This window comes from Misgurnus anguillicaudatus, chromosome 14, assembly GCF_027580225.2.
Source record: "Misgurnus anguillicaudatus chromosome 14, ASM2758022v2, whole genome shotgun sequence".
Classification (NCBI taxonomy): Eukaryota; Metazoa; Chordata; class Actinopteri; order Cypriniformes; family Cobitidae; genus Misgurnus; species Misgurnus anguillicaudatus.
This window is the reverse complement of record NC_073350.2, coordinates 21,264,923-21,409,101: the sequence shown is the minus strand read 5'-3', so window position 1 is coordinate 21,409,101 and position 144,179 is coordinate 21,264,923. Positions and strand designations below refer to the sequence as shown.

At 37.2% G+C, this 144,179-nt stretch overlaps 8 protein-coding genes and 1 long non-coding RNA gene across 13 annotated transcripts; 3 read left to right on the top strand and 6 right to left on the bottom strand.

Annotated features, from left to right (window-relative positions):
• Positions 1–21,978: 21,978 nt before the first annotated feature.
• On the top strand, positions 21,979–22,389 carry LOC129428143 (L-selectin-like). Its single transcript, XM_055185053.2, has one exon. It carries the CDS (start codon positions 21,979–21,981, stop codon positions 22,387–22,389), a length of 411 nt encoding a protein of 136 aa, XP_055041028.2.
• A 2,918-nt stretch (positions 22,390–25,307) lies between these two features.
• LOC141369532 (uncharacterized) lies at positions 25,308–28,242 on the top strand. The gene is made up of 6 exons (XM_073876429.1): positions 25,308–25,886; positions 26,014–26,266; positions 26,402–26,733; positions 27,308–27,392; positions 27,810–27,944; positions 28,043–28,242. The coding sequence occupies exons 1-6, from the start codon at positions 25,323–25,325 to the stop codon at positions 28,240–28,242; spliced, it is 1,569 nt and encodes a 522-aa protein (XP_073732530.1). The 5' UTR covers positions 25,308–25,322.
• A 30,328-nt stretch (positions 28,243–58,570) lies between these two features.
• On the top strand, positions 58,571–77,933 carry dvl1b (dishevelled segment polarity protein 1b). Its single transcript, XM_073876069.1, has 14 exons — positions 58,571–59,040; positions 61,221–61,290; positions 61,711–61,832; positions 64,293–64,405; positions 67,667–67,902; positions 67,987–68,056; positions 68,148–68,287; positions 69,407–69,483; positions 69,571–69,638; positions 69,749–69,826; positions 69,906–70,040; positions 70,484–70,651; positions 70,778–70,996; positions 76,121–77,933. Exons 1-14 carry the CDS (start codon positions 58,871–58,873, stop codon positions 76,639–76,641), a joined length of 2,187 nt encoding a protein of 728 aa, XP_073732170.1. The 5' UTR covers positions 58,571–58,870; the 3' UTR covers positions 76,642–77,933.
• A 6,791-nt stretch (positions 77,934–84,724) lies between these two features.
• nfs1 (NFS1 cysteine desulfurase) lies at positions 84,725–90,846 on the bottom strand. Its single transcript, XM_055184660.2, has 13 exons — positions 90,540–90,846; positions 90,221–90,297; positions 90,010–90,126; positions 89,777–89,860; positions 86,757–86,909; positions 86,576–86,669; positions 86,362–86,496; positions 86,119–86,276; positions 85,935–86,040; positions 85,776–85,857; positions 85,602–85,685; positions 85,372–85,461; positions 84,725–85,275 (listed from the first exon to the last, which is right to left on the bottom strand). The coding sequence occupies exons 1-13, from the start codon at positions 90,646–90,648 to the stop codon at positions 85,212–85,214; spliced, it is 1,353 nt and encodes a 450-aa protein (XP_055040635.1). The 5' UTR covers positions 90,649–90,846; the 3' UTR covers positions 84,725–85,211.
• Positions 90,847–93,263: 2,417 nt separating this feature from the next.
• rbm39a (RNA binding motif protein 39a) lies at positions 93,264–99,260 on the bottom strand. Of its 3 annotated transcripts, XM_055184056.2 has the most exons (17): positions 98,998–99,260; positions 98,424–98,495; positions 98,195–98,255; positions 97,083–97,132; positions 96,568–96,756; positions 96,132–96,197; positions 95,977–96,030; positions 95,776–95,893; positions 95,482–95,634; positions 95,247–95,384; positions 95,099–95,164; positions 94,787–94,991; positions 94,600–94,680; positions 94,400–94,520; positions 94,209–94,314; positions 94,036–94,114; positions 93,264–93,908 (listed from the first exon to the last, which is right to left on the bottom strand). In XM_055184056.2, the coding sequence occupies exons 3-17, from the start codon at positions 98,198–98,200 to the stop codon at positions 93,808–93,810; spliced, it is 1,533 nt and encodes a 510-aa protein (XP_055040031.2). In that variant the 5' UTR covers positions 98,201–98,255; positions 98,424–98,495; positions 98,998–99,260; the 3' UTR covers positions 93,264–93,807. The 3 variants fall into 3 exon arrangements, with proteins under 3 accessions (XP_055040031.2, XP_055040029.2, XP_073732168.1); XM_055184054.2 differs by lacking the exon at positions 98,195–98,255; XM_073876067.1 differs by lacking the exons at positions 98,424–98,495; positions 98,998–99,260 and having other exon boundaries at positions 98,195–98,413.
• A 6,211-nt stretch (positions 99,261–105,471) lies between these two features.
• Positions 105,472–112,632, bottom strand: rem1 (RAS (RAD and GEM)-like GTP-binding 1). The gene is made up of 5 exons (XM_055184245.2): positions 112,020–112,632; positions 110,762–111,108; positions 107,433–107,515; positions 106,693–106,900; positions 105,472–106,532 (listed from the first exon to the last, which is right to left on the bottom strand). The coding sequence occupies exons 2-5, from the start codon at positions 111,087–111,089 to the stop codon at positions 106,255–106,257; spliced, it is 897 nt and encodes a 298-aa protein (XP_055040220.2). The 5' UTR covers positions 111,090–111,108; positions 112,020–112,632; the 3' UTR covers positions 105,472–106,254.
• A 1,275-nt stretch (positions 112,633–113,907) lies between these two features.
• c14h20orf96 (chromosome 14 C20orf96 homolog) lies at positions 113,908–127,932 on the bottom strand. 3 transcript variants are annotated; one of them, XM_055184248.2, is made up of 9 exons: positions 127,626–127,925; positions 127,423–127,541; positions 127,175–127,333; positions 126,949–127,048; positions 125,670–125,827; positions 125,385–125,486; positions 125,213–125,299; positions 124,285–124,403; positions 113,908–114,086 (listed from the first exon to the last, which is right to left on the bottom strand). In XM_055184248.2, the coding sequence occupies exons 1-9, from the start codon at positions 127,747–127,749 to the stop codon at positions 114,044–114,046; spliced, it is 1,011 nt and encodes a 336-aa protein (XP_055040223.2). In that variant the 5' UTR covers positions 127,750–127,925; the 3' UTR covers positions 113,908–114,043. The 3 variants fall into 3 exon arrangements, with proteins under 3 accessions (XP_055040223.2, XP_055040224.2, XP_055040225.2); XM_055184249.2 differs by lacking the exon at positions 125,385–125,486 and having other exon boundaries at positions 127,626–127,932; XM_055184250.2 differs by lacking the exons at positions 125,213–125,299; positions 125,385–125,486 and having other exon boundaries at positions 127,626–127,930.
• Positions 122,180–123,326, bottom strand: LOC129447588 (uncharacterized). Its single transcript, XR_012373212.1, has 2 exons — positions 122,912–123,326; positions 122,180–122,475 (listed from the first exon to the last, which is right to left on the bottom strand). It is a non-coding gene; the product is annotated as an uncharacterized lncRNA (long non-coding RNA).
• Positions 127,933–128,314: 382 nt separating the features above from the next.
• On the bottom strand, positions 128,315–136,910 carry pnp4a (purine nucleoside phosphorylase 4a). Its single transcript, XM_055184247.2, has 7 exons — positions 136,759–136,910; positions 132,511–132,651; positions 131,970–132,133; positions 131,750–131,853; positions 129,464–129,639; positions 129,142–129,332; positions 128,315–128,807 (listed from the first exon to the last, which is right to left on the bottom strand). Exons 1-7 carry the CDS (start codon positions 136,836–136,838, stop codon positions 128,581–128,583), a joined length of 1,083 nt encoding a protein of 360 aa, XP_055040222.2. The 5' UTR covers positions 136,839–136,910; the 3' UTR covers positions 128,315–128,580.
• Between the last annotated feature and the right edge of the window lie 7,269 nt (positions 136,911–144,179).

Below are 144,179 nucleotides of genomic sequence, written 5' to 3'. Positions count from 1 at the left end.
TGCCTCAGGGCCTGGACCACTTGCCATCATCGAGAGGAAAATTAATTCCCAAGTTGAACAAAATATCCTATAGGATAATGTCAGGGTGGCTGTCCGCCATTTGAAGCTCAATAGAAGATGGTTGATGCAGCAGGATAACGACCTTAAGCATCGAAGTAAATCCACCCTTAAAGAAAAACAAATGCAAGATTTGGAGTGGCCTATAGTCAAAGCCCAGACCTTAACCACATGCTGTGGAATGACATCAAGAGAGCGGTTTACACCAGACTTGTTGAAGTTGAGGTTGAAGCGGTTTTGTAAATCTGAACGATGTGCAAGTCTGAATTTCCCTGCTGAATAATCCAGCTAAGACCAGCATAAGCTGGTGAGCTGGTTTTAGCTGGTCTCCAGCTTGGTTTTAGCTGGTTTTGCTGGTGTAGGAAGCTGGTTTTGCTGGTGTAGCAAGATGGTCTAGCTGGACTTAGCTGGTCAGGCTGGAAGACCAGCTGGCCCACCAGCATGACCAGCTTTGTCAGGTTGGGAGGACCAGCGTAAACCACCTTAAACCAGCTTAAACCAGCTACCAGCTTATGGTGGTCTTAGCTGGATTTTTGAGTAGGGTTACAACTACTGAAAGTGCTTGCTTGAAGTAATTGCTGCCAAAGGAGGTTCAACAATCTATTAAATCCAAGGGTTCACTTATATTTCTCTCAACACTGTGATTGTTTCATAGGTGTTTTTCAAAAAGACACAAGAAACTAGAATTTTTTGTGTGTTGTCTGCTTTATGCACACAGTGCACACAGACAATCGCATAGCACTAGCACTTGCCCCTCCCACAAGAAGCGGATTTCACCTCTGACGCGCGTCTACTTCGTTCTAGATGCGTAAATGCATTCAAAATGTTCAAGCGGCAAACTAGACGTGGTAGACACGATTTTGACACCTCAAACGCGGCTGGTGTGAACCCATGGTTATGTTGTGACTTAGATGAGGATCAGATCACATTTTATGGCAACCATTGAATCTGATTAGACCATTAGCATTGCGCTAAAAAATAAAGAGTTTCGATATTTTTTCCTATTTTAAACTTGACTCTTCTGTAGTTACAACATGTACTAAGGCCGATGGAAAATTTAAAGTTGTGAGTTTCTAGGCAGATATGGCTAGGAACTATACTCTCAAACTGGTATAATTAATAACTTGTAACATGGCTGCAGCAGGCATAGTGATATTACACACTGCCCGAAAATAGTCCCCTGCTATTGAAAGATACTAAGGGGACTACTTTCGGCTGCTGCGTAATGTCATTGTGCCTCCTGCAACCATGTTACAGCAGCAAAGTCCCTGATCATTACGCCGGAATGAGAGTAATGCTCCTAGCCATATCTGCCTGGAAAATCGCAACTTTTAATTTTCAGTCGGTCTTGGTACACTTAGTAACTGCAGGAGAGTCAAGTTTTAAATAGGAAAAATATCAATAGTCTTTGGTTATTTTTGAGCGTGATCAGGGCCGCCTTAACCTAATGTGAGGCCCTGGGGCTGAGAGGTTTTGTAGGCCCTCCATCCCCTCGATTTATAGAGTCTCATTAAAAAATAATATCTAGGTAATTTACATCACAAAATGCATTGGTTTCTTTCGAGACATACAACTGTGAGTTTTCCCTTTTTGACCCAGAAAACACCATAATATCATTATTTACATATCACTGAGCCCACTTAAGCATAAACTCAAGACACTTTATTTAACAACCACACACAGCCACTTGTGGTGATAATAAAACCAAAATGTGTGAAAGTATGTTTATAAGCTTTATATTGTTTTTTTGGAATATACAAATTTGCAGAAAATTGCCACTGACTAACTAAATGCTCATCACTGTTTTAAAAATATAATAAGTTAAAGTTAGTGTTAAAGTGAAAATGCACAAAAGATAACAAAAGATAAGTCTTTATAGACAGAATCTTGTTTTTTAATCAGTTATTTATTTTGTAGGCTATTGAAGATATATTATGCATTGTATTTTGTATTTATTTTAAGCATGTAAAATGACTAAGTATGATTATGCACAAAACACACAGGGAACATACCTATATATACGATCTTTAGTTAAGGCGATTATAAATGTGAATGGTGCTATCAGGGGATGATCATTTGAGATGGTCTTGTCGCTCTTTACTTTCTTGCACCTTTACCGTTGCGTCTCTTTCTCGTAAACTTAAACTCTTAGTCTAACATGCAGGAATGCCAACGTAATTACATTACGCGGAATAGAAAATTCTGTTACGTCTGACATTTTATTTCACGGTAAGTTACAACGAACCAATCAGCAGCCATGTAATGTGCAATTAGATTGATTGACAGAAAACCTGACAAGTTACAAAACAATATGACATCATCATGAACGTGAACCTGGGAGGCCCCTGACGTTGGGAGGCCCCTGGGCTTCAGCCCAGGTAAGCCCGTGCATTAAGGCGGCCTTGAGCGTGATGCTAATAGTCTAATCAGATTCAATGGATTGTGCTAAATTATGCTAAAAGTGCTAGTGCCAGACCCGGAGATCGGATTAATGGATTCCAAAATGGTAAGAATCAAATGTTTAACTCTAGGGGAGCTAGAAAATGAGCTTATTTTCAAAAAGTGGAGTGTCCCTTTAAGTACAGTATATAAACATTATGGGCCCTATTTTAACGATCTGAAACGCAAGTCCGAAGCGCAAAGCGCAAGTGACTTTGTGGGTGGATCTTGGGCGCTGTTGCTATTTTCCCGGCGGGAGAAATAAGTCTTGCGCCGGGCGCAAATCAATAAGGGGTTGGTCTGAAGTAGGTTCATTATTCATAGGTGTGGTTTGGGCGTAACGTCAAATAAACCAATCAGAACGCTATGCAACATTCCCTTTAAACGCAAGGGCGCAAGTTCCATGGCGGGTTGCTATTATTATGACGGATTTGACAGGCGCACGCCAGGAGCGGTTCACAGCCGAGGAGACCGACGTTCTTGTAAGAGCAGTCAAAGACAGAGAAGTTGTTTTGTATGGGGATGGGAGAAACCCGCCCAAATCAGCGTAGGTTAAACAGGCGTGAGAGGAAATAGCCGCAATTGTCTCATCAGCTGCGCCAAGCACTACAATGATGTCAGGAGACGGGGGATCCCAAGCTTGCCAGCATAAATCGGGCACGCCGGGCACACATGAGGACTTCGCTGCGTCCACCCTCACCGCTGAAAGGGTTTGGGGGCTTTGAAATCGGACGCAAGAAACGCAAGCAAGGTTCAACCCCAAAGTACACTTACAAATCAAGTTCACATACATGAAGGTTTCTTATGAAAACATTTTAATTATTATTTAGATAAAATAAACGTAATACAGCCACACAACACACTTATGAAAATATTTTAATCGTTATTTGCATGATAATTGTTTAACGCTGCCACACAAAATAAATAAAAACTATCACCACAATGCTCACCACAATGTTTTCCCTTATCTCATGTATTAATATTTTTTATTGTAACAATTTATGATTTAATGATTTCCCTTATCTTATATTTTTTTATCGTAACAATTTATGATTTGCAAAAAATAACTGTTGCATCTGTGTAGATTAGATAAGCAATGCGCGTTATGTACGCTATACATTATGGTCAAGCATGCGCCCTTAAAATAGCATAATGAACCACGCGCAACGCGCCACTGACTTTAGACTAGTTTTTTTTGGTTAGTAGCGCAATTGTTTTTTGAAACTGCAAAATAGCATAAGAGATGGCTTGCGCCGGAGCACGCCTCCTTTTTTGCGCTGAACCGCCCAGGGAGCGCAAGTTCATTCCCTAATTTGCCGACGTGCGTCTGTGGAGGGAAAAACCCGCTGTGCGCCAGTGCAAAATACGAAATGATACATGCGTCACTGACAAAGTCGATTGCGCTGGGTGCAAGATAGGGCCCTCTATCAGCAATGAAATCTATCTGTATGATGATCCAACATTTTACACTTAGGAATATTAATTGACTCATTTACAAGTAATACAAAAGCCCTTAAACATTCATTGGCAGAAGTTTTTAATATGTAAAAATGTAAAGAAATTGTTTTTTATGAATCTTTGCCCGAGAGCTTCTATAGGGAAACAAAAATGGTTCTTATATGGTATCGTTTGAAAACCCTTTCTTTATTTTTAAGGGTGTTGGTAATATGTAAATATCTTGCATAGGCTCTGATAGAGAGGAGAATATTTACATATTCCCCAGACAACAAACATCTACCCAGATGATTAAAATAACTAAATCGATCTGTGCATCTACATTTTTTTATGTGTCTACAGTTTTATACTTCCGTTTAAAAATTCCTTTCAGTTTTTATTGGATGTTTTTAACACTTGCTTTCAAGCATGCATCATCAAACAACACAAAGTACTTTCAAGAGCCCTAAATAGTGTAAATGGTACTATGGTAAATCTTTATCTTAAGATGCTTTTCTGTTCAGATATTTCACTGACCCACAGGAATAATGTTTTTCTGAAATATGGTCGAAAATTTGAAAAGTTTGAGCACCACGGAGATCTTAAATAGATAAGGGAAACAGTGAGATCAATTGGTGCCTACCCTGCACATCACATTTGAATATATTGCAGGCCGTATAGGTGGGGTATTGTTATAAGGGTATGCAAATGAATTTTGATACTACTTAAACTTATCATCAATTGTTGTATTAGTCTCACAGACTGCCTTATCATGGAGAAGTTAGGACTGCTTACCTTCCTACTACTGCTGCTCTATACTTCTGCTGCTAGTACTGGACCTGGTTTGCTGAAGAAATTAATCTTTGTGGAAGAGAATTTGTCATGGTTTGATGCACGTAACTACTGCATGACATATTATGATGATCTTTATTCAGTCTCAGACTTAAACGATTTGAGAAACCTCACCTATTCTGGCAAACCGCTTTCCTGGATTGGACTTTTTAGATGGACATCATCTTGGAAGAGCGTAGATCCTACAATAATACCAGTTTTTTTTAACTGGTATCATCATGAAAACTGCGCCACAATATCCAGCAATGGAGTTTGGTATGATGTATCATGTGACAGGTTATATCCTTCTGTGTGTCAAGATGATCAAATGGGATTGCACAGTTATAAAACGACTGACACTTGGTTCAATGCAAAACAAGCCTGTGAAGATCGTCATTATAATTTCCCAATTATAAGTAATTATTTGGAAAACATCAATATCACACTTGCTATGAATATTAGTGTTGCTTGGATTGGGCTTTCTAGGGTTAATACCAGTTTGCCAGATACAGAGAGATGGGAATGGGTGAACAATGAGTCCCTCACATACTCCAACTGGTTCACCCCCTTATTTTGTGCAGTGATGGATAAGACAGGCTTCTGGTATGACCGTGTTTGCTTTGAGGAGAACCCTTTTGTCTGCTTTAGTGAAGAAACAGGATACATGCTGGGATATAACAGGTTAAACTTTGCTAAAGCTCAGATCTACTGTGAGACGTATCGCATGAACCTGGTCATAGTAAACACCCAGGAGGAAAACACTGCACTATTGAAATATATCAATAAAATGTATGTACTATTCTTTGGAGATAATGTGCACTTTTGGATTGGGCTATATAATTACCCTTGGTATTGGATGGGTGGATATTCAAATATTCAAAACTGGAACAGCAATCAGCCTGATAATAAGGATTCCCAGAACAAGCCCATAGAAGGCGTTATGAGTTGTGTAGCATCAGAGGATGGTGAATGGTTCGATGATAACTGTTTGAATCGCCTCCCTTTCTTTTGTTCAGGCCCAATGCACCCCATGATCTTGGTGTCAGAACCCAAATCGTGGGAGGAGGCACTGAATTACTGTAGAGGCAGATATGTGGACTTGGTCAGTCTGATATCATATACAGAACAGCAGGCGGCTGTGATGAAGATTCAAGGTGTTCAGAATGGTTATGTGTGGACTGGACTGCGTTTTCTGGCAGGTTCTTGGTTCTGGGTGCATGGGGATAGTTTACAGTATGAGAACTGGCTGGATAAAGGACAGAAGCAGTGCCCGGGAAATCTTCGCTGTGGTGCCCTCACTGCAGCAAGCGGGAAATGGGAGCCCAGATCATGTGAGGAAAAACTGAACTTTCTCTGTATCTAGAAATGACTGGAATGGGGATAAAGAGAGAATGAAAACCTGAACCCAGTTACCAATCAGATAAAGTTTTCTAGAAGTTAATCTATATTTGCTAGATACTCTTAAAGAAATGACAAAGTTAAAGAGAGATATATAGAAAACAGAGTTAATCAAATGTAGTTTCTCTTTTGTTTTCTGTAGTTCATAATGGTAAAAGGCACTAAAACTTAAAGCACTTAAAAAACGAATGTAGTAGGAATATGTAAAATGAAATGTCTATACATTTTAATGTACTTAATAAATGGTTAAGATAGTTAAACTTGATATACATCTTTTCAATTGTTTAGTGCTGAAATATTGTAACCTACTTGTTTGTGTATTCAGTTTGTAGTACTGCTTAAAAAATAGTCTTAGTTGCTGCAATGTAGAAAATTAAATAGGAAATGGGTTGGAAAATCATTAAATGACATTCAAGTGCCACCAAATTGTCAAGTGTCAAATTTTTTAAAATTGAAATGTTTGACTGTTTGACCATAAATAAATAAATAAATAAATAGTATACGTTGTGTTTTGTATTTGATTCATCAGTTTTCATGGAATTTTTGACCACAACAATGTTTATTTGCGAAATAAAAACTAATATTGCCATTGCATGTAATATAACTTGCTTTAATGCAGTTTATCTTTATATTGAAATATCTGTAACAATATAATGCTATCCTTACCCTGATTTTTTCAAAGTTGCAGAAGATTTCAGTGCCAAAAACTTGTGAATTCACTACATGAAAACATCTAAAATCCCACTACTGCTTGCAATGCATTGTTTTGGTCATTTGTGCATTCCCCCAAATATGACCAACAGATGCGTTTACTAAATTAGCACCTCTAGCGGCAGCAGGTGAAACTTAAAGACGGGGTGCATGATTTTTGAAAAACACTTTGTAGTCGGGCTGAATGCCAAAACACACTTGTAGCCAATCAACAGTAAGGGGTATGTTTACTAACCGACATCATTGCCTGGGGCACATTCAATCTCACACCGGTGCACAACGTTTTGCTACGGTTTCCGGGTTGAACGACACGTTTCCTGGAAACGGTGTGCAACGGAATGCAGCAGGTTTTAGAAGTGTTTTCTCTTGTTTGGTGGGTGTGTCAGAAATGCCGGCCCAATCAGTGGCAAGATGTATAAAACCACGCGATAGTAAAGAGACAGCTCGCGCTCAATGGGTTCAAGTTGAAATGTTGTCTTTCATTCTGGACGGCAAGGTCAGTGACGGAAACATCGAGGGTATTTACCAGTATTAAACACACATTTATAATGATTTCACCAGGCTTCAGAAACATTTAAAAAAGAACACAAAGAATGGCCTCTCAGCTACCGTAGTTGCAACTCTTACATCATCACAACAGGGCGTTCAACGCATCACTGTTTCTGTTTAATAAACGTTGTGCAACGTTTTGTCGGGGCTGAACGCAGCCCTGGGTTGGGTATGTGTGGGGCGTGTCTATCAAAAGAAGGTCCAGATTCGATTAGGGTAGGGGCGTGTTTGTTTAGATGATTTTAAATATCAAAATTTCAGAAATCATGCACCCCGCCTTTAACCTATTAGGATATAAAATTACACTTTAAATTCTGCCAGGTTATTTTTAACGCAATGCTGTGTAAATATTGGACAGAACACATTTTGGGTTATAAATAAACATATGCTGGGTTGTTGTTAACTCAAGAGTTGAACCAACCCAGCATTGCGTTGAAACAACCCAGCATAGGTTTATTAACCCAGCATGTGTTCTGTCCAATATTTACACATCATTGGATTAAAATAACCCAGCAGGATTTATTTTTACACATTACACTATTCAGGAATTTAGGGCAAATAACATACCCATTTATTATGATGTAAAACACAGCATAACACACAACTTTTTTAAATAAAAAGATGTACAGAGGTCAAACGATCGATTTATTTGATAAAAAAGATGCAAAAGTGATCACAATCCACTGTATATATCAGATGCCACCAGGCGCCAGAAGCAGCAATGATACGTCATCTTTGATTGTAAAATAGCTTTGGCTCGCAGGTGTCTCATGACCAAGGTTACTTTGAATGAGATCTGACTGTGTGTGTTGCATTCATGGATTTATTCATATAAAGTGACTTTAGTTCACAAGGTTTGCAAATTGTTTGTAATACTTATATACTGATGTTTTTTTTTTGTCAATTTATGCAATAAATACCTGTAACTGTACTTTTACTTGCGTGTTGTGTTTTATATGGATGAGAACTGGTTGGGGTTAGGGTAAGGGTGGGGTTAGATGCTCCAAAATATCTTTAAAAATCATACATGTTTATGAAACACTTTCTACATTTACAGTTGCAGAAAATGAAATGCGTCTAGTCTGACGTGTAAGGCAAAAAGACATTAAAATGGAACTACAGGTTGTAAAGCTACTAGAGAGGGCACTAATCGCTTACACTTACATTCAAGTCATAGCAAGGTGCTTGCACTAATGAACTTTTAGGTTGTTATTTTTGGAGTTTGTATCAACTCGCTGAAAGTAACCCAGAGTTAAAGCGCGCTCACGGTAACAACATAAAGGCATTGTCAATGGATCGCAGATTTCACGAGTCACCATGGAAACGTCAGAGAACTTAAAAGTTTTTAAATGAGAAATAACATTATAAACCAATATTTTCTGGCAAAATCAACGTTTTATAATCGGCTTAGAAGTGCGTGATTACAAAACAGATAAAATTAATTAATTAAATAATTAATACGAACCTATTTTACCCAGTCCAATATTGTATGTGTCTCAACGAAAATACACACAATATTATTTAAAATAATCTAAAACAATCTAAAATAATTAATATAGTAAAAATAAGCATAGATTTTATATATGATTGTAAACATATGAATTATGAATATCTTTTCCCTTGTGAAAAGTAACAATGGTTTTACTACAGTAAAAAACATGGTTACAGTAAAACCATGGTAACCACAAAATAACCATGGTTTTCAAAAAACATAGTTAAACCATGGTTAGTGTAGTAAAACCATGGTTCTGCTGATAGTAATCAATGCACCAAAAAAAAAACATGGTTACTACAACTATACACCAATAAAACCATGGTTAATTTCATAAGGGTTGTGGCACATAAAGTGCAAATCTGTCGTAAGGCTTATTTAAAGGTTTTTTTTATATGATTGTATTGTGTATGCATAAAATGCACTATGATAATATTCACTATATTGTACTTATTTTACTTCTGCTCCTTTGGGTGACCCTGTTTAGTTTTAGGACTTTCCTTGTATGACACTGTGTCACCATCTTTTTTAACATTTACTGATAGCTGATAGATTAATGCACTCTCTTTTAATTGTAAAGCTTCCTTACAGTCCTTACAGATTTTCAATAATGTTGTGTAATGGTTTTCATTACACTTCATTTGCATTGGACCATCTGCTGTGACAGAATTGGAAAATAGAAATGTTACATTAGTGTCAATAGGAAGATGTTGTAATATGTCCTTTATCATCTAATATATGCAAATATCTCAATTTCCTTTTGCTCAAAAATGATAGCTCTGGAGAGCAGCTACAAAAGGCCCATTTTAAAGAAATAAAGGTGATTTAGAAAAACACCAACTATAGATCAAATGTAGAGAGAGGGCTAAGGATCTGCATGTTTAAGAAATAAATATTATACTATGAAATATATATTTATAATTTCATTTCATTGTGTACATGATTCTAACTGATAATAGAAAATCTCTGACCACTATGCCATGTCTGTGATTCAATAGTGATTCACCTAATGAAGTCTGTGCTTCACCTGTGTCACTATGCGGGTCAGTGTTAAATCATGCCTGTGCTCGGTGTCATTCTGTGGGCCAGGTCAGATGCACATGCCTATCAGAGACTGCAGCCAGGGGTAATTTGTTATACCCATTTACTGTAACATTGCCACATTGTCACTTAAGTAATGTAAGATTAAAATTGAAGGAACTTATTCCTTGGTCACAACTTGGCACAACCCCCTGTGCTGATCAAAGACCAATACAGCGGGGGTTAAAGATGGTCTTCTGATTGGTCAGTTTGAATGTATTATGTTGGGTTTGGTCAAGTACAGTGGGGGTTAAAGGTGATCTTCTGATTGGTCAATTTGAGTGTATCAAGTTAGGCTTGGTCACATGGTCAAGAGATAGAGGATAAAGGTCAAGGTTTTTATGAGCTCTGGGCCTTTGCATTTTAGCTTTTGCCTTTGCATTGGTCTTTTCCCCTTTCCTTTCTTTCTTCACCTAAGTTCTGGGGTTCGGGCCATCAGGCCTAGATTTCAGTTCTCAAGTGTGAATCTCTTTCTTCTAAACTTTCTTTCTCTCTTCTCTATCTTATCAGGTAATATCTCACATACATTGGAAACAGTCAATACATTGGAAACAGTCAATTGTTTGTATTATTTACCATTTCATGCATTCCAGCATGGTGATGCATCACCATGCTGGAACAGAACCGCATGATGTGAATGAAGCATTAGAGAGTCACAGACCTCCTGAAACTCCAGTAGAACCAAGCTACAGACCCGGTGGTAAAATGAACAGGCTTTGTAGTTCCTGTCACAAAATAGGCCATACAGAGGAGAAATGCTGGTCACTGGGCAGGGGCAGACCTCCACCTTATTATTTGAAATGTAGGAAATCACTTTCTAAGGGCAGATGTAAGCAATCTAGTTTTGCTGGTAAAACTCTTACTGAGTTAACTGCATTGTTCATGCAAGGACTCCAGCTGTTAACCTCACTTGCTAGTGGTTTAGCAGCCAGTTAGCATGTGTTTAACATTCTCATTACAATGATCCTGTTTGCATTTCATGATTTGTAATTGTTCATAATGCATTGTTGTTTCTATAGAACACAAATTCTAGTTGTTTGTTGTACTATATGTACACATAGGCTAATGAAGTTAATTTCTTGTAACACTTGAATGTTTCCATTGTAAGTGTTTGACAAAACATTTAAGTGAGAGGTTGTTGAAGCTACATGTATTCTAGACCAGTTGTCTTGTGTTAATGGAATAACTTTTGCTCTTGAAATTGTCTACCAGTTTCAAGTTGTTTGTGTTTCTATGTTGAAAGATTTGTCTCCTAAGTGGTAAACTCTGCTATTCCTTGTATGGCTGCAGTAAGACCCTAAAGAGGAGCACAAAAATGCCATGTGGCTACATTGTGTTATATAATTGCATTAATGAAAATGTTTTACCTCACAACAGGATCCAGTAGCACTTTTACCATGCTTAACTAAAAACACAGGTGTGAGAAGATTTACAGAGCCAAATTACAATCTCATATTTCTATTAAAATGGCTCCCTGTTTTAACAACAGGACCAAATTTGCATCACAATCTTAACTTCATCACCTTTGTTGCAGCATGGTATTCACACATAGCCTCAGTTAAATTCAATCACATAGCAAACACAATTAGCCTAACTTTTGTAATTATTTCAGACTGTCTGATTTTAAGCATCTGTTTGGTTTCTTTTCAAAAAGTTTGATTAGTTTTATGTCTCAAATATTGAAATCTTGAAAATGAGTTATTTTCTATGTATAATAATTTCATTCATTTTGCTATTATGTTTCACACATAATTTGCTTTTTATGCAAGACATTTAAAACTATCATGTTCTTTGTTTTCATTTTGTTCATTTAATTTATAATGGTTATACTGGAAAATTAACATCTTTAAATATCATGTATTTGGTTACACTGAATATATTGTTGTTGTTGCCCCTACTGACAAACTGGGTTGTTAAAAATAACATTTACTAAGTTAAAAATGCATTGTAGTGACATGTTTCCAAAAACAATGTAAGAGCTTTTATTGTTTTTTCTTTTATTCTCACCTTGACCATGTTTTAATGTATTTGACAGGGATTGTAGGCTGAAGACCAATCTGACCATTTAAAACTTGAGTAACAAATGCCATATGCTTTGCTTTTTGTTGTGCCATTTGCTTGAATCACAGGATTACTGCTGTTTCACATCTTGGGTGTTGCCTCAATGAGAAGGACAAAAGTGAAACCCCCTTCAGGGCCTGTTCTTGTGAAAGTGTGAAGTATCGATGGAAATCTGCATAACTATTAAAGGTGCAATTCCATTCGGTGAAGCCTTTCATGCAGGGCTGAAAGGAGAAGGACGTCTTCAAGTCTCATCAACCAGCAACCAGTTTGGACAATAAGTCTGAAGATGACCACTGCACACAACTGAAAGCATAATCTTATGAACTGTGTCATCATGGATCTTCTTACGTGTGGCCCATGTTGCCAAAGGGCGGATTGTAAGATTAAAATTGAAGAAACTTATTCCTTGGTCACAACTTGGCACAACCCCCTGTGCTGATCAAAGACCAATACAGCGGGGGTTAAAGATGGTCTTCTGATTGGTCAGTTTGAATGTATTATGTTGGGTTTGGTCAAGTACAGTGGGGGTTAAAGGTGATCTTCTGATTGGTCAATTTGAGTGTATCAAGTTAGGCTTGGTCACATGGTCAAGAGATTGTAATGACTTGTAAGAGACGGAAGCAAACGCAGGTGAAAAATATAACAATGTTTATTAAATATAAACAAAGAGAGAGTATTCAGTGTCAATGCGGAAGTAATCCAGTCCGGTGTTGTTGATGGCAATGGTGACGATGACTACGGTGGAAGTTGGTGTTTTGAGTGCGACGTTGGTGGAGTGGTGAGCAGTGGTGAAATCCAGGCTGACACGGAACATCCACACGAAGACGACGACGACAATACACATCCAAACTGAAACACGTAATCCAATGCACACGGAACAACCAAGCAACACGGAGACTGAGCAAACAATAGAATCTGGCAGGGAACAGAAAGTCAGGTGAGTATTTATGGAGATGATGTAATGATGAACAGCTGGAGCGAGACAATCAACACACAGGTGACAGGGATTGCTCTAACGAGCACATGGCAGGAGTAAGTGAACAACACACACACACAAACATGACACGGAGGAAAACAATGGATTTTCCTACCGTGACAGTACCCCCTCCCCTAGGAACGCCCCTCGGCGTTCCCAGCCTGCTTTACCTGCTGATTGAATTCATCAATAAGGCGGTGATCCAGTATGTCCCGAGCAGGAACCCACCTTCTCTCCTCCGGACCGTAACCTTCCCAATCCACCAAGTACTGAAATCCGCGTCCCCTCCGTCTGGAGTCCAGAATACGGTTAACCGAATAAGTGGTTTCCCCATTAACGATACGAGGCGGAGGGGGAACCGGGGCAGGCGGATTAAGACGGGAAAAAATCACCGGTTTAATTTTGGAAACGTGAAAGACGGGGTGAACCCTCCTGTACGCAGGAGGAAGGCTAAGACGCACTGTTACCGGATTAATGATTTTGGTAACAGAAAACGGGCCAATAAATTTGGGAGCAAGTTTATTCGAGACGGAACGCATCGGAATATTCTGGGTTGAAAGCCACACTCTTTGACCGACGACGTATCGGGGAGGCTTGGACCGGTGGCGATCGGCCTTGGCCTTGGTGCGTGACCTTGCCTGGAGCAGAGCTCTGCGAGCTCTGGTCCAGGTGCGGTGGCACCTCTGGACTAGTGCATTTGCGGAGGGAACCGACACCTCGGATTCAGTACTGACAAAATTAGGTGGTTGGTACCCTAAACTACACTTAAATGGAGACATGCCCGTAGATGACACCGGCAGAGAATTGTGTGCGTACTCCACAATTGAGAGTTGCTGACACCAGGACGAAGGATTCTTGGAAACCAGACATCGCAACACCCTTTCGACGTCCTGATTGGCTCGCTCGGTTTGACCGTTGCTCTGGGGATGAAACCCGGACGAAAGACTAACAGTCGCCCCTAGCAATTTGCAGAACTCTCGCCAAAATTTGGACACAAACTGGGGACCCCTGTCAGAGACCACGTCTGTCGGGAGGCCATGTATTCGGAAGACGTGGTCAATGACAGCTACCGCTGTTTCCTTGGCTGATGGTAATTTGGGCAAGGGAATGAAATGGGTCGCCTTCGAGAACCGGTCCACTACGGTCAAAATCACCGTATTACCCTTAGAGGGTGGGAGGGCGGTAATAAAATCTAGCGAAATGTGGGACCAGGGTCTCGAAGGGACAGACAGCGGTAAAAGTAACCCATCTGGAGGACGATTTGAAGTCTTACCAACGGCACAAACCGAACAAGCCAAGACGAAGTCGTGGACGTCACGAGCCATACCAGGCCACCAAAATCGTTGCTTGACTAGAAACCTAGTTCTACTAACCCCTGGGTGACAAGCAACACTGGAACCATGACCCCACTGGAGGACGTCTGACCGTAACCCTTCCGGCACAAATAAACGGTTCGGTGGGCAGCGAGCCGGGGGCGTTACCCCTTCTAAGGCTGTCAAAACCTTCGATTCGACCTCCCATCTGAGCGCAGAGATAATGATTTTCTCCGGTAAAATGGGCTCGGGAGTAGCAGTACGATCGGAACGCTCAAAAAGACGGGATAAAGCATCGGGTTTGATGTTTTTGGAACCCGGCCGGTAAGAAAGTGTAAAATCGAAACGACCGAAAAACAATGCCCACCGAGCCTGCCTGGAGTTAAGTCTTTTGGCAGTTCTAATGTATTCGAGATTCTTATGGTCAGTCCATACAATGAAAGGTACACCCGACCCTTCAAGCCAGTGACGCCATTCTTCCAGTGCTAGCTTGACCGCCAACAACTCTCGATTGCCAATGTCATAGTTAACTTCCGCAGGAGATAAACGATGGGAATAATACGCGCAAGGATGAACCTTTCCGTCTGAGGATGCGCGCTGGGACAACACTGCTCCTACCCCCACCTCTGACGCGTCGACCTCCACTATGAATTGACGTGAACGATCAGGGGTAACGAGAATGGGAGCTGAAACAAAGCAGCTTTTCAGTTTGGCAAACGCAGCCTCAGCTGCGTCTGACCACCTGAACGTCAAACCAGGGGAAGTCAAAGCGGTCAGAGGTGCGGCTAGTTGGCTGAAATTGCGAATGAAACGGCGGTAAAAATTGGCAAACCCCAGAAATCTCTGCAGGGCCTTGCGAGACTCTGGGGATGGCCAATCTACCACAGCCTTAACTTTCTCAGGATCCATGCGAACACCCTCAGTCGAAATGATGTGTCCTAAAAAAGAAACAGACTGTGCATGAAAAATGCATTTTTCCACCTTGACAAAAAGCCCATTCTCTAACAACCGCAGAAGCACTCGTCGTACGTGTTGCAAATGTTCCTGGAGAGACGAAGAAAAAATCAATATGTCATCCAGGTAAACATATATGAACTGGTCTACCATGTCTCGCAACACGTCATTAACGAGTGCTTGGAAGACTGCCGGCGAGTTTGTGAGACCGAAAGGCATCACGCAGTACTCAAAATGGCCACGAGGGGTGTTAAACGCAGTCTTCCATTCATCCCCCTTCCTGATGCGAACCAAATGATATGCATTACGTAAGTCCAATTTAGTGAAAACGGACGCTCCCTGCAACCTCTCGAAAGCTGAAGACATCAACGGCAAAGGATAAGTATTCTTTACCGTGATGTTGTTCAACCCTCGGTAGTCAATACAAGGTCGCAAGGATCCGTCCTTCTTCCCCACAAAAAAGAACCCCGCCCCCGCTGGAGATGAGGAAGGGCGAATGAACCCCGTTGCCAGAGAATCAGAAATATATTTCTCCATGGCCTCCATCTCCGGAACGGACAGAGAGTATAACTTGCCCTTAGGCGGAAACGTACCTGGCAATAAGTCTATCGCACAGTCATAGGGACGATGAGGAGGAAGAGAATCAGCCCGCGACTTACTGAACACCTCCTTCAGGTCGTGGTACTCCGCGGGCACGGTAGACAAATCCACTGCTTTCCCCTGAAACACAGACTCAGACACAGAAACACAAGCAGAGACAAGACAGGACTTATGACACTCCTCGCTCCAGCTGGTAACAGAACCCAGTTTCCAGTCAATTCTTGGGTTATGGGAATGAAGCCAAGGATGTCCAAGAACTATGGGGGAGAGAGCAGTGTCAGTAATAAAAAATGAAATAGTCTCTGTGTGGTTTCCGGAAGTAATGAGTGTGATAGGTGCTGTGGTGTACTTGATAGTGGGTAACTGATGTCCGTTGAGGGCGAAGGGCGCAATCTGGTGGGTGAGTGAAGTGAAAGGTAACTTGAGCTTACGTGCTAGTGAGCTGTCGATGAAGTTGCCCTCCGCCCCCGAATCCAGAAGTGCGTGCCCTGAGTGTGACATAGTGGACCACCGTAGTCTCACCGGAAGGAGAGTGGATGTAGTAGAGGTCTTCTGTGCGGAGATCCTGCTCGATAGTAGCCTCTGTCTTACTATCGGGTTTGGTCTTTTACCGGGCACCTCTGGCATTGGTGACCCGACTCGCCACAGTACATGCAGAGACATAGGGATCTCCGCCGCTTCCTCTCCTCCCGGGGTAACCGAGCTCGACCCACCTGCATGGGTTCCGGATCTGAGAGAACACCGGCGGAAACTTCGATGGGCGGATCCGTGGACTCCGCTTGACGTAGGGACGGACCTTGAGTCTTCCTTCTGGCAACGGTGGAAAGGCGTGCGTCAACCCGGATCGCCAAGTCCACCAACCCGTTGAGCGACTTCGGTAATTCCGCCGTGATGATCTCTCGATGGATCCGATCCACCAACCCATGCAGGAAATGGTCCCACTGCGCTTCCTCGTTCCACCTGCACTCCGCCGCCAGGGTACGGAACTCGATGGCGTAGTCCGAGACCGACCGCTCCCCCTGCTGGAGATCCGTGAGGAGTCGGGCGGCCTCCCTCCCGGCGACGGAGCGGTCGAAAACCCTCTTCATCTCCTCTGAAAGCGAGGCGAACGAGGAACAACAGCTGTCCTTGTTTTCCCATACCGCCGTCCCCCAGAGGGCAGCCTTGCCCGAGAGGAGCGAAAGCGTAAACGCTACCTTGGTCTCCTCAAGGAAGAATGACCGGGGCTGTTGGGCGAAATGTAAAGAACAGTGAGAGAGAAAAGTACGGCAATAGTTGGGCTCACCGGCGTATTTCTCCGGGATAGGAAGTCTCGGTTCCGGGATGAAACTACCCCCTGGAGGTGAAGATGGTGCGGGCGGCATGGGTGGCGCAGTGGGAGGCGTGATGTCCGGAGATCGCTGAGAGAGCTCGGAAACCTTCGCCACCATTACCTGGACGGCCTTCCGCATATCTTCAATGGTCTTATCCTGATGATCCATGCGAGCCAGCGATCGTTGGAGAAACTCCTCCAGCGCGGAGATTGGCTGACCACCTGCTGCTTCCATGTTGGCCAGATTCTTCTGTAATGACTTGTAAGAGACGGAAGCAAACGCAGGTGAAAAATATAACAATGTTTATTAAATATAAACAAAGAGAGAGTATTCAGTGTCAATGCGGAAGTAATCCAGTCCGGTGTTGTTGATGGCAATGGTGACAATGACTACGGTGGAAGTTGGTGTTTTGAGTGCGACGTTGGTGGAGTGGTGAGCAGTGGTGAAATCCAGGCTGACACGGAACATCCACACGAAGACGACGACGACAATACACATCCAAACTGAAACACGTAATCCAATGCACACGGAACAACCAAGCAACACGGAGACTGAGCAAACAATAGAATCTGGCAGGGAACAGAAAGTCAGGTGAGTATTTATGGAGATGATGTAATGATGAACAGCTGGAGCGAGACAATCAATACACAGGTGACAGGGATTGCTCTAACGAGCACATGGCAGGAGTAAGTAAACAACACACACACACAAACATGACACGGAGGAAAACAATGGATTTTCCTACCGTGACAGAGATAGAGGATAAAGGTCAAGGTTTTTATGAGCTCTGGGCCTTTGCATTTTAGCTTTTGCCTTTGCATTGGTCTTTTCCCCTTTCCTTTCTTTCTTCACCTAAGTTCTGGGGTTCGGGCCATCAGGCCTAGATTTCAGTTCTCAAGTGTGAATCTCTTTCTTCTAAACTTTCTTTCTCTCTTCTCTATCTTATCAGGTAATATCTCACATACATTGGAAACAGTCAATTGTTTGTATTATTTACCATTTCATGCATTTATAGTGTAACCATTTCAATTGTAACTTTAAGTCAGTACTGTAATTAAACCTTTTCATTTACAAATCTGTTGTTTAGTTTTGATTTAAGGTTAATACTTAAACGCTCCATATTGCAATACAATATATTCGTACTCTAGCAACGCATTCAGACATATTGTGTCCGAAACCGGGGAACGATTGCAGTTTTGTTCTCCTTCCGAAACCTGAGATCCCTTACAGTTACATAGGTTAAGATTCATTAATGACAATGTATTTGCACACACATTTATTATAACTTTAGATTCATCTCAAATTATCTAGTAAGTGAAAGATGAGGTTATTTATGAATTGACAAAATTGATATGGAAATGTACTTTATTGTTAACATTAATTAACTGATGTAATTGTGTTTCATACATCCACTGATATTTGGAGATATATTAATAATGAACATAATTAAATGTATAGTATTTAGTCCGAACACAAATATGAATACATTTTTAATTAAATTTAATTAATAATTATATTTATAGTAATTAGTCCAATCACAAAATCAATCCATGTTATTAAAAAAATAGTTTCTTTAAAAAAAATTTTTTTAATACAGCAATAAATATTCGCGACTGTAAATGTAATAAAATAAAATAAATGCTTTAACATTGTAATATTATGCAAAATATGCTTCCACGCCCGCTGTACACTCGTCATAAGTACACGCATGTGCAGACTTCCTCCGGAGCCTCGTTTTATTAACTAAAATGAACTTACCGGGTAAGCCACATAGCCAGCTTTCTGGAATACACCCCAGGTTTTTAGGGAAGTATATCATGTTGATGGTTGATGACATATCAGAAATCATGTATCAAAGACAAATGGGGTTAAAGGGTTAAAAGCTTCAACCCCATTCCTTGTAATTTCTATGAAATATTTCACTGAAACAGAAAGTCATGCTTTCTTTAATACTCAAAGTGTAGGGGTTGAAAATAAAGCTTAATAAATTAAGAAAATAATACATTAGAAAGGAATTACAAAATACTGTTGCGTTGTTACCAAAGATAAAACTCTTTTCTACTATTCTGCACCGATCAACATGCTTGTGTTGAAATTTCTATAGGTTAAAGTTTGGTAGCATGATTTTTGTTTTCTCCATATTGCTATGTTTTCTGTAAGTTAAAAATACAAGTCAACTTAAAATGAAAAAAATTAAAGGATATCCATTATTTTGTACATTTCTATAGAAATTACAGTATTACTGGCAGCTTTTGCCTGTATCTTACTATAGATTTGAATGTCATTATCTTTACATAATAAAACTAAAATAACACCCCAATGCAAAGCATTCTGGGAACCAAAATCCGAAGGAAATAAAAACAGAAAATGGGTGATGAGGATTTCTAGTTCCCAGAATGCTTTGCATGAGGCTGTTATTTTATAGTTTTATTCTGTAAAGATAAAGACATTTAAATCTTGACATAATGTTTATTTTTGTTAAACTTTGAACAAACTGTTTCCAGTAAATAACATAAATTTAAATATACAGTAAGTTACTGGCAAACAGCTACATAACTACCGCAATTTTTTAAAAGTGTAAAGAAATTGTTCTTTTATACGTTTTTGACGAATGCTCCTTTAGCGAAACAAAAATGGTTCTTATATGATATTGCTGCGAAAAACCTTTTGTAGGATCTGTATTTTTAAGGCTGTTGGTGATATCTTGCGTAGCTTCTGAGACAGGAAAATATTTACATATTCTTCAAAAAACAAAAACATCTATGCAGATGATTAAAAAAACTGAATCGATCTGTGCATTTAAATATTCAAATGTGTCTACCAGCGCTCCTACACTGTAAATAAATTCAGTATTACTGGCAGCTGCGGTTGCCAGTAACTTACTGTAGATTTTACATTTATGTTTTTTTTCTGGCAACAGTTTGTTCAAAGTTAAATATGAAACATTTTCAGTCTTTATTTTCTACAGTTACTGGCAACCAGCTGCGTAATTACAGCTAATTTTTACAGCATTGAAATTCAGAAGCAGAGTGAAAATGGCAACTATCCACAGCTTCCCCATAAAATCAAAAATTATTTTCCATTTTGGATTGGATGTTGTTAACACTTGGTTTTGAAAATGGTGTTCATAATCAAACAACACAAATGGTAAATCTTTGTTGAAGTATGCTTTTCTGTTCGTTTGTTTGTTTATTTATATGGCACCTTACAGACTAGTTCCAAAGTGCTGTACAGTGCAATAAAATTACAAACCAAAAGACAAAAACAGACAAACGTCCATATACAAAAGTCCTAAAAGGCCAATGAATACAAATGAGATTTAAAACGGTCCTTAAAATTTAACTTTAATGTTCAGATATTTCACTGACCCACAAGAATCATTTTCAAATATGGCTTTATATCTGGGTTGGACACCGTTTATAATCCCATTCCATTCCATGGTTAATAGTAAAAATAAAGAATGAATTGAATGCTGGTTAGATGGACATGGACCTTTAATGATTTTATTTAAAGAAATGTGGCACTTGGAGTGAAAAGTTTGAGCACCACTGGCGTTATCAAATAGTTGTTGTGCATGATAAGAGAAACTATGAGATCATTTGGTGCCTGGTTGAAAGTGTTCCTTCCCTGTACATCCCACATTTGAATAAATTGCTAGGCGTCTAGGAGACTTGGTAGGCGGCCATGCAAACTAATTTTGAGACTAGTTAAACTTATCGTCAATTGTTGTATTAGTCTCACAGACTGCCTTATCATGGAGAAGTTAGGGCTGCTTACCTTCCTGCTACTACTGCTCTATACTTTTTCTGCTAGTCCTGGACCTGGATTGATGAATGAATTTGTCTTTGTTGGAAGCCCTTTGCCATGGTATCAAGCAAAAAAATATTGCAAAGATCATTATGATGGGTTATTTACAGTGTCGGATTCAAATGATTTGAGGAACCTCACCGGTTCTGCCAATCAGCTCTCCTGGATTGGACTTTATAGATGGCTATCAACATGGAAGTGGGTAGATAATACAACAACTGGATATTTAAACTGGTTAGTTCTGAAAACTGTGCTACAGTATCCAGTGAGGGAGTTTGGTTTCATGTATCGTGTGACAGTTTAAATCCTTCTGTGTGTCAAGATGATCAAATGGGATTGCACTTTAATGCAACACCTGACACTTGGTTGAACGCAAAACAAGTCTGTAAAGATTACGGATATACTTTCTCGATTATACGTAATTATTCAGAGAATGTCAAAGTCAGAGATGTGATTCCAGAAAATGATGATGCTTGGGTTGGGCTATCTAAAGGTATAGATCATACCCTTGTGAATGATACTTGGAGATGGGGGAACAACAAACTCCTCACATTCTCCTGCTGGTTCACACCCTTATTCTGTGCAGTGATGGACGTGAGAGGCTTTTGGCATGACCGTGTTTGCTTCGAAAATAACCCATTTATCTGCTTTAAAAATATATCAGGCAACCTTGAATACAAGCTGGTCAGTGAGAGTAAAACCTTTAATGATGCTTGGAACTACTGTAAGTCGATAAGCATGGACTTGGTAATGGTGAAAACAAAGGACATAAACACTGCACTACTGAATTATATTAATTCCTCTGTAGATAACCTTTACTTTTGGATTGGGTTATATAATGACCCATGGGCATGGGACAATGGCACTTCAAATGTTCGCAACTGGAACAACATGCAGCCTGATAATAAGGATTTCCAAAACAATCCCATAAAATTCAAAACTAAAACTTGTGTGGCATCAATGAACGGCGAATGGTTTGATGAGGACTGTTCTGAGCCCCGCAGTTTCTTTTGTTCGACCCCAGTGCGCTCCATGATCCTGGTGTCAGAACCCAAATCGTGGGAGGAGGCACTGGATTACTGTAGAGGCAGATATGTGGACTTGGTCAGTTTGACATCAGATAAAGAACAGGTTGCGGCTGTGAGGAAGATTCAAAGTGTTCAGAATGGTTATGTGTGGACTGGACTGCGTTTTCTGTCAGGTTCTTGGTTCTGGGTGTATGGGGATAGTTTACAGTATGAGAACTGGCTGGATAAAGGACAGAAGCAGTGCCCGGGAAATCTTCGCTGTGGTGCTCTCGCTGTAGCAAGCGGGAAGTGGGAGCCAAGATCATGTGAGGAAAAACTGAACTTTCTCTGTTTCCAGAAATGACTTTGATGACCCAGTTACCTACCAGATGTAGTTTTCTAGAAGTTAATATATAATTGCTAATATACTTTTTAACATATTTAATTGCTGCAGTATAGAACATTAAATATTTAATGGGTAAATGACGAGTTGTGTAATGCGGTTGAATAGTTTCTACTGTAACTGCAGAAATCTAACAATAATAGTTGTTTTTAACACTTGATGCAATGAAATTACAATACAATGTTCCCTTGTAAGAAAAACTTTCACCACTGTTGTACTTTCTAGTTTGAAAATTTTAGCACATTCTTTGGACCAATGTACAGTAGCTAATAAAATATTGTTTCATATGTTGTATGTTTTTATTTTTGTTGTTGTTCTTTCCTGTTATTTTACAGAAGATATTTGCATATACAAAATAATTTTACATTTTAATTTAATTTGGTTCAAATCCCACTAGCTCTTAAATAATTTGTACAGTATTAATGGCACACATATTGATTCTGTAAGCATATTACAAACTGTATACTATGATACAGTATGATAAAGTATGTCAGGTGGATTTTGTTTCTTATCTTTGCTGAGGACTTGCAATTTCCATTGCAAAGTAAAGATAAGCCATTGTATTGACAGCTATCATGCTCTTATTTAAATACACAAACACACACTTTCTATACCTTACATAAAGCTCTTTCTGGCAAATTCGCTTGAATTGAGGGTCATAAAGTAAATGCATAGATTCACACAAGTTGTAGTAAATGAACTGATCTGTAGTAAGACACTCAGTTGCATTTAAAACAATGAATATGTCTATTTAACTTATCAGCTGTTCGATATTATTGGGTTAATCCATAGCATGCTCATCATTTGCATACAACTGAAAATACATTGTGACACTTTGCATTTACAATCTAAACAATTCAAATGACAACATATAATGCAAAAAGGATGTTTTTTTAGCACCGGAGAGTGGATGCCCAATATAAATCAAATAGTTTTATTTTTAATTTTTTTGTACTCTTTTCCTGTCTTCCTTGCATTTCTGGGGCATGAAAATGGTTAAATAACCAATTACGTTCAACATGGACAGAGCAAGATTTGTTTTTCTCAGTAATTCTTTAATCGTGGAAATATTAAATATACAAAAATGTATTGCAGACACTGAATTATATACTGTTTCTCTGCTGGCAAAGCAAGAGAGAACTAATGGAAAGATTGCTGATAGATGATGATTGTGTTTATGTGCAAGTTAAACAAATCGTATAACACTATAACACTAAAGTAATGATATATGATGTGCATGTATTGTCAGGATTCTGCCGGAATCTTGTTTAGTATTAATATGTAGTTCATTGTGGCGGGATTCTGACAGTACTATGTTTTGTATTAGACCACGTTTTACCCGTGTCTCGTGACTTTTTCCCCGCTCCCTTGCATACTCTTGTCTTTGTGTCAGTCGTCATTTTTCCCCGCTCCCTTGCATTCTCTTGTCTTTGTTTTAGTGTTAGTGTCTAGTGTGATCTTGTTTCCGATGTTGTTCACATATATATTATTTTTTCTTCTGCATAAGTCATACAGGTTTAAAATAACAAGAAGGTGAAAAGATGACAGAATTTTCTTTGATTTCTTTGAAACTTCTTTGATATCATTGTAAAGTGGTCTCAGTTTAACTCAGTGGAACATTGTTATTTTAATGAGCACTATTAAAAAGTTAATCTGGCAAAAATAATACCACTTAGAAAATGTTTATCATGTTTTAGCTATTAAAAGTGTATTTTTGTCACATGCTTGGATGTCTTTGGGCTAAGCCCCGGATATCCACTGACCCTAGAACCGCCCCTGGTTTTAACCCTAATGCTGGGTTATTATACCCAGGGCTGGCGCTACCTAAAGGCAGAGTAGGCAAATGCCTAGGGCCTCAAGCTTGGAGAGAGGCCTCCATAAATGCTAAATCCATGTGCGCTAGTCCGACAATCACTACTGACAGCAATAAGTAGAGTTTTAAGGTGAGTTTTATCAGGGCTCTCAAGTCTCACACATTCACCGTGAGACTCACGCATTTCAGTCAGTTCACACGCTCACACGCCACACCTTGTATTTCTCACGCTGAAAAAATAAGAAAACTTTTCCCACTCTATACAATTAATGAACGAGGCACAGGAGAGAAGTTCTCTGCCGAGTTCATATCTGTCGAGCCGCGGACACGGTCACACTAGACATCCTGATATAATTGTCACCTACCAGCCAATCAGAAATCAGAATTTGTTGTTTCTGGGTAAATTTCGTGATCCTGCTGCAAGCACATTCGTTACTAGGCAACATAGATTCTCACGTCACACAGACGAAGTGGCAGTTGGAAGAGAAGAATCCGATGAAAGCGGTAGGTAACGCATTCTTTTTTATAGCAATTTGATTTTACGATTCTTGGATGACATCACAAAAATGTGATCAAAGATAATAAAAACTGTTGTTGGGAAATATAGCCGAGGTAAATAATTATTGATTAAAAAAATCGAACTGCTTTGCAATCAGAATTAGCTTTAACTTTAGGAAAGTACTAAACACTAGAGGCTACCTGAAACAATCCCAGGTGAAAAATATTATAGGAAATACTATAGTGTTTTTGAACCATACTAATAGTATAGTAAATTTTAGTATATTATAGTATTTACAACACTTTGTTAATGATTGCTACAGCATACTCTGTATTAACTATAGTAGTGAACTGATAAACTGTAATAAATACTCTAACGTTAGTATTCTTTAGTTTATACTACAGTAATCTGTAGTGTATATTCTAGTATATTAAGATATTTCATTTTCATTTATTTCATTATTTTCAAATTATACTTTATTCATACTCTTTTTAGCTATTCAGCTATACTCTGGCTTTTATTTTAGTAATGTTTATATCCTGCCAATGTATACATTAATCATTGCATTTATCTGTTTAAAATATGTCAGGGAAAAAGCAAAGAAGTATTTTTTCATTCTGGGCACCAAAGGGTCAGCCCCCTATAAAGGTTGCCAGATCAGAGGAGACAGTGGAAGATGTGGTGGCAGAGACTACAAGAAAAACAGTAGGGAAGAAATCAGAAGAGAACAGAGAGAATATAGCTGAAGAGGTGGTGGCAGAGACTGCAAGGGAAACAGTAGGGAAGAATGTAGAAGAGACAAGAGAGAACACAATCGAAGATATCATAGATGAGACAGTGGATGAGTCTGTGGACAACACAGGAAAGAAGAAAGCATTAAGTGGAGCAGCCACCTATAGGTGTACTTTTAAAAGTGAGTGGTCAGCCAAATGGCCATTCATTACCCTAGGCACCACCAGCTCCTACTACTGGTGCTCTGTTTGCAGACAGGAGAGCTCATGTGCCCATCAAGGTGTGACAGATGTAAACAGGCACATTAAAAGTAAAGGCCATAAGGCCAAAGAACAGGCACTTCAGTCAACAAGTGGCATTGCACAGTTTTATGCTCCAGCTTCTGTTGGTGGTATGACAGCACAAGAGGCCAAGGTACATATGAAAAAAAACAGGTGGTGTTAGCTGATTTTTGTTAACATTGTAAGTTATTTTAAACATATAAAACAAATGTTGCACAGAATGCTTGATTTAGTGCATTAATTAACCCTTTCTGTTGCAGACAAGGAGAGCTGAGGTAAAGGTGGCTGTTGCAATGGTCCAACATAATGTGCCATTTGCAGTAGCAGATCATTTCAGCCCGCTGTTGAAGGAGTGCTTTAAAGATTCCACCACTGCACAGAATTTCAAGTGTGCGAGCACCAAAGCAACATGCATTATCAATGAAGCAGTGGTACCGCATTTTAGAAATGAGTTGGTGACAAAGATGAGGGAAAATCCTTTTACATTGATCACAGATGGGTCAAATGATACAGGTATTACTTTGACATTTGATACAGTATGTTTGTACACCTCCTGCATTTTCCGGCATCCATTTCTTTACAGAATACACACTCAACTTCAGCCTGATGTGGTTTTAATTATGTAAAACATGCACATTATCATTGCAGGACAAGAGAAGATGAACCCACTCACTGTGCGGATATATGATAGGGACACTAGCAAAGTTGTCCATAGGTTTTTGGATATGTGCACCACCAGTGGCCGTAACTGTGGCACAGCTGAAGTGATTTATCAAAAGATAAATGAGGCCTTGCAGAAAAATGTCATACCATGGGGAAACTGTGTAAGTCTGTCGATTGATAATGCACCAGTGAATACAGGAGCAAAAAATTCTATTGCATCAAGAATTTTGAATGAAAATGGAAACATTTACATCCATGGGTGCCCCTGCCACATAATTCACAACACGGCCAAACATGCTGGGCAGAGGTTTTTGGAAGTAAGTGTGATCATATATGCTTTTCCTGACATATCCGTTTAAACAGATAGATCACTTTAAAATTTAAATTCTGTCATCATTCACTCATCCTCATGTTGTTCAAAAGTGTATGAATTTCTTTTTTTCTGATGAACACAAAAGAAGATATTGTGAGAAATGATGGTAAACACACAGCAGATAGTGACCATTGACTTCCATAGTAGTGAAAAAATATTTTGTATTTGGTAAGTATTGTGATAAATGATGAAGAAAATCTTTTGATAAATGATGGTAAGCACAAAGTTGATGGTACCCATTACATTCCATCATATTTTTTTATTCCTACTATGGAAGTCAATGGAATATGGAATATCTGCTGTGTGTTTACCATAATTTCTCAAAAAAATGTTCTTTTGTGTTCATCAGAAATAATAAATTCATACAGGTTTGAACAATATGAGGATGAGTAAATGATGACAGAATTTTCATTTTAAAGTGAACTATCCCTTTAATGCCATGTAAAATAGTTTATGTGCTATATTGAAAGTATCTGTAAGCAAAATGGAACGTGAATAAATGATCATGTTTCATGCAGGTATCTGGATTTGATCCAGAGGATCTGTGTGTGGATGTTGGATACTGGTTTAGGGGAAGTACCAACCGTAAAGGATACCTATCAGGTTTGTGATTTAAAGGGACACTTCACCCATTTGCATTAAGCTTTGTATAGTTAGAAACCCAGTCATGTTTTTGAATGGTCATGCATCATTCCCTCTGTTTCCCTTGAGACAGGAGAAATATGGATTTCAGTGTTGCACTTCCTTTCAATGATGTAAAAATTGTCATTTTGCATCATTGAAAGAAGGAAGTCCTATATCTTTGTAGAGGGGGCGAGACTACAAACACTCCTTTTCTTGGTCAAATAGGCACCAAATTCGAAATTTATGTTACATTTCAACTACAAATATGATCCACTTTTAATAAAGATTAATTTGTCCATGGGTGAAATGCTCCTTTAACCAGCAAAAGTGTAGTACAAAGGAAATGCATAATATTTTCATTGAATTCATATTTAGGATTCTATATTTTCACCTCAGAATTTTGTGACTTCCATGGGAATGAATATATGGAAATGTTACAACATGTTTCCATTCGATGGTTGAGCCTGGAGAGCTGTGTGACTCGAATTCTGCGGCAGTATGAGCCACTCATCAGCTACTTCAAGTCTTTAAGTAGGCTGCATACTTCACTGACACTAATACAAGATTATAACAATAGAATGAAATGTAAAGATATGTAGTATGCATAACCTGTACTTCGTTATTCACAGATGAGAAACAACCAAGGTTCCGAAGGCTGATGGATGCATTTTCCAACCCACTAACGGAAGTGTACCTCCTCTTTTATCAGGCTACATTGCCAGCCTTCTCCACCTTGAACCTCCTCCTACAGAGAGAGAGGTCATCCATCTTTCTTCTCCATGAAGAGGTAAAATGGGAGGGTTGGCATATGCTTCTGCCATTTTTTTAGTAGCAGCATGGTATTTAAAAAATCTTTTCTGAAATACAACTTTGTAGATGACAGAATTTGTTCGCAAGTTGTGCTCAAGGTTTCTAAAGCCAGTAGCACTACAGTGTCGAGATTTGCATGACATCCACTACAAGGACCCAGCAAACCAACTGCCAGGTAATGATCCCAAGTTTCACAAGCAGATACAGTACATACACTCCTTCCACTTACTGACCACAAAGAGAGAGTTTATTTTATCATTGTGATGGGATATACCTAAAGAGAGCTATTCAAGTTAGCAATTGTTTTTCTTCTTAATTCTTAATAATTTACTTGTTCATACTTCCTACTGCTTTATCACGGGTAGGAGAAAAGCTGAATGTTGGATTTACAACTAGGGCTACGCTCAACCGGCTCCTTGATACAGGAGATGTAACACCTCAACATGTGCAGAGGTTCCAAAAGGCAGCACTGGCGTTTCTAGTGAGGGCGGTGGAATATGCACTAGAAAAACTACCCCTGAGAGAGGCACTACTCAAGCATGCCAGATTTGTGGATGTCCAGCAGAGGACAGAGTGTGGCATTGAAGATGCCTTATACTTTGTTGACAGGTAAGGGTTTCCTTATTTATTTTTCCTTTTTTATTTCCTGTATTCCTTTTTTAAACATTTTGAATGGATTGATAAGTTTTGATGGTCACTAAACAAACCCTGTTGTTTCTCCCACTATATCTTAAACAGTTCAGTGCATATTGTTGTTTTACGTTTGCTGAATTGCTTCCATACCAGGGACCCCAAGAGCATGATCAACTTAGTGAGGAGTTCCTCGAATATCAATTGATGGACATCACTATGCCCCAAGACCCATCCACTTTTGACATTGAGGGTTTTTGGGGAAATATGACATCAGTAATGAACAGGGTAAGAGATATTCTACACCCTTTGACATTTACTTAATCAACATATTAGTAATTAGGCCTCTTTGATTACTTTTTTAAAGGTGACTGGATTAAGCAGATTTGGAAGGCTGTCCAAGATTGCCAAACTGGTTTTAGTTCTTCCCCACTCAAATGCAGATGCAGAGAGAGTGTTTTCCATGGTTGGTTTGAACAAAACCAAAACTAGGAATAGTTTGGCTCTGGATGGAACACTCTCTTCCATCATGATGGTGAAAATGGCAAGCATTGAACCACAGTGCTTTAAGTGGGAGCCGCCTACCTCTGTAATCAAGGCCTCAAAACATGCAACAAACACTTACAATATAAAACATTCATAAACCAAATGTACTCTCTCACACATGCTCACACAAACACACCTTGTATTGTAAGTATGCTCAGGGCAAGTTCTGCAATGTTGCTGTTCAGTTGGCTCATTTGGGGCAATTTTTTATATTTTGAAATAAAACAATGTATTTAATTTCTATGACTTTGTCTTTAATTAGATTTCTCAACTGTTATAATTTCTATTTGTGCTAATCAATTATAAACAATATATTAAATTTAACTGCTACCAAAAACCTGAGAGAATTGGTTGGGGCAGAGGGGTCGCTGCTGCAAATATTTAAGTGGCTCCTCCCCTAACAGATGAAATCTCACTCCAAACTTTTGATAAAACTTGAGAGCCCTGGTTTTATACTGTGTCGCTACCGCAAGAACCGCAGGCGGATGACATCAAGAGAACGACTGATAAGCAGACTCCTCTGTATTTCTCGATTCGCTCTCACAGTGCTCTGATATCATCCACCTGTCGGTTCTTGCAGTGCCTCATGAAGTTAAAGAAGCCTATAGATGAACAGCATTCAAATCTCTGCAGCTGACCGACTTTGAGTGACACTGAAAGCGGCTATCACGTCCTTTGATTCCTGCTTAGCAAAGCTGCATGCAAAGACAGTTCAGCACATGAGGTATTTTGAAATAAAAATAAACTTAGCTTTGTTCTGTATCAACGTCATTTCAGGGCAGATCAAACTTGAGCGCTGTTGACTCTGTCTAGACACATTGAATGCTTGCGCACGATAGCATCGCGTGGGGAGATGACTATCAAAATAGTAATACAGCAAACAATAGCAAACAAAACTGGCGTTACCTAAAGTAAACTGTCTGTAAATCTTGTAAGTCCTACACTTTATTTTAGTTTTCAAATCATGAAAACAATATGCATATTCATTGAAGAAAACTATTTATTATTCTGCTTAGTATTTTTCTGTTAAAATTCCAGTGACAGCTGATTTGTATGGATATTTAAGGTATAAAAAGGTATTGAAATACATGTTTCCATAGAATATTTCCATAGTCTAATAGATAACTTTATACTGTATAGTGGTTCATTAAGAGGAGAATTCCTCTTCATTCAGTTCAGTTCAGTTTTTTATTTATTTAACCAGGTTAAAGGAATAGTCTACTCATTTTCAATATTAAACTATGTTATTACCTTAACTAAGAATTGTTGATACATCCCTCTATCATCTGTGTGCGTGCACGTAAGCGCTGGAGCGCGCTGCGACGCTTCGATAGCATTTAGCTTAGCCCCATTCATTCAATGGTATCAAACAGAGACAAAGCTAGAAGTGACCAAACACATCAACGCTCCTCCCATTCAAGACAAGCAGCCACACGAGCAAGTTTGGTGGTACAAAACAAAACATAGCACTTTTCGTAGTACTTCGACTCGCCTGAAAAGTCCGCTCCCCTTCTCCCTCTCATAATGGGAGAGGGAGGGTGTTACTGCGCCGAGTCGAAGTACTCCCAAAAGTGCTATTACGCCATACAATATAGTTCCTCTTTTAAGGTATAAGTGTCGCAGCGCGCTCCAGCGCTTACGTGCACGTACACAGATGACAGAGGGATGTATCAAAAATTTTTAGTTAAGGTAATAACATAGTTAGGGGCCAAGCCCGCAGGGCGGCAGGCCACTATTGCGTTTGATGGTTTTCTTATTATTATTATTATTATTATTATTATTATATTTCTTCTTCCCCAATGGGAGTCTATGGCAGCCCTATGAACCGTACATAGGAAAATGAAACAAATTTGGCACACTTGTAGTGGTGGTCCTAAATAGTCATGTGACCCACTATGGGGTCTCTAGCATTAACTCTATAGCGCCACCAACACTTCAAAAATTCAATATTCAAATGGTTATAACTGTAGAATCATTTGATCAACAAAAACTCTACCTAGTACATCTGATTCCTCTCCTCACGCTCATTACAATGACCACCTTACATTAAGACTCCACCCATTACAGTAGCGGCCATTTTGAAAAGTACAGTATTTTGTTTTTTCGCTACTACTTTTGCAGCGTTCATTGCATTGTTACGCAATTTGGCACAGATAATCTTTGAACCGAGCCGCAGAGAAATGACCGAACAGAATTTTGATTTTTATCTTTGTTCAAAAGTAATAAATGCGTACATTTATCGATGTCGACCCAAAATTCGTTCTGAGTCATTATCTCGGCCATTCTTTGATCAATTGAAATGAAACTTGGTACCCTTCATAAGGACCATGAACTGGGGTACCATGCCAAATTTGAGGACAGCGCCACCTATGGGTCATGAGATATGAAAAATTGCTATTTTTGCCCATAACTATTGAAATGTTTGATAGAAAATTATGATCTTGGTGTCTATGGATTCCTTGGCTCATGACCAATCTGTAGATATATATTATGCCGGAAATGACCAAACCGCCTGTCCACTATTTTGAATTTTGTTTTAAATTGGGATAACTACTATTCTATATAATGTATCGGCACAAAAATCGGTAGGAAGCATCGGTATGATGTCCTGAAGGTACCTGGGAAATCTGAAGACAGCGCCACCTAGGGTTCATATACTATATAAAACAGCCCATAACTTCTGAAAACTTTGTCTGATATTCATTTTCTTTGTGAATTTTTATTCACTGGTTTATGTCAATTGCAACGATATCTCATTTGTCAGTTTTCAACATTCTGTTCATATCTTACTTCATAGCATATGTGAAGTAGTTTTTTCGCTACTACTTTTGCAAATTAAGTCTATTTTATGCCAGGCTGTGCTCACATAACCTTTGGAGCAATCCGCACAGAAATGACCAAACACATTTTTGATATTCTCTGCCATTCCCGAGAAATACCTGTCCAAAGTTGACTGTCCCTGTGACATTGTCTCTTTGTCATATTAAATTATTATGACTATAATATTATAACATGTTGTGCATTCCTATACAACATGTTTTTCTTGACTTAAACTTTAACTCTTCTCACTTAAACTATCTGATTCTCATATAAATTGTAATTTTGTTATTTCTGCTCTGCAATGTCATGTCTGCACCTTCCTTCCTCCATTTGAATGCTTGCAGCTCTGAAAAAAGCTTGGCTAGCTACACTGCCAGTGTAGCTCAGTCTACTAAATCGCATGCATCAAAACTCAGAGGTTAAGGGTTCGAATCCCGTCTGATGCATTTGTTATGTTTTTCTATTAATATTTGTTTTGAGTTTATTCTCACCTATTATTCTCAACCAGTCTGTTTTCCATGTTCTGCACGGCTTGCAATTTGGTGGCCAAGCATCATCACCAGTTCAAAAATGCAGTAGCGGCCATTTTAAAAAGTACAGTATTCAGTTTTTTTGCTACTACTTTTGCAGTGTTTGTTGAATTGTTACACAATTTGGCTCAGATTATCTTTGGACTGAGCCACATAGAAATGACCAAACAGAATTTTGATATTTATCTTTGTTCAAAAGTAATAAATGCGTACATTTATCGATGTCGACCCAAAATTCGTTCTGAGTCATTATCTCAGTCATTCTTTGATCATTTGAAATGAAACTTGGTACCCTTCATAAGGACCATGAACTGGGGTACCATGCCAAATTTGAGGACAGCGCCACCTATGGGTCATGAGATATGAAAAATGGCTATTTTTGCCCATAACTATTGAAATGTTTGATAGAAAATTATGATCTTGGTGTCTATGGATTCCTTGGCTCATGACCAATCTGTAGATATATATTATGCCGGAAATGACCAAACCGCCTGTCCACTATTTTGAATTTTGTTTTAAATTGGGATAACTACTATTCTATATAATGTATCGGCACAAAAATCGGTAGGAAGCATCGGTATGATGTCCTGAAGGTACCTGGGAAATCTGAAGACAGCGCCACCTAGGGTTCATAAACTATATAAAACAGCCCATAACTTCTGAAAACTTTGTCTGATATTCATTTTCTTTGTGAATTTTTATTCACTGGTTTATGTCGATTGCAACGATATCTCATTTGTCAGTTTTCAACATTCTGTTCATATCTTATTTCATAGCATATGTGAAGTAGTTTTTTTGCTACTACTTTTGCAAATTAAGTCTATTTTATGCCAGGCTGTGCTCACATAACCTTTGGAGCAATCTGCACAGAAATGACCAAACACATTTTTGATATTCTCTGCCATTCCCGAGAAATACCTGTCCAAAGTTGACTGTCCCTGTGACATTGTCTCTTTGTCATATTAAATTATTATGACTATATTATAACATGTTGTGCATTCCTATACAACATGTTTTTCTTGACTTAAACTTTAACTCTTCTCACTTAAACTATCTGATTCTCATGTAAATTGTAATTTTGTTATTTCTGCTCTGCAATGTCATGTCTGCACCTTCCTTCCTCCATTTGAATGCTTGCAGCTCTGAAAACCTCAGCTAGCTACACTGCCAGTGTAGCTCAGTCTTCTAAATCGCATGCATCAAAACTCAGAGGTTAAGGGTTCGAATCCTCTCTGATGCATGTGTTATGTTTTTCTATTAATATTTGTTTTGAGTTTATTCTCACCTATTATTCTCAACCAAGTCTGTTTTCCATGTTCTGCACGGCTTGCAATTTGGTGGCCAAGCATCATCACCAGTTCAAAAATGCAGTAGCGGCCATTTTGAAAAGTACAGTATTCAGTTTTTTTGCTACTACTTTTGCAGTGTTTGTTGAATTGTTACACAATTTGGCTCAGATAATCTTTGGACCGAGCCACATAGAAATGACCAAACAGAATTTTGAATTTTATCTTTGTTCAAAAGTAATACATTTGTCAACAGGAATAACTTTTAAACCATTTAATCAACTAAACTTCTACAGAGTATATTTGATGGGGTAGTCTATGCCTTCCCAGTAGCTCAACCAAATGCGTGATGGGCATGAAATCCAGAGGTTGCGGGTTCAAATCCAGCGTAGGGCAGCAATTAAAATCGTTGACAAATTTGTGTCATGTAAAGTCAAATGTTCGAACAGGTTTGACTACCTACATGGGATTTAAAAAAGTATTCTGTTCTTGAGAAAAATCTCTCCAAACTTGAACATACACATTGTCACTACAGCAATCTAGCTTAAGCAGCTGTCGATATGTAGGTCTCCCCTGTAGCTCAACCAGATGAGTGACAGGCATGAAACCTGGAGATCATGGGTTCAAATCCTGGCTAGGGCAGCAATTGAAGTCTCTTACTTAAGAGTCAAAAGCTTCAATTCATTATTTGTATTTTACTTTATTATTTTTACAGGTATTATTTCGTTTGTGCTCTTTTGGTTTAAGTCTCATGTGTAACATGTATGATGCTTTGGTGGTTCAATTGTTTTCTAGGTCAGCATTGGACTAATCGGTCCTTCTTTCAGCTTGCAAATAAATATTATACTTCAAAATTTTTATTTTTTCATTATGTTCATTCTCATCTTTGAGTCCTGTGTGCTGATAGTTCCCATACATATCTGCTACATTGCATTCTTCAATTGCATGTCCTTTCAGCTTCGTTGCGTGTTGCAGGACCATTGTTGCTTGGCCCCGTATCGCTGTCTACAGCTATATTTTAATATTGAAAATGAGTAGACTATTGTGGGATTTTAATGTCATATGTTTTATTAATATTGTATTTAGAAGTGTTTTCAATAATCATTATAGTATGCTGAAGTAAAAGATTGTTTGTGTTTGTCTGAGAGAGTGGAAAGATGCTGAGAGGCCTCTGTGAGCCTCTGTGTTTTTAAAAGTTTCAAGGTCGTGGTTGGATTAGTGAGGAATTCGCAGCTGGGAACGGTCGAGATAAAGAGCGAGGCTTAAAGAAGAAAAGCAGACAGATAACCATGTATTAACTAATGTTTTAATATTCACAGGATAAAATATGCAATATATTTCTTACTTAATCAATATTAATCATTGAATAATTGATGTAATAAAGATATGATGTTGTCTTTGATAAATGTGTATTAACCAATGAAATGAAGGTTGCATACAAAATAATCTAATGGGGGGATGGCAGCTCAACCTTGAAGAACAGAATCTCCTGCGCTTGTTCTTTGTGTGTGTGTGTGTTTTCTTCCCTGACAGATGTTTTTTAATAATGATTAAAGTGTTTTGCTTAGAAGTAGTATTGCAGTAAAAGATGTAATATGTGTTTATCTATCTAGAGAAGTTGATGTGTGCCTTATTCATATAATCAATTTTACGAATAATGAAATGATGTCATTGAAATGTGTTTTACATAATAATCACTTTCATTTTACAGCTTATGTTTTTTATGAATAAATGAATGTTTTATTAATGATTTGGTTTTAAGAAAGCATTATTATAGTCTATGTGAAGTCAATCATATGTGAAGTGGAGGAGTACTGGGGAGGAAGTTACGGGCTGCATGGCCCTCAGGGATGAGCGGAGAAAAGTTTGTTTTTTCTTTGCTGTGTGTGTGTCTATCTTCTGCAGGCTAAAATTGGGTGGTGATGGAGTCAGATGTACGAGGGGAACGGCCTTTGTGGGTGGAGACTCTAAGAAGAAGATCGACGTCACATATTTTATAAATATGCATGTTACTTTTTGAGGTCGTCGTTCATTGCTTGAGATGACCCGGCGCGCTGTAAAACTTTTTCATATCTGATCAATAAATAATTTAAATTTTAATACCGTGTCTTTCCTCTAATTATGAACATGCAATGGATGCCTTAAAATCCAACAATATTCCTTTAAAATCTCTTTTACAAGAGTGACCTGGCCAAGAAGGCAGCACCAGACATACAAGTATACAATTTTACAATATAAAACAAAACATAAAAACACACTGATAAATCACAACAACAATTTACGAAAGGATAAAACATATAGTTTGTTAAAAGTAGCTTACTCTCATGGTACACAGCAAAATCACCAGTGTTATATTAACCCTGCTGGTGTTTATATGAGTACCACCAGACCTGGTGGTACCCATATACTGTATACACCAGCAGTGTACATTTAACAATGGTGATTTTGCATCCGAAACTACGACAGCATCTTAGGCACACAACCCCTGACAGACCTGATGAATATTGTGTTATTGACTCACCGTTTTCCGCGTGTAGATCCAGAAAGGTGTTTTCAACCATAAAAAGTAAATTCCTAAAGCGGTCATTTTGTTCTTATAACGCGTTGTGTTTATGGTTTCATGTATTAAAGTACTGATCAATCTACAGGTTATTTAGTGCTCTAACCATAGACCGTAAAAGAAATACACACAGCGACCCTATTGGGTTCAACAGAGACAAGTGGGAAGTTTAATTTTGCTTTATGGAGTACTAATATATCAATATAAAGTAGACTCATGATTTAATATCATTGTAAGTTGACTTAAGGTTAGATAGTCCAGTGTATCTTTGCATTCTTCGTAAAATCAACGATTTATCACAAAAGATTTTTTGCTTTTATGGAATTAAATTTTTCATTGCAAATTATTGATTTGTTTGATAAACATCAGCATCTTCACTGAACCATCTCATTCAAATACGTTTACACTTCATATCTAAATACATTAATCTTCTCATTCAAATACTTAAGCACAAATACACGCACCCTTTTCAAACCCTTTTTGTTCACACACCTTAATTGTTAGAGGGTTACACATTGATCACTCCTTATGCGGGCATTTAAACTTTATTACACAATAGAAAATAGGATACACAACATGAAACTTAAAGAAAATAAAAACTTTCATTTTCTTTAAAAGACTAAAACGTGAATATTTTGTTAGTTTCAATAGCCTAAATGTATCTGCTTATAATTAAATAGCTCTGCTAAATGACAGGTCAGCTATGCTGACTGTAATTTTACCAAGTTTCACTGATATAAGTACAATGATTTCATTTAAATAAAATGATAACTTTGCTAATTGAATTATATTTTAAATAATACAGCATCTATTACAGTGAGGGTATTTCTTATGTATTATTGTCATGTCTTTCATTTTAAAGTTGTATTTTGTGGTTTGTGTCCCTTGTCTTTGTAGCCTTCATGTTACCTCACCCAAGTTGTCTCTTGGAGTTCTTTGTTCCCCTTTATTGTCATGTATTGTCAGTATTTGCCACTGTCCTTTGTCAAGCTTTGTTTATGTTTGTCTACTTTTTGGCAAGTTTATGATGCGTTAAGCCAAGTCCAGTGTTTTTCTTCTTCAAATAAAGCTACATATGTCAAGAACAGGACACAAACCCAGGCGCAGACAGTATAACAGAAACTTTTATTATAACAGAAATGAGAAAACAAAACCCACGAGGGGGCAAAACACACTAGGGAGACAAAACACCAAACAAACTAGACTTAACAATAAACTTCACAAGGAACTACACTTACTTGACTGCATACTAGACTAGATTTAATAAGAATCAACACACAGGATAAGTACAAAATGAACAAGCACAGGACAGCAAACACAAGGGCATTAAATAGGGGAGCAAATCAAGAGGGAACAGGTGACATGAATCAAACAATAATTGGGTGATTAACAAGGAGACAAGAGGGCAGGTTATAGACAAGACAGGCAAGGCACATGGCCAGATAAACAAAGCCAAGTCCCTTAACATAAAACATGGTACTGCCAGAACCCAGTCACAAGGAACTAGAAACTATGACAAGACAGGATCCTGACAGTATCCCTCCCCCAAGGGACACCACCTGGCGTCACTCAAGGGAACACCCCCTAGACATAAGACAAGATTGAGACACAGACAAGAACCAACAAAACATGACAACTAACAACAATGGTAAACAATACAACAGAACAAATGGGTTGGGGTTACATAAAAACAACAAACAGAGGAGGGGGGGAGGGGGAACAGAGTTCGTGGGGGGAGGTCCAGACAGGGTGGGAATGGGCGGGACAGTCTTAGGTCCAGGGGGTGTTGAGGGTTTGGGGCGAGGAGTTTGGACAGGCTTGGTGGAGGGTAAACGAGATGGGATAGTCTCAGGGGGGTCACCATCTGGGGCCAGGGCATGACAGGGATAGCAGGTTGTGGTAGGGCAGGACCTGAAATGATGGGGGGAATGGAAGGAAACAAGGCAGGGTTCCAGGGCAGAGGAGGAGTCGGAGAAGAAACAGGCAGGGGAAGTCCAGGGCTGAATGGGTAGGGAAGAGAGTTCAGGGAGGACATAGAAGCTTGAGTCTCGTCCCTCCCTAGTTTCCACCTCGAGTCACTCGGACTCCGTTGCGGGAAAACTCAGATGAGTCCTTCACTCTTCTCCATTTAGTTTATGCAACGACAATCAGCTTATTCACAACCTGCCTCTTCGTTCTGGCTTACAGGGAAGCGGTCCAGGGCCCTCTCCTTTCCTGGACGTAAAAGGAAGCAGATGGTAAGTATCACAATGTCGGATGCAATTGAATACCTGCTGCTATGCGTGGCGAAGCTCCGATGCGGCCCAGCGGGTTGAACTCCTGGCCGTCCAGATGCTGGTGGAGCTACACAATGGCTGCCAGGACCCGACTGAAACGGGTTTCCACAGTTTCTGTATCCCGAGTGGCAAGTCGACGTGCAGGTAGACACTTCAAGGGACCCGCTAGATCTGCACAAGAACATACAGGTAAGTTTAACAGGGCTGGGCACGGATGGTGGACAGAGGGGCCACTGGATCTGGGGTTAGCTTAAGACTTAAGGTAAGTACAGTAAGGGCCAACTGGAACTTTACTTGGGCATACAGGACGGCCGTACAACACAGTATGCTAGCTTTAGCTTCGGGCATGTGGTAAGTACGTAACAGGGTAACTAGGGCTTCACTTGGGCTTGAAGGTGGGCGTACAACACAATATGCTGGCTTTAGCTTTGGGCATATGGTGAGTATACAGAAAAGACAGGAAAAGGATATAACTCACAGACCTTTGAGAAATGGACATTGGGTGTTCACCCTTTCTGAGGCTTTAAGCCAAGGGCAGATGGAGATGTGGATCGAAAGCTGCTGCTGCGTTGAGCCGAACACGGCCTGCACAGGTGTTACCACACAGGTAAGTTCAGGTAAGATGTTCCACCCGGGGTGTGTTATACTGGGTGGGTGCAAACGCCTCCCTCTTCTCTCTTCCAACCGACAGGGCAAGAGATCTAGACAGGGGCGGACCTTTGAAGAGGCTCCACACAGGTAATTATCCACACACACAGCTGATTTTCTCTTACAGCAGCAACTTCTCACCATTAACATTTCCCAATGTATCCACACTATTCTTACTTGAGATTGTTGCCACAGCCCCGTCACGTGAGGGAAAAGAGTCAGGATATCGCCACCGGCATATAAATGGAGATGGTTAGTTCCCCAGCCTCAATGTTCACTTCCTTCACAGGATTTCGTCTGGCCTGGAAAGTGGTTGACCACACAGACACAGCACAACACTGCAGTTTTCAAGTGTATTCACTCACAGCAAAGTACAAAGACTCACCCACTGCACTCCACACACTCTTGGTGAAATTAAGGTCAAAACCAGGTCTGACCGAGGACTCGTCCTGGAGATCGCTGAGACACTGATGCAGCGATTATTTAGATATTCTTCCTCCGCTCACTGTTCCCGGCTCATCCACTCTCTTTCTCCACGGTGGGGCCGCTCACATCCTATGCCACAACTTGCAAAAGACTCACAGAGAGTTCACTTTAGATGATTACGCTGCTTTACAATGCTTTGGGGTACTCACACTGTGATTAACACGAGATCTCTTTTCCTCTTCCTTCCAGCTTCCAGATAATTTTCCTGCTGCCGTGTGACTTCGTCTGAACGTCTGAGTTTACAACCACTCAGAGTCTGTTACACACTTCCATGGAACTTTTCACAGTTAGATATAGCCCACAATATACTCAGCCCGGTCTCTGTTTCTGTCAATCCTTAATCCTTCTTCGCCCAGCCAACAATATCCTCCGCCTTCTGTCCACTGCACTCACCCAAATACTCCAACTCGCTCGTCGTATCGGCTAGAATAAACTGCCCCATCTGAAACTTATGAGGCTCTCTGTATACTCCTCCTTCTCTTCTCACTGCCCAATCCGCAATCACCACGCTCATCTATACACCTGCGATCAATGAAGGCCTGATTTCTTTTCCCGGAAGTAACTGGTGTTTGGGGATTTCGGTCCGGGCGGAACCAATCTCCGTCACTTTAGTTCTGCCCTAAAAAGTCATGTCCCTTGTCTTTGTAGCCTTCATGTTACCTCACCCAAGTTGTCTCTAGGAGTTCTTTGGTGTCCTTTATTATTGTCGTATATTGTTAGTATTTGCCACTGACTTTTGTCAAGCTTTGTTTGTGTTTGTCTTCTGTTTGTAGTGGTGGGCAGAGCGAGGCTTCGTGAAACACTGAAACAGTTGAATCAATTGTGCCGTATGTTCTTTGGAGGCTTCGAAACATCAATCCGAAACCGCCTCCACAGTGACACCTAGCGGTCGTTTGCATGTCTTTACATGAAGCAGCCTTGACAAGATTTTAGACAAGCGCTGACAAATGGTATCCCACATGTTGTTTGATTAACACACAAGTGATAGAATGGGAGAGTGGATAGTGCTCTTGACACTCGTGCATAGATCTTAGGATCGAACCCGGGAAATGCATGCGCTGCACAATCATAATAAAATGCTTTTTGTTGTTGTTTGACAACTACATGAGCTTTTAGGCTCACAATTGTCGATAACTATAGGCTATTCTGGTCTATTTAATTAAAAAAAAATGGAATGGAGATATACCAAATAAATAATAAGAGATTCTTAAATATATCAAGCCATAATATGCCACATTGTTTACATATAAATATCTTTATTCAAATATATAAATTGTTCTGTGTTGATAAACTCAACCAGCTTCTTTTTTTAAATATAATTTCTTCAGCCTTTGAAAACATTCTCACACAAGGGACACTTGTTGCTGGCATGCATTTTTTGTAAGTAGCCTAAGTGTTACATACCTATGTGGAAAATTACTTCTTTTCAGTAATTTATAGTATTTGATCTTGCCAAAAACGCATCTATGAGGTATTGTCAGATTTGTTTCGAATCACTTCATTACGTGACATGGGTGTTTCGAATCACATTTCGGAGCAGTGTTTCGAAACATTTACGCTTCGGGATCTCAACACAGTGTCGAAACGTCAGTTTCGCGGGAGCCATCCCTATCTGTTTGGCGAGTTTTATGAAGAGTTAAGCCAAGTCCAGTGTTTGTCTTCTTCAAATAAAGCTACATATGGGTTCTCTGTTCTTCCCTCTCAGTACTTTAGTAGTTTTGTTTATTGGTGCCGCATATTTGTATACGGAGTGTCAGAAAGAGTCTTTGTTGGGTGTTTGATTGTAAAGTTTTCCTTTCATTGTGACTCAAACTTTTCTATTCAAATGCTCAGTATGATAATACATGCAAATGAATTTCAAGACTAGTTTAAGATGAAATCTGTTCTTGGGGCATTCATTGCTTGATCATGGAGAAGTTTGGGTTACTTAGCTGTCTGCTACTCGTGCTGTATGCATCCGCTAAAGCATCTATTCCTGGGCTAGTGAAGGATTTTGTCCACGTGGAGATAAAACTGACATGGACTGATGCAAGAAAGTATTGCCAAAATAATGTTGAAGACTTATATGTATTCTCTAATCAAACTGACCTGGGAAGTCTCGACATTTCTGCAAACCAGCTCTCTTGGATTGGAATGTTTCGATCTACCCCAATATGGAAATGGATAGATGGGACTGTAGCATCTTACTTCAACTGGTTTGGAGACTGTGCTTCAATAAGGAAGAACGGATTGTGGTTTTCCATGTCCTGCAACACTAAAATAAGCTTTGTGTGTAATAAAATTTCTGGAGGATGGATCTTAGTAAAAATAAATAACACTTGGCAGGAGGCAAAATTATACTGTGATACATATCATGCTGGTTTAGCGCTTATAGGTAATGCAACGGACAACACCAATATCCGTGCTCTACTAGAAACTGATCCGTATTACTGGATTGGACTTGCTACAGTTACAGAATATACCCCTTTAAATGATTCATGGAGATGGGTAAACAACGAGCCCCTTACATACTCAAACTGGAATATCCCCTTATTTTGTACAGTAATGGATTGGAGGGGCTTCTGGCATGACCGTGTTTGCTTTGAGAAAAACCCATTTGTCTGCTTTGGACAAAATAACAACATCCTTGTATATAATCTGGTCAATGAGAATAAAAATTTTACTGAAGCTCAGAGCCACTGTAATCTGTTGAAAATGAACATGGTCATGGTGAAATCCCAAGAAGAAAGCATTGCACTTCTGAGGCAAATCAATATCAACAGCAATCTTTACTTTTGGATTGGGTTGAAACATAACCCTTGGTATAGGGTCCCTTACAGCTCACCATTGACAGTTTGGAACCAACTGCAACCTGATGGTAAAGATTATAAGAACCAAACTATAACTGACACCACTATTAATTCGTGTTTAGCTCAACAGAATGGTGAATGGTATGATGAACCCTGTACAGATCCGCACCCATTCTTTTGTACGACCACAGTGCGCTCAATGATCCTGGTGTCAGAACCCAAATCTTGGGAGGATGCACTGGATTATTGTAGAGGCAGATATGTGGACTTGGTCAGTCTGGTATCAGATGCAGAACAGCAGGCGGCTGTGAGGAAGATTCACGGTGATCAGTATGGTTATGTGTGGACTGGACTGCGTTTTCTGGCAGGTTCTTGGTTCTGGGTGTATGGGGATAGTTTAAAATATGAGAGCTGGCTGGATAATGGACAGAAGCAGTGCCCGGGCACAAAACGCTGTGGTGCTGTTGGTGTAGCGAGCGGTAGGTGGGAGCCCAGATCATGTGAGGAAAAACTGAACTTTCTCTGTTTCCAGAAATGACAGAAGAGTTTTTACATGTAGTTTCTCTGCAAACATATTTGCTTTTGAATAGCAAGTTTGCCAGATCTTCCAAAGAAGGCTACAATTCTGATAAATGTATTTCAACTTTAGGTAAATGTATCATCTTATTTAGTCTCTGTTGGGCTTTAAGGGCTTTTAGATTAAAATAAATGACTGATAATCAGCAAATAAATGTTTGTATAGATAATAGATGACATGAGAATTGTTAAGAATGATGCTTTGGTTAAAATCTTTTATTTAAATATTTTATTTAGAAGATTCTGTTATGAAAACATTGTATTTTTCTGTTCACTGTTTCTATGTGCTTCTATAATTTATTTTGTTTAACATTACATTAGACATATTGGAGTGGTTTCGCGGACAGGGTTTCCCAGAACAGCAAAAAAACATGGACTATAGGTTTAAGACATTCCTGTCCGGGAAACAGCCCCATTAAGTAAATCTAATCTCACAGTTTAAAGTAGTATCTTGATTTACATTTATAGATATTCTGTTTGTGCATTAGGCTATATGCAGGTTTTAAACATGAAATAAAAACAATATGTGCCAACTCAAAATGTATGGCTATAAATGTTACACTAGTTAGACTTAGATATAATTAAACAATTGCTTTGAAACATCACCATTATAAAATATGTGGGTAGGAAGACATAATTAAAAATAGACTTTGTTGTTGCAATTTTTTGTTTTTACATTTTAGTTTGCTCATTTCTGGCAAGTTACATAAAGTTTGATATGTGTGAATGTTCAGTTTTTATGTTGTATACTCAATGATTAAGTACAAAGAATTGCTTTTTGATAAGATTAAAATTTCCATTGCAAATTACAGATTAGCTGTGAAGACATAATGTAAATAGCCTACATATATTCATTCAAATACTTGTACACAAATATTTCTACACAACTAATAAGGTTTTTAGGTATATGGAAGATTTTATAACATGTTTTCTGATCAAGCTAAGACACTTTATAAACTGGATACAACACATAATGGAAAGAAAACAGAATGATAAAAAACTTATTTAAAAGTCCCTATTTTAAAGTCTCGTAATTACAAATATTTAAAAATACATTTGACACAGCTTATACATTTTAATTCTGTACTTTCTATAGATGTATATGCCTGTTTTCATTCAGCTCTAAGACAGATCAGCAATATGTTGCCTTGTGCATATTTGGAAGGAGACAAATTTAATGTTAATTATTTTGCACATACAGTATAAGCAGCAGCCTTCCTATCTTCAGTGACAATTCAGTGAAGTACACTGTAAAAAAGTCCGTAAAAATTTCAATGTTATTGCAGCTGGGTTGCCGGTAATTTACCGTAGATTTACATTTATGTTATTCACTGGCAAGAGTTTGATCAAAATTAAATAAATTTTAAACATCAACACGTCTTTATCTTTACAGAATAAAACCATACAATAACAGCCTCATGCAAAGCATTCTGGGAACCAGAAATCATCATCAACCTTTTTCTGTTTTTTGCTTCAGATTTTGTTTCCCAGAATGTTTTGCTTGATGCTGTTTTTTAGTTTTACTCTGTAAAGACGGAGACTTGTAGGTGTTTAATGTTCGTTTGGCTTTGAACAAAATGTTGCCAGTGGGTAACATAGGTTTAAATCTGCGGTGAGTTGCCGGCAACTCAGCTGCAATTTCTACGGATTTTTTTTACAGTGTATCCTTCAATCAACCCCATCCTCTCCTGTATTATAATGTACATTATTAAAAGACTGGACTTTGTTTTTAGAAGTGACTATTCTGACTGATTTAACCATAGTTTATTTTTGCACTGGACTGCAAAAATTAACTGGTTCGTCCATAATGATTCCCGTGTTTGGACACAAGATGGCGCCTTAGTGTCCACATCCACTCACTCGTTTTTATTCAAGTGCGCTTTATAAGTATTGTAGAAATAGAAGGTAATTTATTTGCACACAACCTTGGATAAAAAACAGAAAATCCTTATTTTTCTTCGAAAATCTTAGATAATAATGCATTTTTCTGAGATTGAAAGGGCAGACATGCATTCCTTGCTGAAAATGACAGTAAAAACCAGATGGTTTGCTGGTTTTAATCACCCAGTCTGGTTTTAGCTTGTTTTGACATTAGTAATCACTTCTTTCTGCGTAGATATTTAATCTTCCGCTTTAGTCATCCATTTAAAACAATTTCTTTTAAGAAAGTGAGGCGATTTTGAGACTGTCTTTGGAAATCTCAGATTTATGGAGAAAATACTCAGCAATGGTGTTAAATGATTAATTTGCACATGGCATTTTTTAAACACCTCATACTGTCTATATGAGCCCCAAGGGGGGTGTTGACACTTGGTATTAAGATGTGTTTTCATCGATCGGATCACAAGTGGACGAGAGAGACACGTTTACACCTGGTATTTAAATCCGTCTCTTTTGTCCACTTTAGACCGCTTCTGTCCTGAATACTGTGAGGGGGTGGTCTGTGAGAGTGTGGGCGAGTCTCTCAGCTGTCATTTAAACGAGCTGAATTCATTTTGAAGAGCTCATGCTGATAAAGTTTTTATTTATTTATTTATTAGGTTGGTCTGTGTTATGACCGTGAGTGCTTTGTTCCTTAAAAATAACTATTGCGACGTAAGTACCTTTACTAGACAAATTATGTGAATGCTTTGTTGAAGAGAAAAGATTTAAGTTTAGATTTAAAGTTATCGACAGTGTCTAATTCTCGGACATCGGTTGGTAAATCATTCCAGAGCTTAGGGGCTAAGTAGGAGAAGGATCTTCCACCTGTAGACACTTTTGATATTTTAGGGATAGTCAAGTGACCAGAATTTTGCGACCGTAGTGTGCGTGATGGATTGTATTCTGATAGTAATTCTCTAAGATATGAGGGTGCTAGGCCATTTAAGGCTTTGTAGGTGATTAGTGATATTTTAAATTGTATGCGATATCCAACTGGCAGCCAGTGCAAAGACGCCAGAACTGGGCTTATGTGGTCATACTTCTTAGATCTAGTAAGCACCCTTGCAGAAGCTTTTTGAACTATAGCTGAAGCTTGTTTACCTGATTTGCATGGCATCCTCCGAGTAACGAGTTACAATAGTCTATTCTAGAGGTCATAAAAGTGTGGATAAGCTTCTCTGCATCTGATGCAGACAGCATATGGCGTATTTTTGAGATATTCCTAAGATGGAAGAATGCTGTGCGGTAGACGTTGGCGATATGACTATCGAAGGACAAGTCGCTGCCGAACATCACACCCAAGCTCCCAACCGTAGAAAACGGCACCACAGCGCAGCCATCTATGTGCAACTTGTAATCTGACATATTATGTTCATAGCGATTCGGTTCAATAATAAGTATCTCTGTCTTATTGAAGTTGAGCTTAAGAAAGTTATGTGCCATCCAGTCACTAACATCGCTAATGCAGTCTGTTAGCTTAGAAATGTGTGTGTTTCGCTGGGATGTGAGGAGATGTAAAGCTGGGTATCATCTGCATAGCAGTGAAAACATATGTTATGTTTCCTGATAATGTCTCCTAGAGGTAACATATATAATGAGAACAGGATAGGACCTAAAACTGATCTCTGCGGTACACCGTATTTAACCAGGGAGTGATATGACTCTTCCTCATTTACATAAACAAAGTGATAGCGATTGGTTGGATACGACCTAAACAAGGCTAATGCCTGACCACTGATACCAACTTAGTTTTCTAGTCTGCTGAGTAAGATTGTGTGATCTATCTAGGCTGCACTAAGGTCTGGTAATAAAAGGATTGAGATTTCACCACGATCGGATGTTAATAGGAAGTCATTTGTAACTCTAAGCAGCGCTGTCTCTGTGCTATGGTGGGGCCTGAATCTTGATTGTAACTTTTCATATGTACTATTATTTGTCAAGAATGTGGGTAACTGGCTTGCCACTACTTTTTCTAATATTTTAGAAAGAAAAGTGAGATTAGAGATTGGTCTAAAGTTATTAAGCTCTCCCTGGTCAAGGTTTGGTTTTTTAATTAGCGGTTTAATAACTGCTAGTTTGAAAGCTGTTGGAACGTATCCTATTTCTAGCGATGAGTTAAAGATATTTAGTACTGGCACTACAGGGAATACCTCTTTAAGTAATTTTGTGGGAACGGGGTCTAATATACAGGACGATGATTTGGATGATGTGACTAGTTTAGAGAGCTCATCTATTGTAGTAGGTTTAAATGAATCAAGATGTTCGTATGGTAATCTAGTGTTAAATGAACTAATGTGTAGAGTGGTGGCTGCTTGGTTAGCGACGATGTTTTCCCTAATAGCCGTAATTTTGTTAGTAAAGAAGTTCATGAAATCGTTACTATTATGTTTAAGTTTACTATTGGTTTCTGTTTGTTCTTTGTTTCTAGTCAGTTTCGCAACTGTGCTAAAGAGAAAACGAGGGTTATTATGATTCTTATTTATAAGCTTGCTGAGATAGGTAGATCTGGCGGTTTTTATAGCCTGTCTGTAGTGTTTAACACTCTCTTTCCATGCTGCACGCCATACCTCTAACTTTGTGCTTCTATAATTTCTTTCCATTTTCTAGCTGCCTTTTTAAGTGCTGCAGTGAGATGGTCATACCATGGAGCTGGCGGTTTTTCAGATTTATGGTTTACTTTAAAAATGTTGTTGTATATTGTAGCTACACCACCCCCTCTCCCCTTTAATCGAGGTTCGTGTTTATAATAGTAGTCTTGTGCGGTGGATTTGTTTAAACTAATGTAGTCGTCTGCTTTAAGCCAGGTTTCTGCTTTTAAGCCAGGTTTCAGAGTGCATCTAAGTTTTGGTCAGTAATTATTTCATTAACAATGGGTTCTTTATTGGTAAGCGATCTAATGTTAAAGTGCCCATATTATGAAAAACTCACTTTTCCTGGGTTTTGGGGTGTTATTTTGTGTCTCTGATGCTTCCACAAGCATACAAACTTGGAAAAAATCCATCCATGCTGTTTTGAGTGAGATGCAGGTTTCTGAATGTCCAAACTCAGCGCCGTTGTGACGTAACTAGCCATTTCGTCACATTCCGTTTGAATTTTCCCGCCCACACCCCACTCGCAGGTCTCCACCCACCAGGTAGCTAGAGAGCACAGAGCAGTCACTTTGCTGATAACCTCTATACTGTTATCATGGCTCACGGAAATAACAGAGCTATTTGGATATTATGGATTATACTCCCGCCTACTTTTAAAAACAAAGTTTAAACGTGTGTTTATTTAAACCTAAAATGTGATCTCATATACAGTGTGTTACGACGCAAATAGTCCTCAGATTGTAGGCGATAAGATGTTCATGCGAAATCTGATGTAAACAACAGACTATATATCTATATTTCATGGATTATACGCATTTGTGGACAAAAATGGTCATTGAATGTATTTTATTGGACTTTCATGGATCATTCACACATCTGAAACAGGCTGGATTCGATTCGCGATCGTTATATCAACACAAAAGGTAAGTCACGTTATATTTTGCATGTTGTCATCTTCTGTCACAAAATACTACATTTATGATGCTAGAGCAGGGGTCGGCAACTGGCGGCCCGCGGGCCAAAAGTGGCCCGCCAGCAATATTTTCTGGCCCGCCGGATTAATTTGAAGTCCGTTTTTTAAATTTTTTTTAATCAGACTTTTTTATTTTACAATAACAGTTTACAAAAATGTCCCCGTGTATCATTCCTTCATTCGTTTTTTCAAATCAAAACCAAAAAGAAAATAAAGAAAAACGACTTGTTTTTCTATTATTTATTTCCTGAACTAAAATCAAACGACTCGTTTTCTGTGCGCTCAGATCAAAAATAAAAAAATGAATGAAAACGGGTTCGGACAAATTTTAATTGAACACCTTAGCAGACATATACCAGTGAAATAAATTTAAACAGATCAGGTACTAACAGATTACATTTTAATAAGGGTTTTAATAAGGGTTTGAATAGCAACCATGCTTTCCTGTAAGTCTCATTCGCTTACAGTCCGCCTTTTGAACTTTTTTCATTATTATTTATTCGCGTATATTATTATTATTATTATTATTATTTATTGCTACACTGACAAATAGCAAGAATGTCCTGAAAAAAATGCGTATAATAGCTATCTTAACGGGCCGCTTTTTCTCGTTCTCTTTCTCTACCAGCGCATCCGCGATCATAACTGTCATTAGAGTTTGAGCATACTTCTAAAACACAATCGATCAAATAATTGCAGAAGTATGACTTCATGAATCATTTGCAAATTTACCTCGTAAATCATGTCAATTCATCACGCGTGAAGACGTTAAACTCCGTGACATTGCAAATTACTGAAAAGTAATTGCTGGCTTTTAGAAACCACTACAAAATATGATAAAAATAAACTCTTTTACTGCAATAATATTTTAACTAATACACTTTTAAAGTAGATTTGAAAGGAATACTGTTGTTTTCTGCTACTTGAACTTGGGGCTCGAGCGCCCGACCTAAGGTTCGACGGTGACCTGCCTTCGAAAACAGCAAGTCAAGTTCGTTTACCGTTAATTATTAAGACTAAATGGGCAGGTAAGTTCGTTTAAAAAATGAAAGTAATCCGCCAAAATATGGTTTTACATGTCTATTAAAATAAAGCCATTATTAATTTTCCTAACGCATAGTTCTTTGATCTTTACCTCCGTTTAAAACGTTATAAATTTGGCAAAGGAGGATGTTCAGCAATTTGAACAGCAACTCCGCAACCAACTAGGTTTCGGTTTATGATGGTGAGAAATTTGAGTGAGAGGCTTTGTCCTATTTAATTTATTATTTATATTTCATTATAAATACAATGAAGTCAATGTTAAATTAATATTTTTATTGGCACGAACACAATTTTTGTATAACATTTAAAATTATCTGTCTCTTTTCATTAGAGACATTTGAATGTGAGATTCTGGAAACGAAACGTGACGTTAAGTTTTGCGGACCCGTCAGGTTGGGAAATAAAGCGGGTGAACACAAATGAATCTATGAATAGAACCTTGTCGGAGCTGGACAAAAAACAGTCCAGCGGAGACCTCCTTAAACCTTAGGTGTGTATGTGTCCCGGATAAATATTAATGAAAAAGGAATAGTTCAAAAGTCGGACTGTAAGAGTATTTCATGAGAGCATAAATGCCTGTAATATTACCACTATAGTACTTGATCTGTTTAAAATGATTTCATTGATATATTATGCCTATAAAGGAGTTAAATAAAAAAAATGTCTAATCCAGTAATTAATTTTTTTATCTGAGCACACAATCAGAAAACCCGTGGTGGTTAATTTTTTCATTTTTGTTTTTAATTTGAAAAAAAAAAACGATCGAACGAATGATAAACAGACCCATTACCATGTTTTTAGCAATTTTTAATGCCGTCTTTCGTCTTTTAAATAGGAAATAAAGACAATGTTTCTTGACAAAAGATCAGATAGCCTATACTAGGCTAATTCAAAATAAGACGTATGTGTGCCAACAACAGTTGGCCCGCCATCTACTGGCTAAAAAAAATATTGGCCCGCGGCCAAAGTTACTTGCCGACCCCTGTGCTAGAGCATCTGTATCTCAAAACAGAGATCATACATTGATGCTAATCCCGTAAATTATACCTTTTAAATGTATATTAATGTGAATAATATTGTTTGTAGACAATAGGCTATATAGATATTTTTGCAGGCTAGATAGTTTGCAGCGTGGTTTCAAAAAATAAAAAAAACATTTAACGGCTTTATTTTACAATTCTACAAGAACTGAGTAATAGTGCTTTGCCAAACTAAAAGTGTTTTGCCAAACTAACCGAGACCGGGCCTTACCGCCCCGGCTTTTCTGATGAGGCTAATGTACCCCCGAGTCTTTTATAACTTTACGGTCCGGCCCTCCTGCTAGCTTCTAGCAATTAGCACGCGGTCCACAAGCCTTATACATCCCCCGCCGGGTTTTAATTTCTGTCATTTGCGAAAATAATGCGTTTGAAAATGTTTTATAATGGGAATATGTTAGCATTGTCCAGGGAAAACGAGTGTATTGTTGAGACTGCTACATCACAATTGACTCTGGAATTGTGTGTCATGAGTTTTTTCTCCTGGAGTGTACTTATTAGTGATACTTTTCTGCATGATTTGTCTGTTGGCAACATAAACCGTTAATAATATATATATAAAAATAATAACACAGTATGGTCTGTTCTGCTCACGATACCACTGAGCATGCGCACATGACGTTAGTAGTGGGGCGTGGCCAAAGGAGCAGCAGCTCATAAATATGTAACGGCACAATCTGAAATGCACTGAAACAGAGGCTACTAGAGATGGGTAACAATCTTTTCCTACAAGCTATTTCGATCAAACAACTTTTTAAACATGCTTTATGGAACTCATACACCTATTTAACTTGTGGAAAAGCAATCATAATATGGGACTTTAAGAAGGCCGAATTTTAACATTCGAGGTTCATTTGTTAATGTATTGTTTTCTCATTTTATGTAATCAGATTTGTACCAGATGTGGCAAGCGGTGCTCTGTATTTGTTTGTTCGGGGAACAGATACAGTTGAAATGTGTTGATATTCTGGTAAGATAGACTCTAAGTGCTGGGATATAAGTGATCTTGACATATCATGGCAGCTAACAGATGGACGGTTAAGCCAATCCATCTGTTTCCTGACCTGGGCCCTGGATAGTCAGACTATATCAGAATTAAGACTGATATAGTCTGACTTTCCGGGGCCCAGGTCAGGAAACAGACAGATCGGCTTAACCGTTTAAGGTATAAAAAGGTATTAAAATACATAGGAATATATCCATAGTCTAATAGATAACTTTATACTGTATATTGGTTCAATAAGAGGGGATTCCTGTTCATACCCAGCTAAAATAAAAAAGTTTCTAGGAAGTGTTCATCTGTAGTTTAGGGTTTTTGCAATGTAGTGTTGTATTTTTAATTTTTCTCTTTGGAGAAAGCAAAACTGTTATCCAGTGTTTTAAATAAATTACTGAATCCACAACAACAACAAATTTAACCTTCCTTAAAATGATTAACACATGTTGTTTAACTTAATTTCTAATTAAATTTTAACATAAATGTAATCAATTTGTTAACTTGATCATACAGAAAAGTAATGGGGTAAACATGTTTAATCACCTTATTGGTCAAATGATTTCTTACAGGGTAGAAAAAAAACACTTTCTCCGATTATTCTGAAAAGTTAGAGGGGTGTGAGGGGCCTCCAACAGAAATGTTGCCTATAGGGCCTCCAAATATCTAGAACCGGCCCTGGGTATCCTGTGTAGGTAATTCCAAGAGGAGGCGGCATTATATGTAAAACCTTTGTTCCCTATCTCTGTTCGAACTTTAAAATGCATCAAATCATTTGAGCGGAGTTTGTAGGATCCGTTTGAATTTAATAAGTTGAGAGAAAATAATGTGAGTTAAGACTGCAAATCGTCTTATAGATAAAGAAATACCAATTAAAACTCCTTCGGGTATGCAAGGTTGGTAACTTCTCAAATGGTGCGTTTGATAGCTACACCCAGCTATAAAACGTAAGGCACTATGGAAAACTATATCTAGTTTTGCATTCATATCTGGCATTCATATAGGCTATAACATATCTCCATAATCCAACAAAGGACGAAATGTTGCAGATACCAAATATTTTCTAGTATTAAATAAAAATAAGATTCTGTTTCTGTAATAAAAAGCTAATTTCTCAGTGGCCAAGTTAACTTTCAGTATCATACTCTGACTATGGGTCCAAAATTACTGTAAAACATTATGTTGCGTATTATAAGTGTTGGTGCTGTTTGGATTAATTCCGGACATACTATATCCACCATGTTTTATTTACGTGAACCTTTTCTTTGACCCGATCATTGTCGTACTAAACACAACTCTTAAAAAAATAAACAGGTACAATACATTTCTTTGCACATGTGACATTGGACCACAAAACCGCTGCATGGGTATATTTGTAGAAAAAAAGACATTGAATTGATCAAAATTATAAATGTTTCTTGTATGCCAAAAATGATTAGTATATTATGTGAATATTATGTTCCATGAATATATTTTGTAAATTTCCTATCGTTAGTATATCAAAACTTTGCGAACAAAATTGGCTTAAAACTCGTCATGCTCAGTCCACATGCAGCGGTAAGCTAGTAGAGTGCGATAAAGCAAACATTTTCATTAGTTATATGTGTTGCTAGGACTTCATTTGGACTTTGATTTTGGCATTTATTTAGCTTTCAGATAATGTATAAACCACAATTTCACAAAATTTACCCTTGCGACTGGTTTTGTGCTCCAGGGTCACATATTTACTGTAGTTTGAAAAGTACCCGGTTCATGGTTTCCAGTATTTTTATTAAAAAAATGCATGGATTTGTGCATTATTTTATTAGTATATCATGAGCTGTGTTTTGATTTAATTATTTTACATAGTCATCTCTTCACAGTTAAAGAAGTAAAAAAAAGTGAAATCAGTGCTTTGATCAAGTTTTCACAATTCCTCATGACAATGAATATGTTTCTGAATCTAACCATTGTGATTTAAAATAACTGGAGGTGAAATTTCTTCTTATAGATTGTAATCCATTAATTTTGGTTGAGAAATGTAAATGTTATTGTGTTTTTATCCAGAAAAAGCACAGCTCCTATATTTTATTACATGTATGTACTAAATATATATCAATATAAAGTAGACTCATGATTTAATATCATTGTAAGTTGACTTAAGGTTAGATAGTCCAGTGTATCTTTGCATTCTTCGATTTTATGTTGTATACTCAACGATTTATCACAAAAGATTTTTTGCTTTTATGGGATTAAAATTTTCATTGCAAATTACTGATTGTTTGATAAGCATCAGCATCTTCACTGAACCATCTCATTCAAATACGTTTACACTTCATATCTAAATACATTAATCTTCTCATTCAAATACTTAAGCACAAATACACACACCCTTTCTTAAACCCTTTTTGTTCTGCATACACACACCTTAATTGTTAGAGGGTTACACATTGATCACTCCTTATGCGGGCATTTAAACTTAATTACACAATAGAAAATAGGATACACAACAACATGAAACTAAAAGAAAATATAACCTTTCATTTTCTTTAAAAGACTAAAACATGAAAATTTCGTTAGTATCAATAGCCTAAATGTATCTGCTTATAATTAAATAGCTCTGCTAAATGACAGGTCAGCTATGCTGACTATAATTTTTCCAAGTTTCACTGATAAAAGTACAATGATTTCATTTAAATGAAATGATAACTTTGCTAATGAATTAATATAGTTTAAATAATACAGCATCTATTACAGTCAGGGTATTTTTTTCAGTATTATTGTCATGTCTTTAATTTTAAAGTTGTATTTTGTGGTTCGTGTCCCTTGTCTTTGTATCTTCATGTTACCTCACCCAAGTTCTTTGTTTCTCTGTATTGTCAGTATTTGCCACTGTCTTTTGTCAAGCTTTGTTTATGTTTGTCTACTTTTTGGCAAGTTTTATGAAGAGTTAAGCCAAGTCCAGTGTTTGTCTTCTTCAAATAAAGCTACATATGGGTTCTCTGTTCTTGCCTCTCAGTACTTTAGTAGTTTTGTTTATAGGTGCCGCATATTTGTATACGGAGTGTCAGAAAGAGTCTTTGTTGTGTGTTTGATTTTAAAGTTTTAATTTCGCTGTGACTCCAACTTTTCTATTCAAATGCTCAGTATGATAATACATGCAAATTAATTTCAAGACTAGTTTAAGATTAAATCTGTTCTTGGGGCATTCATTGCTTGATCATGGAGAAGTTTGGGTTACTTAGCTGTCTGCTACTGGTGCTGTATGCATCCGCTAAAGCATCTATTCCTGGGCTAGTAAAGGATTTTGTCCACGTGGAGAAAAAACTGACATGGTTTGAAGCAAGAAAGTATTGCCAAAATAATGTTGAAGACTTATATGTATTCTCCAATCAAAATGACCTGGGAAGTCTCGACACTTCTGCAAACCAGCTCTCTTGGATTGGAATGTTGCGATCTACCCCAACCTGGAAATGGATAGATGGGACTGTAGCCTCTTACATCAACTGGTTTGGAGACTGTGCCTCAATAAGGAAGAACGGATTGTGGTTTTCCATGTCCTGCAACACTAAAATAAGCTTCGTGTGTAATAAAATTTTTGGAGGATGGATCTTAGTAAAAATAAATAACACTTGGCAGGAGGCAAAATTATACTGTGATACATATCATGCTGGTTTAGCGCTTATACGTAATGCAACGGACAACACCAATATCCGTGCTGTACTACAAACTGATCCGTATTACTGGATTGGACTTGCTACAGTTACAGAATATACCCCTTTAAATGATTCATGGAGATGGGTAAACAACGAGCCCCTTACATACTCAAACTGGAATATCCCCTTATTTTGTACAGTAATGGATTGGAGAGGCTTCTGGCATGACCGTGTTTGCTTTGAGAAAAACCCATTTGTCTGCTTTGGACAAAATAACAACATCCTTGTATATAATCTGGTCAATGAGAATAAAAATTTTACTGAAGCTCAGAGCCACTGTAATCTGTTGAAAATGAACCTGGTCATGGTGAAATCCCAAGAAGAAAGCATTGCACTTCTGAGGCAAATCAATATCAACAGCAATTTTTACTTTTGGATTGGGTTGAAAAATATCCCTTGGTTGAGGCTCCCTGGCATCTCATCATTGATGATTTGGAACCAGCTGCAACCTGATGGTAAAGATTATAAGAACCAAACTATACCTGACACCACTATTAATTCGTGTATAGCTCTACAGAATGGTGAGTGGTATGATGAACCCTGTACAGATCCGCACCCATTCTTTTGTACGACCACAGTGCGCTCCATGATCCTGGTGTCAGAACCCAAATCGTGGGAGGATGCACTGGATTACTGTAGAGGAAGATATGTGGACTTGGTCAGTCTGGTATCAGATGCAGAACAGCAGGCGGCTGTGAGGAAGATTCACGGTGATCAGAATGGTTATGTGTGGACTGGACTGCGTTTTCTGGCAGGTTCTTGGTTCTGGGTGTATGGGGATAGTTTAAAATATGAGAGCTGGCTGGATAATGGACAGAAGCAGTGCCCGGGCACAAAACGCTGTGGTGCTCTTGGGGTAGCGAGCGGTATGTGGGAGCCCAGATCATGTGAGGAAAAACTGAACTTTCTCTGTTTCCGGAAATGACAGAAGAGTTTTTACATGTAGTTTCTCTGCAAACATATTTGCTTTTGAATAGCAAGTTTGCCAGATCTTCCAAAGAAGGCTAAAATTCTGATAAATGTATTTCAACTTTAAGTAAATGTACCATCTTTTTTAGTCTCTGTTGGGCTTTAGGGCTTTTAGATTAAAATAAATGACTGATACTCAGCAAATAAATGTTTGTATAGATAATAGATGACATGAGAATTGTTAAGAGTTAAAGAATGATGCTTTGGTTCAAAATCTTTTATTTAAATATCATATTTAGAAGATTCTGTTATGAAAACATTGTACTTTTCTGTTCACTGTTTCTATGTGTTTCTATAATTTATTTTGTTTAACATTACATTAGACATATTGGAGTGGTTTCGCGGACGGGATTTCCCAGAACAGCTCAAACATGCATTTTATATTAATGCATTTTAGTAAATCTAATCTCACAGTTTAAAGTACTATCTTGATTTACATTTGTACATATTCTGTTTGTGCATTAGGCTATATGCAGGTTTTAAACATGAAATAAAAACAATATGTGCTAACTCAAAATTGTATGGCTTTAAATGTTAAACTATAGTTAGACTTAGATATAATTAAACAATTGCTTTGAAACATCACCATTATAAAATATGTGTGGGGAGGAAGACATAATCAAAAATAGACATTATTGTTGCTATATTTTGTTTTTACAGGTTAGTTTGCTAATTTCTGGCACATTACATAAAGTTCGATATGTGTTAATGTTCAGTTTTTATGTTGTATACTCAACGATTAAGTACAAAGCTTTGCTTTTTGATGAGATTAAAATTTCCATTGCAAATTACAGATTAGCTGTGAAGACATAATGTTAATAGCCTACATATATCTTTTCATTCAAATACTTGTACACAAATATTTCTACACAAATAATTAGGTTTTTATGGCAGACTTTATGACATGTTTTCTGATCAAGCTAAGACACTTTATAAACTGGATTCAACACATAATGGCAAGAAAACAGGACAGCATGAAACCTAACAGGATGATAAAAAACGTATTTAATAGTCCCTATTTTAAAGTCTCGTCATTTTAAATATTTAAAAATACATTTGACCCAGCTTATAAATATTATTTCTATACTTTCTATAGATGTATATGCCTGTTTTCATTCAGCTCTAAAACAGATCAGCAATATGTTGCCTTGTGCATATTTGGAAGGAGTCAAATTTTATGTTAATTATTTTGCACATACAATATAAGCAGCAGCCTTCCTATATCTCCAGTGACAATTCAGTGAAGTATCCTTCCTCAACCCCATCCTCTCCTGTATTGTAATGTACGTTATTAAAAGACTGGACTTTGTTTTTAGAAATGACCATTCAAGAGGAAGACAAGAGAGACCCCAAAACCCCAAGAATTCCCCTTTCATACTCCATGATTTATCACAGCTTTGTTTTCTTATAGGATTAAAATTTCCATTGCAAGTTACATAATATTAGCTATACAAACACCAACATTCTTACTGAACCACCTCATTAAAATACATTTATACTTTTAATACCTAAACACGTTTATCTTCCTATCATACCCTGGTTTTAAGACAGTAGCCAGGGTTTAACCACAGTTAATTTTTTGCACTGGACTGCAAGGTTCATCCAGAATTCATTTCCGTGTCTGGACACAAGATGGCGTCTCAGTGACACATCCACTCGTTTTTATTCACTCACTCCTTCAAGTGCGCTTTATAAGTATTGTCGGAAATAGAGAGTGATTATATAGGAGGTAATTTTGCACAGCCTTGGATGAAAAACAGAAAATATATTTTTCTTCAGATAATGCATATTTTCTGAGGGTGAGAGGGCAGGCAGGCCCTCCGTGCTGGAAATAACAGTAAAACCAGATGGTTTGTTGGTTTTAACTAATCTCCATCTCCCAGTCTGGTTTTATTAGCTTGTTTTGATATTAGTAATCACTTCTTTCTGCGTAAATGAGAGTACATGTCTTCTTTCTACCACATGATGGCAACACAACGCAGGAAAATGGCTTGGAAATACGAGGCTGATTCTCTCAAGGATATGAACCTTTCCTTCCTGTTTCTGTTACACAGGCAGCAAAACCTCCGCATACTGGTCTGGAATATACAAACCTATCAGGCCTCCATAATGGCAGCGCTCGTATCCTTATGCTTAAAACGGCAGTTAATTCATATCTTTAATCACGCTGAAAGCGTGATATTATTAATATAGCATCTGTTATTGTAGTCATTGCATTTATTGCGGCGACATAGACACGCGCTGTTCTCCGGCAATTGTTCTCACCATATTCTCATGGCGGAGACTAAAATTATTTACCACATAGACGAGGAGGAAACTCCGTATCTGGTGAAGCTGTCAGTGGCCCCGGAGAAGGTAACTTTGGCGGATTTTAAAAATGTCCTCAGTAACCGACCGGTCAACAGCTACAAATTCTTCTTTAAATCTATGGATCAGGATTTTGGGTAAGTCTGCTTTGAAGGTGGAACAATCTCGTGCATTGCCAGTATATTCAAGTATATAAACAATGCAATACATAATGCACGCACAAGACTAGCTTTTTATTTTGGATCGCGTGTAAATAAGCTGTCATCTCGACTGCGGCAGTGTCATCATTGGCACCTGCCCCTTAGTGCTGCTGATGATGTCTGTATCATCTCCATTGTGGGATCAGAGCGGGCAAAAATGGACCTGGTTATTAAATATACAGTAGCATCCCACATGAAAGATACTGTAGTATACGTTTTTACTATAGTAAAAAGTAAGTTGTAGCATAGTGTATGCCTATATTATAGTAATTACCAGAATTTGTTCATGTGTAGGCCTACTGTATTATTTTGTTATATTAACTATTCTGAATATTGTAAATATTAGTTTAATTTAAAATGTAATTAAATTATTCAAAAACACTGTGGTAGGCTTTTTACTTCATTTTACTATAGTAAATGCTAAAGTATAGTATGCATGTTGGTCTGTTGTTTGATTTGCATACTTGTGTTTTTATGGTAACCGGGCATTTAGCAAAGAAGAGTACAAGAGTACATCAGTAATAACAGCCATTGGAATTTGAGCTAAAGTGTTGCATATAGAGTCCAATAATGCTGCTGCTTGGTTGATACTCCTCATAAGTGAGGTATCAACATTAAATTACTTAATGAATTATTCTTTACTTATGTCCGTCTATCTTTATTTCCAAATGTAAAATGCATGTGTTTGTCACAGTCACTGACAATAAGTATCATTTATTTTAGGTCTGTCAGTTATATATCATCAGTCATTGTCAACCTCATTGAAATATAAGACACAGAGACTCTGTTTATTGTGCTAAAACAACTTACTTACAGAAGTAAGTCTAATGTTGTTTCATATAGTGATTGTCATCCGCAATGAATATTTACATTGTAGGCTAATTACATTTTTGTGGTTTGTTGTGCCTAGTAAACATCTGCTCTTAGCTGTTTGTCCATTCAGATCAAAGGGTTAAAAATAACTTTTGTATAAAGATCTATAACTCAAAGGTTCTCTTTAGCAAACTGAATGTAAAATGCAAACCAAGTCAGACGGTGTCAGATTCTTTTGGCCCAATGCCAGCCTTTGAAATTCCAATAATTTTTGCTTAAATATTAAAAAAGTATAAACATTGACACCACAAAGATATTTTCAGAGTTCACTATTTATAGTATATTGTAGTAAATAATGTGTTTTTTAAAAATGTGTAGTGATTTCAAAGATTATTGTAGCATTTTTGTAGCACATTCAGATTTTTTAAAAGGTCAACTAAAGGGCTGTCACTACAGGTATTTGTAATGTAGCTAATTATCTTTAGCTTCTTTTAGACTTGGTAATTGTTAGGTAAACTAATTACAGATGCGTGTTTTAGGTTTTTCTCTGACCCACATTGAATATCAGATGTCTTTTGAAAACAGTATGTGGTAACATAAAAGACATAAATTAATATATAATATAAATTAATAAACATTACACAATGGGCTGTCATTTTTGTCTGTTTAAAATTGTATACGAATTATAGTATACACATTATGTATTAGTTATGGTGTTATATAGTAAAGTAGTATATTGTAATATATATTTATTGTATGTATTGGCTGTATGTTGCAGAATAATAGGCTATTGCAGAATAATATTTGTAGTAGAACTTCAATGACTTGAATGACCTTTGACTTAATGACAAACCTGTTCTGTGACCTGTATTTCATACAAGTATGTAATATTTACATATGGGACAACAACTGAAGTAGCAATAAATCATCTGTAATATTAATTGTTTTGTTTAGGGAAGGTAAGGGAAAGTTGGCTAAACATAGCCTTTTAGCTATAATGGTATGCTTTCCACTGAAATTAAAAACAAATATCTCTAATATGGCCAAATAATGTGAATCCTCCAAAGCATAAATATGAACATGCATATTGTATTTTAAAACTTTATTTGTACTGTCATGCAGAGACTGTATGAAGTTGGGGGCATACTTGCATGACAGGCAGGCAAATGAGGTCCTTTCAAAAATATACTGTCGCAGATGATTATGAAATTGTAAAACTTGCATGGTGGTATTATAATTCTTTCTTTCGCATGTGTTGCTTTACAATGTATAATGCATATGGTTGTTTCTCTGTGTTCTCGCAGGGTTGTCAAAGAGGAAGTCTCAGATGATAATGCCAAATTGCCTTGTTTCAATGGGAGAGTGGTGTCATGGGTGAGCTGTGATAACCTCAATCCAGTATAGCATTAAATTAGAGGGGAAGAGGCAGGCAGTAATGCATTCATAGATGCATCACATGCACTAAATCATATACTGCATTATATTGAGCATCACTGGCCTGTTTGATGGTACTGATTTAAATATGTTTAAAAAGCATTCGATTTGCAGAAAAGGCACATACTATGAATGTAGTATCTGGCAAAAGCAAAAATGTTAAAGTTTGTCTACAAAGTAAAAATGCATTACATTGTAAAAAAGTACCACAGACATTCAAAACTGTGAAACGTCAAAAGTTTGTACGTCACTATCAAAAATCATTGTGACATTATCATATCAAGCTATTTTATACTCATTTTCTGAGATCTTCTGTAACCTGTGCTATGTTTCCTCATATTTTTGATTATGTATTTTCAGCTTGTGTTGGCCGAGAGCTCCCACACGGATGGGATGTCAGTGTGCACAGACAGTCATACTGAGCTGCCCCCACCTCTGGAAAGGACGGGAGGCATTGGAGACTCCAGGCCCCCCTCATTCCAGTACGTATGCTCACATCTTGCTCAGTGAAGCAAACAACCTACATTCACCTGCATATTCATAACACTCATTTATGGTGTACTGTAGAGGAGAAATGTACAAATCGATATTAGAATCCTGTTTATCGCCTCTTGTATTCAACTTTTAAAATGTAATGTATTCCACACATTTCCGCTACAGAAATACCACCCCAAGTCACATTTTGAGAATAGGTGATTTTTTACGATTCCGTGCCTGGTGAGTAGAAAAGCGGCAGTATTTAGGAATATAATAGGACTCGCAGTGGGCTCTTTTGACTTACTTGTTCTAGTAGGTATACCATTAGAAATCACCAATGTGTTCATAGCTCTAATAGAGTATGTGCCAGCAACATCAAGGTCTTAGGAAATACAAAAACGTATATTAAATAAATACTTTCACATTGTAATATGTTTCGAATAAAATCTTTGGTTAGAGGGGAGAAAAAAATAAATCTAACTTTAAATATACAGTAAATATGCTGTTAGTATTTAAGTATAAATGTTGGGATTATTCATTTGTAAAGAATCTGTGATGCTTTTGTGTAGTTAACAAATTCAAAAATATTAAGGCAAGAGACTTAAACACACAATTAACATTTATTTACATTAGATTTTAAAACTGTAATATAAATATAAAATAGCCATCTGAAGACCCCAGACAGAAATTTCTGCAACTTTTTACTTGATTAATGATGATACTTAATCATATGTAGTATAATGTGGTTTCAAACGAACATCTTGTTTTGATGTGTATTAAGGGGTTGACTTGGTCTGTTGCTAGTATATTTCTGCCCTCTTGTGACTTGTCTTTAAACTGCAAAGCAGTTATTTGATTATGTAACTTTGAAAGGGTCCTTACAAATTCTTACATTGGCTTGACTGATCATACTTTCTTCACTGCTTTTCCATATGCATCAAATGTATTATTGTATCTCTGTAGTTTAAATGAAAACCATTTGATGTTTGGTACTGTGAGTTCCCTTTTTATGGGATATGGTAAATTGTTTTAAAAAAGGTTATCACATTTAGGGATAAAGATAGATGTAAGCTTTTTTATTTGATACTGGTGAGGTTGAGCTTTGTGTGTTCTTATTGGAGGAAAAGAGGCGTTTGGTTGGTGATTAGTAATCTTTCTTAGAAAAAGATGAATCCATTTCATCTATCTCACCTTGCTCAGGTTTCTGCAGAGGCCACGTATAGTCCACATTCGCACAAAAGCTAGCCTTCCCCAGGGGTGTAATTCAGAAATCTTTTGTGATAAAACACCCCTGTGCATCATTATTTACTGACTACTTTATCCCTCCTCTCTCTCATCTCTTATAAAAACTCATATATCTTAGGTGTGTTAGGGCACACTGTTCAATGTCACCCCACATCCTTTTTATAGAGTTTTAGGATACATCGCTTACATGTGTCTTTTACATACACATACAGTGGCAAGAAAAAGTATGTGAACCTTTTGGAATTTCATAGTTTTCAGAATTAAATTTTTATAAAATGTTATCTGATCTTCATCTAAGTCAAGGGTATTGATAAACATCATGTGTTTATGATGTCTTTATTGAGAACAACCAAAAAACCTCATAGTGCTTGCGAAAAAAGTATGTGAACTCAGGGTTGGAGTCAGGGTTTAGCACACTTGGGGTGTCCTTAAGATAATATGTTTGTAGGTGTGGACTACAGCTACTTTGACTGGCCAGCTTGCAATCATTGAGGAGAAGATGAATTCCCAAGTATATTAGACAATTCTTCAGGATAATGTGAGCATGTACCTCAGCTGAAACTGTATAGAAGGTGAGTGATGCAACAGGACAACAACCAAAAACACCGGAGCAAGTCCACAACAGAATGGCTTCAGAAAATCAAACTCCGCTTTTGGAGTGGCCAAGTAAGAGCCTCGACCTCAACCCAATAGAGATGCTATGGTAACTTGAAGATGGCCATACATATAATGTCCAAAGATATGACAGAGCTAAAGCAGTTCTGCAAGCAAGAATGGGCTAAAATTCCTCCTCAACAATGTGCAGGTCTGATTCACAGCTACAGAGAGTGCCTGGTTGAGTTATTACTGCCGTGGGGGTCAACCAGTTATTAATTCTAAGGTTTTACTTGCTTTTTCCACTGCCATTTTCAGATCAGATTTTTTTGTGTTATTATTTTTAGACACATTATGTTTGTCAATACCCTTGACTCATATGTAGATCCGATCACATTTTATGACAAATTTATTCAGAAAACCATAAAAATTCCTAAAGGTTCACATACTTTTTCTTGCCACTGTATGTTATGTGTTCACTGTCAGGTTATTTAGGTGATCTCTGTAAGTTTATTATTACGGTTTGGGTTAGATTATTTATACCTACAAAATGGTATAAATAAATATAATATAGGCCTACATGTACATTATGATAGTGTGTCTCTTTGTGTCTCTTACACGCACAGTGCTAATGCAGTAAACAGCAGAGATGGGTTGGACACTGAGACTGGAAGTGAGTCTGTTCTCCGCCACCGTCGAGAGCGAGAGCGTGAAAGGACCAGACGGAGAAGGGATGAATGTGAGTGTTTTCACTGAGATGTTTCAAGATTGCTACTTCTCAGATCCTCGTTTCATGATTTTCACTTTTTTACAACTAACATCAAAACATTATGGATATGATTGTGGCTTGATCCCACCTTGAGTATGACAAACATGCAGTATTTGTTTCATTGGTTTGGTAAATGCGTTATCTTTTAAAAACTGAGACCTGTGTTTTTGTATGTGTGCGTCTTTTTTGTGTTTTGATCAACTTCATTTATAGCAAATTTAAAAGACATCTTTTTGTTTAATTTATTATCTGATCTCTATTAATGTACAGAAAAATGCATATAAAAAGTAATGTTTGAAAAAAAATTAAATAACATTTTCATTTTGTTCTATTTGATCTGCATTACAATTACTAACTGCACAAACAAATCCAAACCCATCCATAATTTACAATTTATTCTTCATTTACAAAAACAGATGTTCACACTAGAGATTTACCCTCCCTTCCTGTTCTATATAGTTCTCTAACAAAACAGATGCTCTCTCTCTCAAACACACAGCCAGAACTCTCACAGTAATTTGTCTGTGTGTCCTGGCAGTGGTGCAGGCTCTCCTCTGTTGGCCCATTAGTTTCCACTGATCATTAATCAGTTGTGGTTTAATTAGGTAGCCAGTCTGGAAACAATGCTGTCAGTGATGACAGTGCAGCATACCGACATAAGTAATAATAGGGCAGAAATTAAAGACAAATATTAAACAATAAGGCATGTGTCCTATGGGAATATATACGCTAATATTTATATTTGATCATTTTAATATAATGTAATCTTGAAAAATAGAAATATATGATGTTTTATTTCCTGTTGTTGTGAAAGAAACCCATCTTTAAATAATTTTCTGGAAATGTTCTTTGTCACCTTACACGTTTTGTTAACATGCCGTGTCTATTAATTAAGTGCTGGTAAATGTTGCGCGTGAATTACTATGCAAATGATGATGGTTTGGCTGTCGCGCTCGCGCAGCAAATGCGAAAGGAGAGTCGCGTGTTCATTGTTCGCGCGCAGCAGCGGTGATGAATGGCAACGGGCGCGTGGCTGGAGCGCTGGCAGAAGGGGCGGGTAATAAATTCACAGTGCGCGCTCCCGCGGGAGATCCAGTTCTCTGTGTAGTGTGTAGCCTAGTAGTTTGTGCACACCGCCGATAAGCTTATGTTCTTTCGTTGTCATTTTCTGAGGTAAGGTGTATTTTTATCACTATTTTGATATACATAAAATGCAAACGTTATTTTGTGTTTTGTCATTTTATGGTGCTTTTGTAATACTAGTCATATATCAGTAAGTTATTCGTCTTTGATTTGTAATTTGGGTAGGTTGAGGGACCTGAAAAAGTGACGTACATTTTCCTATTTGCTGTCCAACAAATTGAAGATTTGAATATGCAGCTGTTTTTTTACTTAAAACTGTTTTTTTTTTATAAATGTAATACCTTACAAAATCGAACGTTATATTAAAAATAATATAATACATTTTCGCAAGCATTCAGAAGATTGCCTCGTTCACGTCACTCGAATGATCTATTGTTATATTATTCGTCTAAACGCGATATATCTTTAGGCTAAATTTATATTGACTCACTTCACAAGTGTGTGTGATGAATTGTGTACTCTGTTAAGTACATTTCGTTGCTGAAATACATTGTTTTTTTAATGGATGGCCTCGTTCCCTCTCTTCATACAGATGTAATAATGTACGTTGTACAGCTGGATGTACATTATCCTGCCTATTACATGGCCACAAAAAAAATGATTTTTAATATTTTATTAGCTCATTTGTAACAAATTCATGCTGGTTTTGGAAAGAAATTAGATTACTAAATTAGATGACGGTACCCGGATGAGCGGTGTTTTGTCATTTTTAGCGATTGTTATCGGGATAACAGAGTGACCAATCAGAATCAAGTGTTTTAGAGGGCCGTGCAATAATAAGCTTATTTACTGCAATAATTTGTGTTTTGTGTGGTCACCCTCTGTAACCTATGCAACTTATTATTTTTATTGGGGGAAAAGACAAAATAAACTTTTAATGGAAATTTCTATTGTGAAAGAAACAGATACCTTACCTAAAGGATTATTAGGAACACCTGCTCAATTTTTCATTAATGCAATTATTTAATCAACCAATCACATGGCAGTTGCTTCAATGCATTTAGGGATGTTTTATCCTGGTCAATACAATCTCCTGAACTCCAAACTTAATGTCAGAATGTGAAAGAAAGGTGATTTAAGCCATTTTGAGCGTGGCATGGTTGTTGGTGCTAGACGGGCCAGTCTGAGTATTTCATAACCTACTCGGTTACTGGGATTTTCACGCACAACCATTTCTAGGGTTTACAAAGAATGGTGTGAAAAGGGAAAAACATCCAGTCCTTCCAGCAGGATAATGCACCATGTCACAAAGCTTGAATAATTTCAAATTGGTTTCTTAATCATGATAATGAGTTCACTGTACTAAAATGGCCCCCACAGTCACCAGATCTCAACACAATAGAGCATCTTTGGGATGTGGTGGAACGAGAGCTTCGTGCCCTGGATGTGCATCCCACAAATCTCTCCATCAACTGCAAGATGCTATCTTATCAATATGGGCCAACATTTCTAAAGAATGCTTTCAGCACCTTGTTGAATTAATGCCACGTAGAATTAAGGCAGTTCTGAAGGCGAAAGGGGGTCAAACACAGTATTAGTATGGTGTTCCTAATAATCCTTTAGGTGAGTGTATAATTGTTTTTTCCACTGTCTTGTGCATTTTCAACCTCTCTTTTCTCATTCTGTCACCTTCATATTGTTTTATAGCCTTTTCTCAACCAAACCTGTACATATTTACTATTCTGGAGTCTGGAGCATGATCTATAAATGAAAATCTAAAAAAAAAACTGAAGTGAGCCTATCCAGTGTAACAGTATGAGAGAGCGATATCAGCCCGGTGAAAGAAGTGTGGCCAGTCCAGCTCTTCTGGAGTGTTTTGGGTTCCACCAGAAAAAGTACGCAAAGTTTGGCTCTTTGAGATGCAACCGCCTTACCAAAGCCTTCCAGCCAATCCGCTGTCACCCCGAGCCACAGCCCCGCCCAAAACAATGTATGTGTTTCCCTTCTTTTTTATGTTCTTATATAGCAGAGAAGACCTCAAGGTGTGATCAAGCCACACATTTATTAACATATGTGTTGCAAATGTTTGTAGTAAATTTCTACTCCTTGACAACTAAGCCACATATTGTGCATTGTTGTTGCCCTCAGTCCCGCGTTTAAACGGTCACTCTAAAGCTGAGCAGCGGGTGGTGAGAGACACAGCCATGGGTTGTGACAGCGCTTCAGTGATGAGCAGCGAGCTGGAGTCAAGCTCTTTCCTCGACAGCGAGGAGGACGAGAATGCTAGCAGACTGAGCAGTTCAACAGGGCAGAGCTCCTCGTTTCAGTTAATGAAGAGACACAAACGCAGGCGCAGACGACACAAAGTGACAAAAATTGACCGGGTGAGACTTGCATGTGTGTAGGTCCATAATATACTGTGCGATTTCTCGGTGCCTTGTGTAACTCCATCGCTTTTACTGTCACAGTCCTCTTCCTTCAGCAGTATCACAGATTCAACCATGAGCCTCAACATCATCACAGTGACCCTTAACATGGGTAAGATCAGCTTACCCCAAAATGCACTTTTTCACGTACACTACAGCACAATTCTTCACTTTCCCGTTCTCTTTTCCTCTCTCTTGCACAGAGAAGTATAACTTTCTTGGTATCAGTATTGTGGGCCAGAGTAATGATCGAGGAGATGGTGGCATCTACATTGGCTCCATCATGAAGGGAGGAGCTGTGGCAGCAGATGGAAGGATAGAGCCAGGAGACATGCTGCTGCAGGTGGGTTGAATTTTAGGAGACTTATTGCTTTTTAACTCTTATTTATACTTAATTTATGATGCAATTACATATTAAAGTAGTATATAAAGATCTCTTATGGTCTCTTATTAATTCCTTTTTTCCAAGGCAGCATTGTATTGTTAATACAGTGAAGTGACTCAACCAGTAATATGTCTTTTTCACTTTATCTTTAATACACTGTGCCAGCTTAGGCTTGTGTTTACATTAGTATTTTTAGAGATTATCTCGATATCCAGGCACAGCTGTCAAATGCCTCCAGCAGTTACTAATCCTTATTGAGTGACATATTACAGTAATGAAGGTGGATTAGACTGATACTCTACACGCACATGGCACAGTGTGGCAGACTGATAATCTAAACATAACCATAAAAGGTTTTAGCATTGTTGTATAACACCTAGGGCTGTCACGGTTATGAAATTTGACTGACGGTTCTTAATAAATTATGACGATTAATTGTCTGTTTTATTGCTTTGACATTAAATTCTCATAATTTTTTTTTCATGATATAATTTTTTACACATTGTTGTGATTATTTAAATTAAATATTTTGCAAAAAATCTATTCCTTGCAGATCCTTAGCATCCTTCAATTCCCTAAATTTGCAATTGCTGTTTTGGAAATGTATGTTTTACCTGCCAGTTCATACTGCTTATCAAAGTTTTCTTTAAATGCAGTTTTTCACTGTATTGAATGGCTTTGCATAATGTATTGTGTTAAAATGTTAAGGAGCACCATCTGATACCGTCTCATTTATACTGGCGCTGCAGCTCCCCCTTGTGTTTTTTAAAGAGATGTGCAATCATTGCGGTGATCTGACATCACGATGAGGTCAAACCATCGTGATGAGATGATTATTTAATCATTGCGACAGCCTTACAACACCTCCCATTGCCTGTATGTCTTTATCAGTATCGGGTGCCATGCCTTGTCAGGCAATTAGATGTAGAATTAGATTCTGCAAAAAATTTTACTGTTTGTATTTGTAGTTGGTATCAGCTCGTCCTAGTATAACAATCCCACAGGGGGAATGTATCATTTAAGTCTGATGGTCTTTATAAATGAAAGATTTGAGGGTCTACATATTTTTATTTGCAGGTAAATGATGTGAACTTTGAAAACATGAGCAATGATGATGCGGTTAGGATCCTCAGAGAGATTGTCTCAAAGAATGGGTAAGAATGAAGAGGAGAAAAGTGTCTGATTTGGACAAAACATGTTGTAAATTTGTTTTAGTTGACTAGTGTCCTTGTCTTTACTAGCCCTATCAGTCTCACAGTTGCCAAATGCTGGGACCCTTCACCTCGGAGTTACTTCACAATACCCAGAGGTGAGCACACACACACTTTGTCTTCTTGCAAATGTAGATGTACGCAAAATATATTTATTTATTTATTTAAGATTATTATTTTGCATTCATTTACTGTCTTTTTTCCAAAGCTGAACCAGTTAGACCAATTGACCCAGCAGCCTGGATTTCCCACACTACTGCACTCACAGGGTCTTACCCACAAAATGGTACAGTCCACTTTTTGACCTGTCAAGTTTGTTTGAAGGCACAGCCCTAATCTTCCGGTTGTCTTTGTGTTCCTCACAGAGTTTGACGATCTCCCTCTTACAATGGGAAAGACAGACATGGCCACCCTTGTCAAGGTGATGAAGCTCCCAGATTCGGGGCTAGAAATCCGTGACCGAATGTGGCTAAAGATTACTATTGCCAATGCTGTTATAGGTGAGATGTTACTGTCTCTTTCTTCCTTTATTAGGTTTGTGTTCATAAACTACATTTAATGATGTGTAAAAATATTGAACTAGTTCAGCAACTTTTTTTTTTAGTATAATTTTAATATTGTTAGCATTGGTGGTTGGGGGGTGAATTAAAAGGTGTAAGACTTGGCAGAGGGTGCTAGCATTTCAACAGTGTTGTTGTGGACAGTTTAGATTTTTTATAATTGAATTAAATAAAAAATGTATATAATAACAAAACGTATTATATATTATGTTTTTATTTTATTTATTTCTATTTGGCATTTTTATATTAATTCTGTTTTGAGTTGCACTGCTACATCCACCAAAACACAATCTTATATAAATAATCCAACCCTCCGAACACTACATTTTAAAGTATCTGTGTAGTTTTTTTGTGTGCTCTGATTGTATTTTGTGCTGTTATAGGAGGGGATGTAGTGGACTGGCTCTACTCACGGGTCGAAGGATTCAAAGACAGGCGAGATGCCAGAAAATACGCAAGCAGCCTCTTGAAGCATGGTTATCTCAGACACACCGTCAACAAAATCACTTTCTCTGAACAGTGCTACTACACTTTTGGAGATCTCTGCCAAAGTATGACAAGCATTGCTACATTTCCTTCCTAGTTCATACATTTTGAGTATTACACTTTATATATATACCTATTATAATATCCTAAATCCTTATTCTTTATTATCTTTATGCCCACTTGCTTCACAGATATGGCCACACTAAACCTGAATGAAGGTTCAAGTGGTGCTGGTTCAGAGCAAGACACGCTGGCTCCTCTCCCACCTCCATCCACTAACCCATGGCCCATGGGTGGCCAACCCTTTCCCTATCCACCCTTCTCCACGGCTCCCTCTGGCTTCCCTCCAGGATATTCCGACCCCTGCCACAGTTTTCACAGTGGCAGTGGAGGAAGCCAGCACAGTGAGGGTGAGTGATTTTAACTTCATTTACTAAAGGATAATTCACACTGAACTGACAAAATCCAACAAATGATGACATTTTGTCTAAGTTTGTCTGTCTTAGGTGCTTGTCAGATCAGTGTGAATAAGCCTTAATATGTTTACATTTAAGTTTTGAGCTGAGGTTGTATTTAAAATCAAATATGGGGATCTGATGGTTATAAGTGAAGAGTTTGGTTCCAAAACGCGATAAACGCCATTTTTGAAAAAAATGAGTTACTGCCAAAATCAGTATTATATCAGGTCAGTAGTTAAAAGTAAATAATTAATTTTACGCAAAATCCAATATCCGCCGTGTTATTCTGTCATCTTTTCTCCCTTTTTTCCCAAAATGCGACAAACGCCACTCCTGCTTTTTTACAGAAAGCAATAAATCCATTTCTGATATTACAGCGGACCATTCACGCAATGTAAACAAACATGGCGGCGCGCTGAGTACACGGAGTCCTAGTTTTCCTCATCTACTTTGTACTTCGTGATCAACAAACAAAACAAAATAATACTTTAATAGCATTGCCAAACCTGTGATGGTTTTCTGTGACGGGAAAGAAACGTAAGCCATCAACATCTAATAATTTCCGCGAGAGGCACCCGGTTGCTTGTTCTCCAGACAGCATCAAGCTTCTCATGCTAAAACATTGTGTTCTTACAAAGTAAGTGTTTTGGTTAATGCCATTAATGTTTATTTTTTAATCATTGTATACCATTAGTCAACTAAATAAATATAAAATGGTAAAGATGAATGCACATTTATATATTGCTTCAATAGATTTATAGCATTTTGTAAAAAAAACTGTCATGGATTTATTGCATTTTGTGGGAAAAAGAATTCGCTTTTATAATAAATCTTTGAAAATCAAGTTATGGATTTGAATTTTTTATGTTTTTATAACTTAAAGATGTGAAAGTTTGTAACGGAAAATAGTGGTTTTCATCTTGTCACTTTCTTGGTATAGAAAACACGTTTTTACTGAAATGAGTTAAAATGGATTTATTGCGTTTTGGAAACAAACTCTTCAAGTGTAAAATGTTTTGTGTTTTACATTTTTATAATATTTTTTTGGCTCATTTCATGATTCACTTCAATCTTCAATGTTAATTCCTGCTTGCTTTGAATTTGTCAGTCTACATCTTCACTTCTGCATCACATGAATGCATCACCTTCGTTCATCTCACACATGGCATGCATTTTTCAGAAAATAAGCTAAGGTTAGCTGTTAGGAAGAAACACTGCACAGCAGCCTGTCGTACTAAAATGCATTACAGGTATTTGTGAGTTTAGATGTGTGTGTGTTTGTGTTGAAAGAGGTTGAGGTGTTACTGACGTCCCATTGAGGCTTTACATGTGGTGTTTTGGTTTGCTGGCAGAAGCATATGGAAATACCTATAAACTCGAATAGGGCAGATTTTACAATATAGGTAGTTATGTTAAGTTAAACAGTTGTTTTTTCTTTTAAAAAAAAATGAAATATGGTAGCAGATGAACATTTCAGATTGATAAGCCAGCGTAATTGCAGTCCAATAGATTTTCTTTTTCCTACTTTTTTGATAATACTATCAAATACCAGTGCTTTTAGAAAATATTGCTCTATTTTGTTTTCTTCAATTATTTTAATCATTACTTTAAAGTCCCCATGAAATCAAAACTTGAAAATTCTTATTTTTTAATTGAATATTGCCGTGTTCGTTATAAACAGTTTATCCATGTGGGACATTATTATTTTTTATTAATGTGTTCTCATAAACTTTAATAAAAATCTGAATATGTACTTCTGCCCTCTTGTGGCGACCATTCTCAGATGATATCAGCTAGACGGCTTTGGTGGGAGCATCTGTTAACCCCGCCACTGCCAACTGTTAATCTGGTGCGAGTTACATTTTTCAATTAAATGCCTACTTTTCTGTATCCAATCAATTTACAGAGGAAAACACAAGACACGTCCGCTACTTCCTCGTGTGATATTCTGTATCACTTGGAAATCCATCACAATACAGAAGTCGATCACGACTTTGTGTTAACAGGACTGTTAAAATACCGTGAGACTACATGCTGTTGTTTAAATGGTTTAAACATTTGCCATTATTTTTCAATCAACATAATGTATTTAGTAAAAAACAATGGTCAGTGAAATATGGCGATACTTAATTAACATTTAATCTTTATTTAAATTCACATTTGAATCTGACATATCATCAAAACATGTAAATAAATATCTTATATGAGCACATATAAGATTTTATTTGAAATGAGCAGGTAGTTGTAGATGTGGTATACGGGCAGATTCGGACAGGCACGTGGCTCTGTGTAACTTTGTTGTTTCCTGTCACTTTTGCTGGGCAATGACAGACTGATGGAGGAGGTTATCTCAACGCTGGGGTGTCCGGTAAGGCAGCCTCACTTCGACTCTTTCCCCCTTATCTCTCTCTCTCATGGTCATGCCTCCCTCCATAATTGGGTGTTTTTGTTACTGGATCTGTCCTGCTGCCTCACCTTTTGTCTTTATATTTTCAGCATGTTTTGGTCTTGTGTTAGACTGGAAATGCACACAACAAAATCAATGTAGATCTGTTTAGAAAAAGTTTAGTTGACTATATAGACAATGATTATTGGCTTTAGTGTTTTTTTGTTTGAAGCAGTAGTTTTATATTTAGGATAGAGCACCTCATCTTATCATTTGCATTATTGTCATTTGGCTTCTGTGTTAAGGCATCTAATTTTAATTGCACATCTCATAGATGTAATTCATCAACTTTTTAATTACCATATTTTCTCATCATAGTCTTTGATAAATGGATTGGTGTCGCACATTACTTCTTGTAAAGAAGTAAACCCATGGGATAAAATATTTTCTGAACAAAAGGGATTCATTCATTCCAAACCTATTGGCTGTTATATGTAATGTGACAAGGTAGCTGCATTGACTAGCTAGAGACATTTTAAAATCAAATGTTAATATTTATTCTTATTAGAACGAACTCCACAAGCTCAACATTTTGAAACGAACCATTTGGTCTTTAGAGTGTTCGGTTTTAAATAGTATCATACTCCTAAAAAACCTTCACAACACAAGCCATGTTTATCCTTGTTGCACGTGAACCTGTATTTATTGTAGCCTGGATTTAATTTTTTTCGTCTTGCATAGTTTTGTCATTAGCCTAATTTAGTTTTGACCAAGTGACAAATTAATTTAGATTTACAGCTTTTGATACAAAAATGCTTTTCAAAGTTTTCATAGTTTATTGCACCCGATTTTTATTGTAAAACAAGTGCATCAGTTAAAGGAATAGTTCATTTTCTTGAAAGATAAATCCAGATCATTTGCTCGCCACCATGTCATCCAGGGTGTTGGTGTCTTTCTTTGTTCAGTCCAGAAGAAATTATGTTTTTTGAGGAAAAATTTTTTCTCATTTTAATGGACTTTAATGGACACCGACACTTAACCCTTAACTCAACACGTAACAGTTTTTTTCAACGGAGTATCAAAGGACTCTAAATGATCCCAAACGAGGCATAAGGGTCTTATCTAGCGAAACGATTGTCATTTTGGCAAGAAAAATAAAAAATATGCACTTTTAAATCACAACCTCTCATATTCCTCCGGTCCTGAAAGCTTCGGCGTGACCTCACGCAATACGTCAAGAGGTCACAGAGGATGAACGCGAAACTCCGCCCCAGTGTTTACAAATGTGTTGAAAGAGGACCGTTCCGACGTTGTTGTATGTGGAATGATACTAATTAATGTTTTTTTGTCCGTTTATTTTTTACAATGGTCCGCAAATGTGTGTTTTATATATGTAACACGTGACCTCCCTACGTCACTACGCATTTACGTCGCGCTGGACCGGACCTAGACGAAAACTTGTGGTTTAAAAGTGCATGTTTTTTATTTTTCTTGTCAAAAATGACAATCATTTCACTAGATAAGACCCTTATGCCTCGTTTGGGATCGTTTATAGTCCTTTGAAAAAAAAAACTGTTACATGTTGAGTTAAGTGTTAAGTGTTGGTGTCCATTAAAGTCCATTAAAATGAGAAAAATCCTGCAATGTTTTCCTAAAAAAACATAATTTCTTCTCGACTGAACAAAGAAAGACATCAACATTTTGGATGACACGGTGGTGAGTGAATTTTCTGGATTTTTCTTGTGAGAAAATTGACTATTCCTTTAAGCTGTGTGTTCACCAACGCATTTAAACGCGAGGTACTTTGGTTGCTGATACTTCTTTTTGGTTTATTAATAATTTTTTAGGATGAGCCTGTTGGTTGGTGTGGTATTTGGCCATCCACTGTAATTAAAAAGGGACATTGAGTGAAGCATTTTACCAAAATTTTAATCATTGGCAACCAGTTAAAAAAGCAGAGCACCCGACGCTCAGTGCAGAATAATGCTCAGCATCTCGCTAGCTGACAAAATTTTTTGAAAATCCGAATAATTACATTGGCCTAAGGAATATTTGCTTTGGTGTACACATGGCCTTATTAACTCTTTCCCCGCCATTGACGAGTGATCTCCTCAATTAAGAGAAAACATTTGCATAAAAATGTGTTCCTGAAGAATTTTTATGTTGATCTGCAATACCGCGATTATCCACTGGATTGCCTAATTAAAAAAATTGAAGCCAAAACGTTATTTACTCATTTTAAACTCTGTGCATGTTTTGATGATCATTCATAATCTGATCTCTAACAAAATTTCTTCACAAAAATGCAATTATTTCAGCTTTTTGCTAAAAAAAATCATATTTAAGAGTTTAAAAGTAGAGAAAAAAATATAGATAGAATGAAAGTTTTTTCCCGTTTTGTTTGTTTGTTTGAAAGCAGAGGGCCTGTTCTTTCATTTGATATATTTTTATGTTTATACATGTTTAGAAGATAATTTTCTTGGAAGGCATTTTGTGTACTTTTGTGAAAATCACAAAAAATGTCGGTAGGCAACTTTTCAAAAATGGGTGGCAGGGAATGAGTAAAAAGAATTTCCACCTTTTTTTATAAATTGTTAAAATCATGTAAATATACAAGTATTATATTTATGTATCCTTTTTTTCTTTGTTTCTCGGTACATGTTTTAAATGCTCATGTTTATTTTTTTCAGTAAGTCGAAGCAGCAGTTCCAACCCCAGTGTTGGGCGGACCCAGCGATCTTTGCCAAGAGAAAAAGACCGCAAGTCAACTGGTAGTGGCGGCAGTGAATCAGATTCAGCCAATCGAGCGGGTGGAAAGAGGTGTGAACGGTCTGGTAGCCAATTAAGTCATCGTAGCCATGCCCTATCATCTCACAGCCACGCCCACTCCGGACACAGCCAGACTCATTCGCGGGTCCCCTCCCAACATAGCCGCACATCCTTCTCTTACAGCCACGCTTCGTTTTCCAAATATGGCCGCGCCTCTTGTGCACTCAGTGAACGGAGCCACGCTTCCTCTTATGGACCCCCAGGTCTGCCACCTCCCTACAGTCTGGCCAGATTGACCCCTAAGGGCGCTATCAACAGCGTGCCTCCAGGGGCCCCACCAGTAAGGGAACTGGGGGTCATACCACCTGAACTTACCGCCAGTCGCCAATCCTTCCAGCATGCCATGGGCAACCCTTGTGAGTTCTTTGTGGATATAATGTGATCATCTAATGAAAACAAAAAATAGCAGTACACCTAAATTCATTTTGTAACCTCACACAGCACCTCTGTTCCTTTAAAGATGATGCCATATAGGATTTTACAGTCAGTTTTTACTTACAGTATTAAATACTGTGGTCACAGCTATTTGAAGTATAAGATAAGTGTTGAACAAAAGTGAACCAAATCCTTCATGCCAGAAAATTTACAGTGCTTATTTGAGAGGTTTGTAAGTTATAATTTTTATTATCCATTATTAGCAATAAAATTGCACACCAGCAGTCTCATTTTATCCTCAAGTTGCTTGTAAAGGGTACTATAGTTGCTTTAGCACAAATGTAAAAAGTAGTAGAGACAATCAGATGATTGGTCAAGAACTGTTAGTCCATTCCAAAGTTTAGTAACTCTACAATCAGCTTGACTACTCAACACTCTCTAATACGAGAAAGATCCAGCAACAAAAAGTATTTTCATCTTTTCAGATGTCTATATTGTATTTTTATGGTGCACATGTCGTGATTTATGCCTACAACGTCGTCTGGGATGGTGAAAAGTATAGGCAGTATAAATCATTTTTGGACACGTTTCCAATTATTATTAGGTTTATAAGGTAGCATGTCACTGTTATGAATGGCTCCCTTAGCTATAAAGCACTAACTAGAAAACTGTATTTTCAGGAAATAAATAAGCCCAAAACGTCTGGGCTGCTGGACATCAGGGTAAACTCACGAACCAGCACTTATGTATGTGTGAAACCGATTGGCTCTTGCTTAAAGTTTAAATGAGTTGTATTTTGTTAAGATTTTAAATATTGTAAAGTCTACAGAGTCTTGCCCTTGGGAAGCTGTCAATCAGTCTCAAAGAGAAATTGAATTGGTAAAGAGGTTTAAAGTAACTAAATGAAGGGGGATTTATATATTTAGGATACTTGCTGTTTGTTCAGTATCTATCAATTTAAATACTGTCAGCTGAAGTTATAATTGGCACTTTTACATGGTTTGACCTGCCCTGGTATTGTAAGTGTACGTCACTAAAGATGTGTCGTCCATTTTTTGCTTCGAAACAGTCTAAGAAGTGTTGTGTATATAGTTCATTTTTATTGTAAAATATGAAAACTAATTGTATAGAAAGATGTGTACAGAGCTTCTGGCAATGCCTTTTTGTAGTTATGTATAAATTGACCTCTGTGTAGGTGTTTGTGTATGTTTTCTGTTGAAAGCAGTTTTCTAAAGTTCATTCTACTCTGTGTATTGGTCTGTCAGTGAAACTGTCAAATAAAAAAGGTCCATTATGTGAGTTTAATTTTTTTCTTATTCAGTGAAGTACACAAGTCAACATTTAAAGTGTATCTAAACTTTCATGAAAGTTGTCTTAAAACCAGTACCCAATACTCGTTTTTGTCTTAGGACAACTTTGATGAATTTTTTTGATCCACATCAAATGTGAAACTAGTATATCAGCACATACAGTAAAAAAAGAAAAAATAGGTGGTTTGTATGTTTATTTGTATAACATGCAACACATTGCTTTAGTACTGAGCCCGTGAAGGGTCACTTTGGTGTATTTTTTTAGACCACACTATTGCGTTCCCACGCAATACTTTTGCTTTCCCACGCAATACTTTTTGCGTTCCCTCGCAATACTTTTTGCGTTCCCTCGCAAAACTTTTGCGTTCCCCGAGAAACCTTTTGCGTTCGCTCGCAAAAAGAGACTACTGTTTTCTCGAGAAAGCACAGCGCTTCACAGCGTCACATGAGGCAGTTCATAGGCATTGGCATCATTGATGCCCACTGTTTGAAGATATGATATATAACTACTGTTATTAAAGAATTATACTGTATTTCTTTGTACTTAAGTTCAAGTTCAAAATAAACAGTGGCATGTAAGACTAGTCTTGCATATTTAGTTCACTCCAAAATGGTCTAGTATTGTCACTTAACTTATGCTGCTTGACTTCTCAGCATAAAGATCATTATTAAATTAATATTAAATATTTCAAATTTAGAAATAGGCTACCCCATGCCATCTAATAAAGAAGTGGGTACACCGTGCGTGCTGTGAACCCAGCACTACACCATATGGCATCATTGATGCCCGCTGTTAGTAGATATATAACTACTGTTATTAAATAATTATATTGTATTTCTTTTAAGTCCAAGTTCAAAATAAAACTCTATAAACCTCTCCATTGTGAAATGGTTTATATACATTCACAATTGAGCGGTTAATAGAGTTTTATTTTGAACTTGGACATAAATACAAAAAATACAATATAATTATTTAATAACAAAGTTATATACTAACAGCGGACATCAATGATGCCATATGGCCCGGCGTTGCATTGCCCCCTCAGATCTGATTTGTGCATTTTTGTATTCATGGTCAAAATGTTCAACCCTTTGATCCAAACAACAATTTAACCCTATCCCCACATGGGATCCAAAATGGTCAGTGACATTACTGTCAGATTCAAACGTCTTTCGCGCTGAGCCAGACGGACGAGCTCAGCGTTGTCATATAGCAGCAGTGTTTTCAACCTCATAATGTTTATTTTAAATTTCAGACATTTAAATACACATAAGCACTGGTAAAACAATAGCCTACATTTAGTTTGTAAAATACACACTGATGTCTGTGGAAGCAGCAATACAAATCTATTCGAATAAGATAATAATTTGCAAATAATAAATAAATATTATTTTCAAATAATAATAATTTGTCGACGTATGTTATTCATATCAGACAAACACAGTGGAAGTATAAAGTTTACTTTATTGTTATAAAGGTTATAATGATACATGTTTGAAAGACGGGGATGCGCACCTCCCTAGCGAAAAATAAGTGTGCTTAAATGTACTTTTATAAAGTGTACTTATTACATAAATATAATAAACTTCAATACACTTAAGTGTGAATTAAATGCAATATTTTCGGCGCACTGAATGCACATTAAGTGTAATTAATTTCAAATATATAATAGGCTATATTAAGTTGAAATAAAATGTAATAAGTTGCCTATAGGCCCGGCTGCAGGATGAAATGACTGAGGGGGTATTTGAAATTGTTAGGGGCTTAACTTATACCATCAATGAATAATACACATTGAGATCTCGCTTTGGAACGACAGATTTTTTTAATGCAGCGCTCCATAAAGCACTCCATATGCAACTGCACAGGTAACCAGAAACTCACTAGCAAAATTTATACAGCGTAATAATCCATATTGTAGACGAGAGTATTCAACGGCAATGGCAATTATTGATCAAAACTTTGACAAAAATTATTTTCAAAGGAACTGTATTCTTAGTTATTCAAAGCTGCACACATTATTCCGCATATGATTTGAATAATAGACGAGAGTATTCATATAACGGCAATGGACGTCTCATATGGCAATAAATATCCACATATTACTTAACACAACAGCATGATGAAATTAATAAACGGATAAGGAAGCAGGATTGACATGTAAATTGTATTATTATTACCGTAAAAACAGCAATATTACTGAAATAAACTCTGAGGTAAATGCGCAAAACACGTTAACCGCATTAACAAGTCTAAGCAATAAAAGTGGAAAAGACATTATTATCTCTTAAAACTTTATATGACAAAAATTATATTTAAAGGAAATGTATTCTTACAGTTATTTAAAGATGCACAAATAATTCCATATATTATTTTCTGTTTAAGAGCACGTTTATCGGCCTCGCTCTGTTATGTAATAGCTGCTTGACAGCCCTTGTGAAAAATTAGCGTGCTTAAGTGTATTGAAAGCGTACTTTTTGTGTGCTTAAAATAATAAGAGTATACTTTTTGAGAAGTGCACTTGCTGATAATATAATATAATTAAAATTAAAGACCACTTAATGTACTTAAATGGAATACACTTTAATGACACTATTTATTAACACACTTAAGTGCACTTTTTACAACTGTAATAATATGTATTTAAGTTTAACTTAAAGAAATTACACTTTCATGACAATATTTCTAAACACATTTAATAAATGATCATTAGACTGAAGTGACCTACAAAAGGATTTGTTAATTTAAAGTTCATGCAGTTCTTTTTTGTTGTCTGTTAAAATGTTAAAAAATAATAACTTTGAGTTTGTTTGTTTTTTCTAAGGGATGCAATTATTCAATATTGATACTTGTTTGATTCTAATTTTACAATATTAAACTAAGAGTTTTTTTATTTTTATATTTTTTGTATTTGTTTGGACATATACAACTCATTATTCATTTATTAAATGTACTTTTGCAAAACAAAAAATTCGATTAATAATTATTTGACTACCAAAACTGTTTTATTGTCAGTGTAAGCATTGGGGTTTTTGTTTGTTTGTAATCACAGTTCAACTGATTGAATTTAATTTGATATTTTTGCATTTATTTGGCAAATTTGTATTTGAAACATTACATTTAATTAATAATTAAATGTACTGTTAATATACTTTAACTTATTTTTTATTTCACGTGAATTGCTTGACAGCAGATTGAACAGTGCACTTTAACTATATTTTAAAAACACTAGAAGCAATTATGAAAGTAAATATAAAGTTGTATTAAAGACCCACATAAGTTGTTGCAAAAAAGCACTCTTAATGGCAACTTATTGGTTTTAATTTCAACTTAATATGTGATACATTTGAAATTAATTACACTTAATTTGTATTCATTTCGCTGAAAACATTGGATTTAATCCACACTTAAGTTTATTGTTAACCGACATTAAAGTGTATTTTAAGTCACATTAATTTCATGTCATTATATTGTGTAGTGCACTTTAAGTAGCCTATATTGTACAAACACTAGAAGCAATTATGAAAGTAAATATAAAGTTGTAATAAAGTAACAATTAAGTTAACTCTTAATGGCAACTTATTACATTTTATTTCAACTTAAAAATTATATATTTGAAATTAATTACATTTAATGTGCATTAAGTGCGCCGAAAAGATTGCCTTTAATTCACACTTAACTGTATTTAAGTATATTATATTTATGTAATAAGTACACTTCTACATTTAAGCACGCTTATTTTTCGCAAGGGAGGAGCGCATCCCCGTCTTTTTATTATAACCTTTATAACAATAAAGTAAACTTTATACTTCCACTGTGTTTGTCTGATACGTCGGCAAATTATTATTATTTGAAAATAATATTTATTTATTATTTGCAAATTACTATCTTATTTGAATAGATTTGTATTGCTGCTTCCACAGACATATGTGTGTATTTTACAAACTAAATGTAGGCTATTGTTTTACCAGTGCTTATGTGTATTTAAATGTCTGAAATTTAAAATAAACATTATGAGGTTGAAAACACTGCTGCTATATGACAGCGCTGAGCTCGTCCGTCTGGCTCAGCGCGAAAGACGTTTGAATCTGACAGTAATGTCACTGAACATTTTAAATCCCATATGGGGATAAGGTTAAATTATTATTACAATCAAAAGGTTGAACATTTTGACCATGAATACAAAAATGCACAAATCAGATCTGAGGGGTCAATGCAACGCCGGGCCATATGGCATCATTGATGTCCGCTGTTAGTAGATATATAACTTTGTTATTAAATAATTGTATTGTATTTTTTGTATTTATGTCCAAGTCCAAAATAAAACTCTATAAACCGCTCCATTGTGAATGAATATAAACCATTTAACAATAGAGAGGTTTATAGAGTTTTATTTTGAACTTGGACTTAATTACAAAGAAATACAATATAATTATTTAATAACAGTAGTTATATATCTACTAACAGCGGACATCAATGATGCCATATGGTGTAGTGCTGGGTACACGACACGCACGGAGTACCCACTTCTTTATTAGATGGCATGGGGTAGCCTATTTCTAAATTTGAAATATTTAATATTAATTTAATAATGATCTTTATGCTGAGAAGTCAAGCAGCATAAGTTAAGTGACAATACTAGACCATTTTGGAGTGAACTAAATATGCAAGACTAGTCTTACATGCCACTGTTCATTTGAACTTGGACTTAAATACAAAGAAATACTGTATAATTCTTTAATAACAGTAGTTATATATCATATCTTCAAACAGTGGGCATCAATGATGCCAATGCCTATGAACTGCCTCATGTGACGCTGTGAAGCGCTGTGCTTTCTCGAGAAAACAGTTTTCTCTTTTTACGTGCGAACGCAAAAGGTTTCTGGGGGGAACGCAAAAGCCCTGCGAGGGAACGCAAAAAGCATCGCGAGGGAACGCAAAAGCACCGCGAGGGAACGCAAAAAGTATTGCGTGGGAACGCAAAAGTATTGCGTGGGAACGCAAAAGTATTGCGTGGGAACGCAAAAGTATTGCGTGGGAACGCAATAGTGTGGTCTAAAAAAAATACACCAAAGTGACCCCTTACGGGCTCCGTACTTTTGAGCCCACAGAGACTACAGAAGTGGCAAAATTAGAGTAAAAATGATTTGCTTGCATTAAATTCTTTATATGCACTTTAAGTAGGCCTACACTTGGTAAATGTACTTTTCCATGCACTAATTTTCAGGGTTCATTCAGGCAACACTGAACAAAAATTAGCACATTTTGTTCATGAAGTACAGGAAATAATGTGGATATCATTTAATGAAATACTTTTCCACAAAATCAACACGTGTTTATTTCATATATGTGACCCTAGATCACATATGGAAGGCGCAATAGCCAACAATACATTGTATGGTTCAAAATGATCAAAATGAACTTTGCTAAGGACTTCACAAGGACTTCAATTTTTCTAAATATTTTCGATTTTCTTGATCTCAGATTTTCAAGTAGCTGGCCAAATATTTTCCTATCCTAACAATCCATACATCAACACCCTTATATGACTGTGGTCCAGGGTCACATATTCATTTTCAATCACTTTTTTCAATTTTTCCAGGTATACCAGTCCTTAAATTATTAAAAGCTAAATTCAAGCACTTTAAGGACCTGTAAACCCTGAATTTTTATACAAAAAAATTCAAAAAATGTGTTTCAAGATGAACTTGAGAACAAAGTGGACTCAACTGTGCTATTTTGAGACACCTATTATTTCAAAACATTATGGGACAGATTTCCGGACAAGGCTTCAACCCCAGACTAAAATGCATGTGCCATTATTTTGTCTTAAAGGGTCATTCCACTTAAAAAAAAAAAAAATGCTCATTTTCCAGCTCCCCTAGAGTTAAACATTTGATTTTTACCTTTTTGGAATCCATTTAGCTGATCTCCGGGTCTGGCGCTAGCACTTTTAGCATAGCTTAGCATAATCCATTGAATCTGATTAGACCATTTAGCATCGCGCTAAAAAATAACCAGAGTTTGGATATTTTTCCTATTTAAAACTTGACTCTTCTGTAGTTGCATCGTGTGCTAGGACCGACAGAAAATTGAGAGTTGCGATTTTCTGGGCAGATATGGCTGGGAACTGTGCTCTCAATCTGGCGTAGTGGTCAGGGACTTTGCTGCTGTAACATGGCTGCAGCAGGCGTAGTGATATTACGCAGCAGCTGAAAATAGTCCCCTTAGTAACTTTCAATTGCAGGGAACTACACTAGTCAACATTTGAAGTGGATCAGAAAAGTTCATCTAAGTTCACCAAAGACAAGAATGTGTACTGGGAATTGGTTTTAAGACAACTTTTATAAGAAGTTTTGATCCACTTCAAATGTTGACTAGTATATTTTCAGGCACTGCATAATATCATATCAATATAACCAAGGCAAAGTCTTTGTTTTTTGGGGGGGCAGTTTCCCAAACAGGTTTAGATTAAGCAATTTAAGTACTTTGGTTATTAAGTATCCTTTTATCAAGTGCACTATGGTAGCTTACTTCTGAAGTAGAACTATACTTTTAATTAGTATAATTGTATTGTACAACTTTACACTATTTAGCTAAAAAAAAATTATATTATGTATAAATGTATACATTTAAATAAACTTAATTTTTACATGGACTACAAATTCATCCTTCCATACGCAAATACTTTCAAAGTTGTGTTATGTTGGTGTTTATGTGCATGATTTGTACAATGTCTCTTTAAAATGTCACTACTTTGTCCCATATAACACAAGATATAGATTTATAAAGACGTTTACTGAAATTAATTTTGTTGGTCACAGAAATAGTACAATAATCAGATATTTAGACAACAGACATTGAAGTGTGTAAAGTGTTTGTGGTAAAACCCAAAGTGTTACCCCTTTAAACAGATAAAAGTTCACATTCTAAGTAATTTGGACTACACACAGCACACACACAGAGTAACTGAAATAATCATTATAAAACTATCTCAAGCTTTCTCACTAAACAGAAGTGAAAGCTGATTTTAAGACAATGCATGCATTTGACGAAATACTCATCTCTGCAATCTCAGCAATTCAGCAATGCACTGAAAATCTTAAAAAGTAAAACAGCTCCCACACAGTTAAGCCGAAGTCCCCACACGGAGAAATAAAATTGTGCGTTTATTTGGTGGGAACAAGATGAAAAGATTATCGACAGCCTAAATACAAAAGTATTTACAAAGCAGCCACATTCACTTCAACTGAAACACAACTGAGTTCAGTGCTGGGTCCATTTGATGCTCTTGATATCAATGCCTTCCTGGACCATCTCCCACAAAGGACTAATAGGGCAAAGAGAAAACAATAAACATCATAACATTCATTTAGACTAATGTTTCATAAAACAGCCAACTTTGAAAACAAGAAAAATATTTTACCTCATCTCCCTTAGCCGTTTCACATGTTGAATGCATTTTTCTGCTGTGTAGTCTACTTCCTCCTCTGTGGTAAATCTTCCAATTCCAAACCTATAAAACATTGGTTTGTGCTTAGAAATGTCAAGAGATGCACTTCTTTGGACATTTTTGCACTGAAGATTTCAATCACAGAATACAACAAAGGGAAAAGAAAACAGATGCATTTAGATTCATGTTATTTAGCAACAAACCTAATAGACGAATGTGCCAAGTCCTCATCTGTTCCTATTGCTCTTAAAACATACGAGGGCTCCAAGGAAGCAGAGGTGCAGGCACTTAAAAAAAGTCATATTACAGAACTCAAGTCAGCATATTTAGGATAATATTGGCTTATTTAGGTTTGTGTGATTTTTAACCAAACTGACCTTCCAGATGAAAGCGCAACATCTTTAAGGGCCATCAACAGACTTTCCCCCTCAACATAGGCGAATGATAAATTAATGCATCCTAAAATAGTTAAGTGTTTTATATTAAAATCTGCAGTTCGCAAGATGACGTCACATAACTATAAAGCCGAAACTCACCTGGGTACCTCAGTTCTGGGTCTCCATTCATCACAACATCAGGAATCTCAGACATGATCTTCTGCACAAGGCGCTTTGCAAGTATGGTCACACGCTTGTGGTCATACTAAAAAAAAAATTATGAGAAGGCTAAAAACCAGTGGTCATGCATCTTCACTATTACAAATGTTCCTCATAGCTGTACCTCCATCTCTTGCAAGGCGACCTCACAAGCAGCTCCAAGTCCCACAGCTAGAGGTGTGGGTACGGTCCCCGAGCGCAGGCCCCGTTCTTGACCCCCTCCACTCTGCAAAGGCTCAATACGAACTCTGGGCCTTTTCCTTACGTACAAAGCACCAACTCCTAATAAATTGACAGTATGTTTAATAAAAATAATAATTATAATACACCAAACATGCATAGTGGGGTAAAGCGTATAATGCAGTACCTTTGGGCCCATAGATCTTATGGGCGCTGATGGACATCAGATCTACTTTCCAGTCAACGACATCAATAGGAATCTTTCCCACAGCCTGTGCCGCATCAGTGTGCAGGAAGACATTCTTGGATCTACACAGATTACCTAAAATATATAGTACAGGGCTGGCATGAATGCATTGAAGCCAGACAGCTATGAACTTTAAAGCGATAATAAAGCCTACCTATATCTCTGATTGGCTGTTTGACACCAATCTCATTGTTGATGGTCATGATTGACACCAAGCTTGTATCAGGACGGATCATTTCCTCTAGATGCTAAATAAGGAAAATATTAATCGAATTTTGAAGCAATAAAATAAAAGGTACTTGTTTAGCCAAGAATTTACACATAACACAACTTACCTGTAGGTCAATTATCCCATTACTTTTCACCGGTAAATAGGTTACATCAAAGCCTTCTGCCTCTAAAACACGACAGGAATCCAGCACACACTTGTGTTCGGTCTGTGTGGTAATGATGTGCTTTTTCCTAGCCTTATAAAACCTGGCAACACCCTGGAATAAAAAATCCAAATAAATATTTAGTCAAAGTAGTCACCACAGACAGGGCCAGCCTGTCCAACAGGCCATATAGGCGATTGCATGGGGCCCCATGACAAAACAAGGGCCTCCAAGCATAAAAATTATTTTGTCATTACACAATAAATACAACACATCAGTATAAATAAAGACAAAATAGAAGCAGAGTGGGCTCATTTGCATAATGTTTCATAATTTTTGTGTGTTTTAATTTCACTTGTCAAATTGCAGTGCTATGACAATTTTAACACCAGTGGGGCCCATTTGCATGGTCTCGCTAGGGCCCCATAACCCCATGGGCCAGCCCTGATCACAGACTTGAATCTCACAAAAAGCAGCTAAAAACATTTTACTTGGGACCTGCAAAACTTGACTTATTTGTATATTGTGTTGGTGGTATATACCAATTCATACAATACAAAAGTTTTAGGCCACCATTAGATTTGTTTGTTTTTGCAATGGTATCCACCTTAGGGGCTGTCCACACGGAGACGCGTATCACTGCATACGTATAAATTTGTTATCGTATTGGCGTTTCATCCACACGGATCCGGCGTTTTGGGAGACTGAATCCGCTATTTTTTGAAACCGGGTCCTAAAGTGGATAAATCTGAAACCGACACCCTTGCGGTTTCGTCTGTACAGCCAATCCGTATATTTTGTGAAGCGAAAACGTCATCACATCACGTGTTGGAAGCGTTACACGTAACAGCAACAACAATAACGGCAGACTACGTGATTGTGTTTGTGCTACAGAAGCTACTAAAGCCTACTAGCTTTATTACAGCAAAATCTATTGCGTCTATGCAATTGTGGTGACCAACAAGCGATAATGGACAACACCATACGTTGGTTATGCGCATGCTCAAAGTCTTCTTCTCCGGGTATAGTGTATATTTGTGGCAGAATTACAGCGCCCCATACTGGTCCGGCATATATACTACACCGCTTTCAGTCGGATTATTTTTTTAGAGCAAGGAAAAAAAATGATCCGATAGGGAATGCAGCGGCTTCGTGATATAGCCTTATTTTTGACGTAAATGTGGGCGCCACCATCTTTAAGCTCCTTTGTGTAAGACACAACTAAATCTAATGGTAGTCCTATTCCGGGGGACACAAGTGTGCCGTTTTGACTTGCTATTTAATGTTTATTATGAAATCCAGGAAGACCCGGCATAATTTGTGCAGTTAGGGGTTGCTATAATAGCTGGTACAAAGCGGTAAATCTCTACAAAACATTTGTTTTAACTATAATCCATGCACAAGAGCTGAACGTGTATGTGGCACACGTGCACCCATGATCTGTATCCACACATCCATCCAGGAAAACCTTTCATAGAAACTGCCAGTAAACAATAAATACAATAATTGTTTAAAAACAACTAATATTATGCTGATAAAAATATATATATTATATTTTATTACAAAAATGTGATTACAGTACAGAACATATACACACCATAAACTGCTTATTAGTTAAAGGTGACATGGAATGATTGAACGGGGCATTTATCCTTGTTCTGTGATGTGACATGTAGACAAAAATGTTTTTGTTTGGGTCAGTAATGCCTTAGAAGCTTCCTAAAAACCACTTTCAGATAGCTCTATTAGGGTGGGGGATTTTAAACAAGTGGTTTTGCACCTATTTGGCTCCCCCTACTGGCTTAACTTGCAATCTCATTACTGATTGGCTGACTTTGCTGCCACTCAAAAAATGTAGCCAATTATTTTAAAGTGGAGGGGCAGTGAGATGCCTGTGATGTCATAAGCATCAGTTTTTCAGATTGGGCCGTTTTCTGGCTGACATTTCTAAAAGAGGAATTACTATGAGACTGAGATGTTTCGTATGTCTAGCACTTTTTGTATGTTCGTGAATGCAGGTAGACTACCATTATTCAACAAAGACAAGGTAAAAATGGTTTTTCATTCTCTGTCCCCTTTAATGTTTATAATACTTCTTAATGTGTATGCGGGTACTTTTGTTATGTTTTAAATGAAAAAACAAATAATTTTAAATAAGCAAATCATTTCATAAGCTCATGTCTCCATCTAGTGCGTAAAAAGTGATGTAATAATATACATGTGAATACATTACTGAATACATGTAATAGTTTAATATGTTTATAATAGTTTGTTCAAATAACTTGAAAGGTTAAAAGGTTAAAAACACAAATTCTTGATCTATTCCATGTACAAACACTTGACTCACTTTCCATTTGTAAAGATACTGGTATGCCTCTGTGCTTTTATAGTTGCGGTTGCGCATTGAAGAACCGTCACCCGCGAGCAAGAACATGAAATTATTGAATATATCTTCATATGATCAGGACACTTCTTAACTTCATTCTCCCACTGGGTTATACATGGCCAGTGTAGTAACATTTACCATAACTGTTAAAATCATGTTTTATGCGCGCTCCAACGACACTGTTTTCTACCGGCTGGCTATTGAACGGACGTCTCGCACAAAAAATGGAAAATATGTCACATCTCTTACTTCCACCTTCAAAAATAAAATGGATAGTGACCATAAATTTCTTAAGTCTCTTTATTAGAATACAACATGGAATAAAACTTGTGGCCAAAGACTTTTCACTACCATACTTTCACTATTAAAAACGCTTCGGAAAAGGGAGTCGGGCCGAGTACCAAAACACACTTGTAGCCAATCATCAGTAAGGTGCGAAATGAAATTGCTGCGGATGTGTGGGGCGGGTCTATCAAAAGAAGGTCCAGGTTCTATTAGTGTAGGGGCGTGTTTGTTTAGGTGATTTCAAATGTCAACATTGGCTTTTAAAGATCATGGACCCTGCCTTATTGCTTGACTATAAGGAAAAACTTACCTTGATGGCCATATTGTTAGATTCTGTTGCACCACTGGTAAACACAATCTCTCTTGGGTCAGCACCAATAAGGCGTGCTACTTGCTAAATAGGAAAGAAACACATGTAAACATTATGGTTTGACATTAATAAATGAAGCTAAGCATTATTTAGGGTCATTCAATATTTTCAAAACAAGTAATTGTTTTCTTAAATAAATTCAGGTTTGATGGGAAGTTTTAAAAAAATCTTACTTTTCTTGCTTTTTCCATTGCACTCTCACTTTCCCATCCATAAACATGAGTCCTGGAATGTGGGTTGCCATAGTAATTCACTTGATAGGGAAGCATCGAATCCAAAACCCTTGGGTCCTGTTGAGTCATTTGGTTTAATTCAAAAGGTATCACACAAATGTCAAAAAATGGTATTTATTTCATTTAATTTAATCAAAAAGTAGATTGGTACCATCGGTGTAGTTGCTTGAAAGTCCATATAGAGAGGTCTGAGTTCATCCTTTTCTAGGTCCCTACTTTTGATCACCTCTGCGGGAGAAATAAAATCGGTGTGTTTGTTAGCACTCTGTGCTTTACTGATCAAAGCAAACTGTAATTCGTAGAGTTAAGGTGACTTATAAAAATAAAATTCATTTAATAAAATTAACGTTACATGCCAGTATGCTAACAAGCATGCTAGCAAACTGTATATAAGTACATGCTAAGCTTAACTGCGTCACTACCGAGACTGATATCTAAGTGTTTAAAGATTTAAATGTCCTGAAAGTTACCTTTTTGTCTGTGCACATTGTTCCCTGAGCTTTGAGTGTAGCTCAGTCGAGGGCTGCAGATGACACACATGGAGCCAAAAAGTTTCCTCGCTAGTGTCGTGTTCATCATCTTTGTGCGATCTGTATGTTCTTATCACAAAAAATGACAAGAAATATACCGACAAAAGCTTCCTACGGTGCTTCGCTCCGAAGTCAGTTCATTAGACCTTTAGATAAATGGCTTTATTTCGAGCAGCGTCTTCTCAGCTTGCATCAGGGAACTGCGTGTTATAACATTCGTGTAATGCTTACACAAGGCACAGAAGAAGCTCTGTTATGAAAATTCTAATTGGTTATCTGGCGTCTTGTAGGCGGGATTTTGTATGACGTTGAGTAGATTGATTGGTTGAAAAATAAAATGGGCCGGTTTCTTTTACCGGAAACTGTAAACGTGAGCCAATATAATACGGTACTGGGTTGCTCTGTCCTTGGCAGTAGCGTTTAAATCAATCCGTCGATTTTACTTACTGCGGGTTATGTTTGTACTTCTATTACTATGAAAAAATTACTTGTATATAATTTATTTAGTCAAAGCATCGTTTATCGAATTTAGTCGGGAATTAAGTTTTTATTTCTTCAAACCACATTGACACAAACTGCTAAAAACTGATGATTTTTGTAACAATTTTATATCACTTAAAGGGGACATATCATGAAAATCTGACTTTTTCCATGTTTAAGTGCTATAGTTGTGTCCCCGGTGCTTCTATCGACCTAGAAAATGTTATAAATAACAACCCAGTAACTTGGTTTTGGTAAACCATTCTCTGCAAGCATGTGAAAAAATAGGTAATTGAAATTTGTCTTCCCTTGTGATGTCAGAAGGGGATAATACCACCTCTTAATCTGCACTATCCAACCACAACACTGCCATTTAGTGCAGAGATCAGCTTATTTAACCCTCAGAAGCCCCTATTTTCCTGTATACGTTAGAGTTCCTTGGGGGTAAAAATGACCCCAGAAATTAAAAGAGTGATTACAAAAAATATATACATTTTTAATTATACAACTAATATTTCTTTTTTTTTTTGTTTACTACCCATCTATACATTAATGCTGTGTTTTGGGAGATATTACGTATTTTTGTACCTGTTTACCACTCATTTCCTCAACTGCACCATTAGCTTACCTGTAAAATATCAAATTTTTATGAAAAATTCACATACATTTTAATCTAAATTTTATTTAAATTGTTTTTAGATATTGATCTAGATGTTATGTGTTGAACTCGGCCATTTGGTGTTTTCAGAAAAAAACATAAAATAATTACAGTTTAGGAAATAAATCATTTTGACCAGCAGATGCCCATAGAGACCCATTCATTTTACTGGATGTGGCCAACTGCTCAACATCAGTACTTTAGTGAAACATTTTGTGGATTTATGTTTATATAAACATAAGAAAAGACATTTAAAATAAATATTATTTCAAATAGTAGATTTTTTGTAGTTTTTATGCATTTTGAAATGTCTGTTGTTACAAAATGCCACAGAAATTTGAATGAATGTAAGTGTGTCTGTCTGTGTGTGTCCGTGTGTGTGCGCGCCCGCGCGCATTTGTGACTTTGTCTTTCTGTGTGTGTGTGTCTGTCTGTCTTTATGTGTGTGTAAGTTTTACTGTGTCTTTGTGTGTGTGAGAGTATGTGTTTGTGTGTGTTTGCGCGTGCACACACCTGTGTGAGCATTTTACATCTTTGTTTTGCATCTGTGGCTGTTTCTTGCCAAATTCGGTAAAATAAATGCTCTGTGTGGCAGTCATACCTTTGTGTGTTTGATGCATGTCTTTTCTCTATTGCATTTGTGCTTTAGAACTAGGCCTACCTTTCTGTGTTAAAATTTTCAGATTTATTCTGGATGCATTGATTTTTTTTTTGACAAATAAGAAAAAAATATTTTTTCCATTTCCCATTTAATTGGGGTCATTTTTACCCCAAAGGGCCTCTTTTGGAGATTTTTTTAACACCTCTTTAGAATGACTAAATCAAGCCCAGTTTTTTATTTGAATCTTGACTTATAATCTGGAAAAGTCACAAAATCTTATACCACTGAGATTAAGGAAACCATGTTTTTAAACTAAAGAAAAGTGACTTGGGGGTTAAGATTGACCCAAGGGACTTATTAGGGTTAAAACAGATTTTTTTTGCTCACACCTACAAATGGCATTTTTAAAATGCTGTAATCAATTATCTATATGGTATTTAAAGCTAATAAACTTCACATACATACTATGGAGACATCAAAGATTTATTTAAACATCTTTAAAAAGTCTTGTGAAGTGTCCCCTTTAATGCATTATCTGATTGTACTGAAACCAATGCATAATGATACAAGCCATAAAAACCCCCTGAGATCCAGTGGAAGAAGCCAAAGCTTAAGCCCCTATGCTCAGGCTCCACTGAACCTACATGCATTGGCAGAAATCTCAACATATCCGAATACCCAACATGATTGGATTAACCAGATTGTTTCCTAGTCAATTATCTTGCTAAATGTTTCACTTTGTTAAATGTTGATTCAAAAGTTGAGTCCATGTGCTTGCAATGCCAAAACAGAGTCAGTATATTTTATAAATAAGCAAAGTATACTTAAACAAACCACCCAATCAAAAAATAATAATCAGTGACTGACACATATTCTGATATTTGTTTTAAGAACAAACAATTATTCAAATGAAGACAACCACAAGTCAGTATTTTGGCTTTATTTGAAATGAACTTTCATCAAGGACTTTACAAAATCAAATCTGGATTAGAAAAACAAGACGCCTCTAAACCTTCAGGTCTCTAAATGAACAAAAGATGTTTGTCAGCCATTGAATTCCCACAGCTCATAGAGCCAAAAACTTGAATATGTTAATGTTGGATGTAAATCGTTGGGTTTCAAATCATTCAAGACTTGTATTTTGTGTGTAGCAAATTGTATACTTCCTCAAGTGGGAAACATGCCAATTAGATATATCACAAAGACAATATATGTGGACGAAAAAATTAATAAAAGATCAAGACAAAATTCAATAAGTAGACTGTACATAGGAAACTTTTTAAATCACAGAACTTCTTTCTTTTAAATGTCCAAGACCAGTAAGGACACTATGCAGGTGAAACTTTAAACCTTACCAGTTTTGTAACCAACTTAAAAGGAAACAAAACAACTGTGCCACAGTTTGCAGAACTGTTACTGTTGTCCAAAAGTTAAAAAGAAATATTGAAAAAAGTTTTGAGCGTGAGGGATCACCGGCGACTCGGCATAAGAAGCTGTGTGGCTTGCACAGACTCTGGGAAAAGGTTGTGATATGTAGGAAGAGGGACGTAAGCTGCTGTGATCATTTTACCTGCGAAGATAATGAAATATAAAATGAGAGATATTAGAAATATTAAAATTGCATTTTATACGTGGCAACTGATTTAAATAGAGCTAAATGTTGAAATGAATGTATGTTAAACTGAACTGAAAGTTACCTCCAAACCAGCGTCCATGTAATGCACTAACTGCAGCCATGGCAGCAGGAATGGTTGGACACTTCACATAGACATTACCCTGTTAAGGAATCAAGACATTTTTTAAGATTACAATTTTTGGCAAAAAACCAACAGTTTTAAAATAAACGACTTTGTTTAAGGGAGATACATACTTCGGCGGATTTCTTGTCCACGTATATATGAATGACTCCTCCATGTTTGTTACACTCCTCAATGACATCATCCTGAATTTCAACTTCCCAACCATGCTCATTTTCTCTGTAAAAAACAAATAAATACAATTTTACAATATATTTCAGTGTGTTTTCTTATGTTATGCATGTAATTTTGTCCGGCTACTTACGAGTTTGGATTGAACATGTTGGAAAGCTGGAAGCAGTGCGTTGCGATTGGTTGGGATGGTAGATTCAAAGCTTGGTTTGTGGGCACATTAATGTTAAAACTCAACCCAGGGTTCATAGCAGCTACAAAAAGAGAATCACAAACCCTCATAAATGATTATCTTACAACAACATTTGCTAAAGGTAAAACCAAGACACTGACCAGTAGCAGCAGCCATGGCTACCATTGAGCCACTCATCTGAAGTGCCTGCTGTGCAGCGGGTGGAATCTGCAGACCAGTACCTTACAACACATAACAAAAAGTGAAATGTTTTAATCCACATGCATACATATATACATACATGCATATTTGTATTTTGAAGTGATACACAGGATAGTTAATCTTTACCCTCAGCCAGTCTGGCCATTAGTTGAAGTCTTCCAGTTGTTCCCAGATCAATGCCTGTCCTTTCCAGCTCATCATTGTCCAGGAAGGAGCTTGCAGTGGATGCGTCAGTACGCTCTGTCACATGTCCTACTTTCATCGGCCTGCCGGCTAACTCAAAGCCATTAAGCTGCTCCAGAGCCTTTTTAGCACATTCAGCATCAGAAAACTTTAGAGAAACAGAAACGCTTATAAGCTCAAGCAGTCTCATGAAGATTTTTATTTAAAAACTTTGTACCTTACATCTGTAACCAAGCATTAGAAGCAGAAACTTACTGTGATGAAGCCGTATCCTTTGGATCTTCCCGTTTCGCTGTCCATCATCAGTTGAATACTATCGATCTGTATTATACCAAACAAGGAGAATAATTTAAACACAATTAAACAATTAAAAAAACACTTAAATAAAAACACCACAATTTACCCTTCCAAATGGTTCAAAGATCCCTCTGAGCATGTCCTCTGTTATGTTAAAATGCAATGAGCCGACATACAGTCTCATGGGTCCTGAATTGCCCTTTTGCAAGTTGTTGGCCAAAGCAGCAGCTCTGTTCTTTTCAGCCTGTTCATTAAAGTATACAAACACAGCAATTAGATGCTTTTCACAAAAAAAAGGGAAAAGTAATAATTTCCATTTTATGACTGACTACGTGTGTAACCTGTGAAGCCTGGACAATTATTGGTACTCCAAGAAGTCTTTGTCCGGACAGGCCAATAGCCAAAGGTACAGAGGTGGAATCCACAAACTCAATGTAAGCAATACCCTTCGATCTTCTGGAGTTTCTGTCAGAAATGATTCGCACATCTCTCACCTTAAAAAAGAAAAATAGGATGCAATGTAATTTTCATTGTTGCATACTAAAAACAGTGCAGGCAAGAGAGAGAGAAAAATTTTTTCCAAAAACATTTTAACCAAGCCCAGAAATAAAAAAAGGAAATGTGCGAACACAGACTTTTCCCACTGCAGAAAAGAATTCCTCCAGGTCTCGTGGTCGGATTCTTGCTGCCAGCTGCATGCAGAACACTGTGCGTGCATCCCTCTCCTCGGGCGTGAGGTTATCAATAGGCAGTCTGTTAGCAAATCACAACAAACCGTGAATAACTTCATATAATGAGCGCAAAACATGTGCGATTTGAGGCAGAGAAACACTCACCTCACAGGGCTTTTGTCTTTCTTGAACGGACTGCGGCTTCTGGACCTTCTGCGGCTGTGAGAGAGAAATGTTGTGAGTGTTTCCGTGAATATTTTCCACTTCTGACTCGTACACAAAAAAACACCCACACACAACAAAAATAGTATCATAGAAACCTTAGTTTGATGGCAGGTGGGGGGCCAGCCTTCCCCCTGGGACCACCGTTAAATTTCAGGCCAGAACTGTGATTTAAAAACAAGGTTTTTATTCTTAGTAGCTACGGCTATCGCTCTACCGCTAAATTATGCTGTTAAATATGTACTGCGAGTTTAATAGGCAACACGGGGGAAAATGTTGTATGCATTACAACAAATGCCTCGTCTCTGGGGAATCTACCCATCTTATCAATGGCCTTAAGAACTAAGACGTCATATCTATAATCCTATTCATACTTAAATTCTCTGAAAAACATTTTTACACACATTAAGAGCATCTGTGAAAACCTTTTAACATGCTTACAACTGTAAAATTCACATGTATACTATCTCTGAACTGACCAGAAGGTCAGCTGACATTAAAATAAAAACCCCAACCAAAAGATGGGTAACGTACAAAGGAGGTTTGTAACGACCGCCACGCTCCCTGCTCCTGGAACGGCTACGGCGCCTCTCTTTGCTGCGGCTGCGCTTCCGGTCTTTACTGCGACTCCGTCTGCGGTCATGACTCTTCTTACGATCACGGCTTTTGCTTCTTTTCCTCTCCCGGCTCTTGCTTCTGCTGCGACTCTTGCTCTTCTTTTTCCTTTAAAATTAAGAAATAATTCAGAATTTAGATTTTGCGACAACAATTTCATGCATTCAGGTATAGTATAATATCACAAATGTATGCAATTCTTTAAGGCACCTTAAAAAAAACACACACACAACAAAGGAACACCTCACCGAAAAAACTCTCTCATAGTCAATGAACTGCCAATGAAAATGCGATCATAAATTTGTAGACCAGATTAAGAGTCGTTTTAGTCATTTTGCACAAAAAAATAGTCAGTCAAGTGGGTTTCGAGCTAAATTAATTTCAGGTGAACTGTTCCATAACACAATGAATCCTAAAAACCCAAAAAAACTTACTTCTTGCTCCGCTCCTCGTGGCCATTGGTACTTAAGGACTTGTTGTCATCCTAAGCAGGGTCGATAGAAGACAGCATGAGGAGGACGGCGAAACATTTCAAGTCGTAAGGATAAAGAAGGGATGGGAACAAAAGAGAATATGATATGATCATTAAATATGAGTTCATTACAGGGTTTGTGTGGGAGGACGAAAAATACAAGGGGGGGACCTTTAGAAAGAAACCAACCACATGGCTGCCAATGTCGTTCTTCCTTACTGGTGCTTGTATTACTTGTTTAATACGGTCAAAAGTGCTATGCGGGGTATGTAAAAATAGCAGTTTTAAAGACTTCATTCATTAAGCAGCCCAACAGGTTCAGTACCAAGGCTATCTGAGCCTAAGTGGCAACGCTAGCAGCCAGCCACTAAACGAGCTCCAGTGGTGGATGCCATTCCAGTGATCTTCACCTCTTTTGCCTTCGTGGATTGAAAGAGCTCGATGCCACCTCAGTCACACATCTCGCCCTGAAGCAAACAGGGATTCACACGGCTTAGTAATAGCGACTCCCACAGACCATCTAAAGTTGAGTTTTTCTTTATTTTTACCTAATGAGCAGCATCTATTTCAAAGAGACTATATTGTTTACAACATAATGATGTAGGTTACGGTGAATGTTATGTCACTATATGCTCAACACCATCATTTCCTATTTGTAAGACCGTAGAAATAGGCATTTATAAGTATGTTAATGTCATCAGCATGCATACACTTACTTTTTCTCCTAAAAAGGTAAGTACAATTTGCCTGGCCTGTCAGTTACAATTCTTTTCATTTTTAAGTCTTTTTTAAGTGGTGTAAAAGCAAACTCTGTCAACTCCGGGATCTCAGCACTGTGGTCTATTTTCAGTGGGAAAAATATTTCATGCAATCTACGCAATTTGATTATCTACCTCTTGTTATGACTGATATGGATAAATACCATGCATAAAATAACATGAATATAGTCTCCACAGAGTTTATACCAGCTTTTATGCGAATCCACTGTATTTATTCTGGCGCTACCTATATAAGTCTGCCTATGTGTTTCAACCAAGGGTACCACAGTACATCAATATATTGGGCAATTACTACCTTCATTTTTTTGACAGTTCACACTGGAATTCATGGGAGTAGAGGTGAGATATAGGCAAGTCTACAAAAAGAGATAGATGGGCAATTTATTCATTGAAACCACTATGACAGAAACAAACAAGTTATTGATCTGACAATAAAGACTTTGAGAAAACAAGTCTGGTTAGCAGTTTCAAATGAAAGCTATTCACATTCCTTCATCGAGTTGATTAACTTACACAACACCCACCTTTCTGTAAGGAGCCTCTAGCATTGCTTCAATGTCCAAATCATCGGCCATGTTGTTGTTGTTGTTGTAGATCTGCAGGAAAGGAAGACCATACAGTTTATTTGTAAACAAACAATTTTAGCATGAAGATCACATTTTTATTAACCTTATGTTTACTTAAACCAAATACTATATATACGCTTAGGCCTTGTATTTTCGACGTGGACGGGGTCATGAAATCGCACGTTAACTTTAGCTTCCTTGCTAACTTTCCAGTTTACACACAATCGCAAACATTCTCAATATTTATCAATTTTTAAATACTTTAATACAACAGAAAAACAAACAATAAACGTTTATGTCCGTTTAGATTGCACGTGTCAAGATTTCATGCTTGCAGTTGAATTTTTTTGCGCTTGCTTTGTTTAGCATTGATGCTAATCGGCTAAAGTGGCTTCGTCTTGACAAACAAGATGCACTTACCTACATATAGATCCCAAATACCATAATTAAAACTTGTAAACATGTAAAACATAAACAGAAGTTGCGTTATTATAAATCCAAAGAATAGTAGCTAATAACTGTTCCGTCTTACCTCAGACACAGCGGCCTAGAGAAATACAGTCGCGAATCCACAAACGAGCGGTTAAAACAAATCCACAGACCGCTTCCGGATGAGTTATAAACCAGTACGAGCACAAACAATCTTGAAAATAAACGTATTTTCAACAAATTTACTCGTTTCAAGTAATATAATTTATAAGACGTGTGTCGCGGTTGTGAAAGACAAAACTGACTGGCGGCAAACAGTTACTGCGCTGCGCGTGCCCGTCTTCCCCGTGTTGCATAAGTGCTGATGCTCTGGATCCTCCACAAGAGGGAACTCTCACTAAACAAAATTATAACGGAAACTGAATTACAGACAGTTATGTCTCTGTCTGTCTGTCTGTCTGTCTGTCTGTCTGTCTGTCTGTCTGTCTGTCTGTCTGTCTGTCTGTCTGTCTGTCTGTCCGTAAAAACTACAAACAAACAAAAAACTACAGAAAATGGTAAAAAGTGCAATTAAATAATTTTAGAATATTTTATAATATATAACCATTATGAAATATCTATCTGTCTGTAGCCTACAGTATATTTGTCTTGTAAATCTGTTTGCTTGTACACTGCAAAAAATGACTTTCTTACTTAGTATTTTTGTCTTGTTTTCAGTAGACATATCTAAAATTCTTAAATTAAAATGCTTTTTTCTTGATGACCTAAGAAAATAAGTATAGTTTATACATCGGGCGCACGTGCGGTAACGCGTGAAACGTCTGGTCCGAACTTTACTTCCGGTTTCTGTTTGTTTAATGGTCTGACTAGTTGCTGAAACTGAACTCTTAAACAAATACCTTCTCGAAAATAACAAATGTTTTGGGTTCCTATGTAATCTACGTGTTGTTTATTTTGCTTGTTATATAAATAAACTACTTTTATTTTAAACGACTTTGTTGTTATTTATTCTTCGCAGAGTTTAACGGAAGTTACATGTCGACCACGAAAGCCGCGTGTTTAGCCTATGTTGTTACTGCTGAAACCGTCTATAGACAAAAAATATACAATTTAAGTAAATTTAAACTTAAAACAAGCAAAAATATCTGCCAATGGGGTGAGAAAAAAACTAAAAATAAGTAACACTTAATTTAAGCAAAATTTTCTCACCCCATTGGCAGATCATTTTGCTTGTTTAAAGCACAAATTCACTTAAATTGTATAGTTTTTTTCCAAAAACTTATTTTAGGTAATTTAGACGATCAAGAAAATACATCTTGATTTAAGAATTTTTAGATATTTCTACTGAAAACAAGACTAAAAATGTAAGAAAGTAATTTTTTGCATTGTAACAATTAACTGATCTGGAATATTCTTAGGGAATAATTTGATCTTTAAGTCACAAATCCATAAAGGAAATGTCAGAACAGAGGGGAAACAAAGAATAAGGAGAGTTCGGCTTATCTTGAACTATGTTATCCCAATAGGACATTAAAATCAATGAAAACGTTAGTGCCATAGCATCAACACAAATATAGCTTTTCATAATACCACTGAGACCAAATAACACTCAAATGACACTAAACAATCATATCGTGAGAAAAAGGCCTATACATTAAAAAAAAAACAATCATAATTTCGCGTCTTTTTGTTGTGTAAAAATGACCCCACTTTTTGGTGTAATCTTATTTTTTCCATTGACTCTTGCCACAGCTTGCCTGATGTTCTGCTGCCTGCCAACTTTCCATAATTCTCTCTCTCTCTCTCTCTCTCTCTCTCTCTCTCTCTCTCTCTCTCTCTCGCTCGCTCGCTCTCTCTCCCTCTCTGCTCACAAGGCCAAATGTAAATCTCTCTAGAGTCTTTACACAGTACGAACATGACACACATCTGGAGGACGCCAGATTCTTGACACGACCAATGCAAGCCGGTTCCTGTGTGCACTGCCACCACCTTGGCCTTATTCACTTTTTCCATTATGCTCTCTCTCTCCCCCTTTCTCTCTTGTGTTGTTAGTTTTTACTGCATGGCTGGTGATTGCCTCCTCTTTAATCTTGTGTCAGACACTTAATATGGTTATTTTTGGCATTTTGAGTATACTTGTCTTCCACTTGTTATAAAAATAAGTTGCATTGCATGTGTTGTACCTGTTGGGTATGTGATAAAGAAGCTAATTGTTGGTTGTACAACAGCTTGCGAGATGAATCATAGTTCAAATGGCACGTCTGAAGACAGAACAAAACGTTTGAACAATTTTTGAACATTAACTATATTTACTGTACTGTACTGTACATTTACTATATAAATAAAATTCAAATTCCATGCATAAAAAGATTTGCATGCACGTGCGTAGCCTGTATTCGTTAGAGCAAAGGTTGAGTGTGGAGGGGAGCATTCTTTCCATTACCCAGACCAAATCAATGCACAGAGCTCCCAGCCAGCAAACCATGTCCCATCCCCCAGACCAGTGGTGGTGACAAGGAAGGGCCAGTGGAAAGAGCTGACCCAGACACAGCACACTGGCTGGCCTAATTGCAGCACTGGCTTCCTGCTTCTTTTCCTGGTGCTAAATACTGTTTGTGGCCATGCATGCAAAAAATACATGCTAAACCACGTAGACAATGGTCCAGCATATGTCCATTGCGTGTTATGAACCTCTAATTTGATTTTTCAAGCAGCATTCCAAGGATGCTGATGTTTAGTTTAACAGGCAGTGTGTGACAGAGCCTTGTTATAGCTGGCATTGGATTAAACTCCACAATGCAGATGGGACACAGGTGTGGGGTTGATGGTGAGCCAGGCACGGATCTGAAAAAAACATCCAGATCAACACCCACACGAAGGCATCACCAAAGTTTTTGTTGGCTATTTTATATAACATACCATGAAATGGAGTTAAAGTGCTGACAACATCTAAACCAATCCTGATAAAGGTTTAAGAGTACCTTAAAGTGGACATACCATGACAATATGACTTTTTCCATGTTTAAGTGCTGTAATAGGGACGCCAGTGCTTTTATCAACCTAGAAAATGTGAATAAGATCAACCCAGTAACTTAGTTTTGGTAAACCATTCTCCACAAGCATGTGAAAATATAGGTCATTGAAATTTGTCTCCCCTGGTGATGTCAGAAGATGATACTACAGCCCCTTAATCTGCACTAGTATCCACCCACGGCACTGCCATTTATAGTGCAGTGATCAGCACATTTGCATGTTAAATGACACACCCAAAATGACACATTTTTGCACACACCTACAAAGTGACAATTTTAACTTGCTATAATAAATTATCTGATATTTTGGGCTAAAACTTCACATATGTACACTGGGGAGAGCAACGATTTATTTGACTTCTTAAAAAAGTCTTGTCAAATGTCCCTTTTAATTGCAAAGCTCTCCTTGGTGTCATATTCAACCCACTTATTGGTCTCACGGGTGTAAGCAGGTCCACTAGCTGGAGCTCCAACTCTAATTTCTGTAGATCAGACATGTAGGTTTTGACTTTCTTCACACACATCAGACAAATGGTCAAAATATGTATTATTTAGGTACAGATGTATACATTTAGTATCAATGTATATGTTTGAGGAACTAATATGCAATCTTGTGCAAAGGTGTACTTTGGGTACCAACCTTGACAGCTGGGGACCATTGTTTTTGATAGTGTAGAAACTCGTCCCTCCCGTAGCTTACAGAAAAGTGGAGAATTTTATATAATAATAATTATAAACTGTTTTAGTGAAATTTCTGAATTCATTTATACCAGGGGTCTCCAACCTTTTTGTGGGCAAGGGCTATTACAATGGATAAAACAATCTAGAGGGCTACTTTTTGATATAGTCTACTCAAAACGTTTTGGTTACTTGTTTATTTTATTTGTGTATATGTTTTAGTATTGTTTAAAATGTTAACATACGTAAACCAAGCCAAGCTAATAAAAATATATATAATAAATAAATATTACAGTTGAGACCATTAATAGAATTTGCTTTGGCGGGCACCCCACAGACTCCGTGCAGGCGACCTGGTGTCGGCGGGCACCACGTTGGAGACCCCTGGTTTATATAGTCCTAGAATACACAGGAAATAAACTCATTAAATATTAGGATTTAGTATTGTCAATTCATACTGTAGATCAGGTTTCCTTCATACTTTGACCCTCGCTGTGCCCTGAGTTGTGCCCTGCGAGTCTTAATTACCATAGATATTTTATGATAATGTTTGGACATGAGTCATTTTATGCTAGCATGTGTAAAATGGTGTAAAACATTGCATCTAAAATATTCGCAAAATATATTTTATACTTTTAAGATCTTAAAGTGTTGTTGGGGATGTTTTCATCAACTAGAGTTTTTTTTACTCTTAATTTGGCCACAACTTTCTCTCTGTTTTATCAAATTGAATGATTTTTGATGACAAATCTTATATTTACATATATTTCAGAAAATGCTTTGAAAACTCAACTTTACACCGTGGGCAAATTTACTACCCTTTCATGTTGTTAGTGGATGAAAACATCCACTAAATTCAACGGCTATAAAAATGTATCAGATGAATATTTTTTCCAATTTTTTTACACAGACCTGTTAAGCAACCTCAGTGCTGATCGAAACTACCAAATCTTCACAAATATTCCATGATTTTAACTCTATAAATGGTGTCACTGATTTGGGGGAAAACACACACAAAATGACCGATTTTTGATATACAAAGTGATTGTAAACTGATTTTTTAACAACCTTTTTCACAGTCTTGGGCATGTCAAAGATTGGTAAAAACATTGGCTTTGAAGCATTTTTAGATTTGTGTAGCATCAGTTTTTTTCTCTCCCTCATTTATTGTTAGTGGCTGTTTTTTCCCCATTGACTTCCATTATAACCACATTTTTTGATTGCAGAGCTATGACACCTTTTTATCATGCACTTTTGAATGTTGGTGTTTTTTCCTTTTGCTAAGAGGTCAAATTTGTCATTTTTACTGTTGATCACCATGTGGCATTATTAACCCTTTAGTAGCCCTGTGCAAAAACAAAGCTTAATTTCTGGCTTGTACATTGAGTTATATGGAGTATAACCATAATAAAAAGCATATTATTGTGTGTGTGTGTGTGTGTGTGTGTACCTGGTAATTATCACGTTGTGGGGACCAATTGTCCCCACAAAGATAGGAATACCAGTGTTTTTGTGACCTTGTGGGGACATTTTGATGTCCCCATGAGGAAACAAGCTTATAAATCAAACAAAATTATGTTTCTTGAAAATCTAAGGTACAAGAAAATTTTCTGGTATGGTTGGGGTTAGGGAATGGGGTAGGTTAGGGGAATAGAATATACAGTTTGTACAGTATAAAATGCATTACGTCTATGGAATGTCCCCACAAAACATGGAAACCAGAATGTGTGTGTGTGTGTGTGTGTGCGTGCGCGCGAGTGTGTCTGCGTGAAAAAAAGATTTTCTGTAAAAATCTTCTCTGCATCATACTTATGAGCATTATTTATTATGAACACAAAAACAACTTCAAATAAACTGAACAATGAAGCAAGAGTAGAAAATGGATGGAGAACTAAACAATCAAACTAACTTTTAGTGTGTATGTGTGCACGTGTGTGTGTTCAGTATTTGCATCAGGACTTGCAGCATATCACTTGGTGCTCTCTGCAAGGCTGTCCACCACAAGTTGTGGTGGACAGCCTTTCAGAGAGCACCAAGTGATATGCTGCAAGTCCTGATGCAAATACTGAACACACACAGATTACAAAAATACGCGTACTGTGCTTAAAACTTTATCTATCACAGGCCAATTTGCTTTGAATTAAGAATTATAAATAAAACAAAGAATAAACTAAATTGTTTAGTTTGTGTTTCATTCTGACATGTTTGTTGATCTTAATTTAATGAAATATTGAGTTGTTTTATTGTATGAAATAAACCCTTCACAAATCAACTGTTCTTTGTTTTTCTCTTACATATCTCTTGGTGTTATTTCTTGGGCTACATCCAGTATGATTAAAATTCTCAAGTTATTTACTTTTATGGACTTTTACTCAAGTTGCAATGGAATTAGTTACTTCTTGTAATCGAGTCACTGTTGCAGTAAGGTATCTGTACTTTTACTCAAGTATGGTCTCTTTACACTTCTGAGATTTCACTAAATGTTTCCATTCTGTTGTGAGAAAGTCCTCCGTATCTGAGAACAATTACAATAGGAGGGTGTTCATGATAGCATGCACTCTCATTGGATATCTGTACCATTCGTTTACAACTAAGCAATTTGTAATGGGCCAACCATTTCAGTCATATGCAGCCCTTTATGCATTAAAACAATAACTTTATTTTTAAAATTGTGCTAACTAAAAGGATTTTGTTTGTTACACATTAACACATATATGAAAAGATATGACTGAATTTACATGTTCAACTAAAAGAAAGATAAAAACCCTAATAAAAACACATACAAATTTAACAAGATTTTAAAAAACACAAAGTCTTGTTATGATGTTTTTATTTATGCAATGCATAATAAACATTTGTATTTACACATTTTATTTATATATCTACAAACCAACAACACTCAGCACTGACTTACAAAACATTTTTCCTCTAAGTCCAGAGTCAAAAAGTAGACAAAAATACATTTAGAAAGCTTGTAAACCATTATTTTTGTTGTTGTTGTTGTATAAAGTTCCTGTTTACTCACCCACTACCTCATTCATATAAACTACAAACACTCTGAGCTACAAGCTTACAGAGGATATTCACATGCCCTTTTGAATGATGACTGACATGTCCATGCTATTTTTTGCTTTATTTGAATAAACTTATTAGTAATATAATAACAGATTCCTCTCCTTTAACGTTTCTGGCTGTGCCTTTCTCATAACAAATATCTTTCAGTGAATACAAAGTACTTTTCTTTTAAAAAAACGACAAAGGTCAAATAATCATTCTTTAAGAAAAACTGTACAAAAACACTGAATAATAAATATTGCTTGTTAATTCTAACTATTGTTTACTTAGTCTTGATAAGGCAAACATTAATAAAACAAAGTCCACTTGATTGGTGATATACAGTAATAAGCCTTTGGTTCAAACACCTATCAAACAGCACATATGACAAAAAGCACAACTTCTGTCTTCAGGGTAACCATACGATCATTAATATTCTATTTTGTCACACTTTGAAATGGACAAATAAATATAAAAAAGTGTATTCAACTTCAAAAGCGAACAAATTCTCTGTGCTTTATGAGCATAAACCATAAAGCAACAGAAAATCTAAAGTTCAAGAAATCTGAGCGGACACAACTCGTGCATCTGCGGGTTCACAGCACCGCAAGGTCATGGCAAGACTTGGAGCGGACCTTCAGGGCCATTTTCTTGTTATTCTTGGCCACCATCCGGTCCAGGAAGCGTCTGGCCTTCTTTGTGATGCTCTCTTTTCGCTTGTAGACTGAACGACGGCGCTCGTTCATCTCTTTGCTGTCTCGCCTCAGTCGTATTTGCCTCACAATGCCCTCAAAGAGCTCGTGAACGTTGTGATGGAGGGAGGCAGAGGTTTCTATGAACTTGCAGTCAAACACCACCGCGCAAGCCCGACCCTCTGCCACGGAAGATCAGGATTGTGTGAAACCATCGCCTGACCCCACAATACTTATTACATTAGCCTTAAATCACAACAGTCACAGTAAATACATGTGATGTTGTGCATTGACACTATGATATAAGTGTGTGAACGATAAGTATTACAACTGATCTCTCACCTTCCACCGCCACCTCTCTGGAGCGCACCAAGTCACTTTTATTCCCCACGAGGATAATGGGAATGTTTTCGGCCTGCCGGATGCGACGTAACTGGATCCGCAACTCTGAGGCGCTCTCGAAGCTGCTGCGTTCGGTGATGGAATACACAATGATGTAAGCGTTGCCCACCTGCATGCAGTAGTCCTTCACCCACTTCTCATCTTCTTCCTAGAGGTTGTGGTTCAAACAAGAATTAAACAATAAGGGTTAAACTCTACAAGTGTACAAACACGCAAGTGTTGAAGAAGAAAAGTCGTGTTTTAATAAAATACTGTGCATGGTAATATTTCCTCTATTTATCTTTGAATGCAGTTCTCGTGTCTAAACAAAGCCTAGATGCCAAACAGACGTCACATCGAGTCATCAATAGTGGTGTAACTAGACCCCAGAGCGATCAGTGTACTTGGCTGTGTGATCTAGCAGCAGGGTCCAGCGGTTTGTTGCTCGCTCACTGTGGGCCATCATTCGTTCTCAGTGGAGTTTAGCCACTGGCACAGAGTGGCACGTTTTTCCACATTGCAAAGGGCATCGCAGCCCTGCAGGTGGCACATGGCTGCAGACTCATGGCTGGCAGACACATGCGATCCCCTGCAGTCCAAATGCTTTCACATTTTCCTTTTATATCAAGCTCTGTACTTACTGATTAGGTTATACAACAAATTGCAGACTTTCAAAGTATGAAATGTTTAATGTTATATACCTGTTTTTCTGATTCCCACGTGTCCATCACAATCAGAGTCGTCTCCTCCCCATCCACTGTAAGGGTTCTCTCATACGTGTCCTCTATAGAAACACAAAAAATCATTTATTAATCATATATAATTCAAAGTTTTTGTTAAATGTACCTTTACAGCATAGTAACATTTCACATTTCCGGCTGACGTCAGAGGTATTCAGGCCAATCACAACGTATAGATTAGCTGACCAATCAGTGACACAGAGCTTTTCAAATCCCGGACCTTTGTACAAAATCAGAGCGTTTGAGAAAAGCAGTACATCTGGAGCTACAAAAATGTACGGTATGTGGAAAATAATGTGTTTTTTAACTATAAACCACGTGAACACATTGTATTATACAAAATATTATACCAAATACCAAGTTTTTTAGCAATGAAAAAGGTGCACTTTAAAATGTTTACTAATGTGAGTTACTGACATGAGCCTCAGAGCAGAGCAATCAGAGCAGAGCTCAACATTATTATTCATGGCCTTTCCAAATAGGGCAATTATAGACAATTTCATTCAAAGGACAAATCCTAGGGTTGTTAATAGACATGTAAAAACGTTTCTGGATAATTTTTGCACCTAATAAAGTTACATACCTTGCAGGGGACATATCATAAAAATCTGACCTTTTTCATGTTAAAGGGGGCGTGCACAACAAAGCTTTTAAAAGCAGCTAAAAACGCATGGAGGATGTCGAATGCCAGCTTTTTTTCAGCTGAGCGCTTTGATAGCTGTGATACTTCTGCTTTGTTTATCAGTCCTTGTACGATGCACCGGTTTGTTGCTGTGTTAATGTCCCGCCCCTCCTCCACTGTGATTGGACGGCCAAGTCAGAACTGACATTAACGAACGGAGCTTTTCACCCAAAGTTGAATGTTGTTCAATTCTCGGTGCCCAGCACTGGGCGCGGAAAACCCGCCGAGTGCCGGTTTTCAGCTTGGAAAAAAACGCTAGCTGCTGGCTCTTTTGAAAAACGCAGAGCTTCCATTGGAAACAATTGAAAACATAAGCCGTCCGCGGGCGTAAAAGCTTTGGTGTGCACGCCAAGTGCTATAATTGGGAACCCAGTGCTTCTATCAATCTAGAAAATGTAAAAAAATAAACACCCAGTAACTTTTGGTAGCTAAGTTTTGGTAAACCAAAAAATAGGTAATTGAAATTTGTCTCCTCTTGTGATGTCAGAAGGGGATAATTCCGCCCCTTAATCTGCACTATCCAACCACAGCACTACCATTTAATGCAGATATCAGACCATTTGCTTTTTAAAGGACACACCCAAAAACAGCACATTTTTGCTCACACCTATATAGTGGCAATTTTAACATGCTATAATAAATTATCTATAAAATGTTTTGAGCTAAAACTTCACATATGTACTCTGGGGACACCAAAGATTTGTTTTACATCTTAAAAAAGTCTTGTGAAATGTCCCCTTTAAATCAAATAACAATTTAATATACTATTTTAATGCATTCTTTGGCACCTTTAAAAACATAACAAATCTGACATCCAAAATATTTTGCAGCCATTATTGCTTATCAGTGATTTATTTGAGTGATGCTACAGTGTTTTTTACAATTCGAAAAGTAAAAAAATTGCCAAAAGGATAAACATTGCTTTGCAGTTAAACAGACCCACTTTATTCCCACTTTATATTCTGCCAATTTTTGAGATCTTAATATATCACCTAAGAAAAAAAGAAAGAACTGACCATAAAGAATAACAGTGTACTTAATCAACCTCAGTGTCGCCAAAACTTCATGTCACCAAAAATCTAAATGTTAGGTCAAACCTAAAATATATTCCAGACATGGACTAAAGTGTTTACTGGAACGTTAAGAGGTGATCTCAACTGCCAGGGGCCAATGCACATTTCAAAATTAAAAGCAAGATACTATATTTCCTGTCCAATGTGTTCAAACTCAATGCTTTCTTATCAGATTCTTCATGTTTCTGAATAACTTCAAAGATAAATGCTTTTATATTAGCATAGTCACTTTCATATATAATCACTGTCAGGTTTTAAAATATAAACTGTTCCACCTTTGTCCACTTCTTCAAAGTATCGTCCAAGCATGCAACTTAATGCATAATAAAATATCTGGAAATTAGTTTACTTTTGTTCAGGGGAAAACAGAAGCGTACTGTACTAATATGCCACCACTGATCCAGGAGTCAATAAATGGACATCAGCCTGTCAATGACATAATTATCTACAACATGATGTTCTGCTCAGATCAAAACCAAAACAGCCACGAGACATAAGGTCATAAGCCATTAGAGAAAAACCTATATGGAGGTCAATACTTCCACTCGAAGCGGCAAATCAATGTTTTTTTATAAAGGCACAATTTAATGGATTAGAACACTAAACACATTTATATGCAATTTCTTTTAGATATTTAAAACATGCAAAAATGTGGGCACATGTGAGTATTTAAGCATGTGCTGATATAAAGCTACTTTTTACTGATAAAGTGATCTAAATCATGAATCAATGGTTAGAAAATACAGATCTCTGATGGAAACAAGCAGACCTTAATTCTGTATCAGTCAAAATGGATTGTCTCACACGCTTGAACACTAAAAGATGACGTGGACTGGACAGATGGGACATCTAACACCATAGTGATGATTATAAAATCTGTCAGCTGCTGTCCTAAGTATGCACACATATACCAGAAACTTAAAGTAGGAATGATTCTACATGTATTTATGATTCTATGTATTTATAAAAAACAAAGCAAAAAAAAATCAAATATACTATAATACTCTAGAGTCTAGACAATGGCTGGTACACAGATCAATGTAGTGCATGTACCTTTTGCACTGACTGATGTATGAATCAATACTGTCATACAATTAATGTTTCAGGATCGATCATGTCACGTGCCAATTCGGGAGCATAAACAAGGCAGACCTAACAGTTTACCCAAGGTTATTTGAGGTACTGCAAACCAGAAGCTTTTACAGTAGCACAGTAAATTAAACTGTAAATACAGTAATACTGTTATAACATAAATTTGCAGATTTATTATATGTTATCTAGTGATTGACCATTATGTGTTTTTTTAAATGGTACAGAAAATGAGAAAGGAATATGGCCGATTGGTCAATAAGAGGTGATGTAACTGATAACCTGCAAATTGGTGAAACTTAATGTTTGTCATGCATAAAATTTATAAACATACCCTTTATAAGTATTGAAAATATTTACAAGACATATGTACTGCAAATCTGACACCTCGTGGTATTGTATGCTTAAGACTTTGCAGCAAATAAACATGCCTTGGGAGCTAATACCTCCGATGTGCTTGTGAGTATCCTTCTCCTGTATTCCAGCAAAAATGTTGGCAAGGCTTGACTTCCCAACACCGTGATCCCCCAACAAAACCACACGATAAAGGCATTCTGATCCAGAGCTATCAGACTCTGAGTCTGAAGACCAACTGGCCCGCGAGTGTAAGCTCTTGTCTCCGGTGTGGTATGAGGCTGACTGGGCGAGAGGAGGGTGAGACAGGTCAGACGAGGGGTCTCTATCTCCCTTGCGTGCCTGGCGAGAAGAGGGGATGGGAGTACTCGCTCTTCTTCTTAGGGGTTCCTTTCGCTCTTTTTGTGTGTTGAGTGTCATCTTATAAACATTTGTATGCCTATTACAAAAACGTGACAGTGTTAGAATAGGAAAACAAACTTGTTTTATCATAATTGACCTGCACTTGTATCATTGCTACTTTATAGTTGATTCATTGCAAAAGGAAACCAAAGCTAGTTGTTATACATGAAAGTTGCAACAATGTCTGTATCTTACTAGGTTAGTATATAAAGTTTTAAGTCAAACATTAAATATCTCGCGCTTTGTGAGTAGTAATAATATCATATTTTATATCATATTTGTTAAACTACTACTAACTTATATAGGCTATTGTATAAAATGGTGAAATTGTTTCCTTTGTTGCTCCTTCAAAAGTTTTTACTTTTAAAAACTTGCTAAAGCGTAATTAAATGCTTATTATTTGGTAACACTTTACAATTGGCTGTATTTCTTATCACTACGAAATGCACTGTCTAACATGAACCAACAACGAACAATATCGTTTTTCAGCATTGATTCATGTTTGTTTATGTTAGTAAATTCCAAACAGTTGTCATAATTAATTGTGCATTTAATAACAAACACATCTTTCGTGTGAATGTATTAAATGCTTAAATTTCTAACTTAAACGGATTAATAAATATGCTACTGTAGATTGTTCATTCTTTTTATAAGCACTGAATTAGCTAATACATTTATTAATGTTAACAAAAACAATAGTTAAGCTTTACTGATTTTTATTGGCAGGATCTTGTGATCCTAAGCGTGAATCCCATGCATGTTGATTTGTATAATTTTCAAAGAAATAAACGTGGAAATGTTTGTAAGAAAATAACATAAAAAATCTGACAGATAAATGCTGACAACTAATCCCGTCTACTTCATATGCATGCATTAAAAAAATAAAACACAACAGCTTAACAAGACACGTAACACAAATCATTTGAACAATGTGTGAAGTGTACTCACAACCATGCCCGTAAACGGATCCAAAGCCCAGATCACATCAAGCAACAGTGTAGTATACAGTGTTAGTGATCCTAGTTATGTATCTACAGTGAACTGTAGCTGCACTTTCCTCTCAGACAAGGAATCAATCAGTTAGGTCGCAGTTGATGTACAAGGCAGTGCCGAAACGCAACACCGCTGCAGTCATAGCAACAACCTGCTGAGCCTCACGCCGCCTTTAAAAAATTCACGAGCGGAATCAAGGATTTCTTGCTGTCACAAACTCTCAGTGGCGAGTTCATCCATGACCTTCTTCACCTTTATCTCCTCACCGGCACTTATAAGGTGTGTTTCACTTCATCCATCTGGACTTCAACTCTCAGATAGGCGTGAAGTTGCATTTATGCGTTGCCAGCTCGACTCGGTCTCAGTGCGCGCGGAGCGGTGAAACGCGCCTTATGTTTATATTACTCATATGATCCATAAACACAACTCAACACATGGGCCCCCTAAATGTAAGTGTCGCGAGTCGGTAAGCGTCTCTCACATCATCCAGGGCTACGAAAAGTTTTAATGTCTGTTCTTAGCACAGTCCCATTCCCACTACATGACGTAGATGATCTGTCATTTCCTGCTTAAATATCATCTTATCAAACCCAGTCGCACTTTGATGTAAAACTCCTGTTGATCTCATCTATTGACGTCATCATTGGGACGTCATGCAACGTGAAACCACAAGAGAAAAAAGTCTGATACAGCTATTCAGCACTTTGTCTCTGCATTTTTATTTGTTTTTATAAATTGGGTTGTATTTTTTTTGTGCAATGCTTAGTAAACTAGTTGCAGTTGCTATGTTGTAATTTTATTGCATTTATTAAAATGTTTTCATTTTTACACTTATAAAACTAAAGGCTATATGGTTTTTCGGAGTGATGCCATATAGACGAGCTAATCTGGTTACCAAATAACCTTAGTTAAAGGTTTTAAATAACAATTTCTCACTTTTCATATTGTGCAACAAAAAGGTTCCCTATGGAACGATACATCTTGAGGAACCTTTAGGAACCTTTTATTTATGAATGCCAAATAAGATTTATTTATTTTAAAAAGTCATTCAAGTGCCGGACATGCATGGAATAACAATTCAGAATCATTTAGGAAAAGATAAAAGATAAAAGATGCTTTATTGCCTGTCCAGATCTTGCAGTTTTACCAGGAATTTTTAATTCTCTGAGGCTCAGCTGAATCTTTTCCAAATGAAACAACAGAAGTAATCAAAGCAGTCACCCATACATCGGGGTGCTGAAATCCATAACTGTTTACAGAGCAAGCCTCGTTCCCACACTTCGGTCAATTACATCATTGTCACAAAACTACTGTTTAAAGTTTTACAAAAATACCTAATGACTCAAAAATGCTCCATTTACAAGATAGAGTCATATATAGTCATGAAATGAAGAACGCAAGAACACATAAAAGACTAAGATTAAGCACATTAAAGTTTCATTAATTAAAATGACGTTTGCTTGGTGACTGGTTCCAGAATAAAACATGGGAAGCAGAAGGAAAATGCTCAATAATAAACCACACGCATCCTGTAACATTTTAGGCATCACTTTGCTGAGAAAACAGATTTATTTTTAACCAAAGTAACCAAAATTCAGTAAGAAATCAGACTACATTTGAAGCATAATTACAAAAAGTCTGTTTTAAAGGAATATACGGTTTAGTGTTTACCAAATGAAAGAGATCATTTAACAGCCATTTGCGCAGCCAGTGTAATTTACGTGCCACTAAAATGTATTTAGCATGCGCATGCAGACAAATTAATAAATTATGGCACATGCAGTATAAAGCCAATAAAACATACTGTAAACAAAGTCAAATCGAAGAAACAAAAGAAAGATGATAAATGTAACTGTTTGGCTCTGAGGAAAATTTATTGAAGTGGCTTCATTCATTTTCTACTATAATATACAGCAGCTCAAGTCAAGACTCAAAAAGGCAATGCCGTCAGCTCAGGTTTATATGGGGAGTAAATCCTCTTATGGTGGTATACTGAGATGGACATCCATATCTGGCGTACACCTATAAGACATAATGACAGTATAAGAATTACACAACCCTAAGATATATGTAATGCAACGATGGTGTTAGGCATTAAGACATGCAGCATAAAAAGACAAAGTGTTTCATTTTTTAACGTATAGCAGCACCACTAAAAATTCAGCACAGCAGATTTGCAAAAAAGGTGATTGTTTCCAAACAACACTGTAAACAAAAATCTTTTTGCACTTTTTATGTAGAATCAACTTTACAAGTAATTTCAACTTATAAAATATAGTTGACATAACTAAAGCAAATTGATATCGATTTAATAAGTTACAGCAACTCATCACTTTTCAAGATAGTTTTAATGACTTGAAAATCTAAATTTGCACTTAAATCCAAATTTAAGAGCAAACACATTTCGTCCCCTTGGAATTATAAGGTTCTATCTGCGTTCTGAGCAGTTTTGAGATATTGAGCTTCAAAGTTTTTGCATTACATATAGGAAAACTTACATGGGGAAGAAGTTTCTTTCAAACATGAAAATAACAGGGACCCTAAATGCATTCTAAATACACAATATCAAAATCCTCTCAAATTTCTAAATGTGGATTTTTGGAAGGGGTCAAATGCAGATAGAACCTTCTAATTCTAAAACAACACTTTTTGCTAAGAATTATAAGGTTCTATCTGCCAAAACATTATTTAAATATTAAATATAAAATTAATGTTGTAACAATTTTTTAACATGTGTTAGAAAGTAACATTTTAATCCTTTCTATGACATTTAAGATTTTTATTTTTAGCACTTTTATCTCTAAAAATCTGATTTTACATTGCTCCTTTACAACATTGCTACTTCCCTCTTCTGCCTCAGTTTCTCTCCCATCCTCCTGTATATGTCGGGTTCATTACAAAATAGACAATTTTGTTTTAGCATGTTATACCATTCCCTACTGAAAAGTCCAGCTAAGACCGGCATAAGCTGGTGAGCTGGTCTGAGCTGGTCTCAAAACTTGGTTTTAGCAGGTCTCCCAGCTTGGTTTTAGCAGGTATTGCTGGTGTAGTAAGCTGGTCTAGCTGTGTTTTGGTCACTTTTTAAGCTGGTCTAGCTACTGCCACCTTAAACCAGCTAAAACAAGCTACCAGCTTATGCTGGTCTTTGCTGGATTTTTCAGTAGGATTGAGCAGCTACAGGCTACAATCATTCTGAAATCATTTTAATACTGAGGTAACTGCTTTAACAATCTTTCACATGTTTACATTTTGACATAACGATCATAACTTACTGTAAACACACTTTTTTGGGGTAGGATAGGTTAGTTCGTTTTTTCTGTATTTTTTATCTTAGTGCGTGCCTCTTAATATCAGGAACTTAGAAGCTAACACTGCTGGCTAGTGTGGTGTCTAACTATGAAAACAATCTCCTCAGCAAGACCTAAAACAAAAAAAAAGACTGCCCCTACTAAAAAATCCAGCAAAGACCAGCATAAGCTGGTAGCTGGTTTTAGCTGGTTTAAGGTGGCAGTAGCTGGTGTAAGCTGGTCCAACCAGCCTGGCAAAGCTGGTCAAGCTGGTGGGTCAGCTGGTCTTCCAGCATGACCAGATAAGTCCAGCTAGACCAACTTAAAAACTGAACAAAACACAGCTAGACCAGCTTAAAAAGTGACCAAAACACAGCTAGACCAGCTTAAAAAGTGACCAAAACACAGCTAGACCAGCTTAAAAAGTGACCAAAACACAGCTAGACCAGCTTAAAAAGTGACCAAAACACAGCTAGACCAGCTTAAAAAGTGACCAAAACACAGCTAGACCATCTTAAAAAGTGACCAAAACATAGCTAGACCAGATTAAAAATGACCAAAACACAGCTAGACCAGCTTGCTATACCAGCAATACCAGCAAAAACCAAGCTGGGAGACCAGCTAAAACCATCTCACCAGCTTAAGCTGGATTTTACAGTAGGGTGAACTTGCCTAAAATTTGGGCTGTCGATTTTAAGGTTTCTTAAAAACTTTGCGTTGGGTGCCAGAATCCTCACAGATATTGTGTGTCTGTGATTTTTCCTGTTGTCAAGGACAAAGCCGGCAACACCACATATAGGGACAGTTTCACAGACAGGGATTAGACTAGTCCTAGAATAAAATAAATGTAAGAGCTGTCAAAACTGAAAACAACTTGCACTGGCATATCTTAAAATACATCAGTGCCCTTTGTTTAGCCTCAAAATGCACATAAGTAATACTTTTAGTAAGGCATGTTTGTTAAATATTTTCTAATGAAACTAAATTCTAGTTCTGGCTTAAACTAATCCCTGTCTGAGAAACCACCCCATAAAGTTGATCCTGATTGGTCCTCTTCTGTGCATTCAAAGTGCTGATTAGCTCACGCAGATAGAACCTTATAGAGCCAACTTAGAGTTCGATTTTGTAAATAGAACCTTTTTGTTTTTTTAATAAAACGTCCCAAAATGTACAAAACTTAAAATAAACCATCACATAATGTAAATAAGTTGTCACAGAGTAAGAATATGTGAATAACTCAATTTTGACAAAAATGTTTTATAGAACCTTATAATTCCAAGGGGACGATTTTTTAGAGTAAAGTTTTAAACACACACACCCTAAAAACGTCTGTGATATTTTCAGCCCAGGGTCAAAAAGAGACAAACCCAGCCATTGGGTTTAATTAACCCTAAAACAACCCTAGTTTACTTTTTAACCCAGCATTTTTTAGAGTGCATCCTCTATTTGTCAATGGTGACACCAACATATCGTCGCTGTCCGATGAAAACCACGTATGTCCATTTTGCCGATTTTGAGATTTTTCGACGGATTGAATGTCCAGGTTCATTTCCGTATACAGTATGCGTCACATACCTAAATGGCCAATAAAAAGTTGTGAAATCATGTCATCTGATTTTCACGTATATCCATTTGGTGTCAAAGCTGTCAATCACGCCGCGTATCTCCCGCCTGTGAAGCGTCTCGCCGGTCTCGTAAAGTTTCATCGAAGCTCAGCACTGGATAGCCGAATAAACATAGCCTGTGAGACAATATCTTTCCTTCATCGAGGTAAACATTCCCCCTGACACCAGACGTACGTCTAGGAGTGACTTAATTACGGTAGGACTGTGCAAACAAAGTATCTGTCTAGCATAGTGTTATTTACGCTGGGGACATCCCACCGCTTTTTGAAGGCGTTTGGTTAAAATGTTCTGAAAAATCAAGCGATGCTTAAGACTGGTTTTGTGGTCCAGGGTCACATATGTTGCGTTGTATGCTCATGGTGTGTTTTCTTGTACATATGTAATGAAATTCATTGTAATCATTTATTAAACGCGCTGCTGTTTTCTACGTTATGGTGCTTTGGCATTGTTCGGTTGAGCTGGTGTTGCAGGGACTGTTACATGTGTGCAGTCGACATTGCTGAGGGTTTTATGGTGAGTATTTTCTTGTTGTTGACTAGCCTACGCTATGCCCATTTTTGATGCGCCGTTATTAAATATTTTTCCCGTCCTGCAATACTGTTTTTTATCTGATCTTTGGTCCCCACCACTTTTCAACACAAACTGACGCCCCTGTTGTCTAGCATTACCATGTCAGTGTATTGATTCATTGTCCCTTCATAGCTTGCAAGAGACATTTAATACACTTATAATTAATATTAAATAAAGTAAGCGTATTTAACCAAGACGTATGCTATTTAATAAACTGAGCGTATTCATCTGTCAATATGAGACGCGACTTGGCCATTCTAATTAATGATCGGAAGAACGCGTATCGACCGCAGTTACTGTAAAATATGCACGTATGTCCCTTTAAACTTAATTTTGGTCAAATGTGGATTATATCATTACACTGGCAAGAATATGGTTACATGTAAAGATGCCGTACCAAGTATGACAACGCTACATTTAACTGCTTTTGATTTACAGTGTTTTTTTCACTTCCTGAAAAGTAACTGTTTTGGACACACGTGAGTTTCATCGGGCAGCGACGATATATTCATGCCCCAAACTCACACCACTGCTTAAGCCAATGTTTTGGCATATGTCTCAGTCCAGCATGAAAAAACAACTGATCGCAATACGGTTTGGAGATTTAAAGGGGACATATAATAAAAATCTGACTTTTTCTAGGGCTGTGACGATACATCTCATGCCCCATTAAAATGACCTGCCTGAAATCCTTATCAATCTAAAATCACTGTGAGTTTGAGTTGTTTATAATGTGAATTTAAAAAAGCAACACTCGTCAAACACAATCATTCAAAATATTTTTATTATCATGAAAATACCTGAAAAAAATCTGAAAAACAGCGATATAAATATCCCTTTAGACATTTCCTGGAATAGCGTTTGTAATGCTACTTCTTCTGTGGCACAAATGGCGTTTCTACACGAGAGCGCCCTCTGGCTTTCGATGTGGCGGCATTTCACCGTAATTCATTCAAATTCATTCATTGAGAAAACGCGCATTTGGACGATTAATCGCCACAGCCCTAACTTTTTCCACGTTTAAGTATTAAACAACTATAAATGGGTCCCCAATGCTTCTATTAACCTAGAAAATGTGAAAAAGAACAACCCAGTAACTTAGTTTTGGTAAACCATTCTCTGCAAGCATGTGAAAAAATAGGTCATTGAAATTTGGCCCCCCTTGTGATGTCAGACGGGATAATACCGCCCCTAATCTGCACTATCCAACCACGGCACTGCCATTTAGTGCAGAGATCAGCTCATTTGCATTTTAAAGGACACACCCAAAACAGCACAGCTACAAAGTGGCAATTTTAACATGCTAAAATAAATTATCTATGGGGTATTTTGAGCTAAAACTTTACATACACACTCTGTGGACACCAAATATTTATTTTACATTTTAAAAAAGTCTTGTGTCTATATGTTACCACCCCTCATGTTCTTAATTTTGCACAATCAACTTCCGAACTAAAAGAAACAAAGTTGTGCATCAGTGAGTCTAAGATAAAATATTGGAATAAACTATATGACAGTTGTTTGCCTCCCCCTGTTTCTCCCCTAAAGCACCATAAAGGTGTGTGCACCCTACTGAAAAATCCAGCTAAGACCAGCATAAGCTGGTAGCTGGTTTTAGCTGGTTTAAGATGGTTTACGCTAACACGGTCTCACACCCATGGCGTCAATATTTGACGACACTTGACCATGCGTCAATATGTTGACGCGGAGGGTATACCTTTCGCGTCATTTTTTGACGAACTGGGGACTTCAATACTATTAGGTACGCGAAATTAAACAGTTGTCGCCTGGCATTGGGGTTAGGGAAAGGTTTGGGTAGGGATGTCATTCTGTAATTCTAACCCTAAACCGACGCGAAAATGGTAGAAAATGGTAAGAAAATAGGAAAGAGAATGCAATGGACTTAATAGTATTGCAGTCCCCAGTTCGTCAAAAAATGACGCGAAAGGTATACCCTCCGCGTCAACATATTGACGCATGGTCAAGTGTCGTCAAATATTGACGCCATGGGGTGAGACTGGGTTGTTTACGCTGGTCCTCCCAGCCTGACAAAGCTGGTCTTGCTGATGGGCCAGTTGGTCTTCCAGCCTGACCAGCTAAGTCCAGCTAGACTAGCTTAAAAAGTGACCAAAACACAGCTAGACCAGCTTGCTACACCAGCAAAACCAGTTTCCTACACCAGCAAAACCAGTTAAAACCAAGCTGGAGACCAGCTAAAACCAGCTCACCAGTTTTGCTGGTCTTAGCTGGATTTTTCAGTAGGGCACACACAGGCAAGGATAGCTAACAGTCTCAAAGCTGTCTGTAAATCTGGATTCAAACAGAACTTATGGAACATCTGAGCTTAAACATGGCCACCGCAGCCCGAGACAGTTTGTTTAAGACAGGAAACATGAAAACTTTCTCTGCTGGGGCTCTGGACATCTGCAGATACTAAACCCAAGTCTCTGTCACGAGCAGAGCAGGAAATCCCAGATCTGTTTATAATTATCTCAGTTTAATGGAAACCTTTATAATTTGGTGCTCAGTGTGACATGATATGTGGAAACCCTAAATGTTCTTGCCTGTTTTCCACATCCCTCGTCCCCTAGGCCAAAACACTTAAGGACCAAAGGCCAATACGAATAAATCTTAACTGTGATACAACGGGTCCCAAGGGTGAAAAGAGGCTCTGCATGCATTCGCTTACCACTGTTGTGGTTTGCAGACCCTTGGAATAAATTGTTTCGGAGATATGACTGATTGTCTTGGAGAGGAAAATGTCAAAGTGTTTTGGAACAGACTGTTGGGAAATGTGAAACCTTCATTAACCTTTAATGGACGCCGGGGATTCCATGAATGCACAGCATTCTCTTGTTCTTCATCTATCTTTAAGATGGCCTTTGGAGTCTTTTCCAAAACTGTGTAATATAACACTATCTCCAACAGCCCAGTACTTTTTCCAAACCATGTCTTTGTTTGAAATAAGAGAGGGCTAGTCTAGTTTATCCAGTTTATGTTCAGTTGACTTGAAGCATCGCCTCCAAAAAACACCTCAGTGTTACTCATCATGCATGCGTTGTGAAATCGTTTTTACGTATGTGTTTCTAATAAGGCCTGAATGGAAAGGCTTCCAGCAACTCAAACCAGACATTGTTTGTTGTTATGGCCCAAAATGTGAACACGATTGATAACTTGTGTTGCATTCTCACGTTTGCCACAAGGGGCCGACATTAGCGAACGTGGAAAACTCAAAACTTTGTTGTCGACGTCGTTATCTTATTTTATTAGTTAGTAAATCAACAGAAACCGCCATGTAAGTCTATATGTTTAGTACTGAGGATTGGCCAAGTGCTCATAGGCCCGTGTTTGTGTACTTGCATAAAGTATGTTTCTGGTCTAACCCAAATAGAACTGTCACGGGCTGTGCCCTTATCAGTATGTTGTTTGGGAACGCCTAGAAGAAGGCTCTTGAAAGTGAAGTTTTCTAAGTGTTGCTGTACTATATCAGTTTATAAGAGGAGTCAGGTCAAACTGACAGTGTTAGACATTTTAAGGGGGTTACTGAACTTCCTTTAAGTGGCCTGATGTTATGGGAACTTTGTCATTGTAACTGCGGTTATTCTAGAACTTAGTTTGCTTAAAGGAATATTCCATTTTCTTAAAAGAAAAATCCAGATAATTTACTTACCACCATGTCATCGAAAATGTTGATGTCTTTCTTTGTTCAGTCGAGAAGAAATGATGTTTTTTGAGGAAAACATTGCAGGACTCCTCTCATTTTAATGCACTTTAATAGACACCAACAATTAATACTTAACTCAACACTTAACAGTCTTTTTCAACGGAGTTTCAAAGGACTATAAACAATCCCAAACGAGGCATAAGGGTCTTATCTAGCGAAACGATTGTCATTTTTGACAAGAAAAATAACAAATATACACTTTTAAAGCACAACTTCTCGCCTAGATCTGGTCGTGATGCGCCAGGTAACCCCACGCAATACGTCATGACGTCAAGAGGTCACAGAAGACGAACGCGAAACTCCGCCCCAGTGTTTACAAGTGTGTTGAAAGAGGACCGTTCCGACGTTGTTCTATGTCAACTGATACGAATTAATGTCTTTGTGTCAGTTTATTGTTTACAATGGTCCGCAAATGTGCGTTTTATATATGTAACACATGTTCTCCCTACGTCACTACGCATTTGCGTTAGGTCGCGCTGAACCGGACCTAGACGAAAAGTTGTGGTTTAAAAGTGCATGTTTTTTGTTTTTCTTGTCAAAAATGACAATCGTTTCGCTAGATAACCTGTTAGCTAGCACTTATATTTTTGAGCATTTTCTGAAAAACGACAACTCCAAACTAAAACATCTGCAGCTTTTAACCCTATGGTCTATATTCATAATTCTGGTCTTGTTTGAAACTAGACACTTGACATATTGTTGCCTAATAGTCATAACAACTCAGAGTAGTAAAGAAACAGAGTAAAACAAGGTAAAATATACATTAAATGACTTCCGTTTTTCTTTAAATAACATTCACTTAGCAAAAAAGGTATGAAATGGTCATGTGAGACACCTGGGGACACCATATAGGTGAACTGAATGTCTGACCATGCTGTGATTCAAATTTGAGAATGATACTCCAAAAAATGTTGTTTCTGTGAGCTTTTATTTCAAAAAAGTCCAGGCGTCCTTTCAGAAAAAGTGCACTTGGAAACTCCAAATATACACATGATAACAATATGACATGATTATAAAAAGAAAATGAGTCAGGACTACATATTACATTATGTATATCAATTCAGAACTTCTCTGCCCACCAAAGCACATAGAAAAAACTATTTCAGAAAAAAACATTTGCACATTATAACAAAATACTTGCTATTTTGAATATGGTCGCTCATAAATGCACTCCAGGTTCCAGTATTCCTGTGTCAGCTGAAGTCCTGTTTTACATCACATCACATCACACACAAAGCAAGAGAGGATTTTAGTTTGAGTCAAAAGTTAGAGACATACAACTATTTGTATGAGAAACTATGATGTAATATACATGAACATAATACATATACACAAACACACACACATTACATGAATATATTTATTTATAATTACAAATGTCTTATGTTTGCCAAATAACCTGTATTTCTCAGCTGGTAATACTCATATTTTCCACCACATATCTTATTTTCTAGTTTTTAGTTTGTATATTCTGTGCATTTGATTCATATAGCTATAAATATGATGCATTTATATAACATGTCATACAAAAACGAAACCATGTAAAACTCGTATATTAGTCATCTCCAGTGTTACTTTATAATCAAAACAGCTAACATGAAACAAGAAATGTAACGTAAATCAACAAAAGAATCCACTTACTTTATCCAAGCGAGCGCAGCTGAGCTCATAATCCGGTCCATCTCTCCTCGACGACGCGCTTTGTTTACATCCAGTCTTGCATTGTTGATCCGCGATCATGCTCTTTATCAACTTCTCCAAAACACTTTCAACACAAAAAAGTCATCTGCAGTCCACGATCCACAATGGAGATGTTATATCTAACATTTGAAGAGGTTTCTCAGAGTCTCCGGAGAGCTTAGCCGGCTGCTATGCTACCCAAACAAACGCGCACGGAGGGGGCGTGGGCATTTCTCTCCATGCGCTTCTGTAGATTTGCGCAGAAGTACACTTTACTGACGTAAGTTGAATCCTTGTAATCGTTTCATGATTGGTTACTTCCTCTGTCAATCAAAGCTTTGCTCACTATGCATTGGCTGGCTTTGTTTTGGTGTAATCCAGTCAAAAGCCTATGGCAAGCTGAAAGACATCTATCTAGGCAAATCATTGATCGCATGAGATTTTGAGTTGTCAAACCTTTTCTGATTGGACAAAACAGAAAAATAGGGCGGGATATTTATCTGAACAGTCTAACGAAGCAGGAAGAGATGGATTTTCACTGATAAAAATCGATATTTGATAGAAAATAAACATGATCGATCTTACTTTGCGGACGCGCGGATGTAAACAAAGGAGGATATTGCTGGATTTCTCACTATTTTTCATTGTTTTGGATTAAAACGTGGGATGCTTTTTGAAGAGTGGACCCTTACCTTGCAATGTACGTTGAAGTTTTTGGGAATTGTCAGAAATTGTCAGAACCATATGGCAAGCCATGTGAGTACCCACAAAATTTTTTATATGCATTCCGTCTGCATTTCATTTAATCTTTTCCACACCAGTGTATTGATTGCAAAAATAAGCTCAGAACATGAATTTGGAGTGTTTAAACTTTCAAATAATGCAAAGTTTATGATTGTTGATTGAATATTTGATGTTAAACAAAGTACAAAAACACGTAAAAACGCCCCCTAGGGCCCGCCGCCGGGCCGGTGCGTGTTAACAAGATAAGACCCTTATGCCTCGTTTGGGATCGTTTATAGTCCTTTGAAACTCCGTTGAAAAAAACTGTTACGTGTTGAGTAAAGTGTTAATTGTTGGTGTCTATTAAAGTCCATTAAAATGAGAAAAATCCTGCAATGTTTTCCTCAAAAAACATAATTTCTTCTCGACTGAACAAAGAAAGACATCAACATTTTGGATGACATGGTGGTAAAATTATCCGGATTTTCCTTTTAAGATAATGGAATATTCCTTTAAGCTTGGCCATATCTGAGCATTAATTGAGGACACTCGTCTGTGTTTGTGATAAAGAAGTTGATTCCCTTAATAACTAAATATCCTGATGTACTTACTTCTCTGATTTAAGGAAAACATCTGGAAAGATCTCTCTCCTCAAGTTTGGTCTTGAAAGTCGCAGTTCACGAATACTCTTCATTAGCTCTTTGTTCTTCTGCTCCACCTCACTTATCTCCTTTAAAAATATAAAGTTATTTAGTGAATTACTGTAGCTTATACATACACAGCAAGCAATTTTGCATTTAAAAGACGTCTAACATGCAAAATATGTGCTGTCAGTCATATAATCAAATTTAAGTTTATTTTGTCTGGAACTGAGGTTACCCAGACGGTAAATTGGCTTGCTAGCTATTGCTTGCTAGCTAATCACAGTTCATTTTTAAAGAATTTTTGTTCTACATTTATATCTATTTACACAAAATATCTTAAAGGGGCCATGACAAGACTTTTTGATTAAGATGTCAAAAAAATCTTTGGTGTCCCCAGAGCACATATGTGAAGTTTTAGCTCAAAATACCATATAAATAATTTATTATAACATGTTAAAATTGACACTTTGTAGGTGTGTGCAAAAATGTGCCGTTTTGGGTGTGTCCTTTAAAATGCAAATGAGCGGATGAAGTGCAAACACTGATCACAATGATGGTGGTTTGTTGAAATTGAAACTCTGTTGTGTTGTGAACTTAATTGCAGTGCTGTGGTTGGATAGTGCAGATGAAGGGGTGGTATTATTATAATAAGAGCTCCTTATGACATCATAAGGAGGGACAAATTTCAACAACTTATTTTTTAATGTGCTTGTATTGAATGGCTTACCAAAACTATGTTACTGGGTTGATCTTTTTCACATTTTCTAGGTTGATAGAAGCACTGGGGACTCAATCATAGCACTTAAACATGGAAAAAGTCAGATTTTCATGCCATGGCCCCTTTAAAAATTAACTAACCAAACAACTGTGAACTAAATTGGTTTCTACATGTCACCTTTCTGTGCATATTAATCTCCTCCCTCATTCTGTGGTTTTGTGTGGCCATCAGTTTGACAATGGGGGGAATGTGGCATGCATGTTTCTGAAATATAAACAAGACATTTTCTATTGTTCCTAAAATTAAGAATTATCATACAGCATTAAATAAAACTCCATATTTTTCCGACCTCAACAGCGGTGGACCGCACTTTCTGCTCTCTTTGTTGTTGACATCTCTCCAGTTTGACCATTTCTTTTTCAAACAACAAATTCACGTCTTCCTGCTCATTCTAAGAATCACAATAGAGTGAATTTGTAAGGTTGCAAGGTTCTTATGATAACTGAGACCATGTGACATTGGTGCTTTTAATAAATAAAGGATTTTCCTAGATCTTCATATGTTTACTTTTAATTCAAAAATGAGTGCGTCAAGTCCCTGGGTGGTGCTCTTGTAAGTCCTGTTCATATTTTACCTGCTGCATTTCCTTTAGGCTTTCCAGCTGTCTCTCCATGTCTGCAATCTGCAGGGCCTTGACTGGGAACTCCATATCTTTGTATGTCTTCAAGATGTGCAGCTGCTTCTGAGCCTCCACCACCTCTGCTTGCACCATATCCAGATGCTCCTGCAGACCTGTGCTTACACAAGATAACTGGGCTGCTTGCTGTGATTTGGTCCATTAGTTTTACACTACCATTAAATGACCCCTGAGCAGATATAAATTGCACTTAAGCCCAGTTTAGAGCAGCATGGTCCTGACTCTTTCATGCTGGTTACTGCTCATTTTGAGGCTTCTAAGCTCAAATAGTAGAGCATTGCATTAGCAGCGCAAAGTTCATGATTTTGCTCGTAACACACTGTAAATCGTGTTAGATTAAAGGGGACACATCATAAAAATCTGACTTTTTTCATGTTTAAGTGCAATAATTGGGTCCCCAGTGCTTCTATCAACCTAGAAATGTGAAAAAGAACAACCCAGTAACTTAGTAATCATTTATGTGAAAAAATAGCTCATTGAAATTTGGCTCCCCTTGTGATGTCAGAAGGGGATAAGACTGCCCCTTAATCTGCACTATCCAACCACGGCACTGCCATTTAGTGCAGAGCTCTTCTGCATTTAAAAGGACACACCCAAAAACGGCACATTTTTGCTCACACCTACAAAATGGCAATTTTATCATGCTATAATAAATCATCTATGGGGTAATTTGAACTCAAAATTTTAAGGCAACCAATTAACTTTCTTTTTGAAGTTGAACCGACAAATTGTTTTATGATCATTTACACTTATGCATTTGACCAGTTTTGTCACTGCATGTCAAGCTATACATTATTTCTATTTTATAGCACAGGTCTGTTGAATGCTGTATTCTGATTGGTTGAGAAATGTTCCATGAGTATGCATTATTTTTCGATAACCGCACACCTAACTTTTCAAATGTCTTAAAAATAGGCACCAGAGCAATGTTTGTGGTAACCGTGGTATAAGCGGAATAATTGACTCCGGTCCCCTGAACTATTTGAAAACAATGCACACCCGTGGATGTGCATTATTTTCTTACAACTCAATGGCCCGTCGTCAATTACTTCTTACATTATGTGTGTTTCCTGGGATTTGAACCCACTACCTTTTGCACTGCTAATGCAATGCATTACCAGTTCAGCTACAGGAGCACTGACCGGCAATGCTGTAAATCTTTAGAAATAAATCACATAAATAATTTTAATATAATGACTGAACAGTATAAACAAACCTTTGAGAGATGTCTGTGATGTTTTCTTTGCATCTGTCAGCTCTGCTTTGATACTTCTGATCTGACTGTCTTCCCATCGTTTTAAGGCTATCATTGATCTCTAGACAGAAGAGATGATAAGACCACTGTCTTATCAGCATAACTTATCAACATTATATTTCTAAAAATGTTTCTAAATCTCCCAGATGTTTAACGTTGAAGTGCCCTCTATACTGTATGTGCTCACCCTCATTTTTGCTTGCTGATCGAGCAGTTCTTTGTTCATAGACAGTGAATTTCTCTCTGTATCCATAATGCTCCTGGCTATCTTCAGATTTCTCTCTTGAAGTTTGTCACAGTGCTCCTCTAGGTTTTTAATGGCTTCTCTTCTGGATATGATGAGCAGCTTTAAAACAGATTGCAGCAGAATTGATTTGAAGTCACAGCATAAATCAAAGACAAGCAAACTATCCTCAACTTTCTTGCAGTACACACCATCAGTGCTTTTATATTTGCCTTTGTGGTAACTTGGTCCTGTAGTACTTTTTCAGTTCTTTTGGAAGATTTGGGGAATATTGTGGAATCATTGTGGGAAGTGTTTTGTTGAGAATTCTCTGTATGCATGAAGTAGAAATGACAAATTCATGCATAAAAAAATACAGTATTACAGTGATATTTAGCTTTTGGATTAATCTTACCTGATCTTCCTGGCTGAGGTTGTCTGATAACAGTCTCACCTTCTGGCTTTCTTGATGTGACTGTTTTATGAGGACTTACCCAGAGCAGATGAGGTCTTGTCCTTCGCTCCCATTTGTAATCCATATTTATAACATGGATACTCAGCTGTATTATTTACATAAATGCAATGATCAATCAAATCAACATACCACGCTGCACTTGATCTCAAATTCAGTGTCATGTCTTTCTTTTCGCTGCTTGAAACATTTCTGTCGACATTGAAGTTCACAAAGTTTACCTTAGCAACCGGATACAATGCAGGTCTGCTGCCATCCAGCGGACATATTAGGAAACTTTATGCGTCGCTGCGCAGCCCGATCGGCTTATGACATCAAATTATCGCGTGAGCGACTCGAGAGCTTATTTAATTATTTTTATTTGGTCTTTATAAAACTTTTAAGCCATTTTATCAAAGATTATATTCATTTATTGTTGTTACGGGTGCATCATGGGCTCAGATTATTTGTTGTAAAGTAAAACATTCATTCACAATGTAGAAAACAAATAAACTGAACAAAATATATGACATCATCATTAAATATAATTATGCAATTATATAAATATCTTACATTATCATCAAAATATTAACATTAAGATTTATATTAATTTGTATCATCAAGTTAACACAAAACATTTTAAATTCTAAATTTCCTACATAAATTATAATTATGTTGTTATTATGAAACTACAGAATACATTAACATACATAAACAAATGTATATGTAAATGTTTACATACATGTTCAATAACCCAGTAATTGTATGTAAGTGTGTTGATATGGCACCATAGATCCTTCCATAAAACATTCAAAATATGCTATTATTACTGAAAATATAATCTACTGTAAAAAGACACAATGATAGCTGCAGGTTATTTTGTATGAGGCTTTGATTGGCTCTTACAGTATGTGTGACATCATACAATGTTGTTGTTGTTGTTGTTGATGTCCATGTGGCTTATGAGCTCTGTGACAAGCGCCTGCAGCGTTTCTGAGCGCATTTTTCCCACTTCCAGCACAGCTTCATGATTGACAGCCTCATTGTCCTCATAGCTTTTCACCACTTTGTTAGTGATGAGAGAAAGACCAAAGACTCGTATGCCACAGTGGCTGGCAACCAAAACTTCTGGGGCAGTACTCATTCCTATAAAGGGAAAAAAATATCTAAATGACATGCACACCTGACTATCATCCAACTTAAATTACAACTTAAAAATAGTACATTTTTGTGCAACTATATCCCAAATATATGCACAAATAAAGTTTAAACCCTTCTCTCATCTGCCATTGGTTGACAAACGTATAGGTCCACCATAAGCTTACACTATTGGTTAACGGCATAATGGTAAAACAGACAGTGCAAAAGCTCCAATTAGACAGATTGATTTTAGAGCAATTTCATATAGTAATTTCAGATAAAGTAATTGAATTGATTGAACTAAATTATAAACATTTAGTGAATGAGAAACAATTCTTACCGACTGCATCCACTCCCAGTTTGTGTAATAGACGAGCCTCAGCGATACTTTCAAAGTTTGGCCCTCCCACCATGCAGTACACACCCTCTTGGATATATTGAGAGACACCCATGGTCTTACAGATGTCAAATGCCAACTTCCGTAAGTCTTTGTCATAGACCCCAGACATGGGCGGAAATCGTGGACCAAATCTTGGAAAAAAAATCAGACAATTGCAGTCTTTAGGTAATTAAATAATGACTAAATACAGCACTCTGTCTTGATTTATTATACATATGCTTTTACATCAACTTTTACCTACACGCATACAGTAGACACTCACCTATCATCATTCGGTCCATTGAGTGGGTTTAGTCCAGCTAGTCCAGGAAAGTTTATGTGGTCACGGATGATCATAATATCACCACAACTGTAACTGTCCGCTATTGATCCGGCGGCATTAGTGACAATCAAGGTTTCAACACCCAGAAGTTTAAACACTCTTATTGGAAAGGTGACCTGAGAAACACACAAAGATTTCAGAAAGAATGAGTGATTTCTGAATATTAGTATACAGACCTACTGTAAATCATATTAATCTGTGTGTGTGTGTGTGTGTGTGTGTGTGTGTTATGTAAACCAGACAAAAGTTTTATTGAATGGTGGCACACAGCATGTGATTCAGATCAGCATGGTCAGCTTGGAGTGAATGAACTGGCATTTAACTGGAAAAAGGAATCCGCCTGTACTATCATCACGAGACAGCATAAATATGTGATCACAGGGGCGTAGCCACGGGTGTGCCCACAGTAGTAGCTGGCACACCCAAAAATTGATACAGAATAATTTTATATAATTATTAATATATATATATATATATATATATAAACTCTTTCACATGTAAGTTAAAAATATTTTAACTGACCTCTTGTGTCCATAGCTACACATCATGATTGATAACTAAAAGATGTATGCTATTTGTTTTATTCCGTTTTTCCTAATACTTGTCATACAAACAAAAGATAAATGTCTACAATAATGCTTGTAATGTCTACTTTTAAATGATGTAAGTAAAATTGTACCTCATGAAGTCTATCATCAAAGTTAATTAAATACAGTATCAAAAGAAGAAAACACAATCACTCACTGCTCCTGACCAACTTCTGTAACTTCTCAATAAAGAGTAATCCATATTTATGTTGAGCTCTGCATTTTGAAGTAAGTTTAAGGTTTTATCATGGAGTTTAGATTTCCTGAAAAAACTTTTACTGAATTACTGCAGTTAACGTTAGATATTTACACTGTAAAAAATCTGTAGAAATTACAGTATTTCTGGGTATTACTGGCAACTAGCTGCCAGTAACTTACTGTAGTGTAGATTTTACATTCATGTTTTTTTACTAGCAACCAGCTGCATAATTACAGCAAATGTTTTACAGTGTAGCTTTATTAACGGGATAGTTTACCCAAAAATATTTTTTTCATCCTTATGTTCTTCCAAACCTGTATGAATTTCTTTTTCTGATGAACACACATATTTTCATAATATTTTTTCCTGCTGAGTCAATGGTTACAATCAACTGTGCTTATTTATCAAAATATCTTCTTTTGTGTTCGTCAAAAAAAAAAAAAACTTATACAGGTTTAGAACAACATAAGGGTGTGTAAATTATGACACAATTTTCATTTTTGGGTGAACTATCCCTTTAACAGACAGTAAATCAGATGTAAGAAAAACAGTAGAAAGCAGTTTGAATCTGGCTGGCAATTCTAGACATCAACGAAAACATTCTAAATCATATTCTTAGGGCACAGAAATTAAAATCCACTATATGGTGCCATTATAGCATGGTTATATGCTAATGGTTAATAATTTTGCACAGTAATATGGCAATAAATGTGGCACACCCAGATTTTCAGATGCACTTATTATATATATATTATTATATATAATAATATTATAAATTATATATATAATCAAACTGAAAAATGCAGTAATACAATTATGCCTAGCTGTCACTTGGGTGATACCCTTTCAAATAGTATGAAGAGTTCATATTAGTATCTCAAGAGTACATACTGGTACCAAATATATACATATATGTACCTAAATTGTACAAATTAAGACCTTTTTTAAAGGGATAGTTCACTTTAAAATGAAAATTCTGTCATCATTTACTCATCCTCATGTTGTTCTAAACCTGTATAAATTTATTTTTCTAATGAACATAAAAGAAGATATTTTGAGAAATGATAGTAAACACACAGCAGTAGGTGACCATTGACTTCCATAGTAGGAAAACAATATTTTGGAAGTATTGTTATAAATGATTAAGAAAATACTTTGATAAATGATGGTAAGCACACAGTTGAGAGTACCCATTAAATTCCATAATTTTTTTTATTCCTACTATGAGAGTCTATGGCCACTTACTACTGTGTGTTTACCATCATTTATCAAAATATCTTCTTTTGTGTTCCTCAGAAAAAAGAAATTAACACAGCTCTAGAACAACATGAGGATGAGTAAATGATGACAGAACTGTCGTTTCAAAGTGAACTATCCCTTTAAAGGGTAATGCACCAATGTCACTATTTTTTTACCATTATTATGATAGTGTGGACAAACCTTGCTTAGCGAGTGTCCCTCATACATATGAAATCGTCCCTGCATGCACACGCAGGTCTTCCCTTTAAGATGCCCAAACACTAGCCGTCCAGCGTGGCCCTTTACTGTTTGCATACACACAAAGACAAAAAGTTACAACATCTTAAGCAAAAAATAGAGCCTAATTTTAGCTAATATTATGTCTTTCTTTTTTATCAAATGAAGAAAACATCGCTTTCACCTGTGCTCTGAGGAAAGCTGGGGATGTCTGCATATTTGAAGGAGTCTTGGTTCTTGAGGGTATCAGCCAGCAAGCCGAGCCCAGAGCCACAGATGATGGCCACTTTTGGTCGGTGTTGTGTATGGGAGAGCAGCCAGTCTGCTGTTGTCTGGTAGTCATCATGGCTGGTGATGAGAAAAAACTGAAACACTCACTCACTGTGTATATCAATGACAGGGATTTATAGAATTGAATGCATGAATTATAAAAAAGAAAAGACTTGACTGTGTGCAGTCCTGTTATACAACTAGCTAATCTGCGGCATGCTGTGGACTATTTGCTCAAAAATGCGATAGTAGTTTTTGAAATAGCAAACAGACTGTTGCATTGTTAAGAGAAGTGAGTTTATATAAATCAGTGCTGTGTCTAATGTTTTAGGCATTCTGTAAAATGAAAAAGAATAAATTGCATACAATTATGATTTTCATCATTTGTCTTAAATAAAGACATGCTCACTACAAATGTATATTTCAACTTAAAATAGACAGAAAATGTAACTTACCCGATCTGATCTTTACTATGCATGTTGACGTTGGTGTAGTGATTGCGCTGGAGAAAGTTTGAAACTGAAGATCCTGGATGTTTGTGCGTGTGTGCATGACTGTCCTGCAGATTTATGTAGCCTACCGAATGCCTGACATCACTACACATACACAGTTCTGATTGGTTACAACTTAATGTTATAGTTCCTGCAGGGGCGAAAATTTCATGTAAATGTTGTGGGGGGGGGGGCAATAAACATAACATTTTTCAAGAACAATTTTTGAAGGGGACACCAATAATACAGGCAAAATTGTACTTGCAAGGAAATGTGTACAGATAGTTTCTCTTTCTCTATGAATGGACGCAAATTTAATTTTAATACACATGAATGCAGAAGTGGAAAGAGTAATAAAATATTCTACTTAAGTTAAAGTTAAGTTACTTTAATAATATTTTACTTAAGTAAAAGTAAAGTTACTGGTCTAAAAATCCACTCAAGTAAAAGTAAAAAGTAAGTGATTTTAATATTACTACGAGTAAAAGTTACTTTTTTACAGCGTGGAGAGGTTTCTAGTATAGTTAAAAAAGGACAAATGAGTATAAATCTCAAACTAGTTGTTTTTTATAGTAGGAACATCTTTACAATTAAAGTGCAATAACACAAAGTTAATAAAACAAAAAGCTTTTTTATAACTAAGAAACATTTATGGAATTATTTAATGATTTTTACAGGTGAGTTATGCACTTTTGAAGCAAAAATAATATGAGGTCAGCAGCTAGTAAATACAATCACTATAGGTTTTAATTGATGTATTGCTGGTAACATACATTATTTTATTAAACTATATACCTAGTTTAAAGGTGCAGTGTGTAAATTTTAGCGGCATCTAGTGGTAAGGTTGCAAATTGCAACCAACGGCTCAGTCCACTGCTCACCTTTTGCTTTTTAATCACATAGAGAAGCTACGGTAGCCGCCACCGGACAAACATGTCATCGTTGGAGACAACCTAGTAAAAAAGTTTGTCTGCTAAGGGCTTCTGTAGAAACATGGCTGCACAAAATGGCGGCTTCCATGCAAGGGGACCCTCTGTGTATGTAGATAAAACGTCTCATTCTAAGGTAATAAACACATAACGGTTCATTATGAAAGGTCTTTATACACCCCTGATAATATAGTTTTGTATATTATTTTGCATTTCTGTCAAGAGATCCTTCTAAAAATTACACACTGCACCTTTAAATGAGCATATAATGAGATGAGTGCCATAATACTTTTATCCTTTACACATTTATTGTATTCTAGCTTCCCAGACCTGTGTACCTGATGTCTTTCATTCTCTCTCTCTCTCTCTCTCTCTCTCTCTCTCTCTCTCTCTCTCTCTCTCTCTCTCTCTCTGCAATGTCTTATGACCTGCGGATTCTCGAGGACGTTCTTAAGTTGTTTGACTTGACGCGAAGCTGCTAGACCTCAAAGGATGATGCGCATGTATTAAAAGTGTGTCGTGCAAATTAGCGGTAAAAACACGGTCGGCAATTCCGTACTCAAGAGCATGAATCCTACCTGAATGAAACAATCACTTCGCGTCAATGGCCAGGGGTTTCTTTAATAAAAATTGAATTGAGGGTCTGCAGCCCGCGCCTGTCTCGTCCCTCTCCATGGCTCTTTTTGCGCGTTCCCCCGCCCATCAATCAATCATCCGTGGCGCTTCTTTATCGCCTTGCTTTTTTATTTTATTTTTTTACTCAGTAATGGATATGATTTAAAATGTAGCGAAGTATAGCCTACAATACTTTAAACAAAACATATTTAAGTAAGTAAAAGTACAGATTATAAACCCAGAGGTGTAAAAAGTACTCAAAAATGTTACTCAAGTGAAAGTACAAGTACTGAGTGTAAATTTTACTCAATTAAAAGTAAAAGTATCTGGCCAGAATTATACTTGAGTAAAAGTAAAAAAGTACCTCATTAAAATTGTACTTGAGTATTAAAAAAGTAAAAGTAACAGGAAGAATGAAAACGAGAGATTAATGTTTAAGCTTTTAATCTCTAAAAACATAAAATGAATGAACCACATACAAGGTTTTATTCCTTACAACTGTTTTCATTTTCAAACTATAAGGGCCTGTTTACATGAAAACGCTCGAGGGTGAAAATGTAAAAATATTTTATCAGATGTGCCTTTCCTTTACACGGCGACGGCGTTTTGGTGGCTTAAAAACGCAAAAAAGTGAAACCACCCTTCAGAGTGGAAATCTTAAAAACGATCTACCGTCGCGTTCTCGTCTAAAGAGTAAAAAACCGCAAAAGTCTGCTCACGGTGGCTCTCGTCACGTACGCGTTTACGTCACAGGCATGCCCCAGTTCAGGAAAATAACAACAAACATGTCGGATTTTTCCATACGTCGGACCTTCAAGTTATAGCAGCTTTGATAAATATACAAGTCTTTCCAGCAGTTGTACAAATTATTCACAGCAAGTATTACTGATCAGAGAAGGCGCATTAATGACCTCAGTGAAACTGTTTATGCGCCAATTCGTCGGAGGCAAACCAGATGGCTTTGGACGAGACCTAGGAAAACCAGGAAGAAGGTTGTACGCAGGCACATGGACTTGGTGTTGTTGTGTGTCAGTGCTTCACATTGCCACCTAGCCGCCTTGAGTGCATACTACATCGAATATCACACACTTTTGCGTCACCATATGCACGCAGATTTCCCCCTCAAAATGCTTGTATAAACGCGGAATAAAAAGTGATAACGCAACGCCACTTTTGCGGTTTCTTTTCAGATCATTTCCATGTAAATGTAGCCTAAGACTACTACCTAATTTCCAACATGATCTCACAAAGTTCTGTGGTATAGTCACAGAACTTTGTGCTCATATATACATGTCATTGTCACGGATCTCCGCATTCTTCCGTGTCTTCACCACTGACTTTCTTTTCCATGTCAGTTAAACGTATTGATTAATCAGTTGTTTTTCCTATTTTTAAACACTTTTCGCGTAGGTTTGGGTTAGATTTGGGGTTTGGGTTAGGATGTCACTTTAACTATTGGTTTATACTATTTTTTCCAGACTTTTAAACAATTGTCGCCTGACGTTAGGGTTAGGAGTTGGGTTTGGATGTCATTTTATGTTACAGAAAGTCGTTCTAACCCCAAACCGACGCGAAAATGGTAAGAAAATAGGAACAACAACTGAGTAACCAACACGTGAAACCGACACGGAAAAGAAAGTCAGTGGTACAGACACAGAAAAATGCAGAGATCCGTGACAATGAATTTCAGTATGCAACATGCTACTCAAAATTGTAATTTAACTTAAATTTCAAAGCTCTATCAAGCCTCTCACAGGCAGCCGATGCAGGAAGAGGTGTATTAGACCTTGTTCACACTGTCAGTCCAAAACCGATTCTGGTGCATATCTGATAGGAATCCAATCACATTTAGAAAATTACATGAAATCAGTTTTTTTCTAATATATTTCAGGCTACATCCAGAGGTGGTTTGAAATCCTTTTCAAATCGCATTTCCAGAAATCCATTTCAGTCTGCCCTGATCGCATTTGTGTAGCTTTTCGGTTTCGTCATGCTGTCACGTCACATAAAACACGTCAGACGTCGAGGCAGATTGTCGTGCCAGCACGCCGTCATTGCCATAGAAACAGTGCAGATAATCTAAAAAAAAACGGCTATAGGACGCACAGATCGGATCTGAACAGTTGTGATACACAATGTGGACAGTGAGTCTGTCAAATTAGATATGCACCAAATTCAGATTTGGACTGACAGTGTGAACAAACAGCAGGAAACGTGTCACACTTCATGTGTTGTCGGTTTCAAAGAAGCAAAAAAAACCTTCATCATTAGATGAACTGTTGGCCAATTCCTTAGTGTGGTCCAAATAGGCTAAATAACATTTAAATTAAACTGGTCATCAGCGTAATATAATTGGTTTGATAGAGCAAGGGAAAATAGATCTCTAAGTACTTTTTGACTGTAAATAAAATTGTAAGGAGTAAAAAGTACTTTTTTTCTTAAAAAAATTTAGTTAAGTAAAAGTAAAGATTTTTATTTGTACTCAAGTAAAGTAAAAATCCCCAAAAATAATACTTAAGTACAGTAATCAAGTAAAATCACTCAAGTACTTTACACCTCTGTATAAACCTACTCAAAAAAGTAAAAGTACACACACACACACACACAAAAAAAACTCAATTACAGCAACGTGAGTAAATGTAATTTGTTACTTTCAGCTCTGCCTCACCTCTGCATGAATGCATAAAAAGGTTTTCTTGTTCTCATAAAACGAAATATGTTCATGTTTATATGTCCAAATAGTCCCATTTTAAAACATATGAGGTTAAACTGATAAGTGATAGGAAATGTTGGTTTGTAGGTATATAGCTGATTAACGCGTCGGCTCCGTACACTTATCAACCACCCGACTGTGTGGCGCTGGCAGTGGATCAAACCACTGTGAGGCAAGGGAGGGGGGAACCAAAATGTTTACAACGTTTTTTGTTGTTGCTCCATTTGCATTTGTATTGTTTTACTTCTTACACAACTATTTTAAATATTATAAATCATTAAATTATTTTCAATACACATATTTTAATGATATTTTGGGGGGCAACCCTCAGATGGGGGGGTCCTGGCCCCCCGACCCTCCCAGGATTTCCGCCTATGAGTTACTGTAGTCATGCCAAATGAAATGACTTGTAATGTGTTAGCCTGAGTCAGATATGTTCATTTTTAAATGTTATGACTTTACGGGCTGTTCATTATTCACAAAAAACAAACATTTAAGTCAATCACAATAACAAAACAATATTATAACAACAACTTAGACACACACATTCTCTGGAATACCAACTATTTAGGTATTCAATGCAGAAACATTTAATTGGTGTAGCTGAGTACCAAAATAAATAAACTGAACTGACATTCACAACCAGCTTGATCTGTGTGTTTTGACATTAAGTCATGTCTCATATAAGTAACAGGATTTAATAATTAAATAGTTAATAGTAAGTACATTCCTGACGTTTTGTTGGGCAAACTATAAATAACTCTTTTCATGAAATAAGTTGTCCCTTTGAGCGTGTAGTAGATCCACTTTGAGGCATAACATTTCCTAATAAGTTGTCAATTGGTCCAGCTGGAGTTTTGCCACATGACTGATGGCATGTGAGGCACATTACCGGGGTAAAAGACTCCACCCCAAATCCAAAGCATGGGATCAGAAAAACTCAATTTGGGTACCTCACGAGATTTGTCTGATTGAAAGTAATTTTTCACTTTAGACATCCAAAACTTTGTAAAAACTTATCTTCGCTTGACTCCATTATTACACAAGTAATACATTATACACTCTAAAAATTACTGGGTTGTTTTAACCCATAATGGGTAGATATTGGACAGAAAATGTGTTGGGTTTAAAATAATCCCATGCTGGGTTAAAATGACCCAATGTTGGGTTGTTGTTATGGTCAATTTTAACCCAGATGTGTGTTCTGTCCAATATTTACCCAACATGTCCCAAAAACAAACCAGCCACCTTTAAGGTGTAAAGAGTGTAGTAGTGACCCAGATTTTATTTGACTTGCTTTATGTCTCTTGTTTATTTTACGTTTTATTTTTACAAGGATGCAAAGTAGTACATTAGTCTGGATTACGTCACATTAAAGGATTAGTCCATTTTCTTAAAAAAATTTACTCACCACCATGTCATCCAAAATGTTGATGTCTTATTTGTTCAGTCGAGAAGAAATTATGTTTTTTGAGGAAAACATTCCAGGATTTTTCTCATTTTAATGGACTTTAATGGACCCCAACACGCAACAGTTTCAATGCAGTTCAAAATCGCAGCGTCAACAGAGTTTCAAAAGACTCTAAACGATCTCAAACAAGGCTTAATAAAGGTGCAGTGTGTAATTTTTGGAAGGATTTTTTGACAGAAATGCAAAATAATATACAAAACTATATGATCAGGGGTATATAAAAAACCTTTAATAATGAACCGTTATGTGTTTATTACCTTACAACGAGACCTTTTTATCTACATACACTGAGGGTCCCCTTACATGGAAGTCGCCATTTTGTGCTGCCATTTTTCTACAGAAGCCCTTAAAGGACAATTTTTTTTTACTAAGTTGTCTCCCCAACGATGACATGTTTGTCCGGTGGCGGCTACCGCAGCTTTTCTATGTGTTTCAAAAGCAAGGGGTGAGCCGTGGACTAAGCCAACGGTTGCAATTCGCAACCTCACCACTAGCTGCCGCTAAAATTTACACACCGCACCTTTAAGGGTCTTATCTAGCGAAAAGATTGTCACCTTTGACAAGAAAAACAAAAAATATGCACTTCCAACCACAACCTCTTGTATATCTCCGGCCATGCAACGCGCCAGCGCGACCCCACGCAATACGTCATCACGTCAAGAGGTCACGGATGACGTACCGAAACTACGCCCCAGTGTTTACAAGTGTGGAGTAAGAGAACTGTTCCAAACGTTGTTGTATGTGAAATGATACTAATTAATGTCTTTGTGTCAGTTTATTGTTTAAAATGGTCCGCAAATGTGCATTTCATATATGTTACACATGACCTTTCCACGTCATTACGCAATTGGGTGAGGTAGTGCTGGCGCGTCACACAGCCGGAGGAAGAAGAGAAATTGTGGTTTAAAAGTGCATTTTTTTTATTTTTCTTGTCAAAACTGACAATCGTTTCGCTGGATAAGACCCGTTTGCCTCGTTTGGGATCGTTTAGAGTCCTTTGAAACTCCATTGAAACTGCGATTTTAAACTGCATTAATGTTAAGTGTTGGGGTCCATTAAAGTCCATTAAATGAGAAAAATACTGGAATGTTTTCCTCAAAAAACATAATTTTTTTCTCGACTGAACAAAAAAAGACATCAACACTTTGAATGACATAATGGTGAGTAAATTATCTGGGTTTTTTTTTCGAAAATTGACTTATCGTTAACATAGCCTCACATGTAAGGGATAATATACAGTAAGCCAATTTTTCTCTCTCAAAATATACCATAACATGAAGTGCTTATTACACAATCATGTATTGGATGAATAAATACATAGACCTATTGTGCTGATATTGTTTAACTATGTTAAAAGAAAAAAACAGAGTGATATAATATGCATTAAACCAGCACAGCTACTGTATGTACTGTAGGAAAGGTTGAAGGGACAATAGTACAGTTTAACGTCATACAAAAATATTTTAGCATTCTGCTAACTGAATAAATGTAAACTTGTCATTAAACATCAGCCAGTGACAAAGAACATTGATGGTATTTGACAATCTTAATCCTGTAAAGCCTGCTTTTTACAGAAACATTATCTAGCTGAAAGCTTTTTCACAGAGAACATTCAGGTCTAGACAATAATATTTACATTTTTTGCCATTGCTCACTTACAAACACACAGTCTGACAATGTACTCTGCTGAGAGAGTTCTCAGAGACGCGAAAATCTTTTTTCCAAGGACATGGTGAAACCTGCATACCGGGTCACATCTAACTGGGCCCATGTGAGGAAGACAGACAGAGAGATAGAGAGAAACGGTGTGTACTCCATTCTCTGTAACAACATTAACAATGTTGAGTGCCAAGCATACCTCATTCATCTCTTTCTTTCTCTCCCCTAGAAGAAATATGTGGCATATGAGGCACATGTGATTTTCACCCACCAGAATACAGTTATAGTTAATAAATGAAACACAGAATAAGACTTTTACTGCTATAAAATTGTTTTGGAAACTTTTTGTTATCCTTGACTCAAATGATAAAAGGTGGTAAATTAATTTAAGCCCCACAAATCAATCATAAGATGTCAAAGAACTACGTGATGAGCAGATCTTGGGCCACAAAATGTGACAAAAGGTCTCATATATTTTTTGGTGACAAAAAGGCCGATTGTATATATGGCAAAAATCCTTTTTTTAAAAAAATATAATAAAAATAATGCAGAGGTACATTAGAGCTCACAAACAATCATATAATCTTAATATATATAGAAAAATATCTAAACATAATGAAATAAAAGCTTAGTGCTTTGGAACGTGCCAGACATTTGTGATGCATTTCACGTGCTTTACAATACCCAGTCTATGAGCTCAGGCTGACCGGTCATGCGGAGGTGCGCAGTAATTCAAGTTTAGTGAATCTGCTGGGAAACTTGTGACTTGTGAAATGGTCATACATGATCAAGTCCTCATCCTAACCCTGACCTCTTTGTATTTGGTTTTTAATGAACCAAAATAAAACCACAAGCTAAATATAACCATAAAATGAATGACTGCGTGCATTTATTTGAGATTTGAAAAGCCTTGATTGGCCAGCTAATCTGTATGTTGTGATTGGCCTGAATACCTCTGACGTCAGCTGGAAATGTGACGCTCCTTACCATGTTTGAAAGATTCGGTTGCTAACAGGAGTTAAGTTACAGGCTGTAAGCCCGAAGCGGGAGAAATTATGATAATGTTGCTCTTCTCTACATCACAAATCCCAGGAAGTAAACTGTTGCCTACAATCCGTGTGTTTGTTGTAGTCCATGAAAAGAGATTTATGTTGGAGACGATAACTTGCGTCATTGTTTACTTTGGAGTATGTACCTTTTGCATATCGTTAACATGTACTAATACACACTTACACAAAAAGGACATTTCAAATGTATTTAAGTGCCATTGTTTTGTCTTAATATGCACATCAGTAATGTTTTTGGTAAACACGTACTTAAATGTTCTAATATAACCAAGGCCTAGTCCTGCATGGATTAATCTAAAACCCTGTCCAGGAAACCACCCCTATATATTATTTTATAAACAATTTATTTATGATTGTTTTATGAAGTTTACTAAATGTATTGTTATAAAATTAAAGAATTCCAAATCAGGGTGTAAAACTGGATTTAATGTGCATTCAAGCTATACATTACTTTTATCGGTATATGTGTGCTCCCTGGGATAAAACCCACAACGTTTTTGGGCTGCTAATGCAATGCTCCACCAAGTGTGCTACAGGAACTCCATAGGTGAATTTTTCAACATGATCTCATGAAAAGTCGTATAGTCACGCAAAATTTTATCAATTTATTTGTGTCCATGGCACGAAATTCAGCTTTTTTAAGCGCCTTGATCACAAATGTCTTTTTCATGACACTCGTACGAATTTCTATAAATAGTTTCTCATGTTCGTGGCATGACTTTCTTTTTCGTGTCATTTTATGTATTGTGTTCTCCTTTTTTCCCGATTTTTAAATCATTGTCGCTTGAGGTTGGGGTTAGATTTGGGGTTTGTGTTAGAATGTATTTTTATGTATTGGTTCACATCATATGTTTTTCCTCAGCTTTTAAAATTATTCTCGTCAGGAGTTGGAGTTTGGATGTCTAAAAATGTAATAGAAAGTGATTCTAACCCAAACCCCAAGCGTGTCAGGTATTGCAGAACACGAACCCAAACGCAGACAATGATAGAAAAATACTAGACTTTATTAACAAAACAAAACCCACGAGGGGGCAAAATGAAACAACAGCAATATAAACAAAACACTGAATAAACTAGATTAGACTCCAAAACATTACACTGAACAATAACTACAAATGTACAAAACTAGACTAGGCATCTCGAGGAACAAAGAACTCACAGGAATATAGACAATGGACAAGCAACGAACACCAAACACACTGACATTAAATAGGAGAACTAATGAGGGGAACAGGTGAAAATAATAACAGGTAAGGGAGCGGGTAAAAAGTGACGAGACACAGGAAATACGTGGTCTTATAGAACAATCCAAAACCACGTATCTCCCACATAAAACATTGTACTGTCAGGACTCTGCCATACTAGAACTAGATATACAACAAGACAAGATACAGGCAGAATCCTGACAACGCGACAATGGTAAGCAAATAGGAAAAAACAATGAGAAAACAATACATAAAATGAAACGAAAAAGACATTCGTGCTCAAGGCATGGAAAAAAGCTGAATTTCATGCAATAGACACGAATAAATTAATCAAATTTTGCGTGACTTTAACACGACTTTCCAGGAGATCAGTCTGGAATTTTCGAATTATGTCAAAGATTATTTGGTGTCCCCTAGCTAAAGCCCAACCTGGATCCTGGGTCAGCTTACCCCAAATTAACGCAAATCCTAAAAATGTTTACCCCTTAAATAAGAATTTTTTAAAAGTCCCTAATCCAATCCTAAATCTAAATCCAACAATTTGTCAATTCCTCCAGAAATCAGCAAGGTCACTTTTTAACATTTATTTTAGATAGAAATTTGTTTAGTAGGTTAGTTTATTGCGAAATTGGGACAAATAACGGACAGTATTGCTTTGTGGCAGCGCAGAAAAGTTTAAATTCATGTATTTTATAAAAACCAGGAGACCCCCTTAATTTATATTTTTGTGCTTTATAGGGTGTCCCTCAATGTTTATAGGAGGTCCAGAATCGCGCCTCAATTCGAATACTGCATTTTCCAATTCACCTTCAAAGACATCACATCTTAACTTACACCGGCAGTTTTAATTGATAGCTGAATCTCATTCCGACCTGACCCGAACCAAATCACTCCTCTCCCCTTTGCCCTTTCACGGGCTGTATGAAGGTGAGTCGATGACCCAGTGTGGGTCTGAATCTTAAACGACTGACCCTAATCCTCAAGAACACATATGGAGCAGGGTCATCCATGTACATCTGGCTCCACTGCTGGGTGCCAAAAGCCAAGGACAGCCAGCAAACATGCAGCGTGACCATCAAGGGCGCACTCTTGAAAATTACACCCCACCCGATTCCTCCCGCAGGACACGTGGACCCATAATGGCCTTTATTACTGTGTTAAGAGACGACACTGTCTTCCAGTGTGCAGACTTATACTCTACGTGTTTTTATAAGAAAGTCACATATACAGTACCCTTCCCCTTAGTGACACCATGATTAAGTCTGTTTGATTAATGTGTTATTATAGCCTGATGCTACAGAGCATGCCATATTATGCAAATCTGATTTTAATGGAGCCACATTGATAATCGGCCATGTGAAAAGAAAGGACATAATTGCATTTCAGAAAGTGAAACAGAGGGGGTGGGGAAGGGGAACGGCCACTTAATTGACCAATTCCAAAGAAATATAGTACACCAGAGGAGACACCCTTCTCTTGAGTACAGTAACAGATGTCATTGAGGTATAAAACACACTTCACCTCTGTCAGTTACTGTATATCTCCCTGGCTGCCCCGATAAAGCTTCCATCAAAGTCTGCTGGCTGTAATTGACTCTAATTGTCAGACGCTCTCTGTTGGGAGTCACCAAGAACAGGGCCAAAGTGATGGCATACATCTACCGTCAACAACGTGAATGCTCAATACACACTCTAATGCACATTATCAAAAGCAGACACTTTGAGCAATGAGCTGCCACACACATCTGTGACACACGCACACACACAGCTCACTGATTGCAGTCCCAAACCATATGTGACCCCCTTTATTTGGGAGGGTTTCAAGGTTGACAGTCTGTCCTCACTGGACCCACAAACCTCAAGCTCAGCAAACAGTGCAGTCTCTGCTGAACATGCACAAGACAGTGAGAAAAGCGTTTACATTCCATGAAAATCAGACTTTTTCCATGTTTAAGTGCTATAATCGGGTCCCCAG

Bases quoted from the DNA above. Each gene is read 5' to 3' on its own strand.
- pnp4a (XM_055184247.2), bottom strand. From the start codon at position 136,838: ATGGGACTATTTGGACATATAAACATGAACATATTTCGTTTTATGAGA. The intron at 132,652-136,758 runs GTGAGGCAGAGC...GTGTATGTGTAG, and splicing joins TTTTATGCATTCATGCAGAG to TGATGTCAGGCATTCGGTAG. The intron at 131,854-131,969 runs GTGAAAGCGATG...GTATGCAAACAG, and splicing joins CAGCTTTCCTCAGAGCACAG to TAAAGGGCCACGCTGGACGG.
- LOC141369532 (XM_073876429.1), top strand. From the start codon at position 25,323: ATGTCAGGGAAAAAGCAAAGAAGTATTTTTTCATTCTGGGCACCAAAG. The intron at 25,887-26,013 runs GTACATATGAAA...TTTCTGTTGCAG, and splicing joins TGACAGCACAAGAGGCCAAG to ACAAGGAGAGCTGAGGTAAA. The intron at 27,393-27,809 runs GTTTGTGATTTA...TTTTCACCTCAG, and splicing joins CCGTAAAGGATACCTATCAG to AATTTTGTGACTTCCATGGG.
- nfs1 (XM_055184660.2), bottom strand. From the start codon at position 90,648: ATGATGAACACGACACTAGCGAGGAAACTTTTTGGCTCCATGTGTGTC. The intron at 86,041-86,118 runs GTACAGCTATGA...TTTTTTTTTTAG, and splicing joins TCGCCTTGCAAGAGATGGAG to TATGACCACAAGCGTGTGAC. The intron at 85,462-85,601 runs GTTTGTTGCTAA...AATGTTTTATAG, and splicing joins TTGGCACATTCGTCTATTAG to GTTTGGAATTGGAAGATTTA.
- LOC129428143 (XM_055185053.2), top strand. From the start codon at position 21,979: ATGAACGGCGAATGGTTTGATGAGGACTGTTCTGAGCCCCGCAGTTTC.
- dvl1b (XM_073876069.1), top strand. From the start codon at position 58,871: ATGGCGGAGACTAAAATTATTTACCACATAGACGAGGAGGAAACTCCG. The intron at 61,833-64,292 runs GTACGTATGCTC...TTACACGCACAG, and splicing joins TCCAGGCCCCCCTCATTCCA to TGCTAATGCAGTAAACAGCA. The intron at 68,057-68,147 runs GTAAGATCAGCT...TCTCTTGCACAG, and splicing joins CACAGTGACCCTTAACATGG to AGAAGTATAACTTTCTTGGT.
- rbm39a (XM_055184054.2), bottom strand. From the start codon at position 98,474: ATGGCCGATGATTTGGACATTGAAGCAATGCTAGAGGCTCCTTACAGA. The intron at 95,635-95,775 runs GTCTGTGTTCGC...TTCTTTTTTAAG, and splicing joins TCTTTTCTGCAGTGGGAAAA to GTGAGAGATGTGCGAATCAT. The intron at 94,315-94,399 runs GTAAGTAGCCGG...TGTTTTTTACAG, and splicing joins AACATGTTCAATCCAAACTC to AGAAAATGAGCATGGTTGGG.
- rem1 (XM_055184245.2), bottom strand. From the start codon at position 111,089: ATGACACTCAACACACAAAAAGAGCGAAAGGAACCCCTAAGAAGAAGA. The intron at 106,901-107,432 runs GTATATAACATT...CACAACCTCTAG, and splicing joins CGTGGGAATCAGAAAAACAG to GAAGAAGATGAGAAGTGGGT. The intron at 106,533-106,692 runs GTGAGAGATCAG...CTTCCGTGGCAG, and splicing joins CAGAGAGGTGGCGGTGGAAG to AGGGTCGGGCTTGCGCGGTG.
- c14h20orf96 (XM_055184248.2), bottom strand. From the start codon at position 127,749: ATGGATTACAAATGGGAGCGAAGGACAAGACCTCATCTGCTCTGGGTA. The intron at 127,334-127,422 runs GTGTGTACTGCA...TCTGTTTTAAAG, and splicing joins CAAATATAAAAGCACTGATG to CTGCTCATCATATCCAGAAG. The intron at 125,300-125,384 runs GTCGGAAAAATA...TTTATATTTCAG, and splicing joins TGCGGTCCACCGCTGTTGAG to AAACATGCATGCCACATTCC.